This window comes from Melospiza melodia, chromosome 28 (genome assembly GCF_035770615.1).
Source record: "Melospiza melodia melodia isolate bMelMel2 chromosome 28, bMelMel2.pri, whole genome shotgun sequence".
In the NCBI taxonomy this organism is placed as follows: Eukaryota; Metazoa; Chordata; class Aves; order Passeriformes; family Passerellidae; genus Melospiza; species Melospiza melodia.
Window position 1 is genome coordinate 2255053 of NC_086221.1, and position 120096 is coordinate 2375148.

General features: G+C 55.9%; 5 protein-coding genes across 21 annotated transcripts; 3 read left to right on the forward strand and 2 right to left on the reverse strand.

The window, feature by feature from the left end:
• Positions 1-7738: 7738 nt before the first annotated feature.
• MYOG (myogenin) lies at positions 7739-12536 on the forward strand. The gene is made up of 3 exons (XM_063177936.1): positions 7739-8273; positions 10986-11067; positions 11971-12536. The coding sequence occupies exons 1-3, from the start codon at positions 7806-7808 to the stop codon at positions 12090-12092; spliced, it is 672 nt and encodes a 223-aa protein (XP_063034006.1). The 5' UTR covers positions 7739-7805; the 3' UTR covers positions 12093-12536.
• Positions 12537-12818: 282 nt separating this feature from the next.
• On the reverse strand, positions 12819-78164 carry PPFIA4 (PTPRF interacting protein alpha 4). Of its 11 annotated transcripts, none has more exons than XM_063178102.1 (33): positions 78117-78164; positions 50734-51101; positions 50665-50687; positions 49817-50619; positions 40454-40555; positions 40183-40347; positions 39591-39665; positions 37957-38052; positions 37209-37430; positions 36644-36790; positions 36412-36550; positions 34954-35033; positions 34032-34163; positions 32372-32434; positions 31133-31224; positions 27712-27853; positions 27291-27496; positions 26628-26868; positions 26401-26436; positions 25679-25812; positions 25380-25537; positions 24643-24736; positions 24340-24421; positions 23366-23566; positions 20879-20941; positions 19373-19399; positions 18320-18495; positions 17511-17608; positions 16713-16888; positions 16420-16488; positions 15654-15831; positions 14356-14443; positions 12819-13946 (listed from the first exon to the last, which is right to left on the reverse strand). In XM_063178102.1, exons 4-32 carry the CDS (start codon positions 50051-50053, stop codon positions 14385-14387), a joined length of 3690 nt encoding a protein of 1229 aa, XP_063034172.1. In that variant the 5' UTR covers positions 50054-50619; positions 50665-50687; positions 50734-51101; positions 78117-78164; the 3' UTR covers positions 12819-13946; positions 14356-14384. The 11 variants fall into 11 exon arrangements, with proteins under 11 accessions (XP_063034172.1, XP_063034174.1, XP_063034173.1 ...); XM_063178104.1 differs by having other exon boundaries at positions 49817-50344; positions 50482-50504; positions 50620-51101; XM_063178103.1 differs by having other exon boundaries at positions 49817-50344; positions 50482-50504; positions 50574-51101.
• Positions 78165-82575: 4411 nt separating this feature from the next.
• TMEM183A (transmembrane protein 183A) lies at positions 82576-96209 on the forward strand. Of its 2 annotated transcripts, none has more exons than XM_063178062.1 (8): positions 82576-82676; positions 83393-83482; positions 86311-86463; positions 89001-89160; positions 90554-90734; positions 93919-93999; positions 94619-94774; positions 95731-96209. In XM_063178062.1, exons 1-8 carry the CDS (start codon positions 82580-82582, stop codon positions 95914-95916), a joined length of 1104 nt encoding a protein of 367 aa, XP_063034132.1. In that variant the 5' UTR covers positions 82576-82579; the 3' UTR covers positions 95917-96209. The 2 variants fall into 2 exon arrangements, with proteins under 2 accessions (XP_063034132.1, XP_063034133.1); XM_063178063.1 differs by having other exon boundaries at positions 89004-89160.
• Positions 96210-96351: 142 nt separating this feature from the next.
• On the forward strand, positions 96352-106845 carry LOC134430416 (alpha-1,6-mannosyl-glycoprotein 4-beta-N-acetylglucosaminyltransferase-like). 5 transcript variants are annotated; one of them, XM_063178058.1, is made up of 5 exons: positions 96352-97326; positions 100021-100128; positions 103863-103989; positions 104284-104431; positions 105374-106845. In XM_063178058.1, exons 3-5 carry the CDS (start codon positions 103882-103884, stop codon positions 106513-106515), a joined length of 1398 nt encoding a protein of 465 aa, XP_063034128.1. In that variant the 5' UTR covers positions 96352-97326; positions 100021-100128; positions 103863-103881; the 3' UTR covers positions 106516-106845. The 5 variants fall into 5 exon arrangements, with proteins under 5 accessions (XP_063034128.1, XP_063034129.1, XP_063034131.1 ...); XM_063178059.1 differs by lacking the exon at positions 100021-100128 and having other exon boundaries at positions 96352-96506; positions 97124-97326; XM_063178061.1 differs by lacking the exon at positions 104284-104431.
• A 922-nt stretch (positions 106846-107767) lies between these two features.
• TMEM9 (transmembrane protein 9) lies at positions 107768-114326 on the reverse strand. 2 transcript variants are annotated; one of them, XM_063178064.1, is made up of 6 exons: positions 114252-114326; positions 111855-111956; positions 111666-111757; positions 111125-111233; positions 110120-110251; positions 107768-108818 (listed from the first exon to the last, which is right to left on the reverse strand). In XM_063178064.1, the coding sequence occupies exons 2-6, from the start codon at positions 111945-111947 to the stop codon at positions 108669-108671; spliced, it is 576 nt and encodes a 191-aa protein (XP_063034134.1). In that variant the 5' UTR covers positions 111948-111956; positions 114252-114326; the 3' UTR covers positions 107768-108668. The 2 variants fall into 2 exon arrangements, with proteins under 2 accessions (XP_063034134.1, XP_063034135.1); XM_063178065.1 differs by having other exon boundaries at positions 114241-114305.
• Positions 114327-120096: the final 5770 nt, after the last annotated feature.

The following is a 120096-nucleotide window of genomic DNA, read 5'->3' on the forward strand; positions in this document are numbered from 1 at the left end:
CCGAGTTTAACATCCCTAAATAAATGCTTTTGAAAGGGCAGAGACCAACGTGAGCCCTGGTGGCTGAGGGGCTCCCCCCTACCCCAGCCACTGCACTTCCCAAAGGCAATTAAATCCATGGAGCCAAAGGGAACAGATGGGACACGGGCACTGGGAAAGAGCATCCCGTGAGGGACAGAGGAGAAGGAGAATAAATAGAAAAATAAAATAAAATAAAATAAAATAAAATAAAATAAAATAAAATAAAATAAAATAAAATAAAATAAAATAAAATAAAATAAAATAAAATAAAATAAAATAAAATAACTGTCTAATTGTTAATTATTCATATTATTTACATTATTTTATATTTCTGCTGCAGAATAAATAGAGAAGGGAACCCCTCAAATCACACTCCTGTCCCTCCCTATGGGATGAAAGCCAGCTGCTCCCCAAAACAGATTTGGGGGGCAAATGTGTCTGCTTCAGCTGAGGCAAAAAATTCCTTCTCCAGGACAATTTCATCCACAAATGAGCAAAAGGAAAGTGTTTCCAGGGAGTCCCTCCACTTTCCTGGAACCTCCCCTTCCCGGATTAGGATGTTTTGGCCCAAAGGAGGAATGAGGGAACTGGGACTGGAGCAGGAACCGCAGGAAGCCAAACCCTGGGAGCTATTTTCGGCCGTCAGGCAGGAAAGGCACCTGTTGGGGTCATTACGCCGCGGGAAAAAACAAACCTCAAGATTTTCTCCCATGGGGGGTCGGAGATAAATAGCTGGGATCTATCCTGCTGGAGAACTGGATCTGGATACAAGAGAAACACCCCAGGTTTCAAATCCTGGTCCCTCCTCTCAGCCGCCAGGGCCCTACCCCGGATCCTGGGGGAGAAGGGCGGGTTCCCCCTAAAAAGGGGAATTCAAAGGGGTCTGAGACGCGTTTGGGCTCTGGCTCGAGGTGCGCGTCCCTAAATCCGGACTCGGCTGTGGATAAGCGGGCTGTTGGTGCCCTCTCCCGTCCAGCTGCGGTGGCTGATACCTCCTGCATCCCTGCTCCATCCCTCCTGTATCCCTGCTCCATCCCTCCTCCATCCCTGCTTCATCCCTGCTTCATCCCTGCTCCATCCCTCCTCCATCCCTCCTCTATCCCTGCTCCATCCCTCCTGCATCCCTGCTCCATCCCTCCTCCATCCCTCCTCCATCCCTCCTCTATCCCTCCTCCATCCCTGCTTCATCCCTGCCCCATCCCTCCTCCATCCCTCCTCCATCCCTGCTTCATCCCTCCTCCATCCCTCCTCCATCCCTGCTTCATCCCTGCCCCATCCCTCCTCCATCCCTGCTCCATCCCTCCTCCATCCCTCCTCTATCCCTCCTCCATCCCTCCTCCATCCCTGCTTCATCCCTGCTCCATCCCTGCTTCGTCCCTGCTCCATCCCTGCTCCATCCCTCCTCTATCCCTGCTCCATCCCTGCTCCATCCCTCCTCCATCCCTGCTCTATCCCTCCTCCATCGCTGCTCCATACCTCCTGCATCCCTGCTCCATCCCTCCTCCATCCCTGCTCTATCCCTCCTCCATTCCTGCTCCATCCCTCCTCCATCCCTGCTCCATCCCTCCTCCATCCCTCCTCCATCCCTGCTCCATCCCTGCTTCGTCCCTGCTCCATCCCTGCTCCATCCCTGTTCCATCCCTGCTCCATCCCTGCTCCATCCCTGCTCCATCCCTGTTCCATCCCTGTTCCATCCCTGCTCTATCCCTCCTCCATCCCTGCTCCATCCCTCCTCCATCCCTGCTCCATCCCTCCTCCATCCCTGCTCCATCCCTTCTCTATCCCTCCTCCATCCCTCCTCTATCCCTCCTCTATCCCTCCTCCATCCCTGCTCCATCCCTGCTCCATCCCTGCTCCATCCCTCCTCCATCCCTGCTCCATCCCTCCTCCATCCCTCCTCTATCCCTCCTCTATCCCTCCTCCATCCCTGCTCCATCCCTGCTCCATCCCTGCTCCATCCCTCCTCCATCCCTCCTCCATCCCTGCTCCATCCCTGCTCCCTCCTCCTGCCGTTCCTCCTGCACGAAGCCGCAGACCTCGAGCCTCCCAGGTCTCATGGGACCCTCGGGCGACCTGGCCAAGGAACGGAGGGTTTATCCTCGGTCACAACCTCATGTTCCACGACTTTGCCTTTCAAGGAATTTTTCCTAGCAGGCAGCCAGGGGTTGCATTTCCACAGTGGCTGAGATGGGCTGGGAGGAGCTTGAGTCCCTGAAATGGGGCACGGGGAGCACCCTAAAAACACCTACCCCGTTTGTGTTCCCTACACCAAAGCTCATCAGGCCTTCTCACCCCTCCCCAGCTCTCCTCATCCTCCCGGCTCTCCTCTCCCCGCCCGTGCTCCACCGGCTCTGGGAGCGGGACATCCCCGGGCGGGGCTGGCCCAGGGACCCCGGGCCGGGATTCTCCCGCAGCCCCGCAGCGGGGCCCGAGCGGCGACAGCTGGGAATGCGAGGGGGGTCGGGCTTTGCTGAGGGGAGGGGGGAAATCGGGGAGGGGGGCACGGAAAGCTCTGCCCCTGCCAGGGGAATTTTCAGGGTGGGGCCCCTCCGGAAGAGCTGGGGGCCCCTCCCTGGGGACCGGCGCGTCTGGCATCGCTGCTGGCATGTCAAGGGGGGAGTCTGCTGACCCCTGTCCCCCGGGGAATCCCACGCTGAAGCCACAAAATCGTCACAACCCTCCCTCCCTCCCTGACTCTCCGAGTCACCACGAGGTGCCCTTCATGGCAGGAGAGGAGGCTGAGTGTCACCCCTCCTTGTGCCAAAATTTGCTGTCGCTTGGGGTGGGAGCAGAAAAATACAGGAGTCACTGGTGTATGAAAGCTCGACATGACCATCACGAGCTCTTTTCCTCTACTGACCAGACCTTAGTCCTGCAGCACCAGCCCCAGCTGGCCATGGAGGGAAGGGAACATGCCCACCACGGGGACAAGCTGATGGTCACCCACCCAGGACACCCGGCTGGCTGTCACCCAGATCCCTCCCTGCCCTCCCTGCTGGTTCCAGGCACCTCGTGTCAGGGCTGTCCCTGCCAAGGGACACTGCTGTCCCCAGGTCCCATCCCCGGGCCTCACACCCTCCCCTGCCTGGACAGCTGTCCCCTCTCGGGGTCAAACAGCCGCCACATGTCACTGCTGAATCCCTCACATTCATGGGTCTTCCTCTCAACCCCCATCTGTCCTGCAGCTTGCTCCTGCCACAGTGTCCCACTCCAGGGAAAACAACCCCTTGTTGACAACCCAAGTCCCCCCTGCTCCTCCCTTGGTGACACATGTGGGGACAGCCCGGCCAGTGCCACCCTGCAGGGGATGGAGCAGCCGGGGATGCCCCTGGCCTGGCGGCAGGGGGGTCCAGAAGGGAAACCCTGCTGTGGGTTCACTAGTGGGGGTCCTGCTGGGTGAACCCCTCCTCCAGCTGTAATGTGGGGCTAGGGCCTGTGAGGGAGAAGGGGTCCAGGCCACGGGGTCATGGAGCAAGGGAGGCCATGGAGGGGCAGAAACACAGGAGGTTTAGTGCTGCAGTGGGGCAGAGCATCCCCTGATCCGTGTGAACAAAGAGGGAGGCCAGGGCACCCAGTGTGGTCCCTGGGCTGGGAACGGCAGAGTCGTGGGTCGGGGTACCTGGTTTTGTCCCCAAATGTGGATCCTGGTGGGTCAGGCACACAGGGTGATTGCAGCAGGTCACCCACTGAAATTCATAGACAGGGCTCAGTGGCTTGGTATGTTGGGGCAACCAGTATTGTCCCCAAACTGGGATCCAGTGGGCTGGGGGCTACTCAACCACCGGCACCTCTCTGTAGGTTTGACCTGGGAGGGAGGTGAGGGATCAACAAAGACAGTTAATAACAGAAATAAATCTGTTCTCCAGAGAGATTTTAGACTTCCATCATGATCCCTGATTTCCTGATGGGGAAACTGAGGCACCTAGAGTGCAGGGGAGTGAGGGGGCACCAAGGGTGCTGAGCCCCATGGGGACCCAAGAGCTGCAGGAGCAGCCCTGTCCCACCAGGGAACTGGAGCTGGACCAGTTGGCACGTACAGGTGAGGGAGGGATTGTCTGCTGGTGCTGTCACCACTGCTGCCATCCCTGCTGGGACAGCAGGACATCATCCCCCATCGCTCCCCACGGAGCGATGGCCGGACCCCAAACTAACCCCAAATCCCCAGGAGCAGCGGACATGGATGTGCAAAGGCTCGGGCTGGGGCAGAACGGGGAGGCTCTGCCGAGCCCCATCCAGGCCAAGCAGCTGTTGCCGTCCCAAACACGTCGGAAATCCCGGGTGTCAGAGCAGAGCTCTGCTCCACATTCCTGGCCGAGCGTGGGGACAGGGCCAAGCATCCCCCCGCCGCCTGCAGCTGCTCCCAAATATGTTACGACTTGTCAGGGAGGTAGGAAGGGATGTCGATGGGCCTGGAAAGGAGAGGGGATGTGGGACGGTGGGGTGCCCGGTGGGGGACGGAGGGTGGGTCTGACTGGAAGTCGCATTTTGGTGAGTCTCCTTCCTGTGCTGAAATCCCAGAGGGGTGATATCTGCTAAGCCCTGGCTTTCCCCCTTTTTCCCCATCAGTGGAATGGTCCCGGTACCCCGGGTTGTAGATGCTGCTTGGGGCATCCAAATCTCTTCACCAGCCTGAAAACCCAGGTTTTTCTGCCCTTTCCAGTAGGAGCTGGCTGGCACCATCCCCACCATCGCCGCTCCAGCATGGGCACGGCACAGCTCCATGCCCCAGGCAGGGATGGGCAACCCCTGTGTGCAGCTCTGAGCAGGGAACAGGGACATGCACTGGTTAAGGCTCTGTGCACTGGGAGGGATGCTCCCCAGGCTGCAACACGCTCACATGTATCCCCAAAACTCAGCAAATCCAGACCATCAGACCTGAGGGAAAGCCAAACAGCCGAGGCAGCCCCTGGGTGTCTCTCCGTGACCCCGCTCCGTGGGCCTGGCCACCGGCTTGGGAAGCTGTCCCAGAGGAGCGAGGACAAGCCCCGCTCTCTGGATTTTCTCAATGGATGGGTATTTTTAGCTCTGAGCCCGTGGCTGCCCTCCCCGCCAGCTGTGTCGGGGTGAGCCGTCCCCGCGAGGCCCCGCGGCCGGGGAAAGGTCACCCCGTGACGGATCGCAGCACGTTCTGCCCGGGCTCACACAGCGTCACTTTGTGCTGCCTCCCAGCCGCCGCCATCCATCACGGCATAACCTGACAGCCGGCAGCACAGCCCTAATCCCCCCTCGGCTCCCGATTGCCCGGGCGCAGCCTCGGCTGCCGTGGGCACCCACGGGACGGGAAAAGCCGCGCTCGGCTGAACCCGGCGGGGCCGTGATGGGAGCCCCCCTGTAGCCCAACACGGGGTGCCTTGGTGACGGCCACGTGTCCCGTGGGATTCATTATCTGTGATTTGATACTCACCGGGATGAGACCGCTGGACCTACAGACCCCAGACCCTGCCGTGCCCCTCCTCTGTGTTCAGGAGGGATCATCCACGGCATGGAGGGGCTGAAGGAGCTGCAGAGCTGCAGCTGGGCGGGCACAGCATTGTCCCTGCTCCCACATCACTGGGTGAGACCCCCAAATGGAGCTGGAGCAGTGCGGCTGCCAGCGGGATCCCTCTCCCCAGTCCACCCCACTGAGTGCCCTTTCCTCCCCATCTCCTTAAGCCGCCTTCTGTGTCCCCTGCCCGCTCAGCCATGGGCACACAGCGGCCTTGGTGGCCCTGTTGGGGCTGGATTGTGCCACTTCTCCAGCTGGGGACACGTGGCTGGTGCTGCCCTTCCAGTGCTGCCCCTGTTTATGAACTGACAAATGCTTGACCGCTCTCCTGGGCAGGTCAGCCTCATGGCCCTGGAGCCCATTATGTCACCACTGTGTCTCTCGCCCTCCAGACATGCTCCTGCAATTCCAAAACACCCATTCATACCTGACACCTCTCACCCAGGGATGCGGCTGCAGCTCAAGAGGCTCACTGGGGTCATGTCCACCAAGTGCCACTGATAAAGGTCCCCATGAGTGACTCAAGATGATTGATGTGATGGTGTGGGGCTGATGTGAAGACCTCAGGCTCAGGTTATCCACTCCTAAAGCCTTCACTCCTACCATGGGCACCTGTGCACACCTGAGGGATGAACCCTGCCTCTTCCCAACCCTTTTAGTGCTTTTTCTTTAGGCAAGGGCCAAGCTGATGCTCTGATTTCTTTCCTTCTTGAGTATTTTGGAGTTTGACTGACTGTGGGAAGCACAGGGGCTGTGCTGAAGGTGAACCTAAAGGCTGCGGGTCCTGCTTTCCTTAGTGCAGACTTTCATAGATGTTAAAACCATGGGGACAGCAAATCCACAGGGCTGGGACCCCGGGAGAGTAGGAATTGGGGTGAGGAGATGTTGGAAAGCTCCCAGCCACAAAGAAATCACAAGGAGAGAAGAGCATCATGACAGGTTCCAACAAGGTCAGAAATCAATCCCAAGTGAGCAAGGCTGCTGATAGTGGGCACAGGGAATGTGCCACAGCACAGCCTCTCCAAGGAGGGGGAATTTGGGGAAGGAGAATCCCAGCAGGGTTGGCCCTGCACTTTGCTGACATTCTTTCCACTGACCAATCCCTCAGCTGGAATCTGGCCTGGAGCAGGAATAGGATGAGATGGGAGATGGTTTGTGGTGTTCCAGATGGGAAAAAAAATCCCCTCTGAATTAGAGACAAAGCTGGAGAGATGTAGCCAAGCCATTGGAGTCAGCAGAGAAGGGATGGGGATGAGTTAAAATCCCCCTCATGCTGCTGCTGTTTCTCTATCAGGAACACATGAGTGTCCTCTCTGGGAGAGGCGTGCATCAGGATGGCATTTGGGGCTTTGGTTATCCACAGGTACAGAGGCCAGCACAGGAGAGCAGGTGGGATGAGGCAGTGCCAGCTGGGAGAGGGCTGAGCCCAGCCTGACTCTGCTGGAACCTGGAGACAACGTGGGAGAAGGTGTCCTTTGGGTTTGGTGCATGGGACTAGCCACGAATGTGGGTTTTGTGACACAAATGTGACACAAATGTGACAAGGAGCTTGACTGGGCACCCAAGGCAGAGGAAAGGTTGGGCTTTGGCTCGGTCCTGCCTGCTCCACTCCTGTGGGACAGGCAGCAGGCACTGCAGCTGGACCAGGACTGGTGAGCACAGAGAGGGGTGACCACAGAGACGGGACTGGAGCCCGGGGTGCTCCCTCCATTGGGATATCCCCCCGGGGCTGGATTCCAAGGAGTGGGATCAGTGTAACATGGACCGGCAGGATGGGACCGTGGGGAATATGGGGCAGAGCAGGTGGGAAGGGCTGCGAAGGGGACGATGCTGTGCTGGTGTTGGGTCCCACTGCAGGGAAGGCACAGATCTGGGATACCGTGGGATCCAGGGGGGCAGCGTGAAGGGGTGGGGGTGCCCTGGTCAGGCAGAGCGGCCACGAGGCCGCCACGGCCGCCCCGGCCCGGCTGTAACTGAAGGCACCAGATGAGGCAGGAATGCCAGGGGGGAGCTGGCACCTCGGGGCTCACACAAAGCCCTTGTTCGGGTCCAGCCGAGCCGTGCCAGCCCCCAGCCCCGCCGGGCCGGGTACTGTAATCCCCGTGGGGAGAGCACATAGAATCAGACAGACAAGTTTTGATGTGAGGCAGCAGCTTAGGGTGGGCTCAGGTTTCCTTTGGGTTTTCTATATTTATCTCCGTGATTTAATGCCAGCGCCGGGGTTTAAATGGCACCAAGCAGTTGGCGCGGGGAGAGGGAGCAGCCGCCGCCGAGCCGCGCACACGTCCCCGAGCCGCCCATGGAGCTCTTCGAGACCAACCCGTATTTCTTCCCGGAGCAGAGGTTTTACGATGGCGAAAACTTCCTGGGCTCCCGCTTGCAGGCCTTGGAGCCCGCGGCGTTCCCCGAGCGCGCCGAGGCCGCGCTGTGCGCCGAGGGCAGGGCGGCTCTGCAGGACAAGGAGGCGCTGGCCGAGCACTGTCCCGGGCAGTGCCTGCCCTGGGCCTGCAAGGTGTGCAAGAGGAAATCCGTGTCCATGGACCGGCGCCGCGCCGCCACGCTGCGGGAGAAGCGGCGCCTCAAGAAGGTGAACGAGGCGTTCGAGGCGCTGAAGCGCAGCACGCTGCTGAACCCCAACCAGCGGCTGCCCAAGGTGGAGATCCTGCGCAGCGCCATCCAGTACATCGAGCGGCTGCAGAGCCTGCTCAGCTCCCTCAACCAGCAGGAGCGGGACCAGCGGGAGCTGCGCTACCGGGCCCAGCCCGCCGTGAGTGCCCGAGGGAGGGGAGGGGGTGCCCCGTGGGGTGACCCCCGTGGGGTGACGCTCCGTGGGCGCGATGCCGTCTCGGGGGACGCTCCATGGGAGAAGGGCCATGTGGGACTGATGCTCTGTGGGGACAATGCCCTATGAAGGTGACTTTCTATGGGGTGATGCTCTGTGGGGTGATGGCCGATGTGGAGTCATTTTGGAGTGCCATTCTATGGCAGAGATGCTCTAAGGGGACAATGCCCTATGGAGGTTATGCCACTCTATGGGGTTGATGCCATATGAGAATGAGGTTCTGTGGAGGTGATGTCGTTTTGGGGCGTCCATCCTACGTGGGTGATGCTTTAAAGGGTTGATGCCATTTCAGGGTTAAGGCCTATGGGGGTGATGCCATGGGGTGATTCTCCATGGGGACATAGCTCTATGGGGTGATGCCCTGTGGGGGTAACCCCAAGCAGAAGCTCTGGGGCACTGGGGGGGAACAGCACCTGCTGGGGGGAACAGCACCCCAGCTCTGCGGTGGGGCAGGCACTGCCACCTTGGGACACTGGTGGATGTGTGTCCTGCATGGGGGCACAGGGACAATGACCCAACCCTGCCGAGTGCTCACATCCCTGCGGGAAGGGGGACACTGCCCCTCTGTCCCTGGGAACGGCTGCACTGGGGCTGTGCATGTGAGTGACACGTGGGCCTGGGCTGGGGAGGGCTGGGAATGGTGAAAGTGAAGGAAACAACATAGAGCTAAACTAAATGAAAATGTAACATAACATAACAATTAATAATATTAAATACTAAATGCAAAAATAGAAATACAAATATGAAATATAAAAAATAATATAAAGCATAAAATATAAAATAAAATTAACCCTCTCTGTTCACACCCAGGCAGAGGAAGGGATGAGAGGGATGGCACAGGGACAGCTCTGGTTTCTAGGACCAAAGGGGCCCATTTGGGCACTGGCTGAGGACACTCAGTATTTGTGTCCTGTCACCATCCCCAGAGAGCCAGGACCTGTCACTCCACAAGAGTTTAGCCATTTAACCAAGTTTTTGAGAGGTATTTTCACCTGCCCCCTGATTCCTGTGGATGGCTGGCTATGTGCTTCCCTTCTGCTCTGAGGTTTAGATCTGTGAATGCACAGAGAGCTGAGACTACAGCTCCAGGTCTAGGGAGAGGTGGAATAGATAGATGTAGGGCTGTGTATTGGTGTAGGCATTGATGATATGGGTTCTACAGATCCAGAGATCATATAGACAAATTAGAGATTAAATTGATATGGATGTGATAGCTATAGAGAAAGATACAAATTATAGAGATAGATTATATATAGATAATATAGACAGTGATAAAGATTATATAGATTATCTATAGATATTTATATATAAATGACATACAGGTATATCTATAGATACAGATTATGGAGATATAGATGATGTAGATATGGATGATATAGATACAAAAGTAGGTAATGTAGATATGGATATAAATATGGCACATAGATATATGGGGATATATATATATATATATATAGAGAGAGAGAGAGAGAGAGAGAAAGATCCATATAGATATAGATGCAGATACAGATACAGATACAAATACAGGTACAGATACAGATACAGATACAGATATGGAAGGACTTTATCAGAGGCCCAAAAGAGGGAATCCCACATCTCCTTCCAGACTAAGGGATTTAAGGGCCAAACCAGTAGGTATCCAGGTAGTCCAATTTAATGCTGAATAAAGGAATGAAAAAGTATTTAGGCTCCATCCTAAATATTTGTGGGACTTCCCAGTATCCACTTTAATGCCAGAATACACTTGGATACCAGAATCTAATGTCCACTTCCCAGAATCCACTTAGATTTGGGAATGTGCCCAAAACTGTGCTGAGCTGTCCCTTTGTCACTTCTGTTCTCAGCTGCTCCTTCTCCCAGGTGCAGCCAGGGGTTCACATATTTATGCAAAAGCCAATATTTTGGGGGAAAAAAGATCGTACCTGGAAGAATTTCCTGCTTTAATGGGAAATAAGACCAAGTGTTAATTAGTTATCCTGTGTTGCCATGAGCTTGTAGAGCCAAAGTGCCATTCTAGTCTGCTACAAAGAGTTGGGTGTATGGGGTTGCTCATATAAATCACTTTTGGGGTTTTACCTGAGCTGACACCCATTCGCAGACAAAGACACACCCAAAAAAAGTAAATTCTGAGCTGTGCTGAATAATGCTCTCATTTTTCATGCTGTCAGCTCTTTTCTCCAAAACCACTCAGCCCCAAATCCACAAATCAAACTGCCAAAAGCTTTTCCCAATCGCCCCCCTCAGGATGGCCTGAGGGCATCCAGCCCATGTATCATTTTTTACAAGCCTGATTAGGTGATTCTCAGTAAAAAGGTGTTTTGCCCAAGGACATTTGTTCATCTCCAGCCCTTTTTCATACTCAGTGGGGAAAGAAACACCTTTTTACATGCAGTGAGCATGCAGTGAGCAGGGAGCCCCATTTCTCTGTGGCCAGTGTCCCAAAACAAGGAGGGTTTTCCAGCCTTTATGTTAAGGAAGCACCTGGCCCTGATGGCTCGTGGAGACCCTGAGTGCTGTTGGCTCCTGCAGGCGGGGAGGGATGTCCCCGCTGTGGGATGGGCCCCGGGTGTTGTTGGGGATGCTGGTGGGGTTTGCCGTGCCCGAGGAGGTGACACAGCTTGCTCTGGGCTCCTGCAGGCAGCCAGCGACTGCGGGTCGGGCAGCTCCTCCTGCAGCCCCGAGTGGAGCAGCCAGCTGGAGTTCAGCACCAACCCTGCAGGTAACGCCTCCTCCCTCCCTGGGGCGTCCCACGGCCTCGCTGGCTCTGCAGGGACTGGGAAGGAACCTTGCCCTTCTCTCCCCATCCCACTGCTGCAGAGTGATGAGCTCAGAAATCCTACAGAACCTCCTTGGCTCAATTCTCAGCAATTCAGGGTTCTCTGAGCCCTCATTTCCCCAAAACACCAACCCCTGGGAGCTGCAGCAGCCTGGGGCCCTGGTACCTTCATCCCCAGCAAGGCTTTCATCCCTTAGCTTGGCATGCTTGGCTGGGCATCACTGGGCATGGCTGGGCATAGCTGAGCGTGGCTGGCCAGCGCTGCCCCAGCCCCCCCTACACCCCCTCGGCAGCTGCTGATCTTTTTTTCCATGCTTGCCATTATCCCCGCCCCTGCCAAATCCACCTGTTATTTTCCCCAGAAGGCAGAAACTTAAATCTCATTTTCCAGTGGAGATTAAAACCTATACAGGATCCAAAAGTCCCACTCCCTGTTGCTCTCTAGTCCTTCCCCAGGATGGGGGCTGGCAGCAGGACCCTAGGTCCCTCTGGCCATGTGGAGGATCATGGGGTCATAGAATCATAGAAAAGAATCAACAAATTGTTATGGATGCAAAAGATCATCAAGTCCCACCCTCAGCCATGTTCACCACTAATCCACATCCCCTTGAGCAGAACCAGGAGCCATCTCTAGCACACAGTCCCCATTCCCAGCAGTGTCCTCATCCCTGTGTCTCCTCAGATCCCATTCCCAGCAGTGTCCTCACCCCCCTGTCTCCCCAAATCCCATTCCCAGCAGTGTCCTCACCCCCCTGTCTCCCCAAATCCCATTCCTAGCAGTGTCCTCACCCCTGTGTCTCCCCAAATCCCATCCCCAGCAGTGTCCTCACCCCTCTGTCTCCTCAGATCACCTCCTGGCTGATGAGGCAGCTGAGGAGCGCAACCTGCACTCGCTGTCCTCCATCGTGGAGAGCATTGCTGTGGAGGACGTGGCTGTGACGTTCCCGGAGGAGCGGGGTCAGAACTGAGCTGGTGCAAACCCCGGCGGCTCCTTGAAATGGTCACGGGGTGGGAATGAGATGGAGATCACATCCACCCCTCCTGCTGTGGGCTGCAGGGCTGACACCCCTCGGCTCCCTCCCCACCCCTCGGAGCGCTCCTGCCGGGCTGCAAGGACAACAGGGCAGGGGTGGGGTGGTCCTGGAGGGGCTTCCCAGGGCCAGGCCCTGCTCCACTGCCCAGCCAGGCACGGGCGGGTTTAGGGCCAATGTGTGCTGGGTTCGCTTTGCTGAGTTTTCCAGATGCTCCTTGACCAAGGTCTCTGTCCAGCCGCTGTCTGGTGGTGCTGACCCAGAGCCCACCTGTCTTTTCTACTGAACGCTGTGTGCAGTTGCCATTTAGGGTTTTTTAATTATTATTTTTGCTAACTTATTTGGATTCTTTTTTAAATAAAGGGCATTCTTGTTTGGACAGCTCGGGGTTTCCTTTACTGTTGTCCTGCCCTGTGTAGGTCTCCTCAGTTCCACAATCCCCAAATCCACGTTGGACATTTTCATATCAGTAAATCCAGCTGGATCTCAGCACATTCACTCAGTTGGGAAGTGGATGTGCCACACTTCAGTTAGCCCTACACTGACCAGTGATTTCACTGGTGTTTAACTGGAGTTCAGCCTAGGACCCCAAAGATCTTGAGGGAGCTAGAGATTAATGATATTTTGAATTTGGGCTCTACAAAGGAGGCTCAAAGCCAGCACTGTTTTAAAATCCTGTTTATTGGAACACACATACATCCTTTCCTGACCCGATCCAGGGTTTGGAGTCCATGCAGTACCAGTAATATGACGAAAGAAATAGGGCATCGATATAAAGGGCTCACTGACTCTTCAAATTAAAAAAATATTTAGTACTGTATTAGGCAAATGATACACCGAAAAGACGCTGTGACTGTAGAGTCTCTCAGATATTGCACTTCCAGACAGCACATGATAAGTATAAGGTCATTCCAGCCATCAATAAATATCACATCAGAAATAGGGGCCACACAAGGCAAACGTGGCATGAGGAGACAAAGAGATCCTACCCTATGGAAGAAATGGGAAGAGTTAAGAGCCTCCTGGATTGACCCCTGCCAGGAGGCAGGAGGGGAGAGCATCTCCTCTGCACCCAGAGGGGAGGGGTGGGCACATCCCGGGGGTGGAGGGGACTCCTGTTGTCTCCCTGGGCACCCAAGGAGGGTCCCCTCTCCTGTGGGTGCTGGACACCGTCCCCATGAGCCATGTGGGGTGGGCCCAGGCACAGCCCCCCCAACAGGGCACCTGACAGCACCAAAATCAGCACCTTGCCCACCCAGCCCTGGGCAGACACCGCCCTCCTCGCCTCACGCTGGGCCCCCTTCATCCCACCCAGCACCAGCCCTGGCACTGCCCTGGCCCCCCAAGGGCAGCTCCTTGCCCAGCCACCCTGGAGGGAGGATTTTCACAAGCCTGAATCTTCCTTGGCTTCAAGTCCTGTGGGCAGCAGCATCCCCGATGCCCAGGGCTCGAGTGAGCGCAGCCCGTGGCAGATTGGCAACATGAACCAGGCAGGAGAGAGGTTTCCAAACATTGCAGACACTTTGGGGGTGTCTGTGCTGCTCCCCAGATTGCACCATGCCAGGACAGCATCCGGAGCACACCCATGGCCCAGCCAGCGCAGGAGAAGTGGGGGACAGGCCATGGTGGGAGCCACGGGAGCCGGGGGAAGCAGGGGGTGCATGAGCAGGAGGGACAGAAGTTGTCGGTCCACAGCAGTGACAATCTGTGGGTCAGGGCCGAGGAACAGGCACAGGCTGGGCTCTTGTCCTGGAAGGCAGCCAGCACGTGGCGTACAGACATGGGGATTTGCTGAGGAGCAAAGCGGGAAAGGCCCCGTGAGGACGCTGGCTCAGCTCCACCTGTGCACCCACCGGCCAACAAACCCAGATGGAATCAGCATTGGATCCTCCTGGCACCGGGCAACCACAGCCCAGGGCACAGCAGGAGCCTCCCTGAAGTGCTTGACTAACCTTCCCTCACCCAACTGGGAATGGCACCTGGGGTCCCCAGAGGAGCCGTCTGTCCAAGAGTGGACAAACCGCACGTGGTGGGACACTGAACATCCCTCCTGCATCATCCCTGCGAGCCTGGGGCAGCAGCAGCTCCCCCACCACTGAGCTCTCCCTGGTCCTCCATGGCCAAACCCGGGTGAGGGCAGCCCCCTCCCTGCCTGGGTGCTGCTGGGGCTCCTGCTCTGCCCTTGGTCCCCAGCACTCACCCAGGGCTTGGCTCCCATCTCGCTGACCCTCAGCACGAGTACGTCCGGACCGTGGAGGTCTCCAGCCTTGGGGACCCGGAGGCACTGACTGGAAGGGAACCAAAAAGCAAAGCAATTAGTGACTGCTCCAATTAGCCCCCCAACATCCCCAAATCCTGTGTTTATTGAGCAGCAACTGTGCACTGCAGCCACGTGAAGATGAGTGTCAGAGGAAGAGCCACGTTTGGCTCTTGATGCTCCTGAGGCTCCAGGACATTTGGGAAATTGCCCCTGCCCTGGGCAGTGAGCACCCTGCTCCCTGTCTGGGTGGGATTCTGTCCCAGGTTTCACTGTCTTCAGCCAGAGGGGAACTGAAGCTTCCATGGATGGGGTAGAAAAGGTCAAATAGAAGCTTGACCCAAACTGCTGGATGGAAAGCTGGGACCTCTGAGCCAAACTGGAGGCAGGAGAAGAGCTGAATCTGGGGTTTGGAGTTGAAAGGTAAGTACACAGCTTTTTAATTCTCATTCCCATCCTCATTTCTGATTCTGATGAAGCCAGCTTTGCTCCAGTGGGGAGCAGCTGCTACCTTGGGATAGTGGGACCAGGGTGCCTGGTCCAGGGGACAAATTGTAGTGACCTGGCTGGAGCTTCTGCCTACCTATGGCTTTGGAAGGTACCAAGACACCTTGAAGAAAGGAGTTGTCTGTTGGGGGCAGATCCTGGGACATAAAACAGGACAGCCAGCACCACGGGCAGGGCAGGCAGGGTGTCCCAGCAGGTCCTGCCAGCCCTGGGAGAGCTCAGGCAAATGGAACCAGTTAATATCTCCCTTTGGGGGTGGTTCCCAAAACCAGAATGGAGAAAACTGGCCCAGACTGGACTCCTGCATCCTGGCAGCCCCTGGGTGACATATCCCACTATATGCCACAATCCTAGCCCCTAACTGGTTCTTGTAGTTCATAACCAAGAACTCACACATAGGTCTGAAGTGATCCTTCCAGAAAAACATTGCCAGCAGGCCACTGCTCCAGGATCATATGGATTGAGCATCTTGGTTGACCAGCAAGTCACTCCCTCCCTCTCCCTCTCCCTCTCCCTCTCCCTCTCCCTCTCCCTCTCCCTCTCCCTCTCCCTCTCCCTCTCCCTCTCCCTCTCCCTCTCCCTCTCCCTCTCCCTCTCCCTCTCCCTCTCCCTCTCCCTCTCCCTCTCCCTCTCCCTTCTCCTCCTCCTCCTCCTCCCACCCCTTTCCTTTCCTGGTGGCACATCCTTCCCCACATTCCCCAATGCTCTGAGCAGGGGTGAGAGGGCTGACCGACCTTCCGGGGGCATTTTCTTGGCGGGAGCAGCCGGAGGGGGCAGTGGCACGAGGCTGGTGACGCGGAAGCCGGCGGGGAGGGTCTCGGCAGAGCCGCTCAGGAGGTTGATGCTGTGCACGTCCCGCGGGCGGAAGCGCTTGCGCCAGGACGGCGTCCGACGGAAGGTTTTGTCATCGCCCTGCAGGGAACAGCGGAGACAGGCCGGGGTCAGTGCCAGCAGCACCTCCTGGCCCTGGGAGCTAACAAGGGTAGGCCTGTCCTTGGCGACCAGCTCTAGAAAAGTGTGGGATCAAAGGATATAGGACATCTTGTTGGGATCCCATGGCACTGGCTTTATCCTTTCCAGCTCATCTGTCTCTTCTCTACAGCAGCCTGCAGAGAAGGGACAGATTGGCTTTGCATCCTGCCTGCAAAGATGCCTTGGAGACATCAACACTGAAGTCCCAGTAAAGACTCCAAGGGATGCTGCTGGACTCATGGCAGAGGAGCTCCAGCCTTCAGAGCTCTTCCTCTGGACTCACCCCAGCAGCTCCATGTCCTTCTGATATTGGAGCCTGCGGCTGGGGCAGCTCTGCAGGTGGGGTGTCACCTCAGCAGGGCCCAGGGCAGAATCCCCCCTGCCCTGCTGCCCCCCCTGGGGGTCAGCCCAGCACAGAGGGGTTCTGGGATGCCAGAGCACATGGCAGGGGCACACTGAGCTTCTCATCCACCTACACCCCCAAGTCCTTCCCCAGCCACACAGGACATGGAGAGGTTTGGCACTCACATCATCCAGCCTCCGGTCCGTGCCCAAGGCGAGCAGGTTGTTGAACTCCCTCTCCAGCACTTGTCGAGCCTGCAATTAACCAACAAATTATGATCCCCCATCAATGGGGAATGTGCTTCCAGCCCAAACTTCCATTCTAGGAAAGCCTGAGTGTGACAGAAAGAGCCCCCATGCCATAGGAGAGCTCTCCTTTAAAAGGCAAAGCTGGGTTGGTGACACAGGTGTGGTCACACCACAGCCATGTCCCACACTGGCCACTCTTCTCCAAAATCCCCCAAGGATGCTGCTCCTACCTGGGTGTTCTGAGTGGGGATCTGCAGCACAAGGGCCAGGCTGTTGTGGTCAAAGTTTTCATCGAGAGCCAGCAGGGCCCCGTGCACACCACTCTCCACCAGGTTGTTCCCGTACTCGCGCAGCCCGATGGACTGGATCCAGTGAATGACCTGGTCATTGGTCCACACCAACACATCTGCAGGACAGCAAGGGCACGGCTCAGGGCCACCTCACAACACACTCGTGGCTCTGAGGAGCTCTGGGGATGTCCTGAGGCCCTTTCTCTTTGCTCCAGGATGATCCTGGGACTCTCCTTCCCAAGCCAGCAGCAAAACCAGGAGCTCAAGTGCCAAAACCAGCTCAGTTCAATTTACCAAGCTCAAAGCTGAAATAACAGGCAGAAAACAACTGTGAAAATTAATCCTAAGAACCCATGGCTGCTGATGTAATTAGGGGCATTATCAATAATGAGATGTAATCCAAGCAGCAGCCAGATGCACAGGGAATCTCACAACAGTGACGAGGAAGGGGAGGCTGAGCAAGCTGGGGATGTCCTGAGCAGTGAAATGGGCAGAGAAGATCATGGGATGCTCAGGCTGCATCTTTGTTTCCCCCTCCTCCCTCCTCATGCCTGCCTGGGGCCAGCTGATAAAGGCACTTGGAGCAGCAGGAAGGTGCCTCAGGAGAACAGCACTGGGGGCTCAGAAATAATGGGTTAAAAATAAGAGATAAAAGAGAAACTGGCCCTGGATATCTCCTGGGAGGTTTCTGTCCTGTTCTGGAGCTGGAACCTCCAGAACAGCACAGGGGGTGCTGACCTTTGATTTCATGCTGGGTCTCCTCTCGCCTCCTCTCGAGCTCTTTGCGGTCGTAGTTGAGCCTCTTGAGGCACATGATGCCGTACTGGAGGCTGGTGCTGCAACACACGAGGGGACACAAGGGACACGAGGGGTTACCCAGCCCTCCAGGACACCTGGCTGGGAGGGACCTGGCTAGGAACCCCCCTCTCTGTGTGCTCCCACATGCCCAAAGGATGCTTCAGGCCAGGGATGGGTCAGGACAGACAGAACCCAAAGCTGGACAAGGGGGAATGTCCCTCCCTTCCATGGCAATTCCCCACTCCATCAGTTTGAGCCCGTCCCAGCTGCCTGAGAGCAGATCCAAACAATGCTCACACGTGGTTGCTGGAGAGGGAAGGGGGAACCAGCCCATGGGGGCTGCACCAGGCTGAAGGGAGGCTGGAGGTAACCCTGGCAGGCCCATGGGTCAGGGTGGGCAGTGGGAACCTCATGGCAGGGTTGGATCCTGGTGCTGGAGTCATGGCTTGGATGGCACAAGCTTTCTCCCACTGGGCTGCTGGCAGACAGCAGTGGTGCACCAGGTGGGATGAACCTGAAGTTTTGCCCATGGTTTGCTTCACAGCCAGGGGAAGGCCGGGTCCTCTGCAATTCTGCAGCAGGTAGTGAGGTGAAGGAGAACTTCTGCCCCTAAGAGCTGCCCCAGCTCAGGGTGGTGAGTCCAGCCTGGAAGAGCCATCCAGGGCTGCCCAAGACAGGGGAGAATCCCTCAAATCCCCCTGACCTCTGCTCCATGGGCACGCTGGGGAGCTCCGAGGGCCAGGACTCACCGGTGGAAGCTGTCCACCATCTTCAGGTGCACCCTCAGGTCCTTCTTGGTGAGGTGGTCCAGCATGCGCGCGTCCACCAGGCATTCCATGAAGTAGCTGCGGTACTGGGGCAGACCCAGGCTGGGCAGCCACTCGTTCCCAATCCACTCGTGGTTCATGTCCCCATAGGCCAAGGTCTGCACAGAAGCACATGGAGAAGCTGGGGAGAACCCAGGGCTTGGTGGAGCTGCAGAATCCCAGATCAGTGAGAGCCCAGGAGGGTCACTGTCCTGAGCCAGGCCAGAGGAGTGAGCCCTGGGTGATACTGAGGGAGCAGGAGGGAACAGCCCTGTTGGCCCTGGACTGTGACCTACTCATGTCCCCCCAGGAGGCAAAGCATAGCCAAAAACAATGGCAAGGGATAACTGGACTTTATGAGCAGCTGCCTCTGGAAAAAGCACACTCATTGAAAGACAAAACAACTGAGAAACAGGTTCCAGTACATTCCCAACTCATTTTTAAGAATCTATAGTTTAAGAATCTCTATTTTATGACTTCAAAACAAACAAAAAAAAATCAGTTTTGGGAAAAAAACCCACCCATTCACTTCTACTGCAAGCTGATTTTGGGTCCAAAAATGAATTAAAATCCATCAGAAGGAAAGTAAAACATTTGAAAGGGATAAAACCAGAAGAGATGGATCCAAGCAGGACTCTTTCCTCCCAACTTTTTGGTTCATAAAAATCATCTGTATGGGCTTTGGGCTACAAAATAGGTTAAAAGCAAGTGTGCAGCTCGAATCCTGCCTGCATGCAGGGTGATCACACAGGTGGGGGTTCTTAACACAGGCTCTGGATCTCACAGAGGTCCCAGGAAAAGCCACTGCCTGGAGCAGAGTAGGGCCCAGGAGGACATCCTGTACCTGAGAGATGGCCCAGAGGAGCAGCCATGGGGTGTAGGTAAAGCCTCCAAGGCCTTGGTGAACATCAATGCCCCACACATCCCCTGGGATGTCCAGCTCCCCCCAAACACCCCATGCACCGCCCATGCACAGGAGTGACCCAGGGACCTCACCTGTGCCCAGCTGCCTTCCTCTGTGTCCTAAGAGTGACACACGCAGCATGACAACAGAAAGGACAGTGCAGTCAGTACCTGCTGGCCCTGCAGGGACAGGGCCTGCCACGCACAGAGACCCCTCAGCACAGAGGGACACGGGGACAGGGCTCACTCTTATGCCTTGGGGACCTCAGCCTTGTCCCCAGGGTGATGGGGACACCCCGACCCTGCTGGGCCTGGTTCCCACCCCTTCTCTAAGCAAGAATACAGGATGAAGAAGGGGAAGGAGAAGGAGAAGGAGAAGGAGAAGGAGAAGGAGAAGGAGAAGGAGAAGGAGAAGGAGAAGGAGAAGGAGAAGGAGAAGGAGAAGGAGAAGGAGAAGGAGAAGGAGAAGGAGAAGGAGAAGGAGAAGGAGAAGGAGAAGGAGAAGGAGAAGGAGAAGGAGAAGGAGAAGGAGAAGGAGGAGGAGGAGGAGAAAGAGGAGGAGAAAGAGGAGGAGAAAGAGGAGGAGAAAGAGGAGGGGGAGAAGGAGAAAGAGGAGGGGGAGAAGGAGGAGGGGGAGAAGGAGAAGGAGAAGGAGGAGAAGAAAGAAGAGGAGATAGGATGAGGCTTGGGCTGGAGAAGGCACTGACCCTGGGGCTTGTTCATCTTTCCTGGGAAACACAGGGAGTTCTTAGGTCCCCCCAGTTCAGAGGGAAGAAAGAGAATTAAGCTTCAGTACATCTGTCATGACCCACAGGGGGTTGCCCAAGCCAATTTGCTGATTTTGTAGCAATTTCCTCCATTGCCAACTTACGTTGGTTTTCCCCAGAAAAGAGCTCACAAAACCTGCCAAGGGACAGTGGCACATCCCTGCTACTCAACAAAAGCTTCAAGAAAATGCGTATTTCAGAGAACCCCAAACTTGTCTGGATTGGAAGGGCTCATCCTATTCCACCCCTGCCATGGGCAGGGACACCTCCCACTACCCAGGGAGTGCCAGCCTGGCCTTGGACACACAATTCCCACCCAAGTCTGAAATGCTGCCCTGCTCTGAGACTCGGACAGGGGGTGATCAGGCTGCAGGGAAGGGAGTGTGGCTCCATCTCTCCAAAGGAGCCAGAGCTTTTGGGAGCATGGACACATCCCTGCAAGGGACCCCAGGCTGTCAGCCAGTGGCAGGGACACATGGTGGGGACAATATTTGGGTATGCTGGGGTTACTGGCGGATTAGACCATGACTTGGGTGCAGAAAGGCTCGGGGATCTCATGTGTCTTGAGATCACTCCTGGGTTTTGTCTTTAACTCCCAAACAGCCAGGCTGCTCCAGAAACCCAGAGATATCCACAAGGGAAAAAATCTGATGGGCTTTTAGAAACTGCTGGGACATAAAAGGTTGAAAGAGGGTTTCCAAAGAGCTGCAGGGTGCTGTCCAAGAGCTGACATGTGAGGGATCCCCTTCCCTCTGGGTTGCCACACCTGGAGCTGTTTGGACCCTGACACCCTGGGGGCTTCCCCCAGCCCCCTGGGGCTGCCCAGCCTCACCGTCTTGGTGGAAGTTGCCATGTTCTCCATCTCCTCATGGGTGACCCAGACATTGCCAGACGACTGCAGGGAAGAGAGCAGAGGGGTCAGGGCAAACCACCACAGAAGTTCACAACCACCATGGAGTCATGGAATTATTAAGGCTGAAATATCATCAAGTCCAACCCCCAAGCCAGCACCACCACCGTGCTCAGCACTAAACCATGTCCTCAAGTGCCACATCCACTCATCTTTCGAACACTTCCAGGGATTGACTCCACCATTGCCCTGGGCAGTTGTGCCAGGGCCTGATCAGCCCTTCAGGGAGAGATTTTCCCCAGTATCCAACCTGAACCTCCCCTGGCACAGTTTGAGGCCATTCCCTCTCCTCCTGTCCCTGTTCCCAGGGAGCAGAGCCCAACTCCCCCCAGCTGTCTCCTCCTGTCAGGAGCTGTGCAGAGCCACAAGGTTCCCCCTGAGCCTCCTTTTCTCCAGGCTGAGCCCCTTTCCAGTTTCCTCAGCTGCTCCTGGTGCTGCAGCCCCTTCCCTGGCTCTGTTCCTTCCCTGGACATGCTCCAGCCCCTCCAGGTCTCTGTTGTCATCAAGTGCCCAGAAGTCCCCCAGGATTCCAGGTGTGACCCCAGCAGTGCCAGCACAGGGGTAGGGACTGCCCTGGGCCTGCTGCCACCACAGTGCTGGGACAGCCCAGGTGCCCTCAGCCTTTCTGCCCAGCTGAGCACACCTGGGCTCATGTCCAGCCTCTGTCAGCACCAGCTGTGCTGGAACCAAGCCTGGCTCAGGCTGGTGGAGGATCAGACCACCATGTGCTGTGTCCTGGGGACACCCCACATCCTTGCAGCTCAACCTGGTGACACCCAATGCCCAAGGGGACCCTGGCCTCTCCATGCAGACAGAGAGAGCAGAACAAGGACCTTCATTCATCTCCCTTTCCACTTCAATGTGATGTTCAGGGAGCCTGCAGGCCTATCCTCATCAGTTGTGACCCCAGACACAGCCATCTGAGGGGGACATAGCAGCCTTCCTTCTGCCAGCTGCAAGTCTACAGATGTGTCTTGGCATTACTTGGCCATCATTAACCCCTCAAGGCCTTTGGGCACCAGCAAAAGACAAAATCTCTACATTCTATCAAAGGCAGGGATCTGCAGTTGCTCTGAGTTGCCCCAGGAATTTCAGATGTAAAAGTCTTGTGTCGAAATGTTTGGGAAAGAGGCTTGTGCAACCAAGCTGGCCCTGAACATCAGGAATGTTTGGATTTCTGCTCTTTGGATGGAGTTTTAGCCTCTCCAGGGCAGCCAGGCCTTGAGTTCTGCTCTTTGCAGGATTGGCCTCCTGCTGAGAGCCCCGTGTGAGCGGCAGGAGCCTTGAAACTGGAAAGAGCTTCATGCTTCCAGCTGGGAATCCCCATTTGTGCTGGGGGATGAGCGTCCAGTGGTTTGACCAGTCCACAAGGGGACATCACCCCTCCATGGCCATGTTTGCCACAGTGGTCCCAAGGGAAAGGAGGGCAAGTGTGGTGTTGCATTTTAGTTAAATGGTTTGCTCTGTCTCACCCCTTGAAAATGTAGGGTTTATTCCAAGTCTGTGATCCTCCCCTGAAGTGTCATGGATCTGTAATTCCATTGGCCCAAGGCTTATTCTGTGCCCACTTTGAAACTCCCTGTTAAGCTGTGGGAGGCAGACCAGGCTCTCTCTGGGCCCTTTTCCCCTCCCTCTCTCTTCCCCTCTTCTCCCTCAGAAACCCTGCTGCTCGCAGGGTGGGACCCCCAATAAACCCTCACCTAATCAGCACCCTCAGAAGCCCTATGGAATCTCCTTGCCTGCTACCAGAGAACACACACAGCTCAGGGGGGCCTGGGGACTCCCCAGGGACCCACACACAAACAGCAACACGCCGGGAGGGCAGGGAGGGCTGTGCGGCCCAAGGAGGGCAGGGAGCAGCTGCGTGGCCCATGGAGGTGTGAGCGAGCGGGGAGGGCAGGGAGCAGGCTGTGTGGCCCAAGGAGGGCAGGGATCTCGCTGTGCAGCCCAGGGAGGACAGGGAGGGTAAGAAGGGCAGATCTCACTGTGCGGCCCATGGAGGGCAGGGAGCAGGCTGTGAAGCCCATGGAGGGCAGGGAGCACACTCTGCGGCCCATGGAGGTGTGAGTGAGCAGGGAGGGCAGGGATCTCGCTGTGTGGCCCATGGAGGTGGGAGCGAGCAGGGAGGGCAGGGAGCAGGCTGTGCGGCCCAAGGAGGGCAGGGAGGGTAAGAAGGGCAGGGATCTCACTGTGCGGCCCATGGAGGGCAGGGAGCACTCACTATGTGGCCGATGGAGAACAGGGAGCAGGCTGTGTGGCCCATGGAGGGCAGGGAGCACACTCTGTGGCCCATGGAGGTGTGAGTGAGCAGGGAGGGCAGGGATCTCGCTGTGTGGCCCAGGGAGGGCAGGGAGGGTAAGAAGAGCAGGGATCTCGCTGTGTGACCCAGGGAGGGCAGGCAGCACTCACTGTGCGGGACGTGGGCGGCGCTGAGGGGCTGGTCAGGGACACCATCTCCTGGATGGCCAGGCGCAGCTTGAGGCGGTGCAGGGCGTTGCTGATGCCGATCTCGCGCTGGATCTCGGTGTCCGACAGGGCCGACATGATGGCCCCGCTCTTGACGTTGGCCCGGCACGCAGCCACGTACCAGGCTGGCATCCCCACCCAGAGCTGGGGACAGGGATAGCAGTGACTGCCGGGCACTGCCACCCTGGCTCCCGTGGCCACCCTCTCTAGAGCCCAGATTCAAAGCTGAACGCCCATGTGGGGATTCTTGGCTTGGTTGTACCTTGCAGAGGTGGCTTGTGGAAGGCCCAGCATCCCTGTGCCTGATGGGCACAGCACAGGGAGAGAGCACCCACGGAGCTTTTCACAAAATCATTAAGGTTGGAAAAGCCCTCTGAGAACAGTTACAACCATTCCCCCAGCACTGTTACATTCACCACTTAGCCATGTCCCAGGTGCCACATCCACACATCTTTCAAACACTTCCAGGGATGGCGACCCCACCATTGCCCTGGGCAGCTGTGCCAGGGCCCGACCATCCTTTCACTGAAGCCCTTTTTCCCAATATCCAACCTGAACCTCCCCTGGCACAGCCTGAGGCTGTTCGCTCTCCTTCTGTCCCTGTTCCTGGGAGCAGAGCCTGACCCGCCCCGGCTGTCCCCTCCTGTCAGGAGTTGTGCAGAGCCACAAGGTCCCCCCTGAGCCTCCTTCTTCCAGGCTGACCCCCCTGCTCCCTCAGTCCCTCCTCCTCAGACTTATGCTCAAACCCAAAGCTCTACTCAAACCACAATTCCACAGGCCCTGGGAGGGATGCAGGGATCTCCTCTGCTCTCCCAGGATTTGCAGGCCCCAGCTGTGCACATGGACCGAGCGTGGTGGGACATGGTGGCACACACAGACCTGTGGGGACAGCATGGGGACAGTCCATGGGCACGCACCTCCAGCCAGGACACAACAGTGGGGCCATCCCAGTGGGCAAAGGGCAATCCTTTCCTCCGAGCCTCCTCCAGGAGTTCATGCCTGGCAGGAACAGAAGCAGAAGAGTGATTTTTGGGGGACTTGTGTGGAAGGGAGAGTTCCCTGAAGGGAACATGCTCCGAGCAGCAGGAATACAAAGCTGTGAAGGAAGTAACAAAGCCCAAGGGAGGGTGAAGATGAGATTTCCCAGCAATTCCTAGTCCTGTGCCATGGTTTCCCAGCAGATCAGTTTTTTGCTGGGGCAGGGAAGGAAGTTTACTCACTTCTTCCGTAGGCGCCGATCCTTCTCAGCCTGAGCCCCCAGCTTGCCCAGTCCCAGGGGGTCCTGGATGCCCCCCTCCACATCAGTCAGCAGCACTGTTGGGCAAGCAAGACACCCTCAGGTCAGTGTGATGTCCCTGGTCAGTGTGATCTCCCACAGGGCCAGTGTGGGCATTGTCACCATCCCTATGCCAGGGGGACACACAGTGACAGCACAGAAGGTGACAGTGTCCCTTTGGAACCCACCTCCATGGCCCCCCAGCACTTCCCTGCTGGGAAGCCCAAGCAGACCCCCTCCTGCCATCCCTCCTATTTCCAAATCCCAGAACCCCAAAATCACAGAACAGTCCTTTCTGGAAGGGACCCAGAAAGATCAGTGAGTCCAACGATACTCAGCATGGAAGTAGTAAAGGATTTGGGAATGGAAAAGCAGCTCCTAGTAAAGGGCTCTGCAAAATCCATGGGGAGGGAAGTAGATCTGGGGACATTAAAGATGAGATACAGGGACAGGAGGTCACTGTCCACACCCCAGCTCTGACAGAGCATTAAGGTGACACTATGCTTAGGCCAGAAAGACCAAGGGGAGAAAACACCAAGCTCCAACTTCCCTGAAGCTGCCATGGCCCCAGCATCCCCACACCAGCCGGGGTGTCCGAGCCCCTCCCTGTCACCCCAATGGCAGACAGAGCCAGAGGGTGAGGAGGGTCTGGCACAGACAGGGACAGGGCTGCTCACGGACCCTGCCCCGTGGACCCTTCTCTGCTCAGCTGGTTAAAACGACCCTTCTCCTTCTTCCCAAACAGGCGCCCAATGGAGGATTTGATCCCCTTCCTCTTGGAGCCCTTGTGCAAGGAGTCCTGGCTGCTGCTGGGATTGCTAGCCTGGTCCTCCAGTGAGCTGGGGATGGAAGAGGGAGAGGAAGAGCAAAGCCTTTAGGTTATTCTTGAGCAGGGCACACGGCAAACCCCAGCCCACCCATCCCACATGTGCCCCAGGTGTATCCTCAAACCAAGGGAGATGCCAAGGGTCTTCACATACCTCCTGCCATCCTCCTGACTCAGAGCAGGGTGGCCCAGCTTCTCCAGCCGCAGTGTCCTGGGTGAGGAGGGCGGGGATGTCTCACACTTGATGGTGGTTTTGTCCTCCCGGCTCTCGTCCCGAGCTGCGGGGGACTGAACAAGCGGAGAGGCCGTGAGGGTGGGAGGCCAGACCCCAGCTCCATCCTTGCCCTGCTGCCTGCCTCTCTCTTGCTCCATGGAGGCATGGCCAAAAGAGCCACCAGAGCCCTGCTGGGGCTTTACCATGCTCCAGGAATGGCCTGAATGAGAGCTCTGGCAATGGTTCCAGATGCCCAAGCGGATGGGGAGGATGTGACAGTATGGCTGAGATCCTGGGAATGGGGGGTGAGAGGATGTAACCCCATGGTCCAGGTCAGGGTGTGGGGACAGAAGCTGCTGGCCCTCATTAGAGGGCTCTGAGGAGCACAGATGGGAATGTCCCAAGGACACCCTGTTGCCAGAGGGGACACAATGTTTGAGGACCCAGTGGCTTTCTGAACCTCCCCACGTCCTGCCAGACCCCCCAGGCTGCCAGTGGGAACATGTCCAAGCACCTTTCGGGATCCCCATGATCCTCCTGCTGAGTCCCTGGGGTCCCCAGCTCCATCCCGCGCCTGCTGCACCCTGACCTGGTGTGGATAAAGCCAGGAGCAGGCTGGAAAAAGGGCTTGGACAAAAACCAACGGGATGGGAGCCACTCACTAGCAGTTTCCTCCGGTGCTTCCTCAAGTCGCTGGGCTGATTGCAAGGGGGAAAGCGAGAGAGACACAGAAAGGGGGGCAGTTAATGGAGCACCCCCCCAGAGCAGTCCCGGGGCCAGGCTGCCAGCCTGGAGACAGAAACACGGGCACCCCATCGTCCCACACCCCCCCAGGCCCGTGTGGACACCGGGCTTCGCTCCCACCTCTCGGCCCCTCCCGGCTCCTCACCAACGTCATGATCCCCATGCGGTCCAGGTCCTGCGCCGCGCTGCGCGAGCTCAGCTTGGGCGTGGAGCGGCCACTGAGCGGGGGGGATGAGCTGGCCAGGGACAGGGCTGTCAGCGAGGTGGGGATGGAGGCCCTCTTGCACAGCTGGGTGAGGTTCAGGCCCTCCATGCTGCCGCTCGTGACCCGCGTCTCCAGCTCCTCTGCACGGAGCTCTGTGGACTCCTTCTCCTCCTGGATCATCCTGGGAGACCAGCAGCACTCAGGGCTTCTGGCTCCCCGCCTTCCCAGGGACACAGGGCCTCTATCCTGGGGAAGTGCACCTTGGTCCTGTGCTCAACCCCCAGCCTCCCAGAATGGCAACAAGATCCATCAGGATCCACAAAAACCTGAGCTGAGACACACTCTGATTCCTTTTAATATCCATGGAGGATATGAAATATGATTGATTGAAGTAATGACCCTCTGAGCCAGCACTGGTGCAGCTGAGAGACAGGGAGACTTGGCAGGAAGGACCAAGCCCTGTGGCTGGATGTCCGGGAGCCACTTCCCTGGCTGAAGACACATCAGGCCCCAATTTAAGGCCAGCAGAGCCTCCAGGCTATTTGTTGTCCCCCTGGAGCCATTTCTGCACAAGGCAGTGGTGGGTTTTGGCCATGGTCATACCTGATCTCTTCGTTGATGGCATCCAGCTGCTCCTGAAGCATCATGGCCAGTGTCTGGGCATCTGAGTGCCCACCAGGAGAGAGCACATCCATGGAGCTGAACAGCGTCTCATGGTCATCCTCATCCACGTCGGAGATGTCGGGGTCGCTGTCGAAGGCGTGAGGCCCCGCGGCCAGGACCCCACCTGCCTGGGCCTGCTCCCAGTCCTGGGGGAACAAGGACCACATTCCCATGTCTCCAAAAGCCAGACTGGTGATCCCCATGCAGGAGTTCTATCTCAATGTGACCCGAATGAGAAACCCTTCCATGTTCCCCCATCAATGCACCAGGAGAAAGAAACTGCCCCAAGTCTCCAGATGTGACCCCAATCCCAGGATGCAGGGCAGGAGCAGACCCTCACTCTGGGCTGCACAGGCTTTACCTTGGCTGGCTCCTCTCTCCGGGCACCGAATCGTCCCTTCTGTGCCCGGGGCAGCCCCGGGGCTGCTCCGAAGGGCTCGGCTGGGCCATGGACCACAGCTCCCAGCGGGAAGCGCAGGTCGGTGGCACTGCCCATGTGGGACCTGGGAAGAAAGAGTCCTGTGGGGAACATTGCTCTGTGCAGGACACCCTCACCCTCAGGCTGCTCCCCTTGCAGCCCCGGCTTCTTGGGACAGAGGGGAAGGAGCAGGAGGAAGAGAACACGGCAGGATGCCCATCCCAGTGATGTTTGCTGGCTTGGCATGAAAGGATGCAAAACCAGGCTCTGGAAAAAGGTGCCGATTCCCCCACAGGGGAACTGGAAATGTACTCACAGAATCCTTCACAGAATCATTGAATCACAGAATATCCTGAGCTGGAAGGGACCTACAACAATCAAGTCCAGCTCCTGGCCCTGCACAGACCCCACCCCACCCTGGGCATCCCTGGCAGCGCTGCCCAAACACTCCTGGAGCTCTGGCAGCCTCGGGGCTGTGCCCATTCCCTGGGGAGCCTGGGCAGTGCCAGCACCCTCTGGGGAAGAGCCTTTCCTGATACCCAGCCTGACCCTGCCCTGGCACAGCTCCAGCTGCTTCCTGGCTCCTGTCCCTGCTCACAGAGATCAGAGAATGGAGCTGCCCCTTCTGAGGAATCTGCAGCCTCTGATGATCTCTGACCTCTGGAGACTCCCAACTTTCCCAGACTGTCAGAAGTTCAGCCCTGGGCCCTCCCCTGCTGCTCCCTCCTCTGTGCACCCATGAGGGCATCCAGCCAGTTCTGCCCCAAAGCCCCTGCACTGGGGCTGCTGTGGAGCCAGGGCTGAACAGGCCCCTCCTGCCCCTCCCTCTCCAGAGCAGCTGGAATGTCCCAACACAGCTCGTTGTCTTCTCCATCTCCATGTACCCAGCAGGAGCTAGGGAGCTCTTGTCTTTTTCATGTTTATTCCTGGAAGGGACCTACAACAATCAAGTCCAGATTTTCATGAGAAATGCCCTGATGAGGGTCAGTCTCTTCTGCCAGGCAGTGAGTGACAGGATAAGGGGAAATGGCCTCAAGGGAAGGTTCAGGTTGGATGTTGGGAAAAATTTCTTAATGGGAAGGCTGGTCAGGCCCCAGCACAGGCTGCCCAAGGCAGGGGTGGAGTTCCCACCCCTGGAAGTGTTCGAAAAATGGTAGATGAGGCACTTTGCAATGTGATTTAGTGGATATGCTGGTATTTGGCTGAAGAAGGTTGGACTTGATGACCTTGGAGGACTCTTCCAACCTCACTGATTCTGTGATTACAGTGAATAAAATTCCACCTGAAACATCTTCCAGGTGTGAGGACATGAGCATTGTTGGGACCTCCCAGCAAGAACCAGCTGGGACTTCTTCACCCTCCTCCTCCTTGCCAGGGCTGGTGCGTGGGCCAGGCCCTGGTGAGTCCCACACCAGGCAGAGCAAGGCAGCAGCTCGACAGGAAGGCACTTGGAGCCACTCGTGGTGCTCATTCCACGTCTCCACTTTGCCCACTTGTTCCTCCTGGCCCTGAAGACCTAACCATGGAGCTGAGCCCGGCACATTCCTGGGCACAGGGCGATTACTCCCCACATACAGTGCCCCTGGAGACTCGAGGTTTGTTCAATTTAAGGTGAAGTTAAGATGACAAAAGCAGCATCCCGAGGCAGATGGTGCTTTTCCATCATGGTGGGCCTGGTTTGCAGGCCTGGATCCAGAATCAGGTCAGGCCTGGAGGTCAGGCAGATACAGGCCTGGAGACAAAATCAGCACCATGAGCAGCATGGCTGGAGCCTGGTGTGTCAAAGGCACAAGTTCCAGGGATTTCAGAGCTGCTGACAAGCTGCTGCCCAGCTAAAACCAGATAAAACCACCTTAGACAAAAGCTGACATTTCAGCTGGGGGATCATTCTGCAACTCACGATTTCTGCTGATTTTTCACCTGAGAAATACAAAAAAATCCCCAAACTGTCCATCCTGCTCTTACAGAACATGCAAAGAGGTCCCACACATGCTCCAGACTCTGCTCCAGCACCCAGCTCTCCTTCATCCCCACAGGCTCTTCCTCACCCTCCCCATTTTTTCTCTCCATGACAGACACAGGGTCTCCAGGCCTTCTTCTCCTTTCTGCTGACAGGCCCAAGGCTGGTTACATCAGCTCTTCCCCATCTTTTCCACCTTTGCTAAGAGGGGAATTTTCTTCACTGGTTGCTCCCACTGACCCCTTGCTGCCTTGAACCCACGCTGGAAGCGCTCAGGGCAGGGTGTGGTGTCCCAGGTGGGGCTGTCGTGCTGTCACCCTCCTTTACCACCTCCATTTTCCTGAAGCAGCTCTGGGTGTCCTGGTCAGTGCTGGAGACTGAGACCTGATGGACTCACCTCTGCTCCTGGTGCCCTGCGCTGGGATGTCCCCATATCCCAGCTGACTTTAAATGAAAGGGTGTGGGAGGCCCATTGCATTGGAGACAGAGGGGCTTCATTCTCCTTTGCCTGTAACAGCTCCAAAGCAATTCCTCCTTCTGCCCCAGATGTGATTCCTTTTAATATCACATCTAGAGGAGGAATTCAATGCGTTTGTAAGCCTTTCTTTTAGGGTTTGCAAGGAATGAAATGAAATTTCATTTCACATGCACCAAACCTTGCCAAAATTGATCCCCTTTGAAGGCCAAAACAGAAAAGAAGGACTTACAAACACTCTGGAATGGAGATACCATCAAAGGAATTGCAATTGAAGGGGAAAAAAAAAGAAAATTGGGAAATTTTCTGACTAGAAGAAAATGGACCGGGATTACATCAGGTGCAGTGCAAAGGACAAAAACAGGCCAAAACTAACCATTCCAGATGTTGCAAAAGCAGGGAGAGAAGCCAAGGAGGAAGACACAACTTGGAGGGGAAGATATGAGGGACATGGCATGGATACTTAAAAAAAAATTAATAAAAGAAAAAAATCTTCCCCAAAGTCAAAGCCATCAAAAGGCATGGCATGCCATCAAGGGCAGGGACATGCATTAAAGATTGCCCTATTGGTCCCAATTGAAATCACAAGATTCTGTTTCCCTTCCTAAAAGGAAATTTCATTTTTTGGGTTTGCAAGCCCATCCCCTGTACTCCACAGGGGAAAGTCCTCTGGTGAATATCCAGCTTTCAGAGCAAAATAAGTCCTAAGCCACTTGTGCAGAAAAACAAGAGCAAATTTGGGGCCATTCAGTTGGGCTGGGCTATTCTCAAGAGTCCATGCCCCACCCCAGGACAGATCCATGGTGGGACAGCACAGCTGGAGCTGACCCTGCCATGAGGACCCTGCAGCCCAGCACTGGAGCTTGGGAGCACCAGAAACACTCTGGGGCCCCCAAAGTAAACTGCCCCCAAAGCCAGGGGACACTTACCTGGTGTGCACACTCTCCACAAATGTCCCACTCCTGGTCTTGAGCTGATCCACCTCCAGCCTCAGCTTGTCGATCTCGTCAGACAAACGCCGCTGTTTGGGGGATGAGACAGGCAGGGCTTGGGTTTGCTCTGGAGAACTGCCAGGTTTGGGGCCATCCACATCCTTGGCTATTGCCATGCTTACATTCCCTAGCCCAGGTTTAAAGCATCTTGGACACATGAGCAGAGAAAGAGCTCATGCAGGCAGAGGGAATGAGGGTGCTGGGGAGGGAGGAACAGGACAGACAGGCACAGGGGCTCAAGGAATGCTGCTTTGGGAGATGAAGGAAAACAGGTCCCACTTGGATGCTCTGCTTCTTCTCCAGACTGCACGTGTGTGCTCCCTTGGCAAGGGACTGGCAGTGAGGGACCCCTCAGCCAAACTCGCCCTCCCTCCTGCTCCCAGTCCCATCCCCATGGGGAAGCTGTGCCCACATCCAGCGCTGGGAGATGCCAGGGGAGGCTGCAGATGGACAGGGAGGGAGGGAGGGGAGAAGGGATCTCCCAGGCACAGCAGGATCCAGTCTAGGGGACAAACAGGCCAAGCCAGGGTGGGCAAATTGCCAGCAGTGTCATGCAAGTCCCCAAGCTCTGCCCTGCCCAGACCTGAGCACCCACGGCTGGGAAGCACAAGGAATAAGCACACATGCTCCCTGCAGGCAAGGGGAAAAGCAGCCCCCTGATCCCCCAAACCATGCATGAGACATGCAGCACATCCCAAAAGCTCCCACTGCTCCCAAAAGCCATGTCCCTGCAGCTTTCTAGCTAGGCCACTGGGGGTTCATGCAGATGATGCTGAAGTGCCTCATCTGAGAGCAGGGTGTGAACACTGCGGGGTCCCTGCAAGCTGGGCACGGGGCAGAGCACCCCCAGCCTGGGGAAGCCTCAGGGGCCAGGGGCTGTGGCTTCCTGAGCCCTCCTCCAGGCATGGGTGAAGCCAGCCTGGCCTCAGCACTGCACAGAGGGCGCAGGGATGGGTGAGTGTGACAGAAGGTGGATGGCAGGGAACTGACCCGGGGCTCTCTGGGGAGGGGTGGCAGCTTCCATCCAGCCACTGTATGGGTGAGTGTGTGGCCTCCTGCTGCTGGGTGCTCTGCTGCCCCCAAACTGGGGCATTTTAGGAGAAGCAAGTGCCCCAAACTGGGGGTTGGGAGTGAGGCAATGCCATCACTGGGTCAGGTCCCTGCAGCCGCATTTACCTTGTCATGCTGGTGTTCCTCTATCTGCTTTTGGGTATTTTCCAGCTCTTGTAACAATGTATTCTTTAAGAAAAACCAAAAATAAAATAAAAGGGAACAAAAACAGGAAAGAAAAAGAGAGACCATTTAGGAAATGGCCACGTGGCCTCCCCGGAATGGCCAGTGTGGAATTCCTGTGTAGTGAACACCTGGAAAAGGCTCTCTGGGCCATTCCTCACCTGCCTGTGCACAGGTCTCCTCTGCAAAGCTCCTGCCTCTCAAGCAGGGTGGCCACAGCTCAACTCCTGCCCCACTCTGGGGCTGAGCATGGCCATGGGGGGCGATGAGGGATGGGCTTGAAGATTAGGAAATATGTCTGAGAGAAGAACAACTCCTCGAGCAGCTAGATCAAAGGGAAAAATGTCCCTTACATCTGAGCTAGGGAGTAGGTAGGGGGGAAAGGAGATGTGCTTATAGTCACACAATCATGGGACTGTTAAGACTGGAAAAGCCCTCTAAGATTGAGCCCAACCATTCCCCTCAGCACTGCTGTGTTCATAGCTAAACCATGACCCCAAGTGTCACATCCATGTTTTTGGAACACTTCCAGGGATGGTGACTCCACCACTCTCCTCAGCAGTCTATTCCAATGCTATAATTATTTCCTTGATTTTTTTTTTTCCCCTAATATCTGTCTAAACCTCCCCTGGAGAGTTTGTAACTGCCTCAACCAGTGCTCATTTTTGGTAAGTGCTGGCAGCCAAACAGGATCCTTTTTGTGCATGAAAGAAATGGATGAACTCTCAGGGTGGGCAAGTGCTGGCACCAGACTGGGGAGCAGGCAATGCCCTTCAAAACGTGTCACCACTCTGGTCCCTGTTGCTTGCTGGGGTGGGATTTGGACTCATCCCTCCAGGTTGGGTCCTGCTCTTTATCCAGAGAAATCTGCTGAATAACTGGACATGCTGGCATAGTCACATTTGGTTGAGGACAGGAGGAGCAGAGCAATGGGGTGGGGGGACAGAGCCAGCCCTGGGGGCATCAGCTGGAGGATGCACCTGTGTGCTGAGGGCAGGAACCCTGAGAGAGCTGAATCACCAAGGCCTGACCTCCCACTGGCACTCTGGATGGATGCTTGCTTGGAGCCAGCTGCTCCCAGTTAATTCCATTCACACTGAGGCAGCCACAGCTCCAGCCAGCTCCTCCCAGGAAACCCAGTTCCCAGGAGTCAGGTGGGAGATGTTCATGGACACTGCCCTGGCTTGGAGAAGGGAAATCAGTCTGCAGCTGGGGACAGGAAAGTTTTAAGGCAGCATGTGGAGGGATGGGCACTGGGACAGGATGAACACTGCAATTTTTCCTGCAAAATGCAGGTAGGATTTGCTCTGACAGCTGGGCACAGGTGGCATCAGGGCTGCACCAGCAGAAACAGCGAGGTGAGGGAAAGGAGCAGGACAAATCCTGAAGCTGTGGGAGGTGGGAGATGGTGTGGAGGGGGTCTCCCTGAGTGAGGTGACCAGAGCAGTTCCCTGTGCTCCACCAGCCCCAGCACAGCCATGTCTTGCACGTTACCATTTCTCCAGCCCTGCACAGGCACTTCCAGCCCTGGGCCATGGCTGGATGAAGCACAGAGGGACTGCAGACCCCTCAAGCCCCAGAGAAGCCCTGCCCCAGGCAGTACCTTCTCCTCCAAGGCTGCCATCCTCTCCTTGAGGTGCAGCTGCAGCCGCTCGTTGCTCTCGCTCAGCAGCCGATCCACGGTGTCCGAGAGCCGCTTGTTGTGCTCCTCGTTCATCTTCTCCCTCTGCCGTGCCTGGGACAGACACACAGACACCTGTGTCACATCCACAGGGGCTCAGTGCCCTCCTGCCTTCCTGTGCCTGCTGCAGTGTCAGAGCTGGCCCACCAGGCCCAGTGTCTGGGGACAAACCCTGGTTGGACCCTCTGAGCTGGCCCTGCTGCCTCTGCCAGCTCCCAGGCAGGGATGAACAGGAGAGAAAAGGATTAAGGAGACCATGCCTGCCTGCCCCTCAAGGAAGCTTCTCCTGTGTGTCTGCCAGGGATACCCACACTGGGGGCACCTTCCAGACACCACTGGACACGGAACCTCTGGATTTTCAAATATCTGTCTTAAGGCAAAACATCTGGGGGCTTCCCCAGGGCCACATCATGTAATGTCACCTGGGTGACCCGAGAAATGGGCATCAGAGCCTCCTGCAGGGACAGCCCAGCCCCAGCTGAGAAGCACAGAAGCTGAAGAATGGACTGTGCAGCCCAGGGCACAGCAGCTCAGCTTCCCTGCCCTTTTAATTCTGCTGATCCAGGCTCAGGGGAAGAACTGCTGAAGCCTCCCCTTCCACCCTTTGGGGTTCCAGCTTCCCCCAGAGAGTGATGCTGAGAGAGGAGTGGGTGTGGAATATTAACAGCAAGTCTTGGATGCCTGGGAGATGGGAAATCACAGCAGAGAGTGCCATGAGCTCCTGTGTGGCTCAAGTTTAAGTGATCCCAGATGGGAAAGGATTAACCAGGCTGTTCTCCCAAGCTGCTCCCAAACTGCAATCCACGTGTGCCCAGGTACCCAGGCACCAAGGATCAGGACTCACCCTGGCCAGCTCCTGGTTCTTCTCCTCCAGCTGAGTCTCCAGCTGCCGGAGGTGCTCCTCGATGCTCCCGTGCCTCTCTTCTGCCTGGGAAAAGCAGAGCAGCCTTCTCGGATGATGCTCCCAAAGCCAAGAGGGCCCTGCTGCATCCTGGTGTCCATCTCTGCATCTGAGTCTTTCCTGGCATGCAGGGCTCTATCCCGCTGCCTGCATCCCTGCAGGGCTCCCTGTGAGCCCAAACTGGCCCTGCTGCATGGTGACAGGAGCTGGAGGTGCTCGGTGAGAGCCTAAACACCATTCCAGAACCCAGGAAGGGCAGGGATGGCTGCATCCATTCCTCCCTCCAGGCCTGCCCCCTCCAAAATCCAGCCTGGTGCTTCCTCTTTCTCCTCATCTTAGAGTGGTCTCACCCAAGCCAAAGGGCATCCACACAGACAGGGCCATCCCTGCCTTGGAGAAAGGGGCCAAGGGAAGGCAGCAAACCCTTCATGTGCAGGACACATTGAGGTGTCCTTTAAAGGCAGTGCCTTGTCCCTGCAGCAGTGGGGGACAAGGGGACAGAAAGGCCACAGCTGGGAAGCAGAGTGGGATGCCTTGGGCTGCCAGGGGCTCCATGGCTGCAGGGGTGTCCTGGGTTGGCTGTATGATGCTTTTATCCCAAATCATCTTGTTCTGTTTATGCTGAATAGTAAGTTTTGCACCTTTAAGACTTATTGCAGAGAGTGAAGGGGGGAGAGAAGTGCAGGTTTTTTTTCCTCCAGACACTGCTCTCACTCCTCCACATTCCTCCTCCTGAACTGTTGTTGTCTGCGGACAGACAGTGGGACAGAGCTCTTCTTTTGCTTTTTAGTTAGTGTTAGCTAGCCGAGGCAAAGAAGTTCCCTGGACTGTGTTTTTTTCTTTTCTTTGGACCTCTTGACTCTGGACTGAACACCCAGGAGAGCACCAACAGCTGCAGCTGTGGCCCACCGGGCCGGGCCTGGCCTGAGACAATTCCAGCACCGGAGGGACTGACCAGAGACTGAGTGAGCAGGGACGGGGTTTTCTCAGTTTGTCATCTCTTTTAGAGTGGCAAGGGGTCTCATTGTTTGATATTGTTTTGGTTTTATTGTTTAATAAACAGTTTTTTTCCACCTTTCTCCAAGGAGGTATTTTTTCCTCCCGGACCAGTTGGGGGGAGGGGCCAATTGGATCTGCTTTTCCCACCGGAGCTCCTTTGGGGGATTCTTCCCCAAATTTGCTCTAAACCTGGACAAATACAAGGGGGCAGCCAGACCCAGCTCCTCCCCTGGCCCCAGCACTGCCCTCCCTCTCCAACCCCTGCCCTCCTTTCCAATCCCTGCCCTCCCTCTCGGATCCCTCCCTGATCCCTCCCCGATCCCTTTCCTCCCATTCCCTCTGGTCTCTGCCGTCCCCAGCAGCTCCAGCCCAGCCCCTGCAGCCCGGCCCCAGCCCTGCCACTTGCCTTGGTGAGCGCAGCAATGCGCTGGGCCAGCTCGGCTTCCACCTCGGGCAGCGTCTCTGCCTTTCTCATTGTCTGCTGCAGCTTCTGCTCGGCCAGCTCCAGCAGCTCCTGCAGGTGCCGCGCCTTCTCCTCGCACTGTGGGACAGCAGCGTGTGTGCCACCCGGGCATGGCCCACCCAGCACCCCTCCTGCCCCAGCCCCGGGCAAGGGGACACTCAGGGCCGGTACCTGGCGGTGCAGGGACTCCTTGTTGGCCAACTCATTCTCCAGTTTGTCATTGAGGTCATGGATGGAGGTGGCCTCTCGCTGGGCTGCCAGGTACCGCTTCTCCAGCGTGGTGATCCTCTCCTCCATGTCCTCCTTCTGTGCCAGGGCCTGGGGAAGCAATGGGGCTGTCACATCCTGCTCTGTGACAGCATTTTGGGAATAGCGAGGCCATCTAGCTCCTTCAAGCCTGGGACACCCCGAGTCTAAGGGAAGGGAAAACCCCTCTTGACATGGGAATGAGGGACAGCAGAATGGGACAGTGATGAAGGGAGAGTCAAACAATCACAGGAAAACCTTCTAGAGAGGACACAGGTCACTGCCCCAGGTGTGCTGCACACCTGAGAGCCTGTCTGTAACCTCAGGGAAGTCCTGCTGATGGACTTGGGGACAATTTCCCAAAGGCAGCGGCCTCTTTTGGAGAACATCCTGCACATAACAGGAGTTCAATCCCCTCCCAGCCCAGTGGACACAGCTGTGAGGTCTCTGCCCTAGGCTGGGCAGTGCAAGGGGACAGGGACTCACTCACCTCTCTGAGGTCTCTCTGGTACTTGCTGCTCATCTCCTCAGATTTGATCAGATCCTTCCTGGCAGTGCCCAAATCCTCCTCCAGCTCAGCCACGCTGGCAGCCAAGGCAGAGATTCGTTCCTTGGCCTGGACCACTTCAAAATTCTGCTTCTCCAGGAGCTCCTGCAGCTCCACCACCCGCCCGGCCTCGTCGTCCGGGTGGACGGAGCCATTGGAGAGACGCTGCAAGGCACCAGAGGGAGGTGGATACTGGGATGCTCCAAAGCTCCCAGGCTGTGGCATTGCCTGCAGCTACTCAGAGTGAGAATGTGGCCCTGCAGGGACGCAGTGAAGGGATGGAAGTGGAGACAGGGGGCTCTGAGACCTCCATCAACAGCCTCCACAAGCCAGGGATGGGGATGCTTACAGGAATGATGGAATAGGGGTGGCTGATGCTCTTCCACCAGAGCATCTGGTGGAAGATATCCCTGCCCATGATGGGGGTTGGAACAAGATGGCCTTTAAGGTCTCTTCCCATACAAATCATTCTGTGATCTCTGGGAAGCAGAACCCCTTGGAGCACCCAAGCACAAATTCAGTGCACCCCCTCAGAAATGGCCTGTACTCACCAGGAACAGGCATTTCCCATGGGGCTGGACCCAGAGGAGAGGGAAAACAGCTTTCAGCACCCTGGAGCCAGCATCAGGGAGGTGGGAGAAATGACAGCCTCCCTGAGCAGGGTCAGAGCAGGGCTTTGCTGGGCTCTCACCTTCCATGGAAGTTTGGGTGCTGCTTCCTTGGGCTCCCTGTCCTCACGCTCGCCCGCCGCCGGCTCCCGGGCAGAGCCCTGCTGCAGAGCTGCCACCTGCAGGGAGCAGGGACCTGATCAGCACCGGGGACAGCAGGAGCTGAGGCACCAGCTCCCTGCCAAAGTCCTGCTCCTGGCTGGGGGGCCCAGAGGGAGCAGGTGAGGAACAGCCCTGAGCTGGCACTGCTGGGGGCACAGCTGGAATCCTGGGGCAGCTCTGGGCCTCCCAGTCCAGGAAGACACTGAGGGGCTGGAGTGTGTTTAGGGAAGGGAATAGAACTGGGGAAGGGACTGGAACACCAAGAGTGGTTGAGAGAGCTGCAGGGGCTCAGCCTGGAGAAAGGGAGGCTCAGGGGGGACCTCCTGGCTCTGCACAACTCCTGACAGGAGGGGGCAGCCAGGGTGAGGGGCAGTCAGGCTCTGCTCCCAGGGAACAAAGGGACAGGACAAGAAGAAAGGGCCTCAAGCTATGCCAGGGGAGGGTCAGGTGGGACATCAGGAAAAAATCTTTCACTGAAAGGGTGGTCAGGCCCTGGCACAACTACCCAGGGCAGTGATGGAGTCACCATCACTGGAAGTGTTCAAAAAACAAGTGGATGTGAAACTTCACAATATTGTTCAGTGGGCATGGGGGTGTTTGGTCAAAGGTTGGAGGCTTTTCCAGCTTTAATGATTCCACGACTCTAAGAGAGAGGAAGTCAGAGGTGCTGGGAAGGCTCAGTACTGAGGAAGGTTTTCCTGGTGAGCCCAGGGCTCCCTCCCAGCTCATTTCACTGGTTTACAGCCACACAAATTCTGAACCCAGTGCAGCAGGAGAAGGGGGTAGACGCTGGCACTGTGTCCTGCTCTGATAGGCGAGGGTGGGGAATGGTCCCTGAAAGGAGAGGGGCCTGGGAGCCTGGGAAATACCATGAGACTTATCCTGGGAACTGGAAAGAGGAGCAAAATTTGGCCAGCAGAGGCTGTAGAATGGCTCCTTCCTTTTGGGACTAGTGGCTGGGCATAAACTCCAGGAAGGGAAACAGAGTTCATGTCTCTTCAAGATCACTTTTTCCCTGGAAGTGTCCAAGGCTGGGTTGGACAGAGCTTGGGGTAAGCTGGGATAGTGGAAGGTGTCCCTGCCCATGGCAGGGGGTGACATGAGATGGGCTTTAAGGTTCCTTCCCACCCAAATGAGTCTGGGATTCTGAGATGACCACGGCTGGAGGTTGGGGACAGCAAACTCCCAACCCCAGGACTCCAGCAGGGAAGAAGATGGGGGATGCAAGATGAGGTGCTTGAAGCAGTGTGGTTTGGGTCTCTGCCAAGTCAGGGCAAATCCCACGTCACCCTCAGCCCCCTGGAATGATTCAGATTCAGACTGTTTTTGTCAGTGACATGAATTCCAAACAGCAAACAACAGGGAAATGTCACCTGTGAGACAAACAGTTCTCAGAATCTTTCCAAGGTTTCCTTAAACACAGACAAACCTTCAAGTAAACAGCAATTTTAGAACAAAAGCCTTACAAAGAACCTGACCAAATGCAAATACCACATGAACTGCCCAAGGTAATGGGGAGCATCCCCAGCCCAGCAGGTGCCCAGGTACCCCTTACCTGCCGATGGGCATCCACGAGCTGCTCCTCCAGGGTGGCCACGCGCTCCAAGGCTGCACGCAGGCGTTCCCTCACCTGCAGGTGAGTGAAACAATGGGAAAGGCTGTTATTGATCCAGGATGAGGGTGGCCAGGATTTAGGCATGCTCCCAGGCCTGTTTGTTAGACCGACAGCCAGGCTCAGGTGGATTCACAGGTTCAGGATCATCCAGGCCATCACAGGGGGTTAAACTGTGTTGGAGAAAACAGGCTGAGTCAATTCTTGGACCTCTATGGCCAGGACAGCCTGGAGAGTCTCCCAGCAGAGGAAGGAGATGCTTGGGGTGAATGAATGAGGAGGAAAAATGAAGACTGACCCAGGGTGTCAAATGCCACCACCCCGAGAGTGACCTGAGGGAGTTCCCTGTCCCCAACAGCCTCAAACCCAGAGGATACACTGGGCAGCCCTAGCAGCTCCTCACTGCAGCTTTGGGATATCCAAGACTTTCCTGCTGAGTGACCCATGTCACCTTAACAACACACAGTAGCAGGGAGGGAGTGGAGGGGTGGGAGAAGGAACTCTGAGCCAGGAGAGGTCCCAGCAGCTTTCCCACCTTTTCATCCAGTGCCTTGTGATGCTCAAAGAGCGACTTGAGTGCCTTGAGCACCTCGACCTCACTGGACACCCCAGATGGTGACTGGGCCTGCCGCTTGACCACGGTCATCCTGAGGGAGCGCTCATGCCGTGACACCAGGCACTCCAGGTGCTCCAGCAGGAGCTGCGGGGGGATGACAGAGGGGCTGTCACTGCCAGGAGGGGCCCAGCAGCCCCGGGGCCCCCACAGTGCCAGGGCTGAGGGCCCCCAGCAGGGTCCCCAGGCTTACCCGGGTGTTGTTGCGCTCGGCTTTCAGCTCTGAGATCTCCTCCTCCCTCTCCAGGAGCTGCTCCCGGCAGGCGCTGAGCTCCCGCGTCAGCGTCGCAAACTCCTGCGGAGAGCAGCGACAGGGCATGGGGGAGTCAGCACTGCTGCACCTCCAGCACAGCATTTCCATCCAAACCCAACCAGGGCAGCACCGAGGGAATGTGGAGAAACCAGTGGAGAGGCACAGCCAGGCCAGGAGGGGATTTATTCCTGGCTTCCCTCATGCTCTGGACAAGGAGAACACAGCAGCTCAAGATTTATCCCACTTGATGTCCAATGGCACAAGAAGCTGTTCTACAGCTGCAGAGGTGGTGGATGGCATTTAAAGCATCCCAGTCAAGACCACCAGCACATTCCCATTCCCACTGTCCCCTGGATGCACATCCCACCTTGGAGCATCCCATCAGGCTAAAACTCACCACAAAGCCACAGCTGGTCAGGATGAGCCCCCTGGCCCTGAGCCAGCCTCTGCCATGGCCTCAGGATCTGGAATCATCCAAAACTTCCTTGCAAAAAAGAGGTTGCTGCCTCAGTCTAGCATGTGGAGCATCGGTGAGCTGCATATGGGGCACCCCCAGGTCCCAAGTCCCAGCTGAGAGGGATGGGGCACAGCAGGAGACAGCCAGGTGCCACCAGCTCTTGCTGCTGCCGCTGCTTCCTCCAGGGATGTGACAGCCAGCAAGGAAGAGCCAAGCCCAGAGCAATGCCAAAGAAATGCTGCACACCCAGCACATCCCTCAAGACAGGATGAAAGCCACAATCACACTTGTGTTGGAGGGAAAGGGAAATTCACTTTGAAGTCCCTTGGATGCAGGAGGGTTCCCTTTCCCATAGGAAATGGAACCCAGGCACCTGGGTGAGCCCAGGAGCACCTCCCATTGCTCCCAGTGTCTCTTCAGTGGTGCCAGGCCTAAGTGAGGTTTTGCAGCTGGGATTTCTTAGGGTGAGAAATGCAAATGCAGGAACATGCCATGAATTCACACCATGTTCAGTGCTGGAAAGAATTTTAAAAGGCAAAGGATTTCAGAAGAAGCCAAGAAGGATTTGATGGAGCATTAACAAACCAAATTTCAAAAGGGGGTTGAGAGCTGCTTTACAGCATGAAATTCTTTTTCACTTTAATTTTCAGGTTTACCAAATAAAACCCCTTCAAACTGAAGCAAAGCATTGAGGCTTAGGCTGAACCAAATGCTCTGCTCAGCTCCAAGTGAAACCTCCTGTGACAGCTGAAGCTCTGAGAAATCCTGAGCTTTTACATCTGCTTGCCCCAGCCAGGTTTTCCCTCTCCCTTCCCTCCCAAACCTGTCCCACTGCTGGGGTTTGTAGCCTGGGATTGGTGGGGATGGTGGAGCCAGTGGTGCAGTTGAGACCCCCACAGTGGGACAGGACCTGAGCAGGCTGCAGTGAGGGGAAAGAATCACTGATCCCACAAACAGCTGCTTTCCTGCCTGTCACCTGCCTTAGGCAGCTGCCACCTCACACTCCTGCTCCATACCCCTGCCCTGGCATTGCCCCAGGGCCTGAGGTCCCCAGTTCCTTCCCAGACCCCTTCCTGCCCCATCCATTCCCCAGGGACCACTCCAGCCCTGCAGTTTTCCCTCTTCCCATCTCATCTTAGGGACCGCTCCAATCCTGGCTCCATCCCTTCCCCAGGGATCCCTCCAGCCCTGGGATCATCCTATCACCCTTCTCCCCACCAGTTCTCCCCCAGATCTGTCACAACACCCCAAACCTTGTCACTAACCTCTGCCATGCCCCATTCCATCCTTGCTCTGGGACCATCCCAGAGCCCCCAGAGCACAGGGAACCCTCGGCAGGCCCAGCTCCAGTGGGATCCCACCGTGCCAGCCCAGCCCTTCCTGGAGCTGTGCCCTGCCCGGCGCTGGGACCACGGTGTGATCCCGATCCTGATCCTGACCCCAGTGTGATCCCAGTCCTGATCCCAGTGTGATCCTGACCCCAGTGTGATCCCAGTGTGATCCCAGTCCTGATCCCAGTGTGATCCTGATCCCAATCCTGACCCCAGTGTGATCCCACTGTGATCCTGATCCCGATCCCGAGCCTGATCCCAGTGTGATCCTGGTGTGATCCCGATCCCGGTGCAATCCTGATCCCAATCCCAGTGCGATCCTGTTCCCAATCCCGATCCTGATCCCAATCCTGATCCCGATCTCGGTGCGATCCTGATCCTGATCCCGGTGCGATCCCGACCCCGATCCTGATCCCGATCCTGATCCCAGTGTGATGCTGGTGCGATCCCGATCCTGATCCCGGTGCGATCCCGATCCCAATCCCGGTGCAATCCCGATCCTGATCCCAATGCAATCCCGATCCCAATCCCGGTGCGATCCTGATCCCAATCCCGGTGCAATCCCGATCCTGATCCCAATGCAATCCTGATCCCAATCCCGGTGTGATCCCCATCCGGATCCCAGTGCAATCCTGATCCCAATCCCGGTGCAATCCCGATCCTGATCCCAATGCAATCCCGATCCCAATCCCGGTGCGATCCTGATCCCAATCCCGGTGCAATCCCGATCCTGATCCCAGTGCAATCCTGATCCCAATCCCGGTGTGATCCCGATCCGGATCCCAGTGCGATCCTGATCCCAATCCCGGTGTGATCCCGATCCGGATCGCAGTGCAATCCTGATCCCAATCCCGGTGTGATCCCCATCCTGATCCCAGTGCAATCCTGATCCCAATCCCGGTGTGATCCCCATCCTGATCCCAGTGCGATCCTGATCCCGATCCCGATCCTGGTGCGATCCTGATCCCAGTGTGATCCCAGTGTGATCCTGATCCCGGTGCGATCTCGATCCCGATCCCAATCCCAGTGCGATTCCAATCCCCATGCGATCCCGACCCTGATCCCGATCCCGATCCTAATCCCGATGGGCTCAGGGCATCAGGCCCGGCGCAGGTACACGTGCCTGTTCCGTGCGTTATGCAAGCGCTGCCAGCAGCTCCCGAGCATCCCTGCGGATTAGAGCCGGGCTGGGAATGCCGGCAAGCAGACAGCAGCAGGAGATGTGCCAGAGAGGTGCCTGTGCATCACCACAGATTCAGGGATCTGTCACTCCCCCAGTCCCTCAACATGCTGAGAGACAGGCGGCAGGGCTCCAGGAGCTTGGGAAAAGCATCCTGGCACCGGGATGGCCCTGGGAATGGCTCCCAGCAGCCCGAGCTGAAAACGTGGGAGATGCATCAGCTCTGGGCTTTTCCAGCAGCAGGCCAGGACCCTGAGGATCCAAAGCCTCTCTTCTGCCCCGTGGCTGGAAGGGGACACTGGCTGTGGACACAGATGCTCTTCCCATGGGAGTGAACAGAGCAGGACAGCGTGGGATGGGTGGGACAAGGCATTGGAGGCAGCAAGAGGACAGGGGTGGCCAGTGCTGGGGACAGAGATCACCATCACCCAGGGAGGGATGGCCAGAGCTGGGGACAGAGATCACCATCACCCAGGGAGGGATGGCCAGAGCTGGGGACAGAGATCACCATCACCCAGGGAGGGATGGCCAGAGCTGGGGACAGAGATCACCAGCATCCAGCCCCCTCTCCCTGCATTCCCTCGCTGTGGTGGCCAGGCTGTACAGATGCTCCTGCAATCAGGATTTCATCCTGAAAGAGGGGATTAAAAGGGAGCAAATCCTCTGGAGAGAGAGGCAGCCCCTGCTGTGGCCAGCCCAGAGCACAGGCGGTCAGCAGGTCACAGCCAGGGTGGGCACAGCACAGAGCTGCCACCAGCCCTCCCCCAGGGCTGCTCCTCTCCCAGCCCTTCATCCCGACAGGAATGCTGCCTGCATCCTGTGCTCTGTGTCCCACATCCTGTGCCAGGCCTGGAGCACCCCACGGCAAATCAAAGAGCCCTCGGTCACTGTCCCCCCTCAGGGAAAGCTGCAAAAATGAACATTTACATCAAAAATAGCAACAGCCCTGCGGCGAGCCAGGCCAGCAGTGAGGTCAGCCAAGTACACAGGGCCCGAGTATGATGCCTTGGGAATAAAAAATAGGAATAAACCACTGCAGCTCCCGTTTGCAGCCACCTCCCTCAGCCCTGGCTGTGCCAGATGCCAACATTGCCACCTTGCTCTGGGTCACTGGTGGGCACCAGGCAAGCTGGGGACCATGACAAGCTGTCCCAGCTCATGGCTGCAGTGTTGCACTGTGGAGTGCAGCCTCCACCCCCATCCACAGGTGTGCCCTGGCCCTCCATCCCAGCAAAGTGGACATAAAGAGGATCCAGATGATTTTCCTCTGCCCTGGCCATGGCCAGGAGTCTCCCAGGCAAGGCAGAGGTGCCTGCCCTGCTCTGATAAGCTCTGTGACTAAGCAGGGACGCCTATTAACAGATTAGAAAGTGAAGGAGAGGTGCCTGATCTCCAGTCCAAGGGTGGAAAAACACAGCCTGAGAGTCCCCAGGAGCCCTGCAAGCCCAGCACTTCAGGAAGGGGCCAGTTTGGATTAAAACCAAACCTCCACCAAGTGACTGACTGGGCTTGGCCCCAAGTCCTGGGGTGAGAGGGAGCAGGATGGAGGGATGGAGCAGGATGGAGGGATGGAGCAGGATAGAGACATGGAGCAGGATGGAAGGATGGAGCAGGATGGAGGGATGGAGCAGGATGGAGGGATGGAGCAGGATGGAAGAATGGAGCAGGATGGAGGGATGGAGCAGGATGGAAGGATGGAGCAGGATGGAGGGATGGAGCAGGATGGAGGGATGGAGCAGGATGGAGGGATGGAGCAGGATGGAAGGATGGAGCAGGATGGAGGGATGGAGCAGGATGGAGGGATGGAGCAGGATGGAAGGATGGAGCAGGATGGAGCAGGATGGAGGGATGGAGCAGGATGGAAGGATGGAGCAGGATGGAGGGATGGAGGGATGGAGCAGGATGGAGCAGGATGGAGGGATGGAGCAGGATGGAAGGATGGAGCAGGATGGAGGGATGGAGCAGGATGGAGGGATGGAGCAGGATGGAAGGATGGAGCAGGATGGAGCAGGATGGAGGGATGGAGCAGGATGGAAGGATGGAGCAGGATGGAGGGATGGAGCAGGATGGAGGGATGGAGCAGGATGGAAGGATGGAGCAGGATGGAGCAGGATGGAGGGATGGAGCAGGATGGAGCAGGATGGAAGGATGGAGCAGGATGGAGCAGGATGGAGCAGGATGGAAGGATGGAGCAGGATGGAAGGATGGAGCAGGATATAGAGATGCTGTTTTCAGAGCAGGGAGGGAGACCTGGAGCACCACACAAGCTGTTGAAGTGGGATGCTGTGGACTGGGACTTGGATCTTTAATCAGCACCAGGCATGTTGGGGGTTTGGGGTTTTTCTCCTTGGCTGCATCAGGGGGGAAGGCACAGGGAAGAGCTGGAGGCAGGCCAGGAACCAGCAGCATGGAGATGGCTGGAAAAGCACAGAGAGGTTTAGGAAGCTCAGGGGGAGAACGCTCCTAGGCCTGTAGCATGGGAAAGCTGGAATGCCAAAGTCCTCAGCCCAAGGCCCCCGTTTCTGTCCCTGTGCCATCTGCAGCACAGACAGGGATGCAGCAGGATCACACCACAGGCAGCAAAATTCCCTGTTTGTGGCAGGAGCACGGCTGCTGCTCCAAGGCACCAAGCCTGGGGACAAAGCAGCTCCAGCTGTAGGATTAATGACATTTTAAAGCCCCTAATTGGAGAGATTGATCCTGAGGGAGCGGCAGGGATGGGTGGGAAGGATGCGCTGCTGACTCGGCATGAGAGGGACAGTCCCATCCATTGTCTGCCCATTGGCAGCCCCACCACCCCACTTCTTCTCTCCCAGGAGTGGAGCAGAATGAAGAGGAAGCCCCAAATCAGAGATGAGGGGATAAACACAACCCCAGCAGTTGTAGCATGGGATTACACAGATTAAATCCTGCTGGGTAAACCCAGGGCTTCGACCATCACCCACCCCCAGCGCTGGACACCAGCACCTCCCAGACCTCCTGGATACAACACCAGGGCTCTGCAAGAGCATCCATGGGGAATCAGTGTCCTCCCTTCAGCAGGATGTGTATTTCCACCTGGGATTGCTCAGGGAGGAGCACTGTGCAGCCAGGCAAGCAGGAATCTCAGCATCCTAGTCCTGTAGTACAACCAGCTCCAACACAGCTGCCAGATCCCTCCATCCTTCCCAAAATCTGGAGATGCTTTAAGGGTCTTTCCCGGTGGGTGTTTTCCCCCACCTGGGGCTCCTGAGGTTCCCATTTACCTGCTGGTCTTTGCAAGTAAACTCGAGATATATTTTGAAGTTATATGTGATTGTTTGATGTCAGGATCTGCCCTGGTTCCTGGGGGACCTCCAGGTAGGTTGGGCAGTCTTAGGGGGTCTGCTCACCCCAAAAAGGCCAGCTCTCAGCTCTACAGGCAGCCCAAGAGGCACCAAAGGTGCAGCAGAGCTCCATGGAAGGAGGAACTGCAGAAGGTCTGCATGGCCATGGGCAGCCCACAGCCCTCAGCCCTGCTGAAATCTGGGAGTGTGTTCTCTCCCTGACACTGATGGGGACAGGGACTCCTGCCAAACCCCCAAGCCATGGCAGGACAGGGAGGAGCTCCATCCCACACAGGACCCTGAACTGGGAGCACATCTGGATGCACCGGGAGCCCTGAGTGTCACATCCCTGTCCCCAGGAGAAACTGAGCTGGGGCTGGGCAGGAGGCAGCTGGGAGCAAAGCCAGGGCCTTGGGGGACTGCTGAGAGCCCCCAGAACCTGCTCAGGGCTCGGTCCTCAGCCACCAATTCCCTGCAGAACAGGGGGGCTGGAGCTGGAGCTTTCAGCCCGATTAAGTCACATTCAGCACTGCCACATGAATAAATAAATCATGTAAGAAGCATTAAGGCAGCTTAGTCTCCCCAGGAAATCGCCCTGGAGTTCTGCCTTTTGGGGGCTGAGGGATGCCCCCATGGATTGGGAGTGGGGATGTTCAGCCATGCAGCACAGGCAAGGGGCAATGGGAGCTACAGGCAGGAGCACGCCTGGAGCATCCCTGCAAAGGGGTTTGCCCTGGACAGGAACATTCCCTGCCTGCCCTGTGCCTGGATCTGCACCAGATGCACATTCCCAGCCTGTCCCTTTGGATCCCATGCCGACACAGCAGCATCCAGCTGCCACTGTGCCCTGAGACGGTGCAGAGTGCCCTGTCCCCAGATGCCACCCACCCCAGCCTCAGCAGGCAGTGCATCCCCAGCCTGGCTGCACCCAGGGGACACGACTGATGAGCCTCGGTGCCCAATCCTGCCCTCAAAGAAGGGGTCCTCCCAGAAATCCAGCTTGCATCCCATTCCCAATGGGGTCTGAGACACCTTTACCACTCCTGGCTGGACAGACTTATGGGATGCTCCCCAGTGCCCTGGGGAGAGACCCGAGCGTCCCAGTCCCTTGTACTTACCTGGTACATGCACATGCTGGCATTAATCCCATTGGGCAGGTGAGCGCCTCTGGATTTGCTTCCCGTGTTCATGCCGAGCCCTCATGTCCGGGGCAGAGCGCGGGGGGCGCCGGAGCCCCCTGCCCGCAGGGCCCGGGAGGCAGCGGGAGCTGCGGGGGACTCCCATGGGAGCCGCCCCAGTCACAGCCGGGGCCGAGGGGCCAGGGCGGCCCCAGGCGGGCACGCAGCGGGCACAGCGCTGCCGGCCGCCCCGAGTAGGGGGCACAGGGCGGCCCCAGGCGGGCACGCAGCGGGCACAGCGCTGCCGGCCGCCCCGAGTGCTGACCCAGATTGCTCCGAGCGCTCCCGAGGCTCCCAGGCCCGGCCCCGGAGCGGGAGCCGAGGCTAAATCCGCGCATCCCTTAATCCGGGATGCTGCTGGGGCGGGCAGGGCGGCAGGGTGACCCGGCTTGCTCTCTCAGAGCGGGGAGCAGAGGGAGCCAGCCCTCGGCACTGGGAGCTGCTGCCGAGACTGGATGCTGGGTACGTCTCAGCAACTCTTTCAGGAAGGCAGACTCATCCACAGGGACCCCAGGAGCTCCTGGGAAGCACTGTTGGGCGCTTTGCTCTCAGCATCTTGGGCAGAGCCAGGACCAGCTGAGCTCTGCGTATAGAGCAGCTGTTCCCAAGCTGCTTTCCTCCATCCAGACAAGGCAGGGATGCAGAGAGCTGGCCAGCCAACAGCCCAAGCTCTGTCCTGGCTCATGCCACAGTTTTGACCCATTTCCCATCTCTCTGAGGTGCTCCAAAGCCCAACACCCAGGCAAGGAGAATCTCAGGTTTCAGCACTGCAGAGGTAGAACAGATGCAAACATTTGAAGCCTCCTGCTTCCCTTGGCTGTTGGGCTCCTCCCACAGCATACCCACAATGGAGCAGAGCAACAGCCCCCCCAGATCCCTGTTACCCCAACTCTGAGCCCTGGGACACTGCTATTTCAAAAGACCTCACAGGGATGGTGGGCAGCTCACACTCATCCTGCACAGCCCTGTGACACTGGATTCATCCACCTCACCCTCTTCTAGCCTGAATATCTTCGTGGAAATCAAAACCAGGCCTCTGGAGTACCTGGAGAGGGTCCTACAGGTGGAGGAACCAGGAGCAGAGCACCAGCAGAAGCCCTAAGGCAAGCCCTGACTCCCCAAGCCCTGGGCTGCTCACTGAGCACGGGCCTCTGGCAGCCTTGCTGTCCTCTGCTCCCTCAGATGTGCCAGCCCCCACCCCACACCAGTTCTGCCTCCAGTGTCCCCTCTCAGGACCAAGATTGAGACACAGAAGTCCCATTGCCCCACTGGGAAAGGGGGCTGATGGAAAGGAGCCCTCCTGGAGAGGGAAGGGACAGCAGTAGTGCTGCTCTGCACAGTGGGGAAGGAGAGCAATTGATGAATGGTTAATGTCCCCATCTAAAGTGCCACGGTGGGCTCAGCTCTTTTTGACATCCCAAGAAGTTGACTGGAGGCAGAAAGCCAGATCTGCTGCCCAAAATGAGCTATCTGCTCCCCAGGTGCTGTCCCCCAGCAGACTGACTGTCCCCAGAGGAAGCCTTGCTCTCTGTCTGTCCCCTGCCTTGCTCTCACCCTGGGGTGTCCTTGGGGAGGCTTTGCCCCTTCTCCAAATCCATTCCCCTGAGGACAGGGGCGCTGCACTCCTACCCCTCCTCCAAGACCAGCAAGGGCACAGAGGAGAAGGGGAGATATCCCAGTTGGTCGTGGCTTGGCCTGAGAGAACCCACAGGATTTACTGCTGACATGAGATGCAACACCCGCGGCAGCATCACCACTGTCACACCAAGGCAACCCCCCCAGGGCCACGAGCTGAACCCCACATCCAATCCCCCTGGGGTGCCTCAGGGACGGTGCCAGGGCAGGTCCTCACCTGCGGGAGGGCCGAGTTCAGCTGCCTCTGGAGCTGGTCCCGCTCCCGGAGCGTCTCCTGCAGGCGGCTCTGGGTGACCGCCAGCGTCTCGCGCGTCTCCCGCAGCGTGTCCAGCAGCTTGTCCCTCTCGTCCAGCATGTTCACCATCAGCTGCTCGAAGTCAGCGTCCGCCTCCGAGCCCTGGGGGGGCCCCAGCGGGTCCCCCTCGCTGATGGTGGGCATCACCTCGCACATCATGGCTGGGCTGGGCTGGGAGAGGCTCCCGACGGGGCTGGGGGTGTGCTCAGCACAGTCACATCACCGCGGGCTCCCGGGGGCCAGGGGAGCCAGCACAGGGGGGGACAGGGGGGGTTCAAGGAGGGGGACTCCCCATCCCTTCCTCCTGTGGGCTAAGCAGCAGCTGGCATCACTGCAGCAGGGTGCAGGGATGTCCTGGGCACCAACAGGGTCCTCACACTCACCAGTGCCCCGCTTGCTGCTCGTCACTGCTGGCTCCTGCTGCCACCTCTGCTGGGTCCCGTGTGTCACCTCTGCTGGGTCCTGCTGCCACCTCTGCTGGATCCTGTGTGTCACCTCTGCTGGATCCCGTGTGTCACCTCTGCTGGATCCCGTGTGTCACCTCTGCTGGGTCCCGTGTGTCACCTCTGCTGGGTCCTGTGTGTCACCTCTGCTGGATCCTGTGTGTCACCTCTGCTGGATCCCGTGTGTCACCTCTGCTGGGTCCCGTGTGTCACCTCTGCTGGGTCCTGTGTGTCACCTCTGCTGGATCCTGTGTGCCACCTCTCTGGGGTCACGTGTGTCACCTCTGCTGGCTCCTGCTGCCACCTCTGCTGGATCCTGTGTGTCACCTCTGCTGGGTCCCGTGTGTCACCTCTGCTGGATCCTGTGTGTCACCTCTGCTGGGTCCTGTGTGTCACCTCTGCTGGATCCTGTGTGCCACCTCTCTGGGGTCACGTGTGTCACCTCTGCTGGATCCTGTGTGTCACCTCTGCTGAGTCCTGTGTGTCACCTCTCCTGGTTCCGTGTGTCACCTCCCTGATGCCCTTCCAAGGGGCTGCAGCGTCCGGGCTGTTCAGAAGGGGACAAACAGATCCTTGAGGATTTGTCCCAGTGGAGAGCCCAAGCCAGCACAGGGAGGGTCCAGGGAATGTCTGGGCTGTCTGGGCATGCTGAGGGGGCTCTGGTGAGGATGGGCTGTTTTCCCTAAAGCTGGAGGAGGTGTCACTGCTGACGTGGAAGCATGTCTCCGTTGAGCATCACAGTTCTTCAAACACCCAGCAGTGACCTGTGGCAGAGGGGACAGAGATTAGATCAGATCCTTCCTGCTGGCCCCAGAATGCCCAGAGACCTGCCCAGCCCCCTCTGCCCCCCATCAAACCCTGGAGAGCTGCACCAGGTGGGCTCAGCACCCACAGGAATGGGCTGTGCCAGGTTGTACCTCCTGCACCCACTACCCCAAATCCAGGATGGTACCAAGCTGCAGGAAACAGCAACCCTGGCACCCAAATCCTGCAACTGTCCTTGGCATTCACATATCCTGGGCCAGGATCCCATGCCCTCTGTGGAACTCCTGGCTGCCCAAGGCCCCTGTGCCCCCACTGTTCCCCAGCCCCAGGGAATTCGTAGATAATCAGGCTCCAGCTGAGTTTAGCCCAAACCTGGCAGGAAGTCACAGCAACAAATGAGTTGAATGATTGGATTAATGTTCCCCCCTCCTCTAGACAGATGTGCTGGGCCCAGCTGTTCAGTGGCAACTGAACTTCAGCACATCCTCCCTTGGTCAAACCTCTCCCATGGGATGAAGGCAGCAGCATCCCCAAATTCCTGACCAAGCACCAGCACCACAGATGAGAGGCTGGAGGGAAGAGGCAGAGCTGGCATTTGGGCAATACATAGGCTGGATTAAAGCATGGCTGGAGCTGAGAACCCAGCCCAGGGCTGATGCTGGAGCCCACAGCCCCACCTTCCCTAAACCATGGGGGATTCACAGTCCTGTGGGGGAACCTCAGCCCTCTGCAGCCAGGTGAGGGTCCCCAGCAGCAAGGGTTGAGTGTGACACTGCCACCCCAGCCACCATGGGGACCTGCCCAGCCCAGTCACCATCTGTGCCAGGGGACAAATCATGAGCAGGGCTCAAGCTGAGCAGCAAAACACAACATGGCAGGCCCAGGGTGAGCAGCGCTGCTCTAGAGCTGCTTCCAGGGCAGGCCCTGCTCCAGTGTTAAACTTTGCAGAAGAAATGCTCAAGCATAGGCCTGAATATTCTGAGTCTGAGGATGCATCTGAAGCTGTGGCTGCCCCATCCCTGGAAGTGTCCAAGGCCAGGTTGGACGGGGCTTGGAGCAACCTCAGGTAGTGGGAGGTGTCCCTGCCCATGGCAGGGGTGGGACTGGATGGGCTTTAAGGTCCTTCCCAGCCCAAACCAGCCTGGGATTCTGTGTCACTTCCCCTTCAAACTCTCCCCCCCACACACACACATGGATAAAAATGACCTGCACACAGGCCTGGCCCAGAGCAGCCTGTTCTGGCCCTTTGGGCTGGATGAAAGCTCTTGTGCCCAACAGCTCAGGGGCACAGCAGGGACCTGCCCTGATGAAAGGTGACACTTGTGAGGAGGTGCCTTTGTCACACCAGACACTGCCAGGGCAGGGGAATCAGAACTCCGCTCTTTGGATGACATTGGCTCATCAGCTGAGGGGAAGTTTGACACAAAAAACTCTCTAAAAATAGAGAGGCTCTGGGAAAAGCAGCAGCCCCTCACTGTGCCTCCTGTGTGATGCTGAGCCAGCTTCAGGGAACGGAGGACAGAGCTGTCCCACAGGTGGCGTCCTCCCCTCCCTTCACAGGTTGGATCCTCAAGTGGGATAAAACCTGTTGTGGATATGTGACACTGTCCTGAAGCTTGGAGGGGCTGTTGGGATGTGGATGACCAGGATAACTGTGGATTCACGGGATAACTGCACTGAGGACATCCCATCTGTCCTAGGGTGAGGTTATGATGGATGTATCCCCAGTCATGTATTCTGTTAATGCTGGATATTCTATTCTGTACCTTCAACACTGGCTCTGAGAGCAAAGGTGGGGAGAAGAAGAAGCACAGAGTTTGTTATCAGGGACTGGATTCACTCCTCCACAAGCTGCTGGAACTCAGAACTCCACTGTGTTGTCTGGGCCCTGACAGAGCAGAGCAGGGCCCTCCTGTGCTTTTCAGTTGGTTCAGCTGGCTGAGGCAGAGTTGTCCCTGGACTGTCTTTTGTCCTTTCCCTTTTCTTGGAACTGTTCAAACCTGCTCTGGACTGGGCCCTGGGGAGCACTGAGAGCTTGCACTTTGCGGCCTATGGGGGCCTGCTCTGGGCAGCAGCCTTTCCCAGTGCCAGAGGGATTGATAATAGAGCGAGCATCGACAGGAGAGACTTTCTGAATTTGTCGTCTCTTCAGAGTGGCGATTGAGTTTTGTCATCGGGTGTTGTTCATTTTCTGTGCTGGGGAGTGCTTTGCCCACTAAATAAACAGGTTCTCTCCACTTCTTTCAGAGGAATCCTTCCCAAACCAGTTGAGGGGAGGGGCTGTGTGGGTTTGCTTTCTGGGGGGGCCCTTTTGGAGGTTTTCTCCCCAATTTGCCCTAAACCAGGACACCATCCTGGCAGGATCCCACAAAAACAAGGCTGGTGGAGCAAAAGGCATGGAGTGAGGGACCATTCCAGCCCCTGCTCTCCTTGAGTTGAGTTGGACATGAGCCTCATCCCTGTAATTCAGCAGGGAAAACGCTTTCCAGTTCTACAGCCCCTAATGAACAGTCCCAGGGGTACCGACAGGCATGGGGCTCCCTGCCAGCTTTCCTGGGGTTAAGAAGTCCCAGAGTCCAGGGAGATCTAGAGCCAAGAAGAGCAGAAACCAGTCCTACCCCAGGGCTAAGCCCTGTTAATTTGAGTGCAAAGCCTAAAGGAGGTGACTTGCATGGCCCCTCCTCTGCTGTGCCTCTGCCTGAGGGATGAGCATGGAGAGGGAACACCCAGGCTGGGCACAGTCTGGCAGCTCCTGAGCACGACCTGAATGGCAAAATGAGCCCCATGGGCAGGGCCCCAGCCAGCTGCTGGTGGGGAACCGGGAGAAATTAGCAAATGAATGAAGAGATATTAATCAAGGCACAGAGGGAAGAGCCCTGCAAGCCCTTAGGGAAGGGAAATGCTGCAGGGAATAACCAAGACATAAATCTGACCTGAGCGAGGCTGGGATGGAAATTTATCCTGGCTGCAGAGGAGAGACACCCTTGCCATGAGGAGACCCTGCAGATGCCAATTCCAGCAGGGCCATGGCAGCCTCCCACACCCCATGGGGCTGGACCCACACAGTGCAGCAAGAGGCACAGATTTGCATCCAAGAGCTGATTTTCTTTCTGCTTCCCCCATGGTTGAGCTCGTGCACGAGTTGTTCTGGGGGGTTTTGTTTCACTGCAAACCTGCTCCTGCCCACAGTCACATCCTGTTATTGCTGTGTGCTTGTGCAGGGAGATGGGGAGATGAGCACAGCCGGTCCCTCAGCCTGGGGAGGGTGATCACAGAATCACAGGGATCTCACACAGCTGCTCCAGGGTGGACTCATCCCATTCCTCTGGTCCCCAAAAGCCTCTGTGCCCTGTCCCTGAGGATGCTCAGTGGAAACTCTCCTGGCCAAGGCAAGGTTGGTGACCCCGAGCTCCTCTGTGCCCAGGGCCTGGGGTGTCTGCACTGACTCGTCCTGGACCCCCAGGGACACCAACAGAGGTGTAAGGCAAACCCCTGCAGCTGGAGCAGCCCTACAAGCAGGGTGAGACCTCCCACCACCCCAGAGAGCAGCCAAAGCCCCCCTGGCCTGGCCTGAGAGCCCCAGACAGGTGGGGACAGTCAGCCCAGGGCCCTCTGTGCCTCCCAGGATGCTGTGGCACTCTGAGAATCCTTCTGCCAGAGGGTCCCTGGCAGGGAAATCCAGGGGGATGCTCTGCCACCTCTGAGTGTGGCTCTGGACACAACCCAGCCCTGTGTGCCCATCCTGGCTGGAACCATGGCAAAATCCAAGAGTGGAAAATTCCCTGCACTGCAGTGGGACCATCCACCTCCATGGACAGACACTGAGCTGCCTCCAGCACCCCCATCATGGATCCATTCCTCCAACAACCACAGGAGCTCTCCCACCCCATGGATTTGTGAGTGATCATTTCTGGATTCAACCACTGCAGCTTTCACAGCAACACCACGAGTGCCAGGAGCAGCCCGGGCTCTGGGAAGGGCCAACACCCAGAGTCAGGGCAGGTGCAAAGGGTTCATTTGGGATGGCACAAGGAGGAGTCAGGACCAGGCTGGGTTTGATCCTTGCTGTATTCAAGGCCTGTGGAGCAGGGAGTGAGCTCAGTAAGCAACAGGCAGAGGTGGGTGTGCAGGGATGTGCACACAGGGACAGGGATACAGCAACAGCCATGCAGCGAGGATGTGCACACGAGCAGGAATGTGCAGGATGTTCCTTTCCAGGCTCAGCTCCCCTCATTTCTGTCCCACCTCAAACCCTGGGCTTTTCTCCATGCTCCACCTCACCCATTGCCAGGTGCCTCTCCCGTTCAGCCCAGCTGAGGGGGCACACCCAGGCTCTGTCCCTGCCCAGCAGAGCTCAGCAGCTCCCAGGCAAACCCACACATGCCAGCGGTCACTTTGAAGGACCTTGGGACGTCAGTGTGGGTGACAGCGCAGACACCCCCACACTCTTCTGTGACTGCAGCAGCAGTGAGGGCACACCCAGAGCAGCTCTGTGCTGCAGGAGGTCAGAGGGGCCTGAGCTCCCTTCCAATTAGTGCCTGTAAATCTCAACCTTTCACAGGTCTCTGGGAGAACTCCCTAAATGCTCCTGCCTGGCTTTAGAGGGCCTTAAGTGCTGGGATAATCATCGGGTAGAGGCTGCAAGGAGACAGCTGGGAGCTGAGCAAACACACACTGCACAGCTCCAGCCCTTGCTGGGTATTTTTAGTCCCGTGGGGCTGCCAGGCACAGGCTTGCTGGGAGCAGCTTTCTTGCCAGGGAAAACGTGCTTGCTTTACTATCCCTCCCCCCTCCACCCCAAAACGATGCTTTCCCCACTTTTGGGGATGGAGAACAGCACCATCACATGTTGTCTGCTCAGAGAGGGCACTTCCTCACAGATGTGGAGCAGCTGATGGGGAGCAGAAGGGGGTTTTGCCCTGGAGCTGATGATGTGCTCAGCCCAGCTCTGCAGTGAGTCAGGCTGCCTGTGGGATGCTGGGTCCCAGGGAGCACCCTGGCTTTCCCTTCCCAACAGGAGAGAGAAGCACCCACAGCTTTACCCACACACAGGGGATACAGACAGCCTCGTGCTTCCTCTCTGAACAGCTCCACTCCCATCCCAGCCCTGCCAAGAGGAAGAGAAAAGCCTCGGTGGCTCTGTCAGCAGGACCATCACCCAGCAGGCAGCTGGCAAAGAGGTTTAACGCACTCCTTGGAGGCAACAAGCTCTCAGGGACTGATCATCCCATAAAAATGCTACTCTGATCTTTTCTGCTCCTGGAAAATCCTTCTCAGCGGCCCAGCTTGGCCTTGGAAGCACAGAGTTGGGGTGGCCCACACCAGCACCCCTCACTGCCAGCTCCCTGGCACAGGGACAGCCTCCCCTCTGCCCAGCTCGGGGTCCAGCACCCACAGTGACCTCCCACACTGACCCCTCTCTGCCAGATCCAGGAGGGAACAGAGTCTGATGCCCTTCTGCTGCTAGTTTGACCTTTCAGGAACTTGTGACCCCAGGACAGGCTGCGAGTGTCACATCCTGGCATTCCCAGCAAGCTCATCCCAAACACTGCCCTGCAGACAGGGCCACATCCCAGCAGAAGTCCTGCCCACCCTCACTGCAGTCAGACACCACCTGGCAGCAGCCAGGACATGTTGAGACACCAACCCACCCTTGCCTACCCCGGGGAAGGTCAGTAGTGACCCTCTGAGCAGTGGCATGGCAGGCGGGAACCTCCTCACCATCCCTACCAAGCCACAGAGCCCATTTCTCCTACCCTCAGTGAGAGATGTGGTAATTAGAGGTTGGGAAAAGATACAGCCTCATCCCAGCTTTTCTCCCAGGCCCCTCATTTACTCCCAGGACACACTGTGGCCCCTTGGGACCACCAGTCCCCCCAGAGGGACAAGGGAGATGCAGTTTTCCACGGGGCCCGGATGGTAACAGCTCCTGAATCCCCTAACGCAGCCCTGCCACCAGCAGGGAACTGCACAGATGGTCCCTGGTGCTGCCAGGGGCTGCCCTGGCCAGGACACCCAGGGATAACAAGGGAAATGAGGCATTCTGGCTGGAAATAAGGTGCCATTTTTCAGCAGCACAGGATTGGACTCCTGTTCCAAAAGGTGAGATGGATTTGCTGAGATCGGGGCTGGGAACATGGTGCAGACCTGAGGAAAGACACAGAGGTGCCTCCTCTCTCTCCTGGGGTCCCCACGCCTGCAGCAGTGTGTCCTTTGCCCCCAGTGGGACAATGTCCAACTTGAACCTTGTTGGAGATGCAGCAGTGCCAGAACAGGACATTCAGGCAGCGTCTCCAGGGTGTGGAGCTTTCTCAGGTGTTGGGAAGCCCTGGGTGCCCCTAAAGAGTGGGGACAGGGGACATTGCAAGCAATAAAAGGCAGCTACTCCCAATATCTTACCTTAAAGGACACACTTCTGCCCCAAAGACTTGCTCCAAACCTATGAAGCAGTTCCCACCTCAACCCTTGCTCACTCAAGTTGCTAAACTAGAGGAGAATCCACAAGGAAAAAGGTCCAGATCTGACAGTTTCTTTGCAGGGAGCAGTAAATGCTAGCATTGCACTGGTATTTATACTTCCCAGTGGGAGGGGAGGCATTACACACCACTTCCAGAGGGTATTTTCAGACAGCCACCTGCTCCTCATTGTGCAGACACATAATTGTTCCTCAGCAAAACCTTGTCAGACGAGGAGCCAAAATCTATGCCGGGCCCTGAGGGGAGGAGGGAGCTGAAGCCCCAGGGCTGGCACCCAAACACGGTCACACAGACACCCACAGGAATCCACAGGACTCTGTCACCCTGGGATGTGTTGTGGGGGTTGTGCTGGGGGTCCTGTCTCAAGTTTCCCTGTTTCCAAAGTGGGCCACGTGTCCTGCCCTGACCCCAGGGAAAGGAGGGACCTCAGGGTACCCCAAAGAAGGACCGCAGGTCTGAGGAGGTGCTGGAGCCCCAAGGATCCCGTGGGCTATGTGGAAGCACAGGGAGTGTTCTGGAGGAGCAGAGACTGTGGTGCTGGAACACGAGCTGGATTTCAGTCTTTGACACAGCTGCCCCAGCTGGCATGAGGGGTTCACCCGAACCAGCAAAAACACAAACCAAACCCCAAATCCTGTAATCACACCCCACTCCAGTCACCTGCACCCAGCAGCATCACTGAAAGACAGGGCTGTGGAAATCCTGGAGAAATCCCAATTCCTTTGATGCACAAGAGGCTGGAAAACAACCATGTGCTCTGGCAGGGAGGAGACAGATGCACCTGATCCACGAGACCAAGCTCACATTGCTCTTCCAGGATGTGGTCTGCACTCAGAGCCATCCACAGGGGCAAGGAGGGGTTTCAGCAGCCACCAAACCAACACAAAAAAAGCCACAATTCCAGTTACAACCATTTCCTTTTCCAGTTGCTGCTCTGCTGTGTGTCATATGGCTCATCCATCCTTGTGTTCCATAAGTTTGCAACCAAACCCACCGCCCTTTGCTCTGTTAGGCTGAAGTCACAGCCCTGTCTTTCAGTGATGCTGCTGGGTGCAGGTGACTGGAGTGGGGTGTGATTACAGGATTTGGGGTTTGGTTTGTGTTTTTGTTCAAGTGAACCTCTCGGGCCAAAGAGTGAAATCCAGCTCGTGTTCCAACACCACAGTCTCTGCTCCTCCAGAACACTCCCTGTGCTTCCACACAGCCCATGGGATCCTGGGGCCTTCAGCACCCCCTCAGACCTGTGGTCCTCCTTGGAATACCCTGGTTGGAAGGGACCTCTGAAGATCATCTTGTCCAACGCCCTCTCAAGGCAGGGTCAGACCCCAAGCAGGTGCCACAGGGACACGTGCAGGTGAGTTTGGAACATCTCCAGGGAGGGAGACCCCACACCCTCTCCAGGCAGCTGTTCTGGCTCTCAGGAGGAAGTTCTTCCTCGGATTGAGGTGTTGAGAGTCTTTGATTTCTGTCTCAAGGAAGGTTGCTTTAAACAGCAGCAGGAGGAAATGCATTCCCTACAGAGGCAGCACCTCGAGGTGAAGCAGCCCCTGACTCTGCCAGGAACACAGCACTGGGATCCATCCCAGCAATCAGGCTGGTTTCCAGCCCAAGGTGGATGCAGACTCCTCTGACAGGGAAGTGATCCACAACCATTGAGAGACAATCCCGTGCTTGTCACAGAGGGAGCATCACTGCAAAGTCCCCTTACCTTTGGCAAAGCGAGGCCTTGTGCCTCAGTCTCCCCACGAGCAGGGCACAGCTTCACTCCTTGCCGAGACACAGAGGCACGGCTGGTGATTTTCCATGATTTCACTAGAGGTTTTGCCACGGGTACATCCCTCCCGCCCCCATGGCACTTCTGCTGAGGAGTTATCTCATCTGGGAGCCTGCCGGGCTGGAGCCGGGGCCTCCCCCTCGCTAGCGCGGCCCTGCTTTAGTCACACCCCGTGAGCACTTGTGGTGCTAATTTATTCAGCGCCAGGGAAGAGTCACCAGCTCCGAGGGGGGCTGGGAAATCTGTGCCAGGCTGCGCCCGAGCCCTGACAAACACTGTGGAGGGGCCTGTCCCCTAACCCGGCCCTGGCGCCCGCAGCCAGCCCTGGGCACCCACAGCCAGCCCGTGCCCAGCCCAGGGCACCCACAGCCAGCCCCGGCACCCACAGCCAGCCCGTGCCCAGCCCAGGGCACCCACAGCCAGGCCTGGCACCCACAGCCAGCCCGTGCCCAGCCCAGGGCACCCACAGCCAGCCCTGGGCACCCGCAGCCAGCCCTGGGCACCCGCAGCCAGCCCGTGCCCAGCCCTGGGCACCCACAGCCAGCCCAGGGCACCCGCAGCCAGGCCTGGCACCCACAGCCAGCCCATGCCCAGCCCAGGGCACCCACAGCCAGCCCTGGGCACCCACAGCCAGCCCTGGCACCCACAGCCAGTCCAGGGCACCCGCAGCCAGGCCTGGCACCCACAGCCAGCCCTGGGCACCCACAGCCAGCCCATGCCCAGCCCAGGGCACCCACAGCCAGCCCCGGCACCCACAGCCAGCCCCAGCACCCACAGCCAGCCCAGGGCACCCGCAGCCAGGCCTGGCACCCACAGCCAGCCCTGGGCACCCACAGCCAGCCCGTGCCCAGCCCAGGGCACCCACAGCCAGGCCTGGCACCCACAGCCAGCCCATGCCCAGCCCAGGGCACCCACAGCCAGGCCTGGCACCCACAGCCAGCCCATGCCCAGCCCAGGGCACCCACAGCCAGCCCTGGGCACCCACAGCCAGCCCATGCCCAGCCCAGGGCACCCACAGCCAGCCCCGGCACCCACAGCCAGGCCTGGGCACCCACAGCCAGCCCATGCCCAGCCCAGGGCACCCACAGCCAGCCCCGGCACCCACAGCCAGCCCTGGGCACCCACAGCCAGCCCATGCCCAGCCCAGGGCACCCACAGCCAGCCCCGGCACCCACAGCCAGCCCTGGGCACCCACAGCCAGCCCATGCCCAGCCCAGGGCACCCACAGCCAGCCCCGGCACCCACAGCCAGCCCTGGGCACCCACAGCCAGCCCATGCCCAACCCAGGGCACCCACAGCCAGCCCTGGCACCCACAGCCAGCCCCGGCACCCACAGCCAGCCCATGCCCAACCCAGGGCACCCACAGCCAGCCCTGGCACCCACAGCCAGCCCGTGCCCAGCCCAGGGCACAGGGGAGGCTGTGCTTGCAGAGAAACCCCAGGCAAACCCCACGGGCACCTGAGGAGCTGCCATGCCTGCTCTGCCCAAGATCCAAGGTTTCCCCTCACCACCCATCCCACTGGAGTCTCTCCCACACCCTCGGCAGGCCCTCCCTGCCAGGAGCCTCAGCAGGGATAGCCAGTCCTGCACATCAGCTGCACATCTGCCCAGTCCCAGGGTAAAATTCAGCCACCAACTCTGTGACTGGTGGAAAGGGAAAGGGGCTCAGTGAGCTCCCTGAGGCCCACAGGGAAATCCCACTCCCTGCCCTGCTCGAGCAGGTCTCCAGCATTCTGCCACCACAGAATCATGGAATGGTTCACTTTGGAAAGGACCCTGAAAGCTCAACCAGTTCCACCCCTGCCATGGGCAGGGACACTGTCCACGAGGCCAGGATGCTCCAAGCCCTGGCCAACCATCCCTCACCAGACTCTAAATTATGAGTGGGGTTGAGGAAGAGCCCAGGGAGGGAGTTTGGAGTCGGGGGAGAGGCAGATGGGGCTTACAGTGAAATTTAGGAAGTGTTAGAGGGTGTTCAGAGCCACAGTGGACAAAGCAGGGATGTGTCCAGTGCTACTGGTCTCAGGTTGGGCCACAGCAGGCTCAGGAACATTTCCCTGCACTCTGGGGTTTTGCAGGCACCACCACCCCAGCACACAAACAGAGACAACAGCAGCCAGACTGTGCCCCAAGTTCCCCTTGTGCTCCCCATGCCAATCCAGGCGGGCAATGCAGGCAGGGCTCCCCTCTCCTCCACCCTCCTGAAGCACAGAAGATTTTAGTCCATCCTGCTCCAGAGGAGTGGTGACATCATGGCTGGGGCACTGGATGACCCCAAGCAGAGGTGGCTGGGATGGTTTCAGTAACTCAGGTGATGGGGACTGGGGAAGATTCCCCCTTGTTTTCATCCCTTCTGTTGCTCCTTGCCTGTGCTAAGGGGCTTTAGCAATTGCTCGATCCCTTTGCTGATAGCACAGCCAGTTCCTGAAGAGCTTTTGCCCAGAAGCAGTGGGACATCAGTTCTGCACACTCAGGCTTTGAGGATGAGCAGATCCAGCACTGGGACAGCTCTGCAACGTTTGGCAAGGAAACCTCACAGGATTTACCACAAGCATCTCCACCCCTGCTGGGACATGTGGGTGCTCAGCTCCAGGGATTTAACCTCCACAAGGCAGGACCGTGGGGTTAAATCCCTGCCTGACTGAACCCTCCTCCCAAGCCCCTCACACCATGGATAACCACACCCTCCCGTGCCAAGCCAGGCTCCTTTGGCACCGTGGCTGCTTTGGAGCGGGTGGATGAACCCCAGCAAGGAGCAGGCAGAGATGGAGATAAGCAGCCCCAGTCCAGGCTGGAATGGCCCTGGTGCTGTTCCCAGTGCCCGTGCAGGGAGGGCCCAGGGCACTGTCAGCTCCCAACGTCTCAGCCCTGACAGCCACAGGGCCTGGCAGGGGCAACCAGGGGACAGCTGGGCACAGGGACATCACAGGGTGGCTGGGGCAAGGCTCAGGCACTGGAGCCCTGTGTGCTCTGTCTAAATCCACATTGAGCAGGGTCATATCTTCAACCCACACCCTTCAGGTGCAAAGTGAGCCCCCAAATGAGCCCCAGGCAAAGCTCACCTGGCACAGCCAAAGCCGCAGTGCTGCAGGAGGGGCTCATCCTACTCCTGTCTGGCATTTTAAGCCTTGCTTCATGCAAGAAGGACTTTCTGGGAGAGTCTCTGCCCTGCACATCCCAACTCCTGACACAGGGGAGGATGTGCCCACTCATGGCACCAGCAAGGCGGAGGGCCTAGAGATGCTGTGCTTTAGAAGGAAAATTCAAGTTGTTCCTCTTTAGGAGAATTGTAGGATTAGCTCAGCCCTGATTAAGCATCAGAGGAACCACAAAAAGCACCTCAAAAATAGCCTGCCAAGGAAAAACTCCATCTGGAGCTCATTCCTCCTGGATATAGGCCACAAGGAAGATATAAGGGATATAAAAGTTCAGTTCCCTCCAGAAATCCCAAGTACTGGAAAAGATCAGGAAGAATGAATCAAGGTTTGCATGAATGTGAAGAGCTGTGTTGGATCCAGCAGGGAGCTCTAAGCAGAGCCCCTGAGGGCATGGAATGAGCCGAGGGAGGGAGCAGAGGAATCACCATGTCCCACCACTGCTCCCCTCATTTGGGGATTGGAGAAAACAGAGAAAGGGAAGCACCACCAAATTGCTCCAGAAAGTGTGGGGAGTGTGGTGGTTTGCAGAGGGGTGGCAGCCCTCCCCCATGGCAGCAGAGCTCTCATCTGGGCACGTATCATCTCAGAATCCAGCACCAGGCACTAGTTCAACTCAATTTCTAACTTGCTCCCTCTCAAAATGTCCACGGAGCCCAGCTAGTGCAGTGCCCTCAGTGTCCCCAGGGACTGCCCCGCCTGGCACAGGAGCCCCAGGAGCTCTGCCCTTGTCCTCCCTGTGCCACCCACAGGCTCCCATGGCCATCCCAGCTCACCCAAAGGGGAGCCTCAACCATGGCATCATCGAGCCTGACCCCTGCTTCCACCCATCACCCCCAAAGGGAACCCAAAAAACACTGAACCCATTTCACCCTTTGGCCCAAAGCCCCTGGGAACAGCACTCTGCCACCGCCAGGACTTTGGGGGCTCCTGCATACTGAGTTCACAGGATCCCAGACTGGTTTGGGGTGGAAGGGACCTTTAAACCCATCCTGTTCCAGCTGCCAAGGGACACCTTCCACTATGCCAGGTTGCTCCAATCCCCGTCCAACCCAGCCCCAGGAACAATCCCCTGAACCACCTCAGGAGGTCAAAGCAGGATTTGGCCAACCCATGAGACATCACCAGGAGAGGAGGGACACATCTGCAGCTCAGCAGGCTTTCAGAGGAATGAAATTGGTGATTACACTGGTGCACAACTGGTGGGAGGAGTTGCAGGTGGGGTGGTTTCCCACCTGGTCCCCTGTTTGCTCCTGTGGACACTCAAAACCATGGGGGCCTTGAAGTCCCTTGGGGGAGCAATGAAGGCAAGGGGACATCCCAATGCCTTGGAAAACATCTGCTGCCTGAGCTGAGGATGCTGTGGGCTCTCTGTTAAAAGCCAAGAGCACATCAAAGCTCACAAGGCAAAAGGACACATGTGGAGCTGGGAATCTCTCCCCACACACAACCCAAGAACAGCAGCTGAGCCAATGCTTTCCAGAGGGTTTAGTGACCATTTCTGCAGACAGCTTTAAATTTCTGGCTCTTTTACAGCACAGCTTTGGACCTTGCACACCCCTCAGTGCCTGTTCCTGCAGATGTGGCAGCAGGCAGAGCCCAGCTCCAGCAGCACTGGCTGGGGGGTTCAGGGGGTTCAGGCAGAGCCCAGCTCCAGCAGCACTGGCTGGGGGGTTCAGGGGGCTCAGGGGGTTCAGGGGGTTCAGGCAGAGCCCAGCTCCAGCAGCACTGGCTGGGGGGTTCAGGGGGTTCAGGGGGCTCAGGCACAGCCCAGCTCCAGCAGCACAGGCTGGGGGGTTCAGGGGGCTCAGGGGGTTCAGGCAGAGCCCAGCTCCAGCAGCACTGGCTGGGGGTGGGGGGGTCAGGCCCTCCCTGAGCCCCAGCACTCAGCAGGGCCAGGCTGTGCTGCTGCAGAGCTGCAGCCCCCCAGGGCAGCACAGGCAGAAAAACCAGCATGTGTCAGGACTGGTGGGATGCTCACCCAAGCAGAAGTGGCTCCCTGCCCAGCCTCCTGTGCCCTCCTCCCACCTCCCCAAGTTCAGAGCTGCCTGCAGGCACCAGCCCACCTGAGGTGACCTTCACCTGTCGTGCTGATCCAGGGACATTCATTGAGTGATGCTCACATGTGAACACCTGATAGACAGAGCCCCTGACCTTGTCTCCTCTGGGTAAATGCACCAATTTATCTTCACCAGCTCTGGTTTGGACAGCTACAATCACTTCCCTGCCAAAATACAGCAATTCCAGGCCTCACCACCACGAGAGGACCTTCAGCCCATGCAGACACAGCAGCAGCAGCTCCCTGGGAATGCACCCAGTGCAGGCACTCAGAAGGATGGAATTTACCCTGCATCCAACTGGTATGTAACTGGAGGTGGGATTTTTGTGCCTTGCCCTTTGCAAAGTGCTTGGCCCTGCTGAAGAACGTGGTGGACTCTGGGCTTGACAGGCAAAGCACTCCCAGAAGCTCTGGGATGTACATTAACACCCACCCTGCAGGTCTCCCACCCTCATGGCACAGCATGAGGTGCTGTCCAAAGGCCCTTTCTCCCCTCCAACATCACAACCACAGGTGTTGGTCACCCTCCTTCAGACCAGCAGAACCACCTGGACTGGACCTGCTGAGAGCTGCCAGGGAGCTCCAGGGCTGGGCTCACACCCAGCAGTGCTCTGCATCCTTACAGGCCATAGAGCCTCTCCAGGGTGCTCCCACCCCAGATAAGGAGTGAACCTGAACAGGATTCATCTCTCCCTACAGCCAAAGCCACCTTCCTCCCAGGCACTGGGTCCCTTTGGCACCTTTGCATGTCCAAATCCTTCCATAGAGCAGGGATGGATGCAAGCCCACCTTGCTCCTTGCTCTCAGGGATTTCTGAAGAGCATCAGCCAGTTCTGAGGGCTGAAATGAGATAAGGTGGAATCTAGTTCCTGAAGCTCAAGAACCAAACACTCTCTCAAACTGGGTCTCACCATCTCCTCTGCCCTTTGCAAAGTATGTGGCCTCCTCCAGCTGTGTCTGGTCAGGGGAACATGGGACAGGGCAAGGCAAGAGGGTTTCTGGGTCAGTCTGAGTCTCCTGAGGGGAAACAGATGGGTTTTCTGGTGGGGACTGATGCTGAAAAGCAATTACACATGAAGACATCCCCAACAGACTCTGCTCTGCTCTGGCCCAGAGCCCAAGTCATCCTGGGTTTGGATTTTAATTAGCCCCGTTTTGGTATCTGCTCTCTCTTCCCTCCAGATAATGATTTAATTATTACAGACATGTCTTCAAATTAGCAGCTTCCTCAGTGGATTATTCAGATCTCCTCAATTACAGAGCCCAGCTCACCACCATCACAAGAGAGGCTGGAGAGAACAAAGGGAGCCCAAAATGCTTCCTGGAAAGAGGCACCTGTACAAGCAGGGGTCACTGCCAAGCCCTGTTCTGTTTATCCAGGTCTCTCTCACAGCTGGACAGGAAACCTCTCTCCAAACTACACCCAAAGAGCTGCATCATGTGTGACCTGTCTTCCCACCAGGCCTTTGTGCTCAGCACAGCACAGCAAGGTGAAAAGGACATGGGATGAGCTGGGAGCTGGAGCCACCTCTGTGCATCCCTGTCGACTGAGATCACACGTTTGGGGATCCCTGTGGGGACCTGGTAAGGACCCAGGGCCAGACTGCAAGTGCTCTTGTGCTGGGGGTCACCCAGTAGGCTCCTCACCTTGGGAGGGACCACAAGGGAGCTGGGACCAGGGACCAGGAGGTGGAAATGGCAAATCCAATCTCCTCCAGGAGCGGGACTGGGCAAGGGCCTGGGGCTAAGCCAGGCCTGGCTGAAGAGAAATCAGCAGAACAGGTTGCTAAAATAAACACCAGAGGTAAATGCAAAGTGAAGGAAGAGGGAAACCTTCAGAGAGCAGCTCCAGAGCAGATTTGGTGCCAAGGAGCAGGGGCTGACCTGCACCGGAGAGGAGTCCCTAGCTGAACTGCCAGGCAGACACGCTGCTCCCTCACAGTGAGGTGTGGGCAGAGCTTCTCCAGGCTGCATGAATTCCCAGCAAACTCTGCTCCCCAGCCTGGCACAGACTCACAGAATATTCTGAGCTGGAAGGGGTGATCCCTGTCCCCAGGCTGGGCTGGGACAGAAGGGGACACACACAAGAGGTGCCCCATCCCTTGCTGCAAAGGGCAACAAGCTCCAAGGACATCCCAACAAGCCCCTTGGTCCTTTCCCACCGACACACCTGAGCTCCTGACTCCACACCGTGCTTCTCCCAGGACCCCCAAGATTTCCCTCACCAGCGCTGCTACAATACCCACATTACTGCCAAAGAAACCAGATTTGTAGCAGCCACTAGGAAAGCTCTACTGCCTCTCCCTGCTGTAACATGGGCAGGAGCAGAAAATCTCCTCTGGCTCCCCTGTCACTGCAGTTTACACTCCAGCAGAGCAGCTTACAGCAGCTGCAGCTCCTGCTGCTGCAGGAAAAGCCCTCAAGCACAGCCACGTGTGAGTCTGCACCTGCAAACACAGCCTAGGCCTCCCAAATCCCAGGCTAACCCTGCATTTGTGAGGCTGGATCCTCCTCTGAATCCCTTCCTGAGCTCAGAAAAGCTGCTGTGCAGCACAAAGAGCCCAGTGCTGTGGCCTGTTATCCCAGCTCATGGGCTGGGGGATACAGCCCTCATATTCCTGGCTGGATTCACAGCCCTGTTCTCTGGGCAATGAGCCCCAGCCCAGCCCCACTGGCCTCGTGCCCCACGTCCCTCTGGGCTGTCCCCTGGCTCTGTCCTCTCCAACAACCATCACAAACCTTTGAGCATTCCGAGCTCTCCACCCCATCAGAGACCAACACACTCAAGAGCAAGCAGGGGGAGAGTAAAGGCCACAATGGAACAAGGCTTTTGGTTTAATTTCCTTAAGAAACCAGGCTAAAGAAGATGGGAGTGGAAGTGACACATAAAAAAAACCCAGAGATTTTCATTAACCCGAACAAACCTCCTGGAATGTGATAACAGAGGCAATAACAGACACCTCCCCTCTGGCCAAGGACAAAGAAAGGCTTCCTAGTTATGAAGAAGATGAAGAAAATTGAAGTAGAAGAAAGGAAATGACTCAAAAATGGCTGAAATGTCAGCTGTTATTAAAAAGCCTTCACCTGGAGAGAAATAATGAGCGATGAGAGCAGGGATATGATGGGGGAAGCTGAACAGACAGAGAACAAGTGGGGGAGCAACCACCCGAGAATGGCTCTGAAAGCCACGCTGGTGACTACAGGGGTGGGCTGACCTCCAGAGCTGTGCCTGGGGTGACCTGTGAGGAATTTGGGGTCCTGAGAGGCCGTGCCTGTCAGGAGGGTGACAGCAGCCCCGGGATGTCCCCCATCCCCGACGAGCGAGTCCCAAAGAGTGAAATCCCCCTGGATTTAGAAACATCCTTCCAGAGGTGCTGATCTCACCCTCCTGTCACTTCTTCTCTGCTGTGCCTGCCCGAGGACAGGAACAGGAACACTCCTGCGGTGCCACAGTGTAGGGGATAGAATATTAGCAAATAAAGGTAGTATAGAAAGTAATCTTACCCCCTAAAGAGTTGCAGCTGGGTTAATTATTAAAGATTAGGAGCAGGCCTGATTTTAACAGGCCACAGCTGTAGCCAATGATAAGAAGAGTGTTATAGGAGAGTGGGTTGGTTGGTTGAGGGGAATTGGAGTCAATTCACTACTGCGAGAAGGAAGAGTCAGTGCTAGAGGAGCTGCCTACGAGAATCATCAAGGAGATACGAAACTCTAGCAATATGGAACCTTTGCAATATAATATCACCACCACAGCACGGCCGGGCATGCACCGCCAGCATTCCGAGTGGAACACAGGCGGCATCAGCCAGAGGGGACCCCCGTCCCTGTGAGCCCCGGGGCGTGCCGGGAGGGAGGGCAGTGTCGGGGCTGTGTCACTGTCGCCGTCACTGTCGCCGTCACGCAGCACTGCGGGACCGCCCGCTCCCGCTCCAGCCTCGACAGCTCCATCCCCGCCGGAGCCGCGCTGTCCCCGCTCCCCCTGGGCGGACGCAAAGCCCGTCCCGCTCACCCCGCGATCCCTCCGGCACTGCCGCAGCCGTGCCGGGAATTGCGGAGCAGGAGCCGCTCGCATCCTCCTCTCCCGGCCTCCAGCGCCTCCCCAGAGCTGCGTGTGCGGACACACGGCTCCATCCTCCCCGCAGAGCCCCGGCCCAGCCCTGCTCTGCCCCGCATTCACAGCACGGTGTGCCCAGAGCCCTCCGAATCGGACAGGATTCACTTTTTGGGAAGCAAGAAGTGAGAGTCAAACCTCACACATTTCCTCCCAGAGTAAGGTCGAGGGCAGCAGGGAGTTGGGAGCTGTGCCTGCACAGAGGTTGGACTTTTCCAAACCCAGACTTGTCACCTTCAGAGGAAAATACAGAGGCAGTAAAGCCATCCTGGTTGCCCCCATCACCTTCAGCATTCTCTTCCCACCACAAGTCTGGACCAGCTCTCCCGTGCCAGCCTGCTCTGGGTGCTGGTGTCATCAGCGCCTGCCCTGGGCCTGGAAGTCCTCTCAGATTTACAGATGTTTTGGGTACCACCAAGTGCACTCAGCAGCTGCATCAGAGTGATAAGCCTCAATTCATGACAGAGGCAAAAGGAAACCATGAGGTCCCAGCTGCCTCAGGGACTGGTTAAACTGGGTGCTCACAAGCAGCTTCTGATCATGGTTTAGTGGCCACACTGGTATTAAGTAAAAAGTTGGACTTGATGATCTTGGAAGCCTTTTCCAACCTTAATGATTCTATGATTCAGGGATAAATGCTGCAAATTCTCACACTTTTGGGAGAACACATTCAGACAAATGTCCAGCTCAAAAATGACCACACAGGAGCTGACCAATGTCACTCTCCTCTCCACCTGCACCAAGAGAAAAGAGAGAAAGCTCCAGGTGCAAGCAGCAGCATGGGGAGATTCTTCTGCTTCCTTCCCCACACCAGGATTTTGGCAATTTGAGGCACCTCAGGGCAGTTCACAAGGGAGTCAAGAGTCCTTGGAAGGAGAAAGTTCAGGCACTGAGTGATGGAGGACCTGGCACACCTTGGTCTGACAGCTCTTCCTGATGGGTCACTACATTTTTCCCCAGGCCAGGGCAGTGACAGCCCCTCCCTGGCATCTCCAGTGGTTGGATTTCCTTTGAGTTGCAGCAGAGAAAGGAGGAAATCAAGCAGCCAGTGTCTGCTAGCTGCTGGGGCTGGTGACTGGTTTCATCACCTTTCCAGCCTTGAAAATAAACATTATTTTGTTAGCAAGACTGGGGGAACTATCAGTGCCTGTGTCCATGGCCTGCCCACGTCGCAGCAGGGTGTAGGGCTCCCAGGGAGCAGCCAGCCCTGTGAATGTGTTCCTTGAGCCCCTGCTCCTACACTGCTGGATTCCAGCTCCCTCAGGAGCTTCCCAGCAGCAAACAGGGCAATCACATGGAGATGGAGACAGGAAAATCCAATACCTTCAATCCAAGGTCTCCTAAAGAAACACATCTCTTTAGAGCATCACTGCTGTTCTACAGCTCAGCACCTCCCAGCTGTGCTGAACTTCAGTTTGCACATCCATCACACCCAGCTCTGCTCCCAAATCCCTGTCAGTGCCACAAAGCCAGTTTGCCACTTCCCCCCAAGATCACAGCACATGATCAGCCCTTGGCTCCATTCTTAGTTCAAGTGATGAGCTCTCCCTGCTCCACCACAAGCCAGTGGGGTCAGGAGGCTGAAAGCTGCTGGAGACAAGAGGCTGCTGCCTGCACACCAGTCTACCCAGTACTCTGTGTGAACTGGAAACACCAGCAAGCCCTCTGCACTCACCCACTGAACAGAGACTTGGCTCTCAAAGCAAAACACCACCGTTGGGCACCTTTTCTGTATCCCACATCTCAAAGCCAGATGTGAAAAGGTAAATTGTTTATTTACAAAGAGAATGGAACAGATTCATAGGACACACACAGAGTTAACAGAGGGTTTTGAGGGTATTTTGCTTGATGGTACATGAAGTCCCCAAAACTCATCCTTTCCTCAATAAGACGAGCCCTCAGTGGCCACCAGGGAAGGTGCCATCATTTCCCTCCTGGACCCCACACCCCTAATCAGGAACACACCTCACAGCATGGAGAGTAAAGGCAATAAATGTTCATTTACCCCCAAATTGATCTGGGGGTAAATGCAGCTGCTGCAATACCTCACGGCCACATCTGGAGGGCAGAGTGTGACCCTTGGGATGCAGCAGATGTCCTGCACCGAGCCCTGAGCAGGATCTCAGGCAGGAATGGAAGCTGTGCAGTAGCCAAGGCATTGGAGAATTTAAGCCTGGTATTCAATACCTCCTGGTATTTTTAGGCAGCAGGAGGACGTGTGGGAGAGCTCTCCCCGTGCAGGCTGATGCCATTTGCTGCAGGGCACTCAGAATGAGATTTATTGACAATGTGTGATTTGAAAGCGACACTGGCGCTCCCATAGAGCCAGGCGCTGCTCAGCAGTGCTGGGGTTCATGGCAGCCTCAGTTTGGGAGACAAAATTTCTCTATAAATGTGTAAACATGAAGGACACATGTAACAAAAGCCATTTCTGCTTGCAGGGATGCTCTGGCTGCCAACTCCAAAAATGGCCACTGTGAAAGTCTGCTAACTAAACTAACTAGAAGCAGATGATCAAAAGCAGGAAAAAATGCTCTTTTTTTTTAATATGGCAGCCCAAAGTGTTGGCTGCAATCAAGTGATTATCACCCAGGTTTTGAAGCTGGGGAGAAGATTTTCCCTCCATCAAACACAAGCTGCTCTCTGGGTGGCACATCTGGATGTCAGACAGATAACAGCAGCAAAGCAAACCCTTTCTGGATTTGGGATCAAAGGCAAGACAGCTCAGGTCAGGAGAGATGAGCCTTCTGGCTCTAATTAAAACCTGATGGGTTAAAATGAGTAAAGCCATGCTATTGAGCACATGGAGAGCCCAAGCCCCTGGAAGGGGTCTGGGAGGAAGCTCTTGCAGAGACCCCAGACTCCACCCCATGTCCCAGTAAAGGCACATCTGCTTCCAGGCGCTGTGATGCTGGGGAGGAACAGGGACAGCAGCTCTCCACAGGCACAGGGGAATCTCCAGACCTTCCACCCATCCACTCTCTAGCACAGCCAGGTTTTCCAAGCAGCAAAGCTTGAAAATTTGAGTTGGTCAACAACCCCCATGGATCCTTCAGAGGCTTTGGTTTTCTGCTCCTCAACCCTCCCCAGTCTGCCTTAGCCCAAACTGCTGGCAGATACAGCCCTGGCTGGAGGAGATGTGGGGATTGGGTCCCCTTTGCCCACCCAGCAGTGGATCCAGGCTGGACATCGCCTTCACTGATGCTCCAGTCCCACAGCACCCTGGAGGGACAGGACCTCTGCTGCTGCCAGCATCTCTGCACAGGGACACAGCCGAGAATGATTCCATCCTCAGCCAGGTGGGAGACACGTCACCAGCACACCGGGATGGCAAAGGCTGCAGCACTACATCAGTGATTCCCACCCTGGCAGATCCCAATCCATGGCCAGAACCAGCTGTGGCCACACCAGAATGCCCCAGAGAAACATTCTCTTCTGCAGCTACAGGAGAAAAGCAGGATTTGGCTGTGCCACCCTCACACTTCACTCCTACCGCCCCTTCTCAAGAGTAGGAGCTCAGCTTCACAGCATGCCAGGGAAAGCAAACACAGGAGGGAAAAATCCAGGAGCACCAGAGCCACTCCAGCCTGCAGAGAAACCATCCCAGACACCAGGGCCCTTCCTGAGCCTCGAAACAACACCATGCCCAAAGGAGCCCTGACACAACTCCCTGCACTCCCCAAATCCACGTGTCACCCAGGGAGCCCCAGCTGAGCTGGGAACTGCTCAGGGTGGAGCAGGAGCTGTGAGGCACAGAGCCTTCCACCACCCCAGGACACAGGGCTCAGGTGCATCCCCAGGGACAGAGGGTGCGAGGGCACAGAGCCCATGTCCCCTGAGTGGGCTCACAGGACACAGAGGCTCCAAGGAGGTTCCTGAAAGCTCCATCCACAAACAGGAGTGTCATCCCCCAATGTCTCCCAGGGAAACCACACCTACACACGGCACTTGGTGTTATGTGGGGCAGTGTGGGACCAGAATAACTCCTCTCCTGGCTGATCAGTGTGTGAATAAATCAGCCACAGCCAAAAATAACCTCTGGACATTTTTTGACTCCTTCCTGGAAAACAGTTTGGGGCTGCTGCTTGAAAGAAGCCCAGATCTACTTAGTTACAGCTGCCAGACACTGAATTACAGGGCAGATTAAGTGGATTATGGATTTTGTACAAGCCCATCTTTCCCCTCTGTGCCCGCAGCCCCTGGCACTGGGAATGTCTGCATGGGGAGCAGTTCTGGGCACCAACACCAAGCCTATTTAACTCATGATCCAGAGCCACCAGCTTTATGACACCTGTGTTAATGCCACAGCGAGCCTATAAACACCTTCCCAACTCTGGAACCAGAAAGGCCAGGCTTTGGCAGAAGAAAATCCATGTGAGGATGCTCTGCACTAATGAGACTCTGAAAAGGTGAGAGTTGGGCTGGGGCCAGACATCCCCTTCGCCCAGGCTCCAGATATCCCATGTTCAGCCCAACTCCCTCCTCTGGGCTATGGACCCCGGGCAGAGTGTTCGCCCTGTGCCAGCACATCACATCATGACGTGGCCAGGAGGGAATTTGGAATTGCAGAGAAAATTCCACCAGGAAAGGATGGAAATGAGAAGTTTAAATGCATGCACCTGCCGTGTGGGCAGCAATTCTGCGAGAGGGCCCTTCCCTGCCGTGTCATCCTGCCCTGGCGAGGGATGCTGCCCTCTCTGGAAGGCGGGATGTGGAGTCTAGGCAGGAGGAGCTTCCTTTCCTTCCTTCCCTTCCTTCCTTCCTTCCCTGGAAGGCGGGATGTGGAGTCTAGGCAGGAGGAGCTTCCTTTCCTTCCTTTCCTTCCTTTCCTTCCTTTCCTTCCTTTCCTTCCTTTCCTTCCTTTCCTTCCCTCCCTCCCTCCCTCCCTCCCTCCCTCCCTCCCTCCCTCCCTCCCTCCCTCCCTCCCTCCCTCCCTCCCTCCCTCCCTTCCTTCCTTCCTTCCTTCCTTCCTTCCTTCCTTCCTTCCTTCCTTCCTTCCTTCCTTCCTTCCTTCCTTCCTTCCTTCCTTCCTTCCTTCCTTCCTTCCTTCCTTCCTTCCTTCCTTCCTTCCTTCCTTCCTTCCTTCCTTCCTTCCTTCCTTCCTTCCTTCCTTCCTTCCTTCCTTCCTTCCTTCCTTCCTTCCTTCCTTCCTTCCTTCCTTTCCCTCCTTCCTTTCCCTCCTTCCTTTCCCTCCTTTCCTTCCCATCCTTCCTATCCCTGCACCCGCTATTTAAAGCTCTGGCCCCGCCGCCTCAGCGCCCCGCGGAGGAGCTGCCCGCGCTCCCAGCACGGCTCTGCCTCCGGACCAGCCACACCAGGGACTGCACACGGCAGGAGCTGCAGGGAGAGGCTCCATGCAGCAAAAACCCCCAGGAGCTGCCCTCTCCTGGACACGGACAGGAGGATGGGGAAACGAGCTCTCATCTGCCACTTGTTTTCTTCTTTTTTCATGTTTGGATGCAATTAAAGGCAGGCACCCAGCCGGCACCTCCTCGTGCTTGCTAAGAGAAGCATGGCAGGAACTGAAAACCAGGAGCAGAAAAAAAATAATCTGCATTTCAGATAAATTCCAGGCATGTCAATTCTGCAGGATTACAGAGCTGGAGACAGCGACCCACGAGCTGCTTAAAACATCAGGGTGAAGATTCAGCTAAGGAAGGGCAACGTGGAGGACACAGGGTCAGTCCCCTCCTGGCCAGCGGCTTTTGGAGAAGGTTTGACACCCAGCTCCCAGACCCCTCTGTGGGATGGGAATCACTGCACTGCCAGGGCTGCCCAGGGCTGAGGGGCAGCAGGTTTTGCACAAAAATGAGAGAGATGAGCAGATACTTCATTCATAAAACCACAGAATCACAGCATAGCTTGGGCTGGAAGGGACCTTAAAGCTCAGCTCATTCCAACGCCCTGCCATGGGCAGGGACACCTCCTACTAACCCCTATTAACCAAGCCCTGTCCAGTCTGGACATGGACACTTCCAGGGACTGAGAGGCAGCCACAGCTTCTCTGGTGTGCCAGGGCCTCCCCACCCTCACAGGGAGCAATTCCTTCCCAATATCTAATCTAAACCTCTCTTCTTTCAGTGTGAACCCTCTTGTCCTGTCACTCCATTTCCTTTTGCAGAGTCCCTCTCCAGCTCCCTTGCAGCCCCTTCACACCATGGATGGGGCTCTGGGGTCTCCACACAACCTCTTCCTCTCCAGGCTGAACTGCCTCAGCTTTCTCAGCCTGATTCCTCAGGGCATCCTCACCCCACAAATGAACTCAAGGCTTTTACCCTGTCCCCCACAAGGGTTTCAACCTGCTTGACCACACAGCAAACAGAAATAAAATCCAATTATATCTGCACAACTTTTTTTTAGCAAAGAGCCTGGAATCATTTCCCACAACTTCTGCTCCAGATGGGCCCAAGCACAGACCTGTCCCCCAACACTGCAGTTGTTCCATGTGATATTTTCCCTCCTAAATGCCAGCCCGTGTGAGCACACCCACACGGGCACCCACCTCCAAGCCTTTCGTCTGCTCAGAGAGGAGGCCTTGAAGCACTGAAAACTCCCAACCACATCCCCCAGGAGCGTGGCCAAGGCTTGGACCCACCTGCAGGGCCCACGGCAGAGCCCTCAGCCTGGGGCAGGTCTGTCATCCCACACCTGGCACTTGGAAGATCCCAGAAATCATCTGTAAGGAAGGTGCTGTCATTCTGTCATTCACACCTCTCTGGGAGGGCAGCTGGGCAATGGATCCAACCACCTTCTCCTCCAGTAATACTCAGAGACCTCACAGCTCAGTTTTGGGAGCCATCTGGGAAACCTCTGGCTCACCAAAACATTCTTTAGGAGGAAATTAATTGTGAATTAAGGTTTCAAGGTTAGAGAAAGAATACAGTATCTTTCTGGTTTGCTGGAAACCCTGAAATGGCACTCCCCAGGCAGAGGATGGACACTCATGTCAACGTCTCTCCATGTGCCCAGAGTGGAGCCCTCCGGAGGTATTCCTAGTAGGGCCCCAATTTGAGTTCAGTTCCCTCTGAGGCTCCAAGAATGTCTCTCTCAGCTCCAGTGTGAAATTCCAGCTCCAGCACAGTGTCAGACTCTTTCCCAGCACTGATTCAGGACCTCCACATCCCCACCCAGCACAGTGGGACCCACCAACTCAGCCTCACTCAGCCTCCTCCTCATTCCTGTCCTCATTCCCAGCCCCCAGTGGGAGCTGCCCCAAAGGACAAGACTTGCTAAAGTGTCTCTCCAAAGATGCAGATGAGACGGGTTTCAGTGGGGGTTTTAGCCCTGATGTCTCCTGAGACAGCTGACACAGGCAGGAACCCAAATCTCCAGCTGCCCAGTCCCTCTGCATCTGCACTGGAGCTGCTGCCAAGCTCAGCTGGACCGGGACAGAGCAAGAGCCACTCACCACAAAGACACAAAGCTGCACAGGGATGAGATGTTTAATCCCACACCTGCCAAGCTGGCCACTCCAGAAAGCAGCATCTGTCCATCAGTCCCACCACTGGTGCCTCAGGAACCAGCCAGTCCAGAGGCACCCCTGCCCTCCTGCTGGTGACACTGGTCCCAGCCTCTGGGCTGACTCCTGGGAAAGAGCTGCAGGAGGAGCAAACACTGAAGCTGAGAAGGCACCTGAGCACCACAGGGTGCCAGGGATGTGGCAGCAGGGACGTGAGCTGATGGCTCCCTGACAAATCTCCAGGGAAGTCCCTGGTGATCAGTCCTGTTCCCCAAGGAGCACATGCAGGGAGCAGCACACCGTGATGGCCCCAAGAGCACAGCTACCTGAGACTCTCAGACTGATCATCAGAGACACAAAGACACCCAACTTTCCACCTCCTGCTGTGTGGGCAGCACCACAACCAAGAAACTCCCAAACCACACAGGCACATTCATCCAGGTCCCAAACTCTAGCTCACACTTGCCTCTGGACCAGCTCCTGCTTACACAGTGGCTTGGTGGTATTAAATCCACCAGGAGAACCTCATTCCAGCCTCCAGCAGATGGTGGCAAATGAGCTAAAATGAACACTTTGCCAATCCTGACTTGGCCAAAACCAGGGCCTCCCCAGAAGGGTTTGCACAGCTTTAACAAAACCCAGCTCCCTAAGCCAATTGCTGCTCTAATGATGCAATTGAGGGGATAAACAAGCCCTTCAAGGCTGGTTATTCAGGAGCAAACAGTGCTGTCTGGAGGCAGCTTGCAGCAGCCCTGTGAACAGAGCTAACAGAGGCTGGGAAGCAGTGTGGGCACAGCTGGAGCTGGCCAAGCTCTGCTGGCCGGGCCTGAGCACACAGGCCAATGTTTAGGCTGAACCAGATCCATGAGCATCTTCCCAGTTCTGAGCTGGCCCTGCTTGGAAGGCATTCACCTGGTGCTGAGCTCCAGGAGCGTGTGTGGCAGCATCCCCACGAGCCAGTGCAGCCCAGAGCTCGGAGCCAGGCAGATGCTCAGTGGGGCTGACACAGAGCTCAGCACTGGGTGGATGCTCCAGGGCTGGAGGCAGCACCGAGGAAGGCAGGAGGAGACTGGGAAATCAGAGGACTGGGAGAAGGCCATGGGAGGACCAGGCTCACCCGCATTCCTGCCCTCCCCTCGGTGTAAGGTACAATCCGGGGAGGGGATGCAAAGGGACAGCTTGGGAGCACATGGGGGTCTGCCAGAGGCAGAGGGCAGCTGAAAATCAAGATCCTCTTTACCGATTTAAGAAATCACTGCCTCTTCCCTGCCCCCCATACCATGCAGCCTCGGGGATGTGCCGACCCTTCACCCTCCTGCCTGCACACCCAGTGAGGATGGGGCAGCGCATCTCCCCGGCTCTCGGTCCGGGGCCCGTGCACTGAGGGGAGCAACCCTAGCTCAAATGCTCGGTCTGCGGGTAAAGCCGGGCCACAGCAAGTCCCCCCTCCAACCCAGCTCGGCGTGAGAATGACACTCCCCAGCTCAGACTCAACCCAAGGGAAATGAGGGAGCTGAGCACACCCTGACTCAGACACCCCCTCCAAGGGGTAACGGGTGGGAGATGAAGCACCCCCCGAGCGTGTCAGCCCCTTCCGGGAGGGGCAGAGCATCCCCCGGGGCACGGCAGGCTGAGCATCCCTACTGCGGCCCCGCCCGGGGGGCAATGGGGAGCATCCCCAGTATGGGAGGTGGGGGGGAGGAGGGCAAACATCCCCGGAGGGTGGCAAAAAGGGCACAGCCCGCCGAGTCCAGCCCCACCGGGGCTGAGCATACCCACGGGGGGGCCGAGCATCTCTCGGGGGCAGCAGAGCATCCCCGGGGGAGGCAATACGGGCAGAGCCCTCCGGGTCCGGCCCCACCGAGGGGGCTGAGCACCCCCGGGCAGCCCCACGGGGCTCACGGGGGCAGAGCTCCCCCCGGGCGGCCCCGCGCGGGCCGAGCATCTCCCGTGGGCAGCGCGGCCCCGCCCGCACTCACCGCCCGCCGAAGTCGCTGGAAGCCGCCGCTGCCGCCGCTGCCGCCCCGCCCTGCCCCGCCCACTGCGTCACCGTCCCCGCCTGGCCACGCCCCCGGGCCCGCCCCCGAGCGGCCCCGCCCCCAGGGGAGGGGGCCGGGGGTCGGGGGCCGGGGGTGCTCCCGGGGACAGCATACCCCTGGAAAGGGGAGGGACCCCTCCTCTGGACGTCACAAGGCTTTCAGGAGCGACAGGAATCCCCCCAGGGGAACTCTCCTTGAGGGCAGAAACCCCCTTGGGGGCAGGAATTCCCCCGGGAGGACAGAAGACTCTGAGGAGGGGCAGAAATGCCCCCGTGGGAGTAGGAAACTCTCTTGTGGGGAAGGTTCCTCCCTGGGGGAGGCACAGCAATCCCCCTGGAATGGGCATAGAACTCTCCTGGGGACAGGAACCTCTTCGGGGTGTGTAAGTCCCCACAGGGTCAGGACTCCCCAGGGCTCTTGTCCAGCCCCGCAGGGAGGGAGGGAGGCAGGAGCAGACCCGGGCTCTGGGGTGTCCGAAGCCCTGGGTGCCCCGTCCCCCCCACCATGTGGGGTGCAGCGATGGAGCCAGGCAGTGCCCCCCGGAGTGCCCCAGCCCCCTCCTCACCCTGCAAGGCTCAGTTCTGAGCCCTGGGGGATGAGATGTGTCACCCCGGGCTCCCCTCAAGGATGTCTTCGGCATCATCAGTGGGATTTGGGGCAGAGGGCGCCCCTTCAGCGGGAGCTGCCAAAAGCCCACCTTGCTTCATCATGCTGCCCTGCACAGGGGCATCCTTCCCAAACAATTCATTTGGGGTCCTTGGAAGCACAGCCCCTGGCACAGCCTTTGGGATCCCTCAGCAGTCCTCACCCTGCCTACCAACGAGGAGCTCCTTTCTGGGACCCCACTGGGAACAGCTGGGCATCATCACAGAGCAGCACCTTCCTCTCTCCAGGAAGGACATAGAGCTCATCCTCGGGATTTTTGCTGGACGACTCTGAGGATGTCTCACATAAATGCCTCCAACCCACCAGAGGAGGGAGTGTGCTGGATCCGCCCGCTGCCAGCCAGACTCGGGAACAACTGCCTTCAATCCCAAGAACATTTCACCTCTTTTCCACATGCCAGAGTTTTCTAAGCCAAGACAAGCTTCATATTTAAAAAATAATACTGTGATACAGTTCTCAAATAGCAATGATGAATAGGATAATCCAAGGAAAATGTTTTCAAGTAAAGAGGTGGGTGCAGACAGGAGCACCAGGATCTGGTTTATTGACTGCCATCCACATTAATTTGTATCCATTGCCTTAAGAACAGATGGATTAGGAGCAGCCTTTCTGTCAAGGAATGGCCTTTCCTGCCTGGGATGATCAGAAGTTCCTCGCTGATAAAATGCTCTTTGTTTATTTAAGAAATGCTGAGAGAAATAGGGTCGGGCAGGGAGGTTGCAGACGTACCAGCTCCTGGCCATGGCTGGGAAGCAGAAGGAATGTGGATTTCCTGGATTTGTCCATATTCCATGCTTTATCCTGCTCTGGACAGGCCCAAGAGCTGACTCCACAGCTGTGAAAACATCTCGCTGTCATTCCAATCCTCTCCTGAAGTTTTGTAGGAAAGGGGCACAAGTGGGAATGCAGCACTCTGGAGTGTTCAGAGTCATTGAGGGAGAATGGGGCAGGGCTGGGCTCTTTGGTCACTGTGTAAACCCCAAAGGAGGGGAGCAGGATTCCACCAGCCTGCCCAGTTTGCCCCAGCACTGGGCAGGACTCCAGCCAGCTCCTGGCAGTGCCCAAATCCTGTGAGCAGGGCACAAGCCCTTAGGGGGACACAGGTCCCAAAATCACCATCAGCCCCTGGGCTGCCAGTCACGATTTCCCTTTGCAGATCCCATGGAACCAATTCCTCCCCCATGGGCTGGCACCACTCCTTCAGCAAGCTCTGAGCACTCATTTCAGCCCTAAAAAATAGCAAATGCAGTTTACAGCTGGTGGGCACCCATCACTGCTCCCACCACAGAGGTGTGGGTGGCACTGGGAGCCCGTGGTGTGGGCTGTGCTTGGGCACCGCTCAGTGGGTGTCTCCTGGGCATGTTCCAAATCCTCTGAAATCATCAGGATAAACTCTGACAACTCTGTCTTTTTAGTGGCAGTGGCATTACTTTATCCTTGGCCAGGGTGTGTGTGGCCAACAGGGTTCCAGCCTCCCCACAGACAAAAGTACAAAACCTGTTCATGTGTTTATACATTTTTAGAAGAAAAAAAACCAACCAACCAAAAAAACCCCAAACAAGCAAAACAAAATTTCATTTGGTCTAGATTCCATAATTCTCTTATCATTCTCTTTCATTTAATACTATTCTATCCTCTACCGGTTACTGATTTCTCACTTCTTATGTTAATTAGTCCATCTTTTTAGTCTTTTTAGTTACTTTGGAAAGTAAGAACTGTTAACACGTAGATGGAGTCTTGTTTGCCTCTTCTTTATCTTCAGGTTTCTGCAAAATGCCCCTGTAGCTCAGAAATTCAACATTCCAGATGTCCAACCTCACCAATATGTTCTGCTCTCCCTGGCTTTGTTCATTGAAGCATATCACGCTTAGTTTATCAAAACTTCAATTTCAGTACTTTTCCCAATCTGTGCTCCTACAAAAGTGGCTCATGACAACTTTGCTAAATGCTGGAAAAGAGTAATTTAAGAATGACACACTATTTATAATTTATAGGTTATGATTAATTAAAGCAATTTATTTAAAAGTTAATGAAAACTATTAACGAAAATTATTATTTGAAAGTTTCATTGTTTCCAACAGAGGGTGCATCAGGGCAATCACCTCAGAGTTCCTCCCTTACTGGGAGCCCTGGGGGGGCCTCCAATCACTGCAGAACCCTTTTACTGGGGGGTCAATTTCCTCAGAGACCCTCCCTGCTGGGAGGATGGGGGGAATCCCCTCAGAGCCCCCCTGTACTGGGATGATGGGGAAGGGCAATCATTTCAGAGCCCCTCATTACTGGGATGACTGGGAAGGGCAATTATCCCAGAGCCCCCCTTTACTGGGATGACTGGGAAGGGCAATTATCCCAGAGCCCCCCTTTACTGGGATGACTGGGAAGGGCAGTCATTTCAGAGCCCCTCATTACTGGGATGACTGGAGAATGAAGTTACCTCAGGGGCTGTCCTTACAGGGAGGATGTGGGGGCAATTCCCTCAAGAGATCCATGTTCTGGGAGAACTGGGGACCCACTTACTCAGAGGGCCTTGTTACTGGGAGTACTGGGAAGCCAGTGTGCTTTAAGGCCTTTGTGGCTGGGAGGATGGGGGTCCCTTCACCTCAGCGACCCTCAGTACTGGGAGGACTGGTGTGTGGGGGATTCCCTCGAGCACCCTGGTTACCGGGAGGGGGCAGCTGCCTCACAGCCCCGCAGTACTGGACGGAATCCCCTTAGGACCCCCATTACTGGGAAGGCTGGGGCAGCCTGGAAGCCCCTCAGGGCCCCTGCTAACAGAGAACTGGGAGGGGGCAATCCCTCAAACACCTCCATTATGAGAGGGGCAATTACTTTATTGATCTTCATTACTAGGGGGGGATCTCCTCAGGGATCCCCTTGACTGGGGGGAAATCTCCTGAATTTGAACGGGAGAATCTCCTGAAGTGCTCTTGTTACTGATAAGACTGTGGAGGGAGGGAGGGAGAAACCCTCAGGGACCCTCAGAAGGGAGAGGGGGAATCCTCAGGGGTCCCCTTTCCTGAGAGCACTGCGGGGCGATCCCCTCAGCATTGGGAGAGGGAGAATCCCCTCAGGGGTCGCCGTTCCTGGGAGCGCTGCGGGAGGGTCCCCTCAGCACTGGGAGGGAGAATCCCCTCAGGGGTCCGCGTTCCTGAGAGCACTGCGGGGCGATCCCCTCAGGGGTCCGCGTTACGGGGAGCACTGCGGGGCGATCCCCTCAGCACTGGGAGAGGGAGAATCCCCTCAGGGGTTCGCGTTACGGGGAGCACTGCGGGGCGATCCCCTCAACGCTGGGAGGAGGAATCCCCTCAGGGGTCCCCGTTCCTGAGAGCACTGCGGCGGGGTTCTCTCAGCACTGGCAGAGGGAGAATCTCCTCAGGGGTCTCCGTTCCTGGAAGCACTGCGGGACGATCCCCTCAGCATTGGGAGACGGAGAATCCCCTCAGGGGTCCCAGTTCCTGAGAGCACTGCGGCGGGGTTCTCTCAGCACTGGGAGAGGGAGAATCTCCTCAGGGGTCCCCGTTCCTGGGAGCGCTGCGGGGCGATGCCCTCAGCACTGGGAGGGACAATCCCCTCAGGGGTTCCCGTCCCGGGGAGCGCTGCGGGACGGTCCCCTCAGGACTGGGTGTTATGTCACAGCCCCGGTGATGTCAGAGCGGCGCGCGGTGTCGCGGCGCTGACGCGGCGCGGGGCGGGCGCTGTGGCGCTGTCCCCGCTGTCCCCGCGGGGCCCGGCCGGACATGGCCCCGCGCGGCCGCCCCGCCGCCGCCGCCATGCCCCGCAGGGGCGCCCGCAAACGCCTCAAGTTTCGCGCCGACGACGTGTGCTCCGAGCGGGGTGAGGGCCGGGCCGGGCCGGCGGGGCCGGGCCTGGGCCGCGGCTGAGGGGGCCGGGGCTCATGAGGGGAACGGCGCCTGATGGGGGGAGCGGGGACTGTGAGGGAAGGCGGGCCTGAGGTGAGCCGGGCCGAGCTTGGCCCTGCTGGTGCACGCCGGAGAGGAGGCCTGGGCCCGCATTAGGGCCCGGGGGAGGAGATAGTTAAAGGGCCTGAGCTTGGTCTGGGTGAGAAGGATGAGGGGAAGGAGGACGGTCCAGTCTCACCTAGGAGTGAGCTGAGCCCTCGGGTTTGTGCAGGCAGAGAGCTGCGTCCAGGCGAGATCCCCCAGGGGGGTTCTGGACGGATGTGTGGCAATAAGACCTCTTCGCCTGTGGAGGAGGAGCCTGAGAGCAGAGGATCAGCCAGGCTCGAGTTGGGCTGTGTGAGGGAGAATGGGATTATCACTGGATGAGGTGGTGGGAGAAGGCGAATTGCACTGGGCTGGGTGGGGGCGTGGGTCCCCCGAGCCTGGTAGACTGATGGTCTGGAGTAGAGACTTTCTGGGGATTCCTGGCCTGCACAATCTTTGCTGAGGCTCATTTTCCTGCTTGTGCATCTCCTCCTTGAGCCTCTACTCCTCTGGGGACTGTTCCCTTTAGTCATCGTGACTCTTAGCCCTTTTGTCCCCTCCCCATAATCCCTAATCGCTGTGACCCCTGTTTCCCCCTCTCTGCAGTGACGGTGGCAGATTATGCCAACTCAGACCCAGCTGTGGTGAAGTCTGGGCGGGTGAAGAAGGCTGTGGCCAACGCAGTGCAGCAGGAAGGTGAGTCTGCCCTGGGGCCCCAGCCTTCCCCACACTGCCTTCAGGTTTTGCTCTGCATGACATGGGAAACTCCTCTTCCTTAAACTGAGAAAATTTGTTGTCCTTTAGTGCTGAAAATGAGCATGTGCTACTCTGTAGACAACCGGATGTTAAGGACTTAGACAGGAGGTTTTGCAGAAAGCCTGCTGCAAGAATTGCTGAGTCTTTGTTAGTGCCTGAAATGGAAAGGCTTGGGTGTCATCTACTGCTTGAAGCAGAAAATAACATTATAAAAACCTTTATTACTTTATTACCACATATAAAACTGTAGATAACTTTATTAGCAGGTAAAGTTCTTTGCCGGGGGAGTAAGGTTGTGATGGGTCTGTCAAACACATGTTGTGAGGAGGTCTTGGGAGGCTGTTGGTTTTTTTTTGGCAAACTTTGCAAAGATGGAGTTTTCCTGGAAAGGTAGTGCAGTATTTTGTTATCTGCTTCCTCCTTGTCTGGGAGCTTTCTGAGCTAACACACCCCACTTGCTTGAGAAATGGTGAGGTTTTGGCCTTTTAAATGTAGCTGTCACACGTGTTGGAGGTGGATGTTGTGTTGACAGGGATAACTGAAATTTTCATAAAGGAAAACTCTTGGTTTGCTGCTGAAACCTTGCACTGTTAGAGGCAGTATGCACTTGGCATAAGTGCCTGTCAGGGGCAGTAGTGCTCCTGAACATCCTCTTCAGCTGCCACTTCTCAAGCTTTTAAGATCAGGGCACCTCCCTGTTTTGTGGCCTCCTTTGTTTGGGGCTTCCCTCCTGTTCACCCATCTGTGTTCTGTCTCCTGGAGGCAAAGTCCAGCACTTATGCCGGCAAACTGCTGGTGTTCTGTTCTCCCTGCGCCCAGCATCATCTGCTTCATCCAGTTTATCGCCTTCCCTGCTGTGTTTCTGGCTCACCCCCACCTCACCCTGGTGCCTCCGGGTCACAGCAGTTCCGTGCCCACCCCTTTCCCAGATCTTTGCAGTGCAGTCTCAGGGGTTTCCCCTCCGGATTCAGGGATTCTCGGGATCTCTCCTCCCCCGCCCCGGGGCGGTGCTCCAGCCTTATCTGGCCCAGCCATGACCGTGCTGCAGCCTTATCTGGCCCAGCCTTATCTCGGGGTGTGTCTCGGGGTGCCACGCGTGGGGACAGGAGCGCCGAGCTTTGGCCTTGCTGGGCTCCGAGTGAAGGCCGTGCTGGGCGTGGCTGCAGCGGGCAGGGCGCCGCCCACAGCGAGCATTCCGAGGGAGCCGCGGCCGGGAGGAATTTATCTGGGCTTCCTTCTTAATGCCCAGGATGGGGGGATTGCAACACTGAGGTGAAGAGAGGGCTGCAGTGCAGCCATTCACTGCTCGCTGGACTCGTGCTGTTGGCTCAGAGGTTGAGTTTTCCTTAGCAGAGTGGGCTGGACTCTTCTTCTGAACCCCACTCTGAGTCCCTGTCAGGTTTGTCCTCTCTTGCTTGGCTGTGTTTGATGTCCTAACTCACTGTCATTTGTGTTGCCACCTATTCCACTCTCTTTTTACCTATGAAAGGTCATGTAGAGAGGGCAGGGGGAAAACAACTGCCATGAATACATCCAGGTGCCAGGAAAGCCTCCAGTTTCAGAACAAACTGTGCAAAGTGAGGTAGAACTGGTTTAGCAAAGCACTGAGGTGTGTCTAGTCGGTGGGTACAATCAAGCCCTGTCTGAAGACTGTCTTTCCATCTGCTGTCTTTTCATTCTAAAACCTTGTTTGGTGGTTAGAAATGAGAATATTTTTCACCTGAGTTTATGTTTGGTTTCTTGTTGTTGTTTTGTTTTTTCTGCTACTCTGTCTCTGATTAAAAAGCACATTTTGCTCTTCAGTGGCTCTGGTCACTGCAGTGACTGGAACTGGGATGTTTAAAACCTTCCTGGGCCTCAGTTTGTGCTGAGTAGAAAAGCTTGAACACTATAAGCCTCCTCTGACCTCACTGGTCATGTTCTATTCTTCACCCAGTTTGTTGGGTTGAAATTCAGCTCTCGAATGAGTTTCACAGCTGTTAGCCTTCGTGCTGCTGTGGCAGTGCTGGTCTCTGTGGCAGTGCCTCACACAGCTGTAATGCAGGACCACGCCTTTCTTTTTCCAAGACTGTCATTACTGACTTTCATGTGTATTTTTCTGCCCTAATGAGCCCTCAGTTTACAGATCGAGTTTTAAAAAGAATATTTCTGAACAGAGATATGTCTGAGCATGTCCCCAGATACAGGAAAAAGCCAGCCCCAAGCTCCAGCTGACTCAGCTGGCTGTTTTCCTCACTAGGCCAGGGCCTTCCCCTTCACTAAATTCCAGGGTAAGTGGAACTCCTTTGCACTTGACACTGAGTTCCAGCCCCAATGGATTGTGTCAGCAGCCACAGGAAGGTTGTCCTGCTGCAAAGGGAGTGAGTCTTCTCCATGTTCATAAAACAGTTCCAGAGCAGGTGCTGGCTCCAGGCTGAACATGGCCATGCAAAGCAACTCTGCTGTTTAGGAAAACCAGTTACCCTTTATAAAGAGGCTGTTGTTTTATTTGGAGTTGTAAATAGCTTCAGCTAAACCAGTGGGATCTGCATAATGTGCTGGTAATCATCCTCATTGTTCATTACTTAAAACAAGCAGCTGAATAATTATGTTTCCCATTCACTCACCCCTGCTAATCTTTCTCTGACAAGGTAATCCTTGAGCTCAGGATTTACTTGCTTGTGTCACTCACCAGAAAGCTTTAAGGCAGTGGTTCCACTGAAGCATCTCCTGAACTTGGATCACCTTTTCCTCTCTGCTGTTGTACTTACTGTTGCTTTTCATTCCAGTAAAATCCCTGTGTGGTTTGGAAGCTTCCTGTGTCCCTACTGAGGAAGTTCTCTCCGTGTCAGGGGAGTCCTGTGACAGCAGTGATGAGATGGATACCAAGGAGAGCATCAACGGGAGGGCTGCAAGGAAAAAGAAGAGCAAAAGGCACAAAGGTGTGGTCACCTGCAGTCCTGGGGCTCTGTGGGCTCTTGCTACGTGTCCAGCGTGGGGGATGCTCATGCTGGGGATTTACAGGATGGTCATGGGGCTCTTGGAGCATTCTGGAATTTGTGTGTGCACAAAGAAATGCCAAGGGTTTAGTCACTTGTAAATCTGCTGGCACTTGGTCACAGCAGCTGTATTTGCACAAAGGCAGAGCCTGGGGCATGAAATCAGAGCCCAGAGAGCTCCTTGCTTTTAACAAATATCCCTCAGTCTTGGAAAACAAACACTGCTATTTCAGAGTTGTGCAATTGTGCCACTGGATATGTTGCTTCACTGAACACGGGGTGGTGGCAGCAGGTTTGCTTTGGGATTGAAGTGCTGCTGTCCATGATGCATTTGTTGGCAAAACACTAGCTCTGTTTTCAGTGTTTCCAGGGCTGTGGTTTGTTACAAATGGGTTTAAAGGGCTCTTTTCCCAGCAAGGAAGTGCATTTGATCCTACTGGCACCTTAATACATTAGTTCAAGTGAGATGTATCCTTGAGCATTTGCACTTTGTGCAACTCCATAGAAATCCATTGACAATGCAGTGTAAGCATCAAACAGCTCTGCTGGACTGGGGAACCCTGCAGAAGTTTCTAGTATCAGGTTGCTTTCAGGTTGAGAAGCAAATTTTGACCAGTTTTCTTGAGCTTAATAGCAATTTATGTAGCACGTGATCATCCATCCACCACAGACTGAGGGTGAACAGCACTTCCTCTGGGAAGGGAGTTAAGAGAGGTTAATCTCTTTTATTAAGGCATCCTTCAGAATCCTGGCAAAATAATATCTGAGTGGCTGGAGCTGTGAGTCTGGGAAGACAATATTCTGTTCTACCACAGCCTTGTCTTGTTTCTGCTACACGTTTAGGGAGGAAAAAATGGTGATAGAACAGTGATGCTTCTGGCTGCCTTCTGAGTTCAGCAGTGTGGAGTTTGGTGGCTTCTTGAGCCAGAGCTGACCCAGCAAAATGGGTGTAGCAGCTCATTGTGGGTGTGCCTGCCATAAATCTGAAGTGCTGTGGGGAAGTGATCACATCCAGAGCTTTCTTTGGCAAGTATGATATGAGGATAAAGCACTGCCCTTTGTATTAACCTGCTGTCTCAGCGTTAGATCTGGCACCCTCAAGTTCCCAAACACCTCTTCTATGCCAGAGATCTCACAGCAGATTTTCCTATTAGGGCTGTGCACAAGTTGTGTTTTCCTTTTCTGTTCTTAACCTTCCTAATGCTCAGTATTGTTCACCTACTCTAAAACTATTTTTTGATCCTAAAGTTGGAGCAATGCGTGTGCAAAAAAATGTGGTGTAAACTACAAAACACTCCAGGAATGAAAGGAGTGTGAGCCCTCAGTTCTGGCTGAGCAGTTCTGACACCTCTAAGAGGAACAGGCCATTCTCTCCATCTGAATTGCATTAAAAGTTCTATCCAAAAAGTTTTAATGAAATAAGGAGATTTAAGAAAAGAAGCTGATTGCCAGATGCAGAACAGAATTTCCCTCCCTGACAGAGCTCCTACCAAAATATTGTGACCACTGGAACAAAGACCTGACAAGCCTGGCAGTACCAGTGATCAGGGTCTTCATGTGTGAAGCTATTTTAGTGACCTGTTGAATGTACCCTTTCCATTAAAAATGCAGGAACTTGGCCCTCCTTTATGTGAAGTTGCTTCTTTATTTGACATCCGATTTTTATTTCTCAACTTCAATGTGGTATTTCAGCTGTGCCAGGGTCAGGCATCAAAACAGGGTCCAGAAAAGGCTTTGTGGTTTCCAGCCTTGCACACAGCACTCAGTTGGACAAGATGCTGAACAAAATGACCTAATTCTGTATGCTTTGAGCTGAGCTGCTGGATTAGAAACCTCCAGAGAACCCTTTCAACCTGAATTCCTTTATGAATCTGCCACTTTGCCCACTTGTGCAGCAGGGATAGCAGTGGCAGGTGTCCAGCCCAGGGGAGGTGTCTGGCTCTGATGGCAGTGGGAGCAGGGCCACTGAGGCTGTGCACCCTGGGGCCTGGGCTGTCCCTGGATGGGAGTCAGGGGCCCTCGTGTGCTGCCAGGTGTGCAGCATCTGTCTCTGGGTGGGAGCTGGTGCAGATGGGATATCCAGGTGTGCAGCATCTGTCTCTGGGTGGGAGCTGGTGCAGATGGGATATCCAGGTGTGCACATCTGTCTCTGGGTGGGAGCTGGTGCAGATGGGATGTCCAGGTGTGCACATCTGTCCCTGGGTAGGAGCTGGTGCAGATGGAATGTCCAGGTGTGCAGCACGTGTCCCTGGGTGGGAGCTGGTGCAGATGGGATGTCCAGGTGTGCAGCATCTGTCTCTGGGTGGGAGCTGGTGCAGATGGGATATCCAGGTGTGTCTCTGGGTGGGAGTTGGTGCAGGTGGGATGTCCAGGTGTGTCTCTGGGTGGGAGTTGGTGCAGGTGGGATGTCCAGGTGTGTCTCTGGGTGGGAGTTGGTGCAGATGGGATGTCCTGCACTAATCCAGCCGCGTTGCCTTTAGAAGATGCTGAAGGGGGAGGAGGAGAGGAATATCCCATCGACATCTGGCTGCTCCTGGCTTCCTACATCCGCCCTGAGGACATTGTCCGGTTCTCTCTCATCTGCAAGAAAGCCTGGACTGTCACTTGCACTGCTGCCTTTTGGACCAGGCTCTACAGAAGGTGAGACTCTAGAGGGTTTTAAAAACCGGTTGTGGGAGGTTTCAGTAGAGAGCAGTTCTCTGCAGAGCTGGAAATAAGGGAGTAATTCCCTTTAGGCCTGGGCCTTGTGTTTGCACATTGACATAGTGATGTGGGCCTCTCTTGTGGAATATTCTTATCCCTCAAGGACAAGCTGGGAGAGCTGGGGTTCAGCCTGGAGAAGAGAAGGCTTGGGGAAAACATCCCTGTGACCTTCCAGTACCTTAAGAGGGCTTAAAAAGGGGGCGGAGGGACTTTTTATCTGGGTCGATGGTGACAGAACAAGGAGTAATGATTTTAAACTCAGGGCAGAGAGCAGGGTTAGATTGGATGTTAGGAAAAAATTCTTAACTGTAAAGGCAGTGAGGTCCTGGCACAGATTGCCCAGAGAAACTGTGTCCCATCCCTGTAGTGTCCAAGGCCAGGTTGGAGCACCCTGGGATAGTGGAAGGTGCCCCTGCCCATGGCAGGGGGTGGAATGAGCTGAGCTTTAAGGTCCCTTCCAACCCAAACCATTATAAGATTCTAATATCACATCTGCTTTGGGTATGGAAATGGATCTTTGTGGTGTATTCCTGTATGTTCCCTGTAAAATCTCAGAGCTTTGTGTCCTTTTCTGCTTGCCATGGCCCAACACTTGTATATATCAACCTGTCCAAGTGTGTATGGCAGGGTCAGTGCTGAAAAGCAAACATCATTGATGGACAACTTGCCGTGCCTCAAGCTCTAATCATAGCCACCTCCCTGTAATTTGGGAGTTTTGGAGCTGTACAGTGACAGGAGTAAGTGAAAGCAAGGGGGCCAAAGGGGTGGTCAATGCTTGATACAAATGCTTCTGTCCCAGTACATGCCACGGGGATATTCCTTCAGGAGAGAACATTTTCTTTATCACAGCTCTACCTGTTGCCCAGGAGGCACAAGCAGCAGGGGCGCAGAGAGTGACTGTGGTCATCCTTGCCCTGCCGCTGGTTTTTTGTGTGACATTCCCTAGCAAAGGCTCCTTTGGAATGTGATAAGTAACAGCCCTTGAGTGCAGGTGTTCAGGCTGCTCAGGCAGTGCTGAGAGCTGCAGTCAGCTCAGCTGAAGTCCCTGGGAACCTGCAGCAACCTGCAGCCCTTTGTGCAGCCTGCAGCTACATCTCCGGCTGATCTCTGGGCAAACTAGAAATTATTGGGAATTGTAGTAGGATGTGTGGGCTGGAAGCCTGCCTGGTGCAGGTCAGGGCTTTGAGGCTGCCTGTGGTGTCCTGTCAGCAGCACAACCCCATCAGAGCCCTCAGGGCTGAGCAGGTGCTGTGGTCAGTGAGATGTGTGTGGGGAGTGTTCCCTGGCAGGGCTGCGGCCCCGCGCTGACGCTGTGGCTGTGGCTGTGCAGGCACTACAGCCTGGACGCGTACCTGCCCCTGCGCCTGCGGCCCGAGTCCATGGAGAAGCTGCACTGCCTGCGCGCCTGCGTCATCCGCTCCCTGTTCCACATGTACGAGCCCTTCGCCGCCCGCCTCTCCAGGAACCCCGCCATCCCAGACAGTACTCCCAGCACTTTAAAGAATTCCAGAGTAAGTGGCATCACTGAGCAGCTGTTTTCTGTTGGTTTGGTTTTTTCTTTCTAGAAGAAAAACAGATGATATGGAGATGGTCGCCAGTGAAGCTGGTGTAGGATGGTCGCTAACTGGGTATTCTCAGTGGGATTTGTAAAAGTGGGCTGATTACTTGTACGTGTAGAGTTACTCTTTGGAGTAACTTCTGCTTAAGTCCTATACTACACCATTTTAACCAGCAAAAGGATCCTGGTATCACTGGATATGAGAACTGCCAGGGATGTTTGCAGCTTCCCTTCCTCTGATCAAGGCTCCATAGGATTGGCTTTTATATGTTTTGCTGTATTCTGACACTGTCTGCCAGAGAACATCTCTCTGTAACAGGCCTCTGGAGAGCTCAGGAGTGACACTGATGCCAGGAGTTGTGTCACTCTGCTTTCCTGCAGGTCGTTCCTGGTCTGGTGTGTGGGTGAGGTGGGGTGGTGATGCTGGGGTGAGCATGGCAAATATGCAGAGCCTGTGTCTGCTTTGGGACTGGGCTGCACTTGTGTTGGGCTGTGAAGGGCTTGTCTGTGGTGTGGGCCGGTAATTCCCTGTGCTATTCCAGCTTGGAGCACTTGCATATTATTCCTCTTTAAGTGCTGTTGACCATTAACTCTGAAATGCCTTTGTGTCTCTTGTTTGGTTTTAACTTGCAACTGGCCGATAATCTGTGAGCAGCTTAAGCAATGATGTGAGTTCTCCACCCTCCAAATCCTAGGTTAAAAACCTGTTGAAAAAGGTTTCTGGAGCCAAACTGAAGTGGGTTTCATTTAGGAGTTGTTCTTTCTTTTCTATTCAAAATAGAGGAACCTCATCTATCTGTACATGACATCCCACCTTTCTTCCTTCCTCTCCCTGTCACAGGCTGTCCTAGGCTCGGGGAGCATCCAGCAGCACACAGGAGGTGGTGCTGCAGCACAGGAAAAAGCACATGGCTCTGTGTGTGGCCTTATCTCTGCATCCAGAGCTCCTTGTTCTCTTCCTGAGTCCCCAGGCTGGGGATCTTCATTCTTGCCAACTGAAAAAGCAAGACACTTTGAGGACATTTCAGTAGTCCTGAGCCCAAGCTCCCACTGCTCATGGCTGTAGGAGGAGCTGGACCCCCGAGGTGGTGCTGGCAGGGTGGACATTTCAGAATTCCTGGTGACATCATAACGGCTTTGGTGCCCACTGCTAGTGCTTCTCCTGTACTAACAGTTGGAGGAGCATCCTTTAAGTGCAGTCTTTCATTGTTCAGCTTTTAAAAAAGGAAATTAAATGGGGACGAGTCTTTGTCAGAGCAGTAGAGGTTTGACCTAACCCCTTGCAGCATGAAAGAGCCACCCTGAGTCTGGTCTTGCTGTACTACTGCACTGCAGGACTCTGAGCTGCACTTGTGTGACTGTACACACAAATCCCTCAGCACAGAGGGTTTGGAGGAGGACCTGGCACTGCCTCCCCATGTTCTGGCTTTCCTGGGCTTTGGTTGTACCTTTGTGGGTTGCTGACACTAACAGCAATGCCTACCTAAACTGCATGTGGCTAGAGGAGAGCCCAGCCCCAAGTGTGATCCAACCTAGCTTTTCCTCTTTAATTTCCTTTTTTCTTTCCCTAGCCTAGCTTGTGTGGGACACTGGAGCCGTTATGGTGTCAGCAGAGGTGTTTGCCCTTTAAAGACACCCCATTATTTTGGGCGGAGCGGCCCCGCACGGCGCGTCTGAAGGGCAGGACGGCTGACCCGAGGACGACATCCTCTGCCCCTTAGGAGGTACTGACCTTTTGTCCTTCACTACTTGCCATGACCAAACAGGTTGCTAGACCAGGCTGCCTCTGCAGGTGAACTACAAATGCCACTGGTGGAGTTAAACTCAGCAGCATCTGCTGCTCATCTGAGTTAAAAGATCTGGAGAATGCTTTTATTGGAAAAAACTTGAGGGCTGCTTCCTCCCAGGTGGAGGTTATTCCATGCATGTTTCTGAGCTTTACTCCGCAGAGCTTTGTTGTTCACCTCATGAAGATTGTGGAGAAAAAAGGTCTTTTAAGGACTTGCTTATGAATGTGACTCAGTTGAAGTTGAGGGTCTTGTATCCCCCTTGGTCTCTTCAGAGCCTCTGTGATGGAGGCTGGCTCTGGCTTTGTTTTATTAGGATCACTCCATCCTGGAATGAAGTTAAATGTGTGCTTTGCCCTGCAACCCAGTCAGGCCTTCTCTCTTCAGGAGAGACTGTGTACGGATCACAGGGAATACTCTTTACCCACATTATTCCTCCTTTACCTGCTGACACTGATGAAAGATAAGACCAGCTGTGTTGGGCTGGCATCTGTGGTGTGGAAAAGCTTTGTGGGATGGCTGGACTGATTTGCCAGGTTCTTTGCTTGGCTGTTGAAGGCTGGTTGCTTGTACTGTGACTGGTAGGCTGGGATTTCCCTCCTGCAGGAGTTTTTCTGAGCCTCCTGCTCTAGAATAAGCTCCTGGGCTGGAGCCTGTGGCCCACAGCCCACAGAGTGATAACCAAGTGAAATTGGAGCAGTCCTGATGTATATCTGCATGAGAGGGCAATGCTGGTTATCATTGCCCTCTGAGGCTGGTTCAGGCTGGTTTCTCGTTTTCTTTGGAAAAGAGACAGAAGGTTGGTCAGACTGTGCTGTCCTGGCAGTGGCTTTGGACTCGAAATGATGACAGTCAGTGCTGATAATGGCAAGGTCAGGGTCTCCATTTGACACCACAATGGCTTAGGAACTTCTTCATCCATCACCTCATAGCTCATGTGGTCTTTGTATTTCCCTCTGGATCCTTTCCTTCTCAATCCTTACTCTGTTCTCTGTTGTTCCTCGCTTTAACCTTGTTTGGAACCCAGTTTAATGGGAGTTGCTGGTGGGTAGAGGGAATGGGTGAATCTGCACCACTTACACCTGCCCTAGGAAAGGGACAAATGGCACATCAGGATTTTGCTGTTTGGCACATCAGTGACTCCATGTTGCATGAGGAGTTGGCCAGCTTGAAACTGGGAGATCTACACTGCTGAGAAGGTTCTTTGAACATAATCAATTTGAATAAGTGGCGCCTAATTTCTCCTATGTAATTGTGTTTTCAATTGGAAGCCTTTATGATCTGTTAAAACTTATTTAAAGTGGTGTTTCTAAGGGTTTCATAATTTTGTGTTTCTTTTTTCCACCCCAGTGTCTGCTTTTCTGGTGCAAAAAGATTGTAGGGAACAGACAAGAAGCAATGTGGGAATTCAACTTCAAGTTCAAAAAGCAGGTATGAAAGACCCAGATCAGCTGTGACTTTTGTTTGAAGTAGAAATTATTTTTCTGGGGAGTAGAAGGGAAGTGGAAACTTTTTGTCCATTCAGAGAATAAATGCAAAGAGATTTCCATGGTAAACTAAAACATGTTGTAGAACTACACTCAGTTTTCAGTCTGTGTTACCAAGACGTTTAGAATCCCACATTTTTATTTCCTCCTTCAGTATCCTTTCCCTGCTATAAGATGTGGATCATCACTACTGATTGTTACCAAAAACCAGACTGTCTGACTGTAGTGGTCAAAATGTTGACCAAAATCTGAAACTTCTTGTTATGGCATTGCCAAGATTTCTCAGACAAGTGAAGACAGCCAGCACTGCCAGGGAAAGCCTCCAGTAGTGGGTGTTGGGAGAAGCCAGTAATTTCAGGCAACCTTGGGATTTGTGCAGCTTTCCCCTCTAAAGAAATGGGTCTGAAAATTGTCCATCCATAGTGATGGCATTTTGTTGTTATTGTAACACTTTGCCCAAATACCTGGGGAGGAGGAGAGACCCTGCCAGGCCACACTGGGGAGGAGCAGCCAGGCCCAGCAGAGGTTCCTGCTTTGCTAAATCGGCCTCTCTTTCTTTCAAGTCTCCCAGATTGAAGAGCAAGTGTTGCAAAGGTCTCCAGCCCCCAATCCAGTATGAGGAAGTGCACACAAACCCAGATCAGGATTGCTGCCTGCTGCAGATCACCACCTTCAACTTCATCTTCGTGCCAATCGTCATGGGCATGACCTTCACCTTGGTGAGTGGGAGAAAGCTGCCAGGCTCTGCAGATGATGCTCCTGTAAGGACATGAGAGGGCACCTGGAATCTCCTGTGTTGGAAGGGACCCACAGGGTCCCCTATTCCTGGCCCTGCACAGGACAACCCCAAGAATCCCACCCAGTACCTATTTTGGGCTGTATAAATCCTACTGTTCTATCAGCAAACCAGTTCTGGGAATCATATGGTTAATAAAGAGAGGAAGTGCTCAGAATCTGGGTTTAACTTCTCCATTTCCCCTGTTTGGTGCAGTGAATAGAGAGGATGTAGAGAATGTTCCAGGAGCTGTGGTTAGGCAGTGTCTGGCCCCAGGTCAGTTACCAGAACTGCAGCAGGTACAGGAGACAGGGAGCAGTACAAGTGGAGGTCTGCCCCTCACAGGAATATCTCTTTATGGCAGTAAATTCTGAGAGGAAAATCCCACATGAGCAAACTCTTTGATTGTGTGTTTGGTCCCTGATTGGGAGTCAGGGTTTCAGAAGTTGCCAGTGCTCAGCAGAGGTTCAGTCTGGCCTCACTTAGGAGTTGGGCAGTGAGTTCCAGACTTCTCCTGACATCCATGTGTTTCCAGGTTCACTTAGAATCAGAGTCATAAAATTACTTGTATTAGAAAAGACCTTTAAGATCAGTCCCAGCACTGTCGTGTTCACCTCTAACCCATGTCCCAAGTGCCACATCCACAGGCCTTTTGAACACTACAAGGGATGGTGACACCACCACTGCCCAGGCAGTTCCAGTGTCCTTTTACAGCCCTTCCAGTTTCCAGCATGATTATTTGGGGCTGCCAGCCAGCCAGCTGGTTTGGACAAGAATGAGAATGTGACTGTGAAACACCTTGTACGACTCAGAGGAATTTATAAAGTCTAGAAGTGTGGTGTTGAGAGCTCTCTTGGTCACTGTGACTCTCTGAAGCAGCTCTGCTCTCCTCTCTTGCAGTTCTCCATCTCGGTGAGCACGGACATGCGGCACCACCGCGTGCGCCTGGTGTTCCAGGACGCGCCCGTGCGCAACGGGAAGAAGCCGCGCGTGGAGCAGGGGGTGCAGGTGGTGCTGGACCCTGTGCACAGTGTCAGGCTCCTGGACTGGTGGCACCCACAGTACCCCTTCTCCCCAAAGGCTTAGTGCTCTCCTGAGGCTGCAGGAGCCCACAGGGGACTGAATCTGGCAGGCTGAAGAGAATTTCTAGGAACCAGGAAATCCTATTTTTATTTCTGAAATAAATTCTGCAGTCTCCTTGCAAGTGGTTGAAGCTGCTGAGCTAGTTTGTATGTATATAACTTCTGGTCAGTAATGAGCAGAGCTGAGTGTAAAGCAGAAACTATTTGTAAACACACTTTTATGTAAAATTGACATTTTATGATTTGAAAGGAGCTCCCTGGAACTGTTCATTTAAAATCCTTTTGGTGCTAATCAAAGTGGTCTTGTGTTCTGTTGTTTGGGAAGAGTAGGAGGTTTTGCTTTCCAAGAACTTTCCTTTTTGCTTTCCAGGAACAATCAAGAAACAAAATCCATGTTTGTTTTACTGCAGCAGGATTGTGTTCATGCACAGTGTGATATTTCAGTGTCTGAGAAGCAGTGAGCAAGACAGCAGTGATCAACAATAATCTTAATTCCCAGCCCAGCAGATACCAGTTTAAGGAAAGAAAAAGAAAAAAAAATTATCAAACAAAGGAATTACTTGAAGAGGAGTTTTAAGGCAAAAGTATGTAAAGGTACTTAAGTTCTCACACTGGTGTTTTTCTTTGAAAAGAAGATCTAAACTTTTAAAACCAGAAGGTGCTTTTCAGAGAACATAAACAGGGAGGGAGAGGAGAGGACAAACTAAAATAACTGAAGCAGTGATGAAGTGATGAAGGACTCGACTCTGTCTTTTCAAAGAGCAGTGCGGAAATCGTTTCTGTTGAAAGCCCCCAAGCAACCACTGCTTTTGACTCAGTAAATTGATTTCTGTGAGGAAGAAGCAACCATGAAACTTCCTGTGGCTCTGGGCTGACTGAGAAGTGAGGGGTGCAGGGGCTGGGCCTGTCAGACGTGTGGTGTGACCAGAAGGAACCTGGCTGGAGGTTTAATTGAACACGTGGCTTCCTGGGGAGGTGCAGAGGAGGTGCTGCAGGGCAGGGGAGCAGCTGTGCAGATACAGACCCTGGACTGAGCTTTGCTGCTTATCAGATATCAGCCTCTCAGTCCTGCTGCACACCACATCTGGTCCCAAGCAGGAGGAACACTACTTGTCCATGTAGAGTGTTCAGTGAAGCTCCTGAAGGAGAGGGAGTTCTGCCATCTCGGTTTGGACTCGGTGGTCTTTGAGCTCTTGGTGGGTCCCTTCCAGCTCAGAATATCCAGTGGTTCTGTGACCCCACATGACCCTGGTGTAGCTGCCCAGAAGGAGTTTCTTGTAAATCACCACTAAGGACATCTGCCCTGACCTTGGATCTCTGTTGGAGACTCTTCATGTTGACTTCAAACACATTTGGGACAGCTTCTGCCTCACAAGTTCCCCTTTCCACTACTGCTGAACTGTTGATGCCACAGGTAAGTTTTGAAGTTAAGTTGGTTTATTAGAGATAAAGGGCAAGGAAAATGTGCTGTCCCTGTGCACCTGGGGCTGCCATGTCAGCAGAGCCTGGGCTGTGTCATGGTTGTGGTGCAGGAGAGGCAGGACAGGTTCGGGGCTGGAGCTGTGTCTGAGGGCTGCAGGGGCTCTGTCCCCAAGGAAGCTGCTCCAGAGCAGTGGGGGACAACAATCTGCCTTTTGCTGTGGGGTTAAATACCACTGAACTCGGGGACAGGTGGTGAGCTCATGCAGTAAAACGTGGTCAGGCTGCACTTTGTGGTTGTCTTGGAGGGTGCTTCAGGCAGTTTCCTGCTAATTCCCTGAAAACTCATCATGATGCCATGGCCATGTGCCTGGGGATTGCTGTTGATGCAGGGTCTGGAGGGTGGGAGCAGAGTTGGTTCCTGGCTCAGGCTGATGGCAGGAGCATGGAGCAGGCTGGTGTCTGTGTGAGGCTGTGCCCTTACCTGTGGGGAGCTGCTTGGGCTGAGGGGCTGGGAACGGCAGCCCGGGCCCTGCTCTGGCTCCTGTGCAGAGCTACAGAACAGCTGCTAGGCTGTGTGTTCCTGCCACCTGGCACAGCAGGAATACCTTCTCATCAGGCATATGGCACATCCAGGGCTCCGAGGTGCTTGGCAGCTCCAGAATTCCCTGGCTGACCCCGGGCTGTGACAGCAGGAAGCAGGTGGATGGGATGTTTCCTGCTACCAACAGACTTGCTGGATTCAGATATGGATATTTAGATACAGATGCCCCTAAGCCAGAGGTGCCTCTTCCAGGCCAGGCTTTTGGTAGGCTGAAATCTATAAAATGTACAAGAACAATTCTCAGTCTTTCCCTTTACAAAGCTTCTGGTGATCTGGTGCTGGAGCTGTGCTGATCAGCAGTGCTGGCAGGGATTGGGAACCTGTTCTGATCCGTGTTGGGAGGATGGGGAGTGGCAGGGGTGCTGTGGAGGGGGGATTCTGCCTCTGTGTGGAGCTGAAGGTACAGATGTTCTCCTTGGTCCTTACCCAGAGCATCAGACCCTGAACCCTGGGCTGAGGTTTGCTCAGTGAGGAAGTGCCACCAAAGCTCAGCCCCCAGCAGGGGATTTCCACCCTGGCCCCTGAGCCCAGCCTCTCTTGAAGCTTCATTGCCAGAAAAGTCCTCTTCAGTGTCCTCCAGGATGGGATGCAGTGAGTCCACGGGCAGGAGTGGCTGTGGTTTGGTGTCACCCGTTTCTGTAGGACACAGCTCAGAGGGGTCCTCAGTGATCTGGAAATGGAGCCCCAGATCAGCATCATGGTGCCTCTCCCTGTGCTCTCCCTGCTGTGTGAGGCCCCGTTCTACCTTTGCTTTGTCCTGCTCCTGAATAATGGAAGGGCTGTAAACAGATCCTGCCTGGCTCTCTGGTTTCCTAGGGGAGACAGGAAGACTTGGCCACCACGCTCACTCTGCTCCTGTCCTTGTCAGGATCCAGTGTCCAACAGGAGCTGAGCTCAGTAAGGCAAGGCCTGGGGGCTTGGGGAAGGGGGCTAGGCCCTGCTTTGGATTCCCTTGCGCCTGTCCCATCCCAGTCCCTCTGCTCTGGCCTCAACTGGGAGAACTGCTCCTCCCTGGCCCTCTGAGATGGGTGTGCCTGTGCAGCCATGGGGCCTGTTCAGAGCAGCTTTTGCACCTGGGGCTTCTCTTTCTTCTTCAGCTTATTCTAAAGCAAGCAAAAATGTGCCTTCTAGCCTCATTTCAGCCACCTCCCTGTTTCCCCTGGTCAAATATTTTGGTGAGCAGAGCATGTTTGGGTTTGGGGCCAGAGGGAGGTTTGAGAGCAGCCTTTGGTGCCAGGCTTTGATTGGTTCCTGGGCACTGGGGCTATGCTGTGGCCCTCACAGGGTGGCAGGTGGAGGGACCCTTTTTCAGCATCCAAAAACCATTTGGGACTTGCTCTATAGCACAAAGGGGGGAACTGGATGAACTGGCCAAGGCTGGGCTTGTGGCACTTGCTTTGAGGGCAAGAGGAGCCAGGATGTTTGCCTGGGCACCAGGAGCTGTGTCCTAGCTGGATTCCTTTCCTGCTCCAGGCCTGCTCGTGGATGTCCCCGGGGAGGGTCAAATCCTGCCCTAGCACTGCACCCTGAAGCAGCCTGTGAGGACCAATGGGGAATTTGGTGGCTCTCCTGCTCCCCTTGGCAGGGCAGGCTGTTCTATTGGCAGGGCTCTGCACCCCAGGGCTGTGCAGGGTGTCACAGCCCTCCCCCTCTTCCTTTCTGCGGGGGCAGGAAGGACCAGATTTCCTTCCTGTGCAGGAGTGGGGGTCAGGGGCAGCTGGTGAGAAAAGCCCTCCCCCTCCTGCAGCTGCTGCAAGCCCCACAGTCCTTCCCACCCTGGGCCACTGAGCAGCAAAGCTCTGCTGGGCTGCACCGTCCCAGCTGCCTTGGCCCTCCTGGAGTCCTCCAGCCCTGCCCAGGTGGGAATCCCAGACTGCCTTTGCTGCAGAGCAGGTGGGGTGTCCCCACTGAGCCCCTGGGACCCCACAGGGACAGAGCCACTGCCACCCCGCCATAGGAATGTAAGGATTTAAACCCAAATGATGTAGGAAAAGCGAAAGCCAGCGGATCTGGGAACCTGGGGATGTCTGTTCTGCCTTCCCAGCACCATCACCTGCTTCCTGCTCTACCTTCTCTCTCTCACAGAGGAATTCCAGGCTCCATGTGCTCCCACAGGAGCAGCTGGGGCTGGAAGTTGTCATGGGGGATTTGTAGAAGATGGAGCTTGGCAAGAGATGTGAGGTCTCTCTGAAGGTAGGAGAGGTCCAGGCCAGCAAGGAGAGAAGGGAAATGGGATCCACACTTTGTGTGAATAAATAGGGGGAAGGGAAGGTTTGGGAAGGTTTGGGAAGGTTTGGGAAGGTTTGGGAAGGTTTGGGAAGGGAAGGGAAGGGAAGGGAAGGGAAGGGAAGGGAAGGGAAGGGAAGGGAAGGGAAGGGAAGGGAAGGGAAGGGAAGGGAAGGGAAGGGAAGGGAAGGGAAGGGAAGGGAAGGGAAGGGAAGGGAAGGGAAGGGAAGGGAAGGGAAGGGAAGGGGTTTCCTCTCCATGGGGCTGCTGTGGGAAGGAGCTGATCTGGTTGGGAGCTGGGGACAAGCGATGCCATTGATGATTTATGGATGCTCCAGAGCCATGTTCCTGCTCTGGGTCTGGAGGAGGGAAGCAGTGGGAGAAAAGGCTCGGAGGGTGGAGGAGTTGGGAACAAACCAACCACAGGGCTGCAAGGGCCCTGTGTGGCCCACACTGGTTCACTGGGATGAAGGGGCTTCAGCAGGGGCTTCATTCCCAGCCCAGCTGCGATGCCTAGTGCTCCAGTGAGGAGCTGGAGTGTGTGGGGAAGCTGCGGTGTCCCGGGGCTACATCCCGGGTGGGATCCAGGTTCTGCCCTGCCCCAGGGTGCCAGGCATGCAGTTCTGGCTCTGCGGCCCCAGAGGTTTTTGCTACCTCAGCACAAGAGCTGGAAAAGAAATGGGCAAAAAGCTGTGCCAGCTCCGTGTCACCAGCTCCTGGCTCGGTGAAGTGTCAGGTTCGTGCCAGAGTTTGGGACGCTGCGGCTTGGCAAGAGCCCCCAGCGGGGGTTGCTGCTGCCCGGGGGCCTGGAGCTGCCTGCGCGGATGGAGTCGGTGGGGCACAGCTGATGCCATCCGGGGCTGCCGGTCGGCGAGGCTGTCGCAGGTGCCACGGCGGGCTGGGGACCCCTGGCCCGTCCCACGAGGGTCCCCGCCGCCCTGGCGGGTTCGGCGAAGCTCCTGGGACCGAGGGCGCCGGCGGACGCTCCTCCTCTGCGGGAGGCAGGCAAGGACTCGGGGTGGGGCTTTGCCGAGCGAGAATCCTGAGTCCGGCCAGCCCGGGGAAGTTGCCAGGAGCGAGCGCCCCGGAGAGGCGAGGCTGCCGCCCACCCGTGAGTGTCTGCCCTCGGTGGGTGCGTGCCGAGCGGGGCTGGCCAGGAGCCGCCTCCTGCTGCCGTGGGAGCGGGTGTGAGGGCAGGGGCTGGGCTGGGGGCGCCCCAGCTGTCAGCCATAGGGACAGGATCGGTGTAAGTGTCCCTCCCTGCTGGGACCTCCCTGTGCTGTGGGACACCTGAGCTGACCGAAAGCTTTGGCCTCCGGAGCCGTGTGCTGCTAGAACAGGGCATTTCCCCTCCTTTGTCCCCGTGGGACAACCCCTGGAGCAGAGAACTCAGGTACAGTGGGGCCAGGCCCCGGCCTGACTCCCGCAGCCCCAATGGCCACAATTTGCCCATGGGGGACGTTGTGCTGCCACAATTTGCAGTGTTCCCCCACCCATTTCTGGTGCTGGGTTCCATCCCAGCCCTTTCCACCCCGGGGACCCTCAGGGCGGGGCACTGAGCTGTGCTGCAGGAGAGCTGGTGTTTACCCTGCTGGGTGACACAGCCTTCGTCTGTGCCTCAGTTTCCCCCAGCAAGGAAGGGCACTCCTGGCAGTGGGAAGGGAGCCCTGGCTGTTCCCTTTTCCTTGTGCAACCGGCCCTGCTCTCCCCAGTGCCGGCGGAAGCAGCTGGAGCTGCCTGCACACCGGGAGCTTCCTCGGAGCCCCGCGGGACTGAGGCTGGGAATGGACTGTTCCTCCCCCCTGTTTGGCTCCAAGCATGTGGGCTCTCAGCTCCTCCTGGCCAGTGTCCCCACAGCAGGGTGGCTTTTGGAGACATCTGCAGTGGAGTGCTGGGCTGTGGGGAAGGTGCATGAGGTGCTTGCAGCAGAGTGGGGGGACAGGGATACTCTCTGGAGGCACTTTGAGCTGGAGCAGGAGGATGCTGCACCCCCTGTTGTGCCCACTTACCTGGCTGCCTCCATGGAGGCACGAATCCAAAGCCCAGTTAGGGGGCTAATTATGGGGCTGCACTCATTACCTTCTGTTCTGTTCTGTGCCGGTGACCCCTGTTCCCCATGGGCTGCCTGCTCCTTGGGTGAAGCTGCTGCCTGTGAGAGCTGGGGGTGCTCAGCAGCATCTTGTTTGCCATGCAGGATGGGCCGTTGGCAGCCAGACATTCCCCAGCGGCCAGAAAAACCTTTGGCCACCCAGAGTGGCCAAACGCCCAGCCTGGCATGTGGCCAGGCCTCACCCTTCCCAGCTTATCCCGTCGCCCTGGTTGTAGATCCTGGAGGTCCAGGCCTGGAAATCTACGTCCAGGGTGGCACCAGGCTGTGATGTCCCTGTGGCTCCGACAGATCCCTAATTCTGTTCCCCCCTGAGCTGGTGAGGTCCCCCATGTCTCCAGAGCTGTAAGGGATGGAGAGGCCACACTCTCTGCTGGGACCTGGACGGAGAGATTACGCAGCTGCAGGAGCCGGTTGTCTCTCCTGCGGGCCAGCACTGCCCTGCCAGGCTCTGGCTCCGTGTTTATCTCCGACTGAGCAGCCGTGTCCCTGGGCGGGGTCAGCGCTGCAAGGGCGCAGTGCCTGCCGATCGGATCGGGGCACCTGCTCGGCACCAGCCTCTTGGGGAGCTCACAACCCCTCCAAAGGACTTCTGGGCACAAAAATGAGGGTTCTCCTTAAAACAAGCCCAGCACACGCTTCAGGGCAGCGGCTCCAGAGGTGCTGTGCTCCGGTCTGTGGGGCCTGCGGGTGGGCTCGGAGCACAGCGGTGCTGCACAGCTGCACAGCGGTGCTTGGGGCAGGAAAGTGTTCAGGGCACCGTCCTAGAAAGCCCAGCCTTGGTTTGGGAAGGCTTAGGAGGGCCTTTCCTCCACGTTTGCAGTCAAAGCTGCTTTGACCAAGCCAAGTCACTGTAAACAGCTTGGATAGGGCTCAGGATGTCTGCCCCATGAGGCTGGGCACTTGCCCAGGCTCAGCGGCTTCTCTTCCAGGGCAGCACTGTCATATTTATAATGGAAAAATCCCAGGCAAACACAGGAGCCTTTTAGCCTCTTGCCACACCTCTGCTACAATGTACATCATCTCAAGTTCACTGCAACTTGCTTGACACTGTCCCCTCAGGGACACTTTTCTTGTCCTGCCAAGCAGGGGATGGGACTGGGACAGGGCGAGCTGGTGCCTGCCTGGAGGAAGGTGGGGAGCTGCTTCCTCCTCACAGCTGGAAGAGCAGCCTGGGCCCATTTGAGACCTGAGTGTTTCCCAGGTGACAAATCCTGGGGCGTTGGTGACTGTTCGTGGGGTGTCCCCATGACCCGAAAGTTTTTTCTGAGGCTCTGTCACCTGCAGTTCTTCTGCTTCCAGCTCTGGGGTGCTGCTTGGGGTGTCTCAGGGCAGCCGAGGTGTCCTGGGGCTGGTTTGGGGGGGATTTTGTACCTGGCTGATTTTGTCCTGGTCAGGTTGGGGTTTCCCTGTCCCTGCCTGCCCAAAGGGGACAGTGCACAAGTGTCCCCTGATGCCCCATGGCTGCTCACACACCTGTGTGTGCTCGGGCAGGGGGTCGGTCCCAGGGGTGTACCCAGGTGCTGTCCCACTGTCCCGTCCAGGGGGTGCTGGCTTTCCCCAGGCTGTGCCCTGATGTGTCCCCTCTCCCCAGGCCTCAGCCAGCAGGGGCCATGCGATGCTCCCTGAAACGCTCCCTCACGGTTCTGCTCGCTGTCTCCTTCCTCCTCGTCCTCCTCCTCCTCCATGGGAGCAGCCGGCAGGAACAGGATCCCCTGGAGGTGAGTCCCCAGCCAGAGACATCCCACTGGAGGGGCTAGTGGAGCATCCTCTATCCCTTCCTGCCCCACATGAACCCCAACCTCAGCTCTGCTCTCTTCCCTGCCCCCTGTCACCCCAACACCCCCCCACCTTCTCCTCTCCCTCGGGTTGCCCTGGGCAGATGGACCCCCCTGAATCCAGGAGTTGGGAGCACAGGACAGGGGCTCCCCTTCACTTCTGGGTCCCCCTCTTGTCATCCCCCCTTGCTGCATGGTGCTCTGGGGTGTGACCTGTTGCCTGTGGCTCCCATGCAGGTGCAGCTCAGGGGCCTGGCTCCCGACACGATCCTGCAGCTGCTGCAGCCGGGGGGAGCCCAGCACATCCTCAGGGACACAGCTGAGCTCTCTGCACTCCACAACATCTCCTACCAGCTCCTCGCTGGCTCCCCGGCTCCCCGAAAAAGTGAGTGGTCCTGGACCCTGAGGGTGTGCACATCTGTGTGTGCACAGCTGCACGTCCCAGCACAGACCTGCCCCCTGAGTGCTGCTGGGGCAGGGGGGCGCTGGGTCCTGCCTTTTTGGGTGGGGCCCTGCCCACAACCTCCGCAGCCTTCACTGCTCACTCTGGGGATGGAGGAATTGGGGAAGCTCCACGCAGGGTCCAAGTTTCTGCACCTTGGGACTGGGTGACTGCAGGTGTTTTGGGCTTCCCAGACCTCTCTTTGGGGGTTGCTGAGATCCCATCTCCCCGGGGTTGAGGTTCCAGTGGAGATGGTGAGCTGGACCACTGGGACAACCCCACAGTGTGGGAGGAGTGGGCCAAGCTCTTAGGCAGGTGCACAAGAAGCAATTCCCATGCAAACCCTGTGGGAAGCAGCCCAGGACAACCTGTGAGGCTGTGCAGGAACCAGCACAGGAATGGTGCTGTCCCAACCATCAGCAAGAGAAGCTGAATCAAGGCAGCCACTGCTGGGCCATGGGGAGGACATAAGGTGCCTGATCCCAGTGTGGGTGCATCTCCATGTGGTGTGGAGTGGGGAACGCTTCCAGGATGTGCAGCCATACCAATAAGCCATTTCTGCCCTATAGACTCTCTCTCTGCACTGTTACTTGCCTAGATTTGGCTTTTGTTAAGGTGTTTTTCAGGAATATTTCTTCAGTGGAGCCCCTGCCTCCTCAGCCTGCCTCTTGCTGCCATTTGGGCCAATTTTGGGCCTCTCCTGAGATGCTGAAGGCTTCAGCTTCAGGAGGGAGACAACAGCCTTAGACATGGGGTTACAACCCTGCAGGCTGGCCACGGGAAGAGATTTTTTGAGCCCTTTCATTTCATCTTGAAGGGAAGAACATCACTGTGATGATCCCAGGTCAGCCCTCTGCCTGTTCATGCCTTTCCTTTGCCTTGCAGAATTCCTGGCGGTAGGAATGGCATCCGTGCAGAGGCCACGTGGTTTCTACCTCCTGGCCACACTGCAGTCCCTGTTCAGCCAGTCCACAGAGGAGGAGCTGCAGGAGATGGTGGTGGTGGTGCACCTGGCTGACACTGATCCTGGCTGGAACGTGCGCGTTGCCGCCACCATCGCCCAGAAGTTTGCTCGCCACATCCTCCTGGGCCGCCTCCTGCTCATCCACGCTCCACCTGAGTTCTACCCCACCCTGGAGGGCCTGAAGAGGAACTTCAACGACGCAGAGGAGCGGGTGAGGTTCCGCTCCAAGCAGAATGTGGACTATGCCTTCCTGCTCGCCTTCGCCGCCAACCTCTCCTCCTACTACCTGATGATCGAGGACGACGTGTGGAGCGCCAGGTCCTTCCTGACGTCCATCCGCAGGGCACTGGCTTCCCAGGAGGGCTCCAGCTGGGCCACCCTCGAATTCTCCAAGCTGGGCTACATCGGAAAGCTCTACCGCTCCAGTGACCTTCCTCGCCTGGCTCACTTCCTCCTCCTCTTCTATCAGGAAATGCCCTGTGACTGGCTGCTGGTCCACTTCCGCCAGCTGCTCACCCAGAAGGACGTGATCCGCTTCAAGCCATCCCTCTTCCAGCACATGGGCCTCTACTCCTCCTTCCAGGGCACTGTCAACCGGCTGAAGGACGAGGATTTCCAGGCCGATGCCTTGGACCTCCCAGACAACCCGCCGGCATCCCTGTACACCAGCATGTCCATCTTTGAGAACTACGAGCCCCTCAAGGCCTACAGCTTGGCACAGGGCTACTTTTGGGGCAAAGACCCAGCAGCTGGCAGTACTTTTACCATCGTGTTCCAGCAGCCAGTCCGAGTGCGCCGTGTCCGGGTGCGCACGGGCTCCGTGGAGCGCCCGGGCGATTTCCTGCGCGCAGGGCTGCTGGAGCTGGGCCAGCGCCGCGACCGTAGCCGCGACTGCTCCTCCTACGTCCCTGTGGGCTCCTTCAAGAAGGGGACCCTGGAGCAGCAGGGCCTGGAGAGTGTCCTGCCTGGGCCCGTGGAGTGCGTGAGGATCCGGGTGACCCAGGACCAGAGCGAGTGGCTCATCATCCAGAGCATCGACATCTGGACCACAGCAGGCAATTGAGCACAACACCTGTGGCAGGATGTCAAAGCAGCTGGATTTGGTTCCTTTATTTTTCACATTGCCTTTTTGGATAAGAAATTAAGTTATTGGCTCTCACTGCTCCGTGTGTGGAGAGATGGGAACCACTGCTGTGGGCTGCAGATGGGTCTAGGAGCAGGGCCCATCAGAATGTACCTGCTGGGGGATGCCCCAATGAGCCAAGGAGGGGGCACAGGAAGGAGAAGGTGCTTGGGAATTCAGGGCTGAGCAGTAGAAAACCTTTCCTCCCGAGGAGGATGATGTACAGGACAAAGCTGATCAGCTAATTAACAAACCAAATAATTCATCAGGCAGTGGTTTGGGTTTTTTGGAGCCTCTCCACACCTTACCTGCTATAAGTTTTCTAACTTTTTTCCAAAACTCTCAATTTCTAATTCCCTTTTCTCTGATCCCATTTCCTAGCTGCTCCTGGAGGGGTCAGGAGAAAATCTGGGGGTGCTGCTCACCAAACCCTTCACCCTGCAGGCTCAGCAAGCTCCCACTGGTGCCCGGCCATTTCCCGGTGCCGATCGGGGGCGACGGCCACCAGATGGACCCATCGGCCCGGCCGCGGGCAGCGCCTCCCACCAGCGCTCCTTGTTCCCGCCTTCCAAGGGATAAAACCAAATTCCCAGGCACCTCACTTCGTGTTTTTGCTTGGTTCACACGGAGCGGGAAGGACAGACAAGATGGGGCATCCAGAAAGGCGAGGAACGCACAGAATTGAGCACCAGGGAACAAAGATAAGCCAAGGAAAATGTGACCTTGGTATAATGTGAAGCTCTGGGTCCTTTTTAGCCCAGTGAGGTGCTGAAGGGTAACTGGGGTACACAAAGGATCCCAAAAGCTGCTGTTTGGGTTTGTCTGGCTGGGTCATCTTGGAGGGCTGGATGCTCCACTAGCAGCTGTGGGCCCCAGCACGCAGGGCAGTGACTAGCACCTCTCCCAGTTAGGCTTTTAATAACAATTTCTCAGCTTCCTGCAAAGGAAGAATTGCAGTCTGCTCAGCATTCCCATGGGATAGCTCAGAGAACTCACTAACCTGTGCCAAGCAGGACCCTGCTCTGCCCATGTTCCAAGCCTGGCTCTCCTGGAGCAGGGCAGTCACTGCCAGCAGGGAGCAGTGCCACTCCTGCAGCACCAGAACCACAGCTCACCTGCTGGGCACTGGCAGGCAGATGGAGCCCCAGACCTGGCATGATGGGGTTTTTCCCCTGAAAAAAAGCCACTCAGGTAGTAGATCTTTGCATTTAATATGGAGGTGCTACACCATAAACTTCAAATATTCTCAGTGGGATCAATACACACGGCAGAACCACTGCAGCTTCCTCCACACAGCCCAAGTCCTGTCAGAGCTCTTGGAGTGTTCTGAGTGGCCCAAATGTCCGCTTCCCAGAGCCCTGAAAGGTGTTTCCAGTGCTCCAGGAGAGCCTTTGCCCCAGTTCTCTTGGACACAAAAGCTGCTGCTCACTGTGGGAGAACACCAAGGGTCACCAGTGTGGGTACAAATCAAGAGGTTTCACCCCAGGAAGTTTTTATCTACAGGTAAAGCGCAAAAATATAGAAATGTAAATCAGCTTTTTACCTGTTGGACTCTTACTGATGTAGGTACTAACAGGTTTTGTGATATTCACATGCCCAGAAGCAAGCTGCAGTCTCAGTTATGCTGGTGTAAACCTGGACAGACTCCACAGGCATGGAAATCTCTCCATTTACATCAGGATAAGCAGAAGCAGCAGTGTGCACTGGCAGAAACTCCCTCCCCTTTGTTCCTGTACTGTTCCTGTGTGGGTCAGGACCACAATGCCCAAGGACCATCAGTGCATACTGGAGGAGGAGGTGGTTGCTGCATCCTGGAGAAACATCACATAATTTATCCCACATCAAAATTCTCCCACCATTTTTATCCCAGGAGGACTCAGCCAGCTCCCAGCACTCTGCTCCCAGCCCCTGTCCCTCTGGGGTGGGCTGATAGAGTCCCACAGCAGCCAGAGCCCAGGGGCCCTGTGGCTGGGCAGGGGAAGGGCAGGGGACACGACCAGGGAAGCCTTGGGGCTGCTGCTCCCTCTGGAGATGTGGATCAGGGAGGGCTGGAGGTTCCATTCCGACGCCGGGCTGTCCTGCTGCGGCAGGGCCTAGCTCAGCATCTTGTGCCGGTCGAACACCGTCTTCCTCTGCTCCTGCACCTGCCGCTTCCAGCGCTGCTGCGCCCCCTCCACCCGCTCCAGCACCGTGTTGGCCCTGGCGCCAGGCAGGCTGGGCACTGCGGCCAGGGAGTGAGTGTCCTGCAAGGAAAGGAACGGGGCTGGACACCAGGCAGTGCCCAGCCAGCACAGGGCGAGGCAGCTGACCTGGGGAGACATTGCACCTCGAAGAACAGTGCAAGGTTTAGGTTGTTCTGGTGAAAAACCTCCTTTTCAGAGCTCCTCAACACCAGCCCCCAAGTCCTTGCCCTTGGGGATCACCCACAACTCCAGACAGAAGTTCCCAGCAGAGGAACTGCACGAAGTGTAGAGCTGTGCTGGAAACCCACTCTTGGAGTCTGCATGGAGCCACAGTGCCGAGGTGAACCACATCCCCCCACTGAAACCAGGCTGACGATAGATGGAGATCCATCGTGGCACAGGAACAAGGGCTATCCCAGAGGACTTGGTCCAGCATACTGGAGTGAGATAAACCTCACTTAACACCAGGCATTTACCATGTGCACCTGGATCTGGATCTGAATTACTGCTGCAGAGCGGGGTGCAAACCTATGACTTTGGGTTACAAGTTCATATCCTCCTGCAGGACCTCCTTTTTCAGCAGAGGGAGGCAATGGATGGACTGTGGACACTGGAGCACCTGCTCCTCACATCCGAGTATGACAGAATTGGGCCGAATAGTTTGTACTCACAACAAAGTACAAACAGGACAATCCAACCCAGTGCTGCAACTGCATGAATTTTATGCAGCAAGAAATTTTTCCTCCCCCAAAACTGGTGTGTGACAAAGAAAGAGGGAGAGAGTGGCTCTTTCTTTGCTACTGGGATTTGGCCAAATCATTTTGCCCAGGGTTTGTACACCAGTGCCCCAAAAGATGGGGTTTGAATGAAATTGTGCTCTGGACAAACCGCAACAGAGGAGCACAAGGAACAACAGCCTTGGTACAACCCAGGGCCCAGCCCCAGAGCAGGATCAAACAGCACCTCGTAGGCCAGCGTTTCAAGTATCTAGAAGATGTTTTAGCCAACGCTTAAGTTTGTCCTTCCCTGGAAGCTCAGCACCACAAAACTCCACCTGGGACACTGCACAAACAGGATGTTTGACTTTTTTTCCCCCTCTAGATGGACAAACCAAATTCAGGCCAGCTGCTACAAAGTCCCCTCTGCCTCTGAGGACAGGGCTTGCCTTGGGGTTGTTACACAGAACTCTGAATATTCCTTGTGCTTCTGCATGACATGCGGAGATCTAAATGTTCACCCGTGTAAGTGCCCCCTAAGCAGCAGTGCTGGTCCCTCAGTGGATCAGAGGAGACAAGCAGGAGGTGGCTGTTTCCCTGTCCCCCATTCTCCTGTCCCCCTGCCTGCACCCCCTGCCCCCTCACCTCGCTGTCCTCCTCATTGTGCAGGGGCTGGGTGTAGGGGTCTGGCTTGCGGATCAGGGGGTCCACGAGCACCAGGAAGGCCATATAGAGCAGCAGGGCCCCCACCACAGACAGGTAGACGATGATGATCACCTGCAGTTGAGGACAGCGCAGGGGGAAAGGATAAGCAGTGGAGATAAGAAGCACCACAGAGGTCAGGAAGGTCCTTTGCAGCTGCCTCTGATGTGTGATCTCGTTCTCATTTTGCTCACAAAAAGTCTCTTGCTCTTGCCAGGAAGCCGAGGTTGTGCCATCACTGCACAAACTGTGCTGACACTCACTGTGCCAACTGAGGGCATGTTCTGCACACAGGGGACAACAAGATGGGGCCCTGGTCAGAGATGCTTGGCACTCTTGGTCACACATCCCCAGCAAGGAGACTGGGCTCCCACACAGCTCCTCACTACCAGGAATGCCCATCTCAGGGAATCACAAAAATCACAGAAGTCACAGAATCCCTGAATCACTGAGTGAGGTTGGAGAAGATGTCTGAGATCATGGAGTCCAACCTGTGACCAATCCCCACCTTATCACCTTGCCTGGAGCATTCAGTGCCACATCCAGTGGTTCCTTGAACACCTCCAGGGACAGTGACTCCCTGGGCAGCCCCTTCCAGCTTTCTTCCAACACCCTTTTTGTGAAGAAATTCTTCCTAATGTCCAACCTAAACCTCCTCTGATGCAACTTAAGACTATGTCTTCTTGTTGTGTCACTAGCTGCCTGGGAGAAGAGGCCAAGCCCCACCTGGCTACAGCCTTCTTTCAGAGAGCTGTAGAGTGAGCCCCTGGCACTGCCACCATGTACTCGCTGTGACAGTTTCCCTTCTGAAAGAAAACTTTCTGGGCTCTTCTCCAGGAACCTTCCAGTGTGGCAGGGCAAGGGGCAGGGCACAGGCAGTGAGTGTAGTCACCCTGGGCGTGTGTGGCACAGGAGGGGGCAGGATGGGCAGGGCCTGAGCTCAGGTACCTTGATGGTGGTGGTGCTGCGCTCCTCGTACTTGCACTCGCAGAGCAGGCAGTAGGCCTCCACGTCATTGCCAGGCACTGGCATGGGCTCCACCACGTGCAGACAGTTGCTGCAGCACAAACAAACCACAATCAGCAGCAGCACAAGGTGAAACCAGTGCTCTGTGCAAGGACACTGGGGTCACTTTGTGTCCCAGCTTTCCGGTCAGGCTGATAACACTGATCTGGTGTTAAGAGCTCCCCTCACAGCCTAGCTGCCCAAAGTCCCTGGGAAAGGTTGTCCCAGCACCTTTGGCAGGGATCTGGTCCAGGTGGATAGGATTGGAGGGCACACCCTACATCTGCAAAGAGCGGTGGGTCAACGTATCATCCCAGATTCCTCAATTTCTGTTCAAAAAAATGCCCCTGGCCTGGGTTGAACATCACCCACCAAAGCAGCTCCCTCTGCAAACATACAGGCACGGAATCCCTTCCTCAGCATCAGCTGGGAACTGCAGAGCCTGGCTGGCACAGACCGACCCTGAGGCTGCTCACTCACTCACCAGTCCTTCTGGGACACATTCTTGTTGTAGATGTGCCCACTGATGTTGCGGTACGGGGGGCAGATGCACTTGCAGCGAATGTCCTCAGAGCTCTGCAGGACACAGGAGCCATGTGAAGGAGGGGACACAGCTCTGTCCCCTCACACCCCACCTCTGCTGTGCCCCCACACACGGCTCGGTGTCACCCACCTTGCTGGCCTGTGCTGGGGGACACAGGACACAGCCCAGCAGCACCAGCAGCAGCACGGGGCTCACGGAGTTCCGGGAGCTCGGGGTGAACATCCTGGGAGCCTGAGGGAACAAAATTCACACCCAGGACAGAGCATCTCAGCTGAGTGCAGCCACAACAAGGTAGTCAAGAGAAATTTTTTGGCCCACTTGCCTCTGTTTTGCCCAGGAAGAAGAAGTTTGTTCCTGAATTGCAGCTGATGCCAGCCAGAAACAACACAGATCCCAACAATGCGCCTGTCAGAAGAGCTTCCAACTGTACAACCCCACACCTAAACTACACCAGCCCTGCAAAAGTATTGCTGATTTCCTTACAACTGGACTTGCAGAAAACCTCCTGTTCATCTCTTATTGCCCTGGAGCCCAGCTACAGATATTTTGGTGCTGACAGTTTTGCTTATTAAGAGATGCAGAACTAGGAGCAAGAGTGACCTAAAGCAGTACATTGGGGCCCCCCCGCTGCACTGTCATGAGTGGTAAATCGTTCATCTTCTGACACTCAAAAGTCTTGCTGCTGAAGGGAATTATGTATTTTCCTGTCATGAGCTATGGGAAAGAGGTGGACTATTCCTAAGTATTCCAAATCAATTCCTAAACCTCCTTTATCTCAAGATACCTGTTCAGTAAATCCTGATTTTAAAATTACTTCAAGCTGGTAGCTTGGTGAATTCATTAACGCATTCTGCTACATATCACAGAATGGTTTGGGCTGGAAGGGACCCTAAAGATTATCTCCTTCCAACCCCCATGTGTTTGGATAAAGTTGTTGCAGAGATGTGTGCTTCCATAAATCCATAATATGAATTTATTCCCTGTGCCACAAAAGGCAAGTTTGCCTTGGTGAGGCTGGCGTTCACCCTCAGAGAGAAAAGGTGGAGCAGGTGTTGGGGGACCTTGGGACAGCAAGGAAGAGCTGTTTCAGCAGAGGAAGGGGAAGGGAATTTACACCTCCATTAATCAGCTCCCAGGTAATCCCACAGCTTACTCCAGGTACTTGTACTCCATCACCTGACCTGATTCCACTGGGATTTAAATCACTGTGATATTCTGTTCCCTTTGCTTTATCTTATGTCAACACCTTAAATTCACATAATGGATTACAAACAAGAAGTTCCTTTCTTCTTTATCTAGACAAAACACCAGCAACTTCTAACAAGCTGCCGTACCTCCAAAATGCATTCCAGTCCTATCACCTCATCCATGATTTATTAAGGTTTTGCACCACAGCTTCAAAAATCTCCTCAAACAATGATCCTTTCCAGGGAGATATCAGGGGTTCAGATCTTCATCACACATCTGGGTGACAGGACTGATCTGAGCTGCCCAGTGCACGTTCCCCATTTTAAGTGGGTCTGGACTTTTGTCTGAATTCTTAACACAACAATGGGGCATGTACCATCGCTGGACATGCAGTGCCCAACTATCAGCTGAGTTTAGAATATCTGAACAACTCAGAAATGTCACTTTTAAAAACAGGAGGAGAAAACACGTGATCTATTATACCATAAACAAAAACTTAGAACCTGGGCAGAATTCACGCACCACGAACTGCAGAACACCCTTAACCACACAAAAGATAATCAAGGCATATTTATCAGCAATATATTTGACAGCAAAGGGATACATGCACACATGCCTTACAGCTATTTCTTCCAGACCATCAGCCCGGGCCACAGCAGCCATGCAGCCAAAACCAACATCTGCCAGAGCAGGAAGCACAGCAGAGGGTGCATGGTTGAGGTGAAGTTCTCGGGGCTGTGAGTGTGGCAGCTCCCAGGATGAGCCCCCACAAAAGGCTTTCCAGAGCATGGCTGCGCACAACCACCCCCTCTTCTCCCTGGGATTGCCCAGTAATCCCCTCATCTTTAACCTCCCCCTCCCTGCAAGTGTCCAAGGCCAGCCTGCAGGGCCTTGGAGCAGCCTGGTCTCGTGGGATTAGTCCTTGCCCACAGCAGGGGTTGGGACTGGATGAGCTTTATGGTCCCTTCCCACCCAAACCATTCTGGGATGATTCTGTGAACATCACATGGAGCACTTCTAAGACTCCAGCCCGTTTCCCTCCCCGGACCTGTGCTGGAACCATCCCCGCCCTGACCCGGACCCAGGGTAGGGCCGGACCCCTCAACTCCCGCCGAGGGCCCGGGTGCCCCCTCATCCCTCCAGGGGCTTCCACCGCCCGGTCCCACCCGGGATGCCTCCGGCAGTGCGGGCCACCACCGCCCCGCGAGCCCCGGGTCCTGCACAGCCCCGCACGGTCCCGCCCCGCGTGCGGGGAGCGGAGCAGGGCCAGGGCCCGATGCCCTCATCCCCCGGCCATGGCCATACCCAGCCCACATCTGCCCCTTACCTGCCCCTTACCTGGCCCTGGCTCCGGCCCGAGCGCGGCCCCGCCCTGCAGGCCCCCGCCCGGCCCTCCCCGTGTGCCCGCTTGGCCGTGGAGCGTGACGCGCGGTGACGGACAGCTCCGCTGGCCAATCGGAGGGCAGCAGCCCGGCCGCTGCTGAGCGCGGCCCGCGGCGCCGAGGGGACGCGGTGCCGGCGCCGGCCGTTGCCGTTGCCGTTGCCGTTGCCGTTGCCGTTGCCGTTGCCGTTGCCGTTGCCGTTGCCGTTGCCGTTGCCGTTGCCGTTGCCGTTGCCGTTGCCGTTGCCGTTGCCGTTGCCGTTGCCGTTGCCGTTGCCGTTGCCGGAGGGGCCTTCGGCTCGGCCGACGTGGCCCGGGCAGCTCCCGCCTGGCTTCCCGGGGCAGCACCCGCAGGGCTGCGCCGCGTCGTCCTGGGGCTGATACGCGGGATAGCCCCGCTCCTTCTCAGCCCCTTCTCACTTCACATCCCCGTTCTCCCCGTACAGCCCCTTCTCCCGTCACACCCCCAGCTCTCCCGTCACGGTCCCACTCCCCCTAATGCCCCTGTCTTGCTTCACAGACCCCGATCTCCCCTCACAGACACTCCCACACCCCCCCCCCCCCACCCCGCTCTCCCCTCACGGCCCCGCTCTCCCCTCATGGCCCCTCTTCTCTCGCAGTCTGTGTTCCCCTTCACACCCCATTCTACCGTCATTGCTCTGCTCTCCCCTCACACCGACGGTGGTCCTGTGTCTATCAGAGGGAAAAGCCCGGGCCGCAGTGCTGCCCTTGCTTCTGGTTTTGGGTGATTTGTGGTTATAGATGGTATCAGTGATCCTTCAGTTTCAAAGGCTTCAGTCTTCCTAGGAACTTCTTATGTTTGAGACTTGTGACTCATTTTAAAAGCCTGGTCCTTGTGCCAAGAGGAACATTGTGCTTTTCCAAGACCACCGGGTCTGGTGTTTGCCCAGAGAACTTTCCTCAGATGTGGTTCTTGTAGTACCTCGGGTTTGCCCCACTTTCTGTGTCTGCACCCTTCAGGTGTGCAAGTACCCCCAAGCCGTGGCTTTGCTCCGGTGGCAGCTCCCAGGCGGTTCCATTCAGAGCTGGAGGGATTGAGGGTGGCAGGAACATTCCACAAATGCCAGAGGTTTATGTCCAAAGGGGAGAGAGAGGAGCCCTACACTTTCACTCAAATAAAGAGAGAGAGTCCACCGGGGCACACCCGCGAGGCTTTCTCTCCCGAATTTTGGAGGGCACAGCCTCCTTTTATCCCAAACTCCCGGCCCCACGTTGCCTCCTCCTTTCCCCACTGGCCGAGGTGCTAGGAAGGTACAGGCTTCCCAAACCGCCTACCACATATTCCCCCTTGAACCCATTATTTTACCCCAAAGTTCAGGTTTGTGCAGACACTTGTCTGTTTTAGAAGCCAAGCTGTCTGGGCTCTGCAACAAACCTCCTGCCCAAAGTTCGTAGATACATTAAGACCCATTTCAATGACGTTAACACTCATACTTTCACCCATCAAACCGTTTGTAAAGACATTAGCTTTCCTCTCAAGGGGCTTACTTGCTTCCCTGGCACTTTGCTGCTTTACCTGGTGCAGATTTACCTGGTCTGTGCTGCTGGATAAAGTCAGGACCTATTTTTTTCAGGTAAAAAAAAAATTCCTAGATGGAAAAAGAAGAGACCCAAACCCCTGGTTTAACTTGCAGAAATAGAATCACAAAATCAAGCATGTTGGGAAAGACCTCTGAGATCATCATGTCCAATCTGTGCCTGACCCCCATCTTGTCATCCAGTCCAGAGCACTCCGTGCTGTGTCCAGGCATTCCTTGGACACCTCCAGGAATGGGGACTCCACCACCTCGAGTCCCTGGGCAGTCCCTTCCAATGCCTGACCACCCTTTCCATGGAGAAATTCCTCTGGATGTCCAACCCAAACCTTTCCTGGCACAACTTCATGCTGTTTCCTCCTGTCCTGTCCCTGTTCCCTCGGAGCAGAGGCCAACCCCATCCTGGCTGCCCCCTCCTGTCAGGAGTTGTGCAGAGCCAGAAGGTCCCTCCAGGCCTCCTTTTCTCCAGGCTGAGCCCCTTTCCCAGCTCCCTCAGCTGCTCCTGGTGCTCCAGTCCCTTCCAAAGCTCCATTCCCAGCTCTGTTCCCAGCTCTGAACTCTCTCCAGCCCCTCAATGTCCTTCCTGAACCCACCTGCCATGGACCCCCAGGTGGGAGGGTGTTTCCAGTTCTGCAGAGTTTGCTCCTTTGATGAAAATAAAAATGAAAATAATGAGGTGAGATACATTCAGCCAGAAATAGGTGTAGATCAGAGGGTAAATGTCTGTCTGGCAGATAGTTCTGTTTCTCTGATAGTTTTAACTTTCTAGAAATGAGTAAATAATTGAGACTGTTTGTTTTAGGGCTTGTAGAATGTTTAAGTTATGGAGTCTGCTAGGTTTTAAAATGTCCCACACTGTTCCATGCCCCTGGCATAGGAATTACTGAGTAAAAGTGCTTCCCCAGAGTCATAAAGTCATGGGGTGGTTTGAGTTGGGAGGGACCTCAGAACTCATCCCATCCCACCCCATGCCATGGGTACGGACACCTTTTACTAGCCCAGGTTGCTCCAAGCCCCATCCAGCCTGGCCTTGGACACCTCCAGGGATGGGGCAGCCACAGCTCCTCTGGGCACCCTGTGCCAGAGCCTCCCCACCCTCACAGGGAAGAATTTTTTTCTATTATTTCATCTAAACCTATTCTCTTTCAGTTTGAAGCCATTCACTTTTGTCCTGTCATTGCATGTTCTTGTACATAGTCTCATAAATAATATTCTAAAGAGTTTTCTCACCCCATTGCTGTAATGTTTAAAATCCTGGCCCTACTATGGCTGCATTCTACCCCCACTCACTGGAGGCTGTATAGGATAGTGGTCTAAGTCATCTGGACTGATCCAAGGAAACATTCCATGAAAATAATCCTGGGTATTAGATGCACAAAGAACTTCTAATTCCTTCCTCCTACTCCAGAGTTGCTGAGTGGAAGAAGCTCTTTGGTGCTAAATCAGAGTTCTCCCTGCAGAGCAGAACCTTGGGCCTCCTCATGGGACACTCAGAGCTGTGACACAGCTGAGTTTTTTCAGGTTTGAAAGCCCATGGCCATAGGGATTTTCTGTGACTGACTTTCCTCTGGCTGGTGAGAAGGTGTTTTTATCTCTGACATGCTTGTTGTCACAGCAATCTGTGCTTCTGTGTCTTTTGCAGCCCAAAGGTCCATACCACTGCTTCATGTGGGGCTACAGATGACACTTGGAGGAAGCAGCCTGGACTGGTGACAAGACACTGGAAATACCCTTGGAGGAAGTAAAGGAGTGGCCCAGGCAGCTGAGAGACCACATCCAGGGATCAGGTTTTTTTGGGTGAGCGCCTCAAAAACAGACTGACCAATGCAGGATGAGTTTGAAAGTTGCATTTCAGTTCAAGTGCCTTTTCCAAGAGACTGGTTTCAGAATTCTTGGATGGGAGAGTGAGTTGTACGTACATTTCCTTGCAGTGATGAGTGGGAGATCTCACACACATTTCCAGGAGACTGTTTCCTGTTTCCTTGCTGACTTGCCCTCTGGCAAAGCTGCCTTTTTGTCTGTCCCAGACAACTGGGATGCAGCAGGCTTGGTTTGCAGCAGCAGTGGGGAAAGTGAGTTTGCCTGAAGGGAGCAGAATTTGCTGCTTTATTTCTTCCTACCTCTTGCTCAGTCTTGTCCTCATTCCTAAGTGCACCACTGCATGCACCCAACAGATGTGGTCTTGTTTCCTGAATTCCTGTGTGTGCTGAATGCAGGTTCCATCAAAAATCTCTCCAGCAATGGGTTCTGAACCCTATGGAGATCTTGCCCTGAATTCCCAGTAATTTGGGTTGATTTCAGCCACTGACACCACCCTGTAGGGATCTGTGACTCACACAGGGTCTGGGAAGAGGCTTTGGAGACCTTGGGACTCCCAGTGACACCGTGGGACTGTTCATTCCTGATTTCTGCCTCCCACTTTGCTGGCAGCACTAAGGTGAGAGGTGTCTCAGAGGAGCCTTCCATGGGCAGTGCCCCGGGAATAGACACCAAGCACAATTCATGTGGCACAGAGGGAGAGGGAATGGGAGATGGGAGACAAACACAAATGTGTAAAAGAGGGGAAGTGCATCAGCTGTTAATATCCTGCCCTGTTCCTTCCCCTTACCCACGTAATTAGCCCTTGCTGGCACTCATGGTGTCAATCTGAAGGACAGGTGGCATTTTTGTTAACAACAGCAGTGGCTGAGGGCACACAGGAACAGTTTGTCCTTGTTCTCTCTGGACAAGGGTGTTGGTGACAACACTGCAAACCTCCTTCCGGCCCAGCGCTGAGGGTCACAGCAGCTGGCACACATTGAAAGGGCAGTTTATTTTAAATTGTGAACAGATACATTGACTTGTAAATATTCTAGAAATACATCCTGTCATTATAAAAAGCATCCTATAATTCTGGAGGAAGAAATTTCATTCTTCACCTGCAACAATATTATTTGGTCTTTCTATTGCCTATGGAATGAAATGCTTTGGGAATTGTAAGCTGACAAGAGAGGACTTCAGGGTGCCTGGGTCAATCTTGGGGCTCTCTTCCTTGTGCAGGATGGGTGGTTAGACCAAACAATGGCAATTCTTCTTCTCTTTATGCTGTCAGCTCCCTTCCAGCTCCAAGGAAGTGGTTTGTGGTGCTGTGCCTCAGTTTCCTCATTCAAAAGGTACCACAGCACAGGGAGGGGCTCTGTGAGGGTGGCTGAAGAGCTCGTGAGAGTCACAAGAGCTGCTTGTGACGGTCAGCTCTTGAGGACTTCTCTCACCCTGAAAGACCTGATGGTCTTAAAAAGCCTCATGGAGATTTGTGAGCACACATTAATGAACAAATGGTGTCAGTCCCAGGCAGGAGCAGCTGCTGTGTGTGTGGGAGCTGACAGAAGATGTGGCTGCCCAGCAGGCTGGGCTCTGATAACCTGGGAGATCCAGTGTCAGTGTGTGCCCTTGGGCCATGCACACACAGGCTGGGGTTGTGCAGGACCCTGTGTCCAGCATGACCTCCCATGGCATGAACAGGCAGAGAAGAGCCATTAATGTCCAGCCATGGAGGGTAACTCTGGACCATGGAACTTGGAGCTGCTTCTCATGGGTCACAGCTGTGCAGCCATGAAGGTGTGATGGGGAGGACACTCACGGTTGGTGATGGGATGGCTCTGGGCTGGTGAGGGGGAACCAACCCACACATGGCTGACCCCCAAAGAGGGGACTCCTGCTTCTCCACCTGTGCTGTGTTTAATCATTTCTGCAACTACACGGGAGACCACTGCCAGTCACAAACCTTGTGCCAGGGAAGGCTCAGATAGGACATTAGGAAGAATTTCTTCACAGAAGGGGTGATTAGATATTGGAATGGGGTGCCCAGGGCGGTGGTGGGGTCACCATGCCTGGAGGTGTTTCAGGAAAGCCTGGAGTGACACACAGTGCCATGGTTGGTCACGGGTCAGAGTCAGTGATCTCAGGGGTCTTTTCCAGCCTCAGTGATTCTGTGCTTCTGTGATTCTGTGAAACAGGATGGCTGAGGAATAGGATCTCCTCTGGGTTCAGCCAAGCCTTCTGCAGTGCTAAGACTAAAGGAGAGAGTGGCTGCCCCCCAGAGCAGTGCTCTGGCCCACACTGCTTCCCCCTGCCTGATTTTCTCAGTGCCCTGAGGTATTTATCAAGAGATGATGCTCTTCCCTGGAGCCTGGGATCCTGTGTGGTGGTGCAGTCCTGCTGTGAACCAAACAAAAGCTTCAGCCTCCTGGGAAGGAGCTGCCATGGG

Bases quoted from the DNA above. Each gene is read 5' to 3' on its own strand.
- MYOG (XM_063177936.1), top strand. From the start codon at position 7,806: ATGGAGCTCTTCGAGACCAACCCGTATTTCTTCCCGGAGCAGAGGTTT. The intron at 8,274-10,985 runs GTGAGTGCCCGA...GGGCTCCTGCAG, and splicing joins GCTACCGGGCCCAGCCCGCC to GCAGCCAGCGACTGCGGGTC. The intron at 11,068-11,970 runs GTAACGCCTCCT...CTGTCTCCTCAG, and splicing joins GTTCAGCACCAACCCTGCAG to ATCACCTCCTGGCTGATGAG.
- PPFIA4 (XM_063178102.1), bottom strand. From the start codon at position 50,053: ATGATGTGCGAGGTGATGCCCACCATCAGCGAGGGGGACCCGCTGGGG. The intron at 31,225-32,371 runs GTAAATGCGGCT...TCCCCCAAACAG, and splicing joins AGGAACACCAGCATGACAAG to CGGCGTTTGTCTGACGAGAT. The intron at 14,444-15,653 runs GTCGGTCAGCCC...GTTCCCTTCCAG, and splicing joins CAAGAAAATGCCCCCGGAAG to TCAGTGCCTCCGGGTCCCCA.
- TMEM183A (XM_063178062.1), top strand. From the start codon at position 82,580: ATGGCCCCGCGCGGCCGCCCCGCCGCCGCCGCCATGCCCCGCAGGGGC. The intron at 86,464-89,000 runs GTGTGGTCACCT...CGTTGCCTTTAG, and splicing joins GAAGAGCAAAAGGCACAAAG to AAGATGCTGAAGGGGGAGGA. The intron at 90,735-93,918 runs GTAAGTGGCATC...TTTCCACCCCAG, and splicing joins GCACTTTAAAGAATTCCAGA to TGTCTGCTTTTCTGGTGCAA.
- LOC134430416 (XM_063178058.1), top strand. From the start codon at position 103,882: ATGCGATGCTCCCTGAAACGCTCCCTCACGGTTCTGCTCGCTGTCTCC. The intron at 103,990-104,283 runs GTGAGTCCCCAG...GCTCCCATGCAG, and splicing joins AGGAACAGGATCCCCTGGAG to GTGCAGCTCAGGGGCCTGGC. The intron at 104,432-105,373 runs GTGAGTGGTCCT...TTTGCCTTGCAG, and splicing joins CTCCCCGGCTCCCCGAAAAA to AATTCCTGGCGGTAGGAATG.
- TMEM9 (XM_063178064.1), bottom strand. From the start codon at position 111,947: ATGTTCACCCCGAGCTCCCGGAACTCCGTGAGCCCCGTGCTGCTGCTG. The intron at 111,758-111,854 runs GTGGGTGACACC...TGTGTCCTGCAG, and splicing joins CCCCAGCACAGGCCAGCAAG to AGCTCTGAGGACATTCGCTG. The intron at 110,252-111,124 runs GTACCTGAGCTC...CCTCAACTGCAG, and splicing joins GCAGCACCACCACCATCAAG to GTGATCATCATCGTCTACCT.